The sequence below is a fragment of the Pelophylax lessonae genome, assembly GCF_965119305.1.
Source record: "Pelophylax lessonae genome assembly, chromosome: 1".
In the NCBI taxonomy this organism is placed as follows: domain Eukaryota; kingdom Metazoa; phylum Chordata; class Amphibia; order Anura; family Ranidae; genus Pelophylax; species Pelophylax lessonae.
Genome location: NC_138768.1, coordinates 248,946,606 through 249,090,784, shown reverse-complemented (window position 1 = coordinate 249,090,784; position 144,179 = coordinate 248,946,606).

The following is a 144,179-nucleotide window of genomic DNA, read 5'->3' as shown; positions in this document are numbered from 1 at the left end:
AACTCCTTACTAAAAATCAAAATCAATGTCTGCTGCCCTTATTACAAAATGGAAAGTTTTAGGCTTGTGATCATTTTCTATATTACAGGCAATGTGATACAGATGCCAGCACGAAGTGTGACATAGTCCAAAAGGTTACAGCAATACATGTTCCAAGAAAAAGCAAATTAAAATGACAAAAGGGTTACCTGCGGAAACTTTGAAAGTAGACAGAGAAAAAAGTGTTAACCCAAAAGCTGAGATCCAGAGAACAGAAAGGAGACATAGGGAGACATAGCTGAACATTCCAAAATCAAAGAAGTACACCACATAATGGAAAGGACGATACATTTCTTCAGGAAAATCAGGGAAATTAAAAATATATACATTAAGATAAGGGGCCCAAAAAGTGCAAGAGAAAAAAGGAAAGCTCAAAAGGATTTTAAATAGGGATTCCTAACATACATGTGATTCGTATAATAGCATGTTGGTTAAACGTGCATTTAAAAGACAGTACAGACACCAAGGATAATGAAAATTGCAAAAAACTAGTGTATGTGACACGCTACTATTGTCAGAGTTGTGCAAGAAATCGGGAGAAGGATTTCCCATTGGTTTTCTGAGCTTGACCAAGTGACGTCACAGATCACGTGAGTGATCTGTAATCTTTAACAGGAAACACATTAAAAAAAATAAAAAATCTGCTATCTCAACTAGCCAAATACTGTTAAGATGTGCAACTCTGCTTTGTAATGATTGCAAGTGCAGGGCTCCCTATTCCTCCACAATGGTGAAAAAGGTAAAGGCTTATGAGCTATTCTCAGGCATCTGTAATACTTTTACAGGATGGGTCATTGGCTGAATAATCAGAGTAAAAAGCAATAATACAAAACAGGTTCAGGATGAAAAAAAAAAAAAGTTTTTACAATCAGAGGCATAACTAGAACCTTCAGGGCCCCGGTGCAAGAAACCATGAAGGTCTTCCCAACCCCCGGGGTGACCCAGCCCCATTCATCACCCCTGTACACCTGGATAGGAGGGGCGGCATATAGAGGAACTCCTGCAGTGGAGAGGGGATTGGATCATCTATATGGTCCACTGCCCCTCCTATCCAGGTGTACAGGGGTGAGGCATGGACCCCCTGGAGCATGAGGTTGGAATGAGTCACAGCGGTGGTGGTAGTGATGGGGGGAAGGAATGGGATCAGTGGCAGCAGTGGTGGGGGGATGAAATCAGTGGCAGCTGTAGTGGAATGGGATGGGTGGCAGCAGTGATGGGATGATTGGCAGATGTGATGGGATTGGATGAGTGTCAGTGATGGTGGGATGCGATGAATGGCAGCAGTGATAGGATGGGATGGGATGGGTGACAGCAGTGATGGGATGGGATGAGTGTCAGCGGTGGTGGGATGGAATAGGATGAGTGTCAGCAGTGGTAGGATGGGATAGGATGAGTGGCAGCAGTGGTGGAATGGGATGAGTGTCAGCAGTGGTGGTGGGATGGGATGGGTGGCAGCGGTGGTGGTATTGAATGAGTAGCAGTGGTGATGGTGATGAAGGGGGTGGGATGAGTGGCAGCAGTAGTGGTGAAGGGAGATGGGAGCAGTGGCAGCAGTGGTGGTGAAGGGGGTGGGATCAGTGGCAATGGTGGTGGTGAGGGGGGTGATCAGTGGCAGTGATGGTGGTGGTGAGGGGGGTGGCGAGTGGCAGCGTTGGTGAGAGGGAAGGGATCAGTGGCAGCTGAGGTGGGATGGGATGAGTAGCAGTGGTGGTGGTGGTGGTGGTGAAGGGGGTGGAATGAGTGGCAGCGGTGGTGGGGAAAAGAAGTGGAATCAGTGGAAATGGTGGTGGTGGTGAAGGGGGTGGAATTAGTGGCACCGGTGGTGGTGGTGAAGAGGTGGCCAGTTGCAGCAATGGTGGTGGTGAGGGGGGTGGGATCAGTGGCAGCTGGGGTGGTGAAGAGGGTGGGATCAGGGGTAGTGGTGGTGGTGAGGGGTGGGATCAGTGGCAGCAGGGGTGGTGAAGGAAGTGGGAATCAGTGGCAGCGGTGGTCGTGGTGAGGGGGTGAGATTAGTGGCAACTTTGATGGTGGTGAGGGGAGTTGCACCAGTGGCAGTGAGGGGGGTGGGATTAGTGGCAGTGGTGGTGGTGAAGGGATGGCACCAGTGGCAGTGGGGGGGAGGTAGGATTTGTGGCAGTGGTGGTGGTGAGGGGGGTGGCAGCAGTGGCAGTGAGGGGGGTGGCAGCGGTGGTGGTGAGGTAGGTGGCACCAGTGGCAATGAGGGGGAGTTGGAGTAGTGGCAACAGTGGTGGTGATGGTAGTGGTGAAGGGGTGGGATTAGTAGCAGCGGTGGTGGTGGTGAGGGGGGTGATTAGTGGCAGCGGTGGTGGTGAAGGTGGTGGGATTAGTGACAGTGGTGGGGGTGGTGAGGGGGATGGAATTAGTAGCAGCGGTGGTGGTGGTGAGGGGGATGATTAGTGGCAGCGGTGGTGATGGTTAAGAGGGTGGGATTAGTGGAAGTGGTGGTGAAGGGTATGGGATTAGTGGCAGCGGTGGTGGTGAGGGGGGTGGCACCAGTGGCAGTGATGGGGGTTGGATTAGTGGCAGCGGTGGTGGTGACACCTGTGGCAGTGAGGGGGGTGGGATTAAGGCAGCAGTGGGGGTGAGGGAGTGGCACCAGTGGCAGTGAGGGGGGGTGGGATTAGTGGCAGCAGTGGGGGTGAGGGAGTGGCACCAGTGGCACTGATGGGGGTGGGGTTAGTGGCAGCAGTGGTGGTGGTGAGGAGGGTGGCACCAGTGGCAGTGATGGGGGTGGGATTAGTGGCAGCAGTGGTGGTGAGGGGGGTGGAAGCATTAAGGGGGGTGGGTTTAGTGGCAGCGGTGCTGGTGACACTGGTGGCACCAGTGTTAGTGATGTGGGGTGGGATTAGTGGCAGCAGTGTTGAGGGGGGTGGCAGCAGTGGCCGTGAGGGGGGTGAGATTAGTTGCAGTGGTAGTGGTGAGGGGGTGGCACCAGTGGCAGTGATGGGGGTGGAATTAGTGGCAGCGGTGGTGGTGAGGGGGGTGGCAGTAGTGGCAGTGAGATTAGTGGCAGTGGTGGTGGTGAGGGGGTAGGCTCCAGTGGCGCTCAGGGAGGGGTGGGATTGGTGACAGTGGCAGTGGTGGTGCCATACACCACCACCACAGATCCCATTGCTAGCCCCCATCACCTCTGTTGTAGTGATCAGTAAGTGGCAGAGGTGGTGGAGGATGGAAGTTTTTCACTAACTTGGTCAAGTTGAATCCCCCTCAGTGTTCATTGGCCTCCAGGGATTTGTCACCAGGTCTCCTTGCAGAGGGGAGAGCTCCTCCCCCTTTCACTCTATTGGTGTCAGCTGGTAAGCTAACTCTGTCAGTGTTTACCTCCGCCTCTGTACATAGATCGGCTTCATGCTCTAGGCTCTAGCCCTTCAGTGGCAGAACTCCAGGGCCCAATGCAGGTGCAACTGCTGCGCCCCTGGTAGTCCTGCCACTGCTTACAATTCAGAACGCTGCACAACCATTGACTCTTTAGAGCAATGTCTCTGAGACTCAGCCAGGGTAACATGTGGCTGCATAGTATTGTCTCTAAATGCTATAGCAACCGAGAGTCAAGATGAGAATCACTACTTAGTAAAACCTTGTAGCTCTGGTAACACAGGTAAACTGCTATATGAATTCAAGGCCCAAAGATGAAATACCACTCAGCTCTGCTATCAATCAAGGAGGTCCTCCCCAGTAGCTGGGTTTTCTTCAGAAGCTGCATGCTATTATGATCTGGCCCAGCTGCCCGCAGCTGGTTCTGACAGCGGAGAGCCTCACACCTGGCAGCAGATCACTTGCTCAGCTACCTATGTTCATCAGGTGTGGCCCCTCTGAGCTGCTAAGGGAATGAATGTGGAACTTATCTTCCCTGAGTATGTCCAGGTTCCAAGGAAGTTGTGAATAAAGCTAAAGAGACCCACACCAGCATTTGATCATGGTGAGTAAATAGGCATTCTACACTATACTAGTTATAAAAAAGTAAAAGTACCCATAGTCATGAGATGACAGCGGCCTGACCTTAGACCCCGCACCTTGGGTGAGCCTGCCTCATCTGCCAGGATGACTGGCTTGTTTACATATCCAGCTGGTTGGTGGGAGCCTCTCTACTGCTACAGCTACTGGTCTGTAAGCGTAACCACCCAACCATGACGCCTAGTCTACTGCTCCTTTGCTTTACTCACAGACACAGTTCAAAGTCTTTCCATTCCTTCCTTCCTCCAAGCCTCCACATCAGCACTGGATCTCTACACATGACTCCACCACACTCCAGTGCTCTCTTGTGATGGACACTGTTAACTCCTTCTTCACCACAAATTGTGATAGTGAAACAGATCTGTACTATAGGCTTATCAGACCAGGTATTCCCTCTAGGTTAGTCCTATGAATTTCAAAGGTAGAACCTTCTTTATTAGGGGAGAGGAGCATGTTAAAGAATCTTTCTTCTAACTGGTTACTAAATTAACCCTTACATTCAATTGGCCTGTACCTGCTTAATTGGCTAAAAATGTCTGCATTTTCAGATCCTTTTTATGACATTTTTTAAAATATGAGAGTACACTGTGATCTTCTTTTTCTTCTGTTCCTCCACTCTTTTTGCAGAAGATGGTCACTGTCATTTCCCCCCCACCCCTTATTTTGACTTGCATGCATGGAAAAGCGGAACTTAGATTGTGGATTTTTTCCACTGTGACCTTCAAAAATGAATGTGTGTCTTGTATGTTATCTGTCTCTACAGATTTACACTGGCAGATAAAGTTCATTTAAATCCTCTTTTTTCCCCTCCAATGAACAGGTATTTTAACACAAGTTGGCATGTTTATTTTCTTAAAAGAACTGTGATTTACCTCCTTTTTTAAGGTAAATATAGCTGTGAAGCTGGATTTCTTGTAAACTCTGCTGGACACCGTTGGAGGAGGTGGAATTTACTGAGCAATGTTTTTACATGGCTGTTCACTGACAGGGTTTTCAAAATTGCAACATCTAAACAGTTAAAGCAGCTAAAAGGGTAACAATGCTACATGTGTTGCACTGCAAAAAGATTGTAAGAGTGTTGTTACCCTATTAACCACTTTACCACTGCTCACAGTAATATTACTGCGGCAGAGTGGCTCGTTATCGTCTGACGACGTAGTACTACGTCGTCAGACACTCCCCCTTCTGGGCGGCGCTTGCGCGCCGCCGGAGGCTCGCTCCCGCTGTTTTCATTCACAGCGGGAGTCGGGCCAGGGGAGGAGCAGCGGCGATCGCCGCTGCTCTTACCCGATCGTCGGGGATCGAGTCTGGAGATCCGCCCGCTGTGTATAAACACAGCGAGCGGATCTCCATAGTGACAGGGAGTGACAGATCGGACTGTTCAGCATAGCTGGACATCCGATCTGTCCATGACTCACTAAGTCACCTCCCCCCCTACACGTCAGTAAGCACCAGGCATACATTAACCCCTCCCTCTCCAATAAAATTAACCCCTTCCCTGCCAGTGTCATTTTTACAGTAACAGTGCATATATATATAGCACTGATTACTGCAGTAATGTCACTGGTACCCCCAAAAGTGTCAAAAATGTCAGTCAAGGGTCTGATCTGTCCGCCACAATGTCGCAGTCCCGCAAAAAAAATCGCAGATCGCCGCCATTACGCGTTAAAAAAAAAACACCAAAAATGACAGAAATCTTTCCCTTTGTTAGTAAACGCAAATACTTTTGCGCAAACCAATCAAAATACGCTTATTGCGATTTTTTTTACCAAACATAGGTAGCAGAAAACAAATTGGCCAAAAATTTTTTAAAAAATTGGTTTTTACATCTTTTTTGGGGGGAATTTCATATAAAAAAAATGTTAAAAATATTGTTATTTTTTCAAAATAAACGCTCTTTTTTTGTTTATAGCGCAAAAAGTAAAAATCGCACAGGTGATCAAATACCACCAAAAGAAAGCTCTGTTTGTGGGAAAAAAAGGACGTAAATTTCGTTTGGGTACGGCGTCGCACGACCGCGCAATTGTCAGTTGAAGTCGCACAGCGCCGAATCGCAAAAAGTGGCCTGGACGGAAGACAGCAAAATCCTCCGGTGGTAAAGTGGTTAAAGGAAATGCCTATCCAATGGTTCTACTGGTAAGATTGATGGGTATTTATAACATATTCCAAAAAGTACTTATAAAACAGAGAGCTGAATCTTACTGGCATATATAGCCTTCATAACATATGTGGTTTTATACTTTGACCATAGTTCTACTGCACTCTTAGCAGAGGTGTAACTACAGGGGTTGCAGAGGTTGCAATTGCAACTGGGCCCCATGCTCCAAGGGGCCTGTGAGGCTCCCCTGTATACCTGGATAGGAGAGGCGGCAGGGGCAGCATGTAGAAAAATCACTGTCCTCCTTTTTCCTCCTCTAGCTGCAGGGGGAAAATGGAGGAGATTGGTTCCTCTGTATGCTGCCCCTGCCACTCCTCCTATCCAGTTCACTTGTGTTCTGCTGTCTCTGGGCCCCTGTGTGCTCCCCTGGTCCCCCTCCCCACTGTGTTGCCCCCCCCACCACTGTGCTCCCTCCCCTCTCCTGCCGGCTGCTGCAGGGAATGTCACATGTCACAATAGAGAACCAGGAAGGGGTCTGTAAATATGTAATTTACCAGCTCCTTCCTTTTCTGAATGGACAGAGTCATAGTCAGTGACACTGTAAAAAAATAAAAGAAAATAAATAAAAAATAATACAATTAAAATACCAAAAAATAAAAACTACTGACACCAGTGGGTGAACTTACAAGATCACAAAGGACACACTTGTAACCGGGCCCTGGCATTCCACCAGTGTGGGGAATCCCCAGGATAGCAGGAAGGGGGCCCACTGCAGAACTTGTGAAAGGGTCCCACTGCGGGATTGTAATAAAGGGCCCTGCAACTAGAGTAAAGGGCCCCAGGATCAGTGGGAAGAGCCCCAGGCTTGAAGGGAAGGGCCCCGGCCAGGGGTCCGGGGGGCCCTTCATGGTTTCTTGCACCGGGGCCCTGTAGGTTCTAGTTATGCCTCTGACTATTAGGTAAGGTGACATGTCCACTGACACCTGCAGCTATCCGATCCCATCCTGTCCAGCAAATCCAGACGGATGGTGATCCTATTTTCTATATGCCTAGAGGATTGGATTGGATCGGATAAGATCGGGTGAAAACGGACATGATGAGGCTGTTCACATTACTTTTCCAGGCTGTCTTCCCCACTTTTTTATAGCATTTATTAATGTAATAGTGCTCCATAGGGCAGGGCAGGACTCTGTCCGCCTCCACTCTGCACAGTGAGCGGAGACGGACCTGTCATCCACCTGCTCAGCTGAGTAAAGCGAAGTCCACCGAGCAGGCCCCAGTGTGAAAGAATCCTTAGGTGTGGCAATGATAAAGGGTGTGCCCGACATCGCAACGTTACTGGGGGTGTTCTTTGCTTGCAACTGCATCCGCAGGACTTTGGTTGACAGAACTTCGAACTCTGGCGGCAACTCCATGTCCCGTTTTTTCCTCCTGCCTCTTTGGAGGTCCCTTGGATGGGACAAATGGGACAGCTCCATCCCCTACAACTGGGACACTCCTTGGTACTACTTGGACACTTTCAAGTTAATCAAGGAGCTTGGGCTGCATGGAGTTAAGCCATACTTGTGGAAGCCAAAAACTATCTACAAGTTGATCAGAGCATCAGACATTGCTGAGACTGTTCCAGGCCTCCCTTCAGCCACATGCAAAGTGGTCTGGAGGAATGTTTCTTCAAAGGGACTCACCAACAGGCATAAAGATCTGGCGTGGATGGCTGTCCAGGGGGGATTGCCGCTTAGGACATTTATGCATCTCAGAAACTTGTGCAGATACAGGCACTGCCCCTTTTGTATCATCCATGAGGAAACGTCATTTCACGTTTTCTGGGAGTGCTCCTTTGCACAGAGCCTGTTGAGGGCCTTGGAACCTGAACTTAGAGACTTTGTTCCACAGACTGCCATCACACACTTCGGTGTGCTGAACGGACTTTTTCATGGAACTTTTTCCCAAGAGGACATTGACAACGCCTGGCGGGTGTTGTGTTGCTTTAAGGACGCTTTATGGTGCGCCAGAAAGCGCCTTATCCACCAGAGGGAGAGGATGTCCATTGAGGACTGTCGCAGACTGGTCCACAGTCTGCTCAGAGACTATAACCTGATGGATCTCATGGAGGAAGAGGAGGTCTGAAGATTTCCCCTTCCCCCACTCTCCCTTGTGTGTCTTTGTCCATTCAATAAAGCTTCGGGCCTGTGATTGCATTCCCCTCCCCTTACCCCACTCTACCACCCCCCCATCACACCTGTTGCTTTTTTGAAATGTTATAGTATTGATACAGTTTGAGTAATGCAACGTATAGACAATGTTTTTAGTTTCATGCTTTAGGGGTATTGCGGCGTCATGCATGATGTGATGGTACGGGGTATCCTTACTCCGCACAACACATCAGGCATCATACCGCAGAATGAATGTATGTGATTGAATGTATTTATTAGTATGACCGGAAATGTATTGTAATGTAGTGTATTTATGCGCTGCGTCGCAGTACAGGGGAGAATGTACCCCGACAAAGTATTGTTTTTTGTATATCTTTTATGCAAATAAAGATTACATTTTCAACCAAAAAAAAATGATAAAGCAAAGCAGCTGTTGTGTTATGTTTATAGGAATTTTGCTGAAGTCATTTTCTGTATTAAAAAAATGATTATGGCTGATGGCTATTGTATTGTTGATATTGAAATCGTATTTGCCTTCTTTCGGATTTGCATGTTGAGCAAGAAACAGTGTTATGTACCATATAACGGGTAACTATAGACATTCAGCCTTAGTCAATAACAATTTATCATCCTAAAGAGGAACTTTACCTATATCTTAACAATTAAAACATAGGTACTTTTAGAAATGCTTATGTCAATCTATAATCAGATACTTATAGATAATTTCAGGCTTTTCATTCTTTGTATATTTTATTTTTCTTTTCCTTCCCATTCTTCACAGCGACCAGTTTCAAGGCAAATTAATCCATTTAGTAAAAATGTGTATCGCCAACAAATAAAAATCAGTTCAACAAAGGAAAGACAAATGTGTATGTGTCCATAAATGATAATATCAATCCTCCATGAAAGGAAAAGTCTTAATCCAAAAGTGATGTCTTGTTAAAAAAAAGTATATTTAGAACAGATAGAATCTAACACCTTCTGAAATAAAATGTAATTCCCAAAGAGTGCTCAGAGGTTAGCCACTGCATCCCAGTGAAGTGAACACTAACCAGAGATGATGATTGCAATTACAACAGTGTATATGCCTAAATATTTAAGTCAAGCATCCACTGGAGGTATAAGGATGGCGCCCAAGGCTAGGGTAAATGAAGCTCGCCAAGAGCCAACATAATACTCCTATTGTAGAATTTTTAATGTAAATGCAGGTCCATATAAAACCACAATATAAAACATAAAACTTCTTACACAGAAAGCCCCTGCCGACCTGGGATCATGCAGTGGCTTCACGTCAGCACTAATAAATCCTCCCCAATGTGTTTTGTCCAATAGAAACCCCTTGATAACATCCTATTGGATGAAACATGTCAGGGAGGAGTTACTAGTGCTGACGTAATGCCACTGCATGATACCGGTTCAGCAGTGGCTTTCTATGTAAGAAGTTTTATGTTTTATATCATGGTTTTATATGCATTCATACTAAAAATACTACACTATGAGTATTATGTTGGCTCTTGGCGAGCTTCATTCACCCTAGCCTGATCCTGCTGAGGAATGTCTTTGGACATGGATATTGGGCACAATCCTTATACTTCCAGTGGATGCTTGACTTAAAAAGAAAGGCATATATGCTGTTGTAGTGACAGCCATCAGCACTGGTGAGTGTTTATTTAACTGGGATGTGGTGGCTGACTTCTGAGCACTCTTTGGGAACTAAATTTCACTTCAGAAGTAGGGTTGAGCGGACACCTAGATGTCCGTGTTTGACGGGTTCGGCCGAACTTTAAAAAAAAGTCCGGGTCCGTGTCCCGGACTTTTACCGAACTTTTCCCGGACACCGAACCCCATTGAAGTCAATGGGGACCCGAACTTTAAGGCACTAAAATGGCTCTAAAACACCAAAGGAAAGGGCTAGAGTGCTGCAAATGGCAGCAAAACGTAATTAAGAGCATGGCAAGTGCTCTGCAAACAAATGTGGATAGGGAAATAACTTAAAACAACAAAAAAAAACAGAAAAATAAAACAATGTTCTTCTTCATCTCTGAAGGACGAAGCCCATATGGAGTAGGAGGGAGGTTGAGGTGGTGGTGGATGTGGCGGTGACATAGGCGTGCGCACAGGGTGTGCTGGGTGTGCCTGGGCACACCCTAATCACCTAGGGCACATAGCATTGCCAGTGAGGAGATGGGAAAGATCTCCCTGGGACCTGCTCTGCTCTATTTCTCCTTGCCTACAGGTACATGGCCCCGATACATTACTCTCCCTGCTGGCAAACACATGCATGTTTATTTCAACTTTGGGGTGCACACCTTAATGCAATAGGCTGCGCACACCTATGGGCGGTGTAGGTGGAAGCGGCGGTGGAGGAGGACCAGGGCCGGATTAACAGCATCATGGGCTTGGTGCTGAGGATTTTGAAGGGCCTTAGGGCCGTGCCTTGCCATGCACCCAGAGGAGGAAGGGTGCAGCCATGCATGCCTAATTCAACATGGGATGCTGTCTCTGAAGCCCATAAACACATCCATGCATCGCCAACTGTCCCTCCTTGTCCGGCCTTCACGCTGTGTGGGGAGGTTCTGAGGGTGCTGCCTGGGGAAGCGAGCATAGAAGCCAGACTTCTGTGTTTACAAGTGACAGAAGAGCGGTAACAGTGAATATGGCCAACCCGGGGCCTATATAAAAGGTAGGGGCCTGGAGCTGCAGCTCCAATAGCCCCTACATTAATCTGGCCCTGAGGAGGAGGACGAGGTAGCCAACACTGCTTCTTTTCACAAATTTTAAATGAGGGTACACCCCAAAAGAGTGAGAAAGAGCAAAAATGGAACAATGGGTGGGTAAGGTCGGTATCCATTGCTATTCTGCATAAGGTACGGAAAAGTCCCGTGGGATCCATGCCTGGTTCATTTTAATGAACGTGAGCTTGTCCACATTGTCTCTGGACAGGCGGCTGCGCTTGTCTGTTATAACGCCCCCAGCCGTGCTAAATACCCGTTCAGATAATACACTGGCTGCAGGGCACGCCAGCACCTCCAAGGCGTAAAGGGCAAGCTCAGGCCATGTGCCCAATTTGGAGACCCAGAAGTTGAAGGGGGCAGACCCGTCATTCACTACATGTAGGCGTGTGCACACATACTGCTCCACCATGTTGGTAAAATGCTGCCTCCTGCTAAGACGTTCCATCTGAGCTGCTGGTGCTGCTGTTTGTTGTGGCGTGCTGACAAAGCTTTTCCACATTTCGGCCATGCTAACCCTGCCTTCTGAGGTGCTGGCGGTGCCCTGGTTGCGTTGGCGACCTCCTCCTCCTCCTCCTCTGCCTTGTGCTTCCACTGTGGCCCCGCTGTCAGATGGGAATGCCAGCAGCATGGCGTCTACCAGCGTGCGCTTGTACTCGCGCATCTTGCGATCGCGCTCCAGTGAGTGAATTAAGGACGGTACGTTGTCCTTGTAACGGGGATCCAGCAGCGTGGCCACCCAGTAATCAGCACAAGTTAGAATGTGGGCAACTCGGCGGTCGTTGTGGAGACACTGCAGCATGTAATCGCTCATGTGTGCCAGGCTGCCCAGAGGCAACGAAAGGCTGTCCTCTGTGGGAGGTGTATGGTCCGTGTCCTCTGTATCCCCCCAGCCACGCACCAGTGATGGCCATGAGCTGGCCTGGGTGCCACCCTGCTGTGAACATGGTTCCATCTCCTCCTCCAGCTCCTCCTCCTCCTCATCCTCCTCATCCTCCAGAACTGTGCCCCTGCTGGACAATTGCGTCCCTGGCGTTTGCGTGTGCAGGAACCCACCCTCGGAGCCCCTTGCGAATGACTGCCCTGAAAGCCTTGGAAATGTTACCTCTTCATCCTCCTCCTCCTCCTCATCCTGTGCCACATCCTCTTCCATCATCGCCCGAATTGTTTTTTCAAGGAGGCATAGAAGTGGGATAGTTAAGCTGAGAACGGCGTCATTGCCACTGGCCATGTTGGTGGAGTACTCAAAACAGCGCAACAAGGCACACAGGTCTCGCATGGAGGCCCAGTTATTGGTGGTGAAGTGGTGCTGTTCCGCAGAGCGACTCACGCGTGCGTGCTGCAGCTGAAACTCCACTATGGCCTGCTGCTGCTCGCACAGTCTTTCCAGCATGTGCAAGGTGGAGTTCCACCTTGTGGGCACGTCACATATGAGGCGGTGAGCGGGAAGGCCGAAGTTACGCTGCAGCGCTGCCAGGCGAGCAGCAGCAGGGTGAGAACGCCGAAAGTGCGCACAAACGGCCCGCACTTTCTGCAGCAGCTCTGACATATCGGGGTAGTTTTTAAGGAACCTCTGCACCACCAAATTCAGCACATGCGCCAGGCAAGGGATGTGCGTCAAACCGGCTAGGCCCAGAGCTGCTATGAGATTTCGCCCGTTATCGCACACCACCAGGCCGGGCTTGAGGCTCGCTGGCAGCAACCACTCATTTGTCTGCTGTTCCATGCTCCTCCACAACTCCTGCGCGGTGTGTGGTTTGTCCCCCAAACAGGCAAGTTGTAAAACTGCCTGCTGTCGTTTACCCCTGGCCGTGCTGAAGTTGGTGGTGAAGGTGTTACGCTGTCCGGATGAGGAGGCGGTAGAGGATGAGGAAGCGGAGTAGGAGGAGTTAGGAACAGGAGGCAAACTGAAGCGCCCTGCAATCCTCGGTGGTGGAAGGACATGCGCCAAATTGCTATCCGCCTCAGGCCCATCCGCCACTGCATTTACCCAGTGTGCCGTTAGGGAGATATAACGCCCCTGACCGTGCTTACTGGTCCACGTATCCGTAGTTAGGTGGACCTTGGCACAGATGGCGTTGCGCAGTGCACACCTGATTTTTTCCCCCACTTGGTTGTGCAGGGAAGGGATGGCTTGCCTGGAAAAGTAGTGGCGGCTGGGCACGACGTACTGTGGGACAGCCACCGACATAAGGTTTTTAAAACTGTGCGTCTCCAGTCCACCAGACGGAATGACAGCATTTCAAAGGCCAATAATTTTGAAATGCTGGCATTCAGGGCCAGGGATCGCGGGTGGGTAGGGGGGTACTTCCTCTTCCTCTCAAGTGTTTGGGAGATGGAAAGCTGAACGCTTCCACGGGACATTGTGGAGATGGTTGTTGGTGACCCAGGTGGTGGTGTTGCTGACAGATCGTCTGTTTGCGGGGTGGCAGGTGCCGGTATCACTACAGATGTGGCTGGAGCGGCCGAGATTGCAGCAGAAGAGGAAGCAGGATGAGCCAGAGACGTTTCTTGGTTTTGAAGGTGTGTACTCCACTGCAGCTCGTGCTTTGCACTTAGATGCCTGATCATGCAGGTTGTGCTCAGGTTGAGAAGGTTCATGCCTCGCTTCAAGCTCTGATTGCACAGGGTGCAAACCACTCGTGTCCTGTCATCAGCACATTTTCTAAAGAACTTCCACGCTAGAGAACTCCTTTGAGCTGACTTTGGTGCGCTCGTTCCCTTGCTGCGTTGGGCAGTAGCGGGCGTAGTGTCTAGGGCACGGCCGCTCCGCTTCTGCACCCTGCTCCCTCTTCTGCTGTGCTGGTGGCTCTGTGCGACCACCGCCTCTTCCTCCAAACTACTCAGTTCACCTGCATGACGTTCATTCCATGTGGGGTCGAGGACCTCATCGTCCTCCACATCATCTTCCACCCAGTCTTCACCCCTGCCCTCCTTGTCGGTCTCCACAATGCTGAACGCCGCAGCAGTTGGCACCTGCGTTTCGTCATCATCGGAGACGTGCTGCGATGATCCTTGCATGTACTCATCTTGAGAAATAAGTGGTTGGGCATCGCTGCACTCAATCTCTTCCACTTCTGGGGCAGGGCTAGGTGGATGGCCCTGGGAAACCCTGCTGACAGAGTCCTCAAAAAGAATAAGAGACTGCTGTATGGCTTGGGGCTCAGACTGCTGGCCTGATTTGCAAGGGGGTGAGGTGAAAGACGGTTGGACATTGGCTGCAGGTGCCAACTCTGACCTTTCTGCAGTAGACTGGGTGGGAGACAATGTGAAGGAACTGGAGGCACTGTCAGCAGCAAACCAATCTACTATCGCCTCAACTTGTTCTGGCCTCATCACTTCTAGGGGCGTTTGATGCCCTACCAAATACTGATGCAGGTTCTGTCGCCTACTCACACTTGAGGAAGGTGTTTCACTTGTGCGTGTAGCTGGCACAGATCGACCATGTCCTCTCCTTGCAACAGGAGCTCTACCAGCAGCACCACGACCCAGGCCACGGCCCTTATTTGACGGTCTCCTCATATTTCTGTAATTTAAGATCTTGCCCTAGAAAGGTTTTTATTGAATAGCGGAATAGAAAATATGATCCAAAAAAAGTGTATGTATATCACACGTACACAACCACACTAGGCCCCAATTACTATTGTTTGTACCCCTAAAAGGCTAGATGAGGAGTAGGGGGAGTATGGAACAGGCAGCACCCTCAAACCTTCAGAAGTATGAGATGAACCCCAACAACTTGGAAAGGTGGATCTCTCTCACACGTACCGACACAGACTATCCCGCAATTCAATTGATCCTCAAAGGTTTTTATTGAATAGCGGAATAGGAAATATGATCAAAAAAAGTGTATGTATCTCGCACGTACACAACCACACTAGGCCCCAATTACTATTGTTTGTACCCCTAAAAGGCTAGATGAGGAGTAGGGGGGGTATGGAACAGGCAGCACCCTCAAACCTTCAGAAGTATGAGATGAACCCCAACAACTTGGAAAGGTGGATCTCTCTCACACGTACCGACACAGACTATCCCGCAATTCAATTGATCCTCAAAGGTTTTTATTGAATAGCGGAATAGGAAATATGATCAAAAAAAGTGTATGTATCTCGCACGTACACAACCACACTAGGCCCCAATTACTATTGTTTGTACCCCTAAAAGGCTAGATGAGGAGTAGGGGGGGTATGGAACAGGCAGCACCCTCAAACCTTCAGAAGTATGAGATGAACCCCAACAACTTGGAAAGGTGGATCTCTCTCACACGTACCGACACAGACTATCCCGCAATTCAATTGATCCTCAAAGGTTTTTATTGAATAGCGGAATAGGAAATATGATCAAAAAAAGTGTATGTATCTCGCACGTACACAACCACACTAGGCCCCAATTACTATTGTTTGTACCCCTAAAAGGCTAGATGAGGAGTAGGGGGGGTATGGAACAGGCAGCACCCTCAAACCTTCAGAAGTAAGAGATGAACCCCAACAACTTGGAAAGGTGGATCTCTCTCACACGTACCGACACAGACTATCCCGCAATTCAATTGATCCTCAAAGGTTTTTATTGAATAGCGGAATAGGAAATATGATCAAAAAAAGTGTATGTATCTCGCACGTACACAACCACACTAGGCCCCAATTACTATTGTTTGTACCCCTAAAAGGCTAGATGAGGAGTAGGGGGGGTATGGAACAGGCAGCACCCTCAAACCTTCAGAAGTATGAGATGAACCCCAACAACTTGGAAAGGTGGATCTCTCTCACACGTACCGACACAGACTATCCCGCAATTCAATTGATCCTCAAAGGTTTTTATTGAATAGCGGAATAGGAAATATGATCAAAAAAAGTGTATGTATCTCGCACGTACACAACCACACTAGGCCCCAATTACTATTGTTTGTACCCCTAAAAGGCTAGATGAGGAGTAGGGGGGGTATGGAACAGGCAGCACCCTCAAACCTTCAGAAGTATGAGATGAACCCCAACAACTTGGAAAGGTGGATCTCTCTCACACGTACCGACACAGACTATCCCGCAATTCAATTGATCCTCAAAGGTTTTTATTGAATAGCGGAATAGGAAATATGATCAAAAAAAGTGTATGTATCTCGCACGTACACAACCACACTAGGCCCCAATTACTATTGTTTGTACCCCTAAAAGGCTAGATGAGGAGTAGGGGGAGTATGGAACAGGCAGCACCCTCAAACCTTCAGAAGTATGAGATGAACCTCAACAACTTGGAAAGGTGGATCTCTCTCACACGTACCAACACAGACTATCCCCCAATTTAACTGATCCCCAAAGGTTTTTGATTAAATAGCGGAATAGAAAATATGATCCCAAAAAAGTGTATGTATATCACACGTACACAACCACACTAGGCCCCAATTACTATTGTTTGTACCCCTAAAAGGCTAGGAGTAGGGGGAGTATGGAACAGGCAGCACCCTCAAACCTTCAGAAGTATGAGATGAACCCCAACAACTTGGAAAGGTGGATCTCTCTCACACGTACCAACACAGACTATCCCCCAATTTAACTGATCCCCAAAGGTTTTTGATTAAATAGCGGAATAGAAAATATGATCCCAAAAAAGTGTATGTATATCACACGTACACAACCACACTAGGCCCCAATTACTATTGTTTGTACCCCTAAAAGGCTAGGAGTAGGGGGAGTATGGAACAGGCAGCACCCTCAAACCTTCAGAAGTATGAGATGAACCCCAACAACTTGGAAAGGTGGATCTCTCTCACACGTACCAACACAGACTATCCCCCAATTTAACTGATCCCCAAAGGTTTTTGATTAAATAGCGGAATAGAAAATATGATCCCAAAAAAGTGTATGTATATCACACGTACACAACCACACTAGGCCCCAATTACTATTGTTTGTACCCCTAAAAGGCTAGGAGTAGGGGGAGTATGGAACAGGCAGCACCCTCAAACCTTCAGAAGTATGAGATGAACCCCAACAACTTGGAAAGGTGGATCTCTCTCACACGTACCAACACAGACTATCCCCCAATTTAACTGATCCCCAAAGGTTTTTGATTAAATAGCGGAATAGAAAATATGATCCCAAAAAAGTGTATGTATATCACACGTACACAACCACACTAGGCCCCAATTACTATTGTTTGTACCCCTAAAAGGCTAGTAGTAGGGGGAGTATGGAACAGGCAGCACCCTCAAACCTTCAGAAGTATGAGATGAACCTCAACAACTTGGAAAGGTGGATCTCTCTCACACGTACCAACACAGACTATCCCCCAATTTAACTGATCCCCAAAGGTTTTTGATTAAATAGCGGAATAGAAAATATGATCCCAAAAAAGTGTATGTATATCACACGTACACAACCACACTAGGCCCCAATTACTATTGTTTGTACCCCTAAAAGGCTAGGAGTAGGGGGAGTATGGAACAGGCAGCACCCTCAAACCTTCAGAAGTATGAGATGAACCCCAACAACTTGGAAAGGTGGATCTCTCTCACACGTACCAACACAGACTATCCCCCAATTTAACTGATCCCCAAAGGTTTTTGATTAAATAGCGGAATAGAAAATATGATCCCAAAAAAGTGTATGTATATCACACGTACACAACCACACTAGGCCCCAATTACTATTGTTTGTACCCCTAAAAGGCTAGGAGTAGGGGGAGTATGGAACAGGCAGCACCCTCAAACCTTCAGAAGTATGAGATGAACCCCAACAACTTGGAAAGGTGGATCTCTCTCACACGTACCAACACAGACTATCCCCCAATTTAACTGATCCCCAAAGGTTTTTGATTAAATAGCGGAATAGAAAATATGATCCCAAAAAAGTGTATGTATATCACACGTACACAACCACACTAGGCCCCAATTACTATTGTTTGTACCCCTAAAAGGCTAGGAGTAGGGGGAGTATGGAACAGGCAGCACCCTCAAACCTTCAGAAGTATGAGATGAACCCCAACAACTTGGAAAGGTGGATCTCTCTCACACGTACCAACACAGACTATCCCCCAATTTAACTGATCCCCAAAGGTTTTTGATTAAATAGCGGAATAGAAAATATGATCCCAAAAAAGTGTATGTATATCACACGTACACAACCACACTAGGCCCCAATTACTATTGTTTGTACCCCTAAAAGGCTAGGAGTAGGGGGAGTATGGAACAGGCAGCACCCTCAAACCTTCAGAAGTATGAGATGAACCCCAACAACTTGGAAAGGTGGATCTCTCTCACACGTACCAACACAGACTATCCCCCAATTTAACTGATCCCCAAAGGTTTTTGATTAAATAGCGGAATAGAAAATATGATCCCAAAAAAGTGTATGTATATCACACGTACACAACCACACTAGGCCCCAATTAGTATTGTTTGTACCCCTAAAAGGCTAGATGAGGAGTAGGGGGAGTATGGAACAGGCAGCACCCTCAAACCTTCAGTATGAGATTGTGTTCACTGTACCCCACAAAGATTGAGTTCACTGCACCCCACAATGATTGTGTTCACTGCACCCCACAAAGATTGTGTTCACTGCACCTCACAAAGATTGTGTTCACTGTACCCCCCAAAGATTGTGTTCACTGCACCCCACAAAGATTCTGTTCACTGTACCCCACAAAGATTGTGTTCACTGCACCCCAAAAAGATTGTGTTCACTGCACCCCAAAAAGGATGTTGTTCACTGCACCCCAAAAAGGATGTTGTTCACTCCACCCCAAAAAGATTGTGTTCACTGCACCCCAAAAAGATTGTGTTCACTGCACCCCACAAAGGATTTTGTTCACTGCACCCCAAAAAGATTGTGTTCACTGCACCCCAAAAAGGATGTTGTTCACTGCACCCCAAAAAGGATTTTGTTCACTGCACCCCAAAAAGATTGTGTTCACTACACCCCACAAAGGATTTTGTTCACTGCACCCCACAAAGATTGTGTTCACTGCACACCAAAAAGGATTGTGTTCACTGCACCCCAAAAAGATTTTGTTCACTGCACCCCAAAAAGATTGTGTTCACTGCAGCCCAAAAAGATTGTGTTCACTGCAGCCCAAAAAGATTGTGTTCACTGCAGCCCAAAAAGATTGTGTTCACTGCAGCCCAAAAAGATTGTGTTCACTGCAGCCCAAAAAGATTGTGTTCACTGCAGCTCACACACAGAAAAATGGATGTGGATCACTGACACCTGCCTATCTCCAATCCCACACCACACAGCAATATCGATTGTAGTTTGTAGAACACAGTTTCCCTAAAATTCAGCAGACTCTGTCCCTAACAGGATTGAGAAGAGATCGTAGATCAGGATTGAGTGCAGACCCCACCCCCCACACAGCAATATCGATTGTAGTTTGTAGAAGACACTGACCCTATATAATTCAGCAGACTCTATCCCTAAAATGCCTACAACTCGCCCTGCCTAAACACTCCGACCTGTCCCTCAATTCTATCCGGACACAAATGGTTTTTTCCTGCCTATCTTTCCCTAATCAGCAGCCAGCACGTTGATGTGTGCTCTGTCCCTGAATCTAAGCAGCATAATGACGCCGCTGCGGCTGCCTCGAACTTATAAAGACTTGGTCACATGCTTCAGACGGCCAATCACAGCTACTGAGACATTTGCAGGCATGGCTGGGATGGCTTAAGGCACACCAGTTAAACGATTGTTGATTGGCTGTTGAAAGCCCGCCATGAAAAGAGCGCCAAAGCATGCAAAACCCGGAAATAAAACGACCGAACACGGATTTTTACCCGAACATACAGTAAAGTGTCCGTGTCCGTGTTCGGGTACAAAAAATCCAATTATTCGGTACGAACACGAATAATACAGTCCGTGTTCGCTCAACACTATTCAGAAGGTGTTGGATTCTATCTGTTCTAATTATACTTTTTTTTACAAGACATTTAATTAAGACTTTTCCTTTCATGAAGGAATGATCTTATCATTGATGGATACATACACATGTGTTTTTCTTTTGTTGAACTGATTTTTATTTGTTGGTGCTACACTTTTTTACTATATTTTTTATTTAAGATAAGTATCAGGCTGGTTTGTGAAAGTGGCCACCATAAACATTTTTGTTATTTTCTAGTTGAATTAATTTGCCTGTACTTGCTTGAATTCTGGGTCTGCCTCCTGGAACATGTGATAGTTCACATCATTGGAGGAGGAAGGTACTGATGATGTAGCCTCCCCAGGATTACAGCACCAGTGTCCAAGAAACCGGAAAGCGGAAAGCGGAAAAACAGTAACTGTAAAAAAAAAAAGCAAAAAAATGTATGTTTAAATAATAAATGTAAGATGATTTCATATCAGCCTGCAAAGCTGTATACTAATGTAATTTTGATTTAAGACACACAGAACAGGGCTCGGCCCAACCCTGCCGCCATGTCAGGAACGCTCCCTGTGCACACTGAAGTGCTGTCATGAATCTGACACCCAAGGGTTAACCTAGTGCAGACTAATTTAATTAATTGGCAACAGGCTGCCTTATTTAAGTACCTCAGCAGCACTGTGTTTTTGCTGTTTGATCTGCAGCTTCTCCTGTGTTCTCCTGTGTTTGATTCCTGTTTGACCTCCTGGCTTGTCCCTCACCTTGCTTGTCTGCTGCCTGCCCTGACCTCGGCTTGTTTGTAACCACTCTTATGCCTTATCCTTGTTTGTTTATCGGCCACCGGATCCGGACTTGTTCACCTCCTGGCAGGGCAACCCTGAGGACCGCAACCTGGTGCTATACACGCAGCAAAATCCATCCTCACCATCAGAGGCTCTGGTGAAGACCGGTTGGCACTAAGATTCCGCACCTCGGGTTAGCCTGCGTCTACTGCTTGGGTGACTCGTCTGTGCTCCATCCCTCAGTGAGCTAGAGGCTACCCTGTGCACGTCAGGCTCGCCTCCAGAGTCCTGACATCCCACCCTCTCCTTACTGGCTGTGATTGACAGCAGCAGGAGCCAATGGCAGAGACCAGGGGCATAAGCCACTCTTGTGCACATTGATGGATCGCAATCAGGCTCTGCTAAGTATTAAGGGGTGTAACGGATCAACCGCACCCCGACCGGGTATCTCCATTGACAGATGCTCCTAGTGCTTCCTGAGGGCTCCAAGCACTCCACCAGACACCATAACCACCTTAGACCCCACGAACCAGTGCAGCTTGGTTGGGGTCTCGCTGTCTCCTACCCACCCTGGACCTACAACAAGGCACCAGGTTCCAGTGGGTGAACCTCTCTTTCCCCAGAGAGTGCAGCAGACACAGGAACAAGCTCTTACACAAGCTATTACAAGAGCTTAGGGATTATCCGAAGGAGTATGAAGAGCATAGCAATCCCTTGTAGCCAGTTCCCCCAATAAGAGACAGGACTCTAGATTGAGGGTGGAATAGAACTCTAACTTTAATGGTACAGCTGCTCTTTTATACAGTTTTCCCCCACAAGGTTACCGCCCAGGTGGACCTTGTTGGAACAGGACATGACATTCACAATCCAATAGAAACAGAGTTTTACACTCAGTCATTCCAATACAGTGTACACAATCCCTCCCATCTGGCTGATTACAGTATCATATGCAGATAAAAGTGTATACAGGAACAGAATTAACTTAAACTAATTATCTAGCCACCTGGACAGAACAATGTGAGGTCATTAGCATTTAACAATGGGACAGGCACAATCCACATTCCATTTCAATACACAAACAATAGGGAAGCCTATCTGGCATGGAAGGACATGGAAATGGAATATACACATTATTTGGGGGTCAGACTTCATGGCAATGGTCTATAACAGTCTAAGTCTCCCAGTGTAAAGTGGGAATAAATCTTCATATGAATCTTCTATATGAAGATATTGCTGACGAATATTACTGTCCCGTCTGAAGCAATTCAAACCAGTAATTATCTGTCTTTTACTCCCAGTGATGGTGAACTGATAGTGCTCTGCGAATGAATGACCGTACCTGGGAGGACTGGTAAGTATCTTAGCGACTGGTGAGTATCTTTTTTTTTTCCCATAAATTTTATTGAAAAATTGAACATGGAGAAACAGAGTTCACAGTAACTATAATCAACTTGTACATTTAGACTAGAACAATCTTATTTTGTAACAAAGTGAACACGTCCTTTAACCACTTAAGCCCCGGAGGATTTGGCTGCTCAAAGACCAGGGCCTATTTCGCGATTCGGCACTGAGTGATTTTAACGGACAATTGCGCTGTCATGCGACGCTGTACCCAAATTAAATTGACGTCCTTTTTTTCCCACAAACAGAGCTTTCTTTTGGTGGTATTTGATCACCTGTGCGATTTTTTCTTTTTGCGCTATAAACAAAAAAAGAGCGACAATTTTGAAAAAATAACAATATTTTTCACATATTTTTATATGAAATCCCCCCCCCCCCCCCCCCAAATGTAAAAATCTAATTTTTTTAACATTTCAGGTCAATTTGTTTTTTGCTACATATTATTGGTAAAAAAAAATCGCAATAAGCGTTTTTGGATTGGTTTGCGCAAAAGTTATTGCGTTTACTAACTACGGGAAAGATTTATGTCATTTTTATTGTTTTTTTTAACTACCTTGTAGTAATGGCGGCGATCTGCGATTTTTTTTGTGGGACTGCGACATTGTGGCGGACAGATTGGACCCTTGATTGACATTTTTGACACTTTTGGGGGTACCAGTGACATTACTACAGTAATCAGTGCTATAAATATGCACTGTTACTGTAAAAATGACACTGGCAGGGAAGGGGTTAACTTTATTAGTGATCAAGGGGTTAAGTGTTTTCCTAGGGGCCTGATTCTTACTGTCAAGGGGCTTGTGATGTAACCACAGAGACATACGATCCTATATAGCAGGATCGTATGATCTCTGCAGTTACACCAGGGAGAATGTCAGACGGCTGTGTTTACATCAGCCGCCTGCCTTTCTCCCTCTCCAGCGGGAGATCGCGAGTGGCCGGCGGACATCGGAGCCACTGGTCACTCGCGTGGGGATGTCAGGGAACCAGCGGGGGCGGAAGCGCGCCTCTGGCGGCGCGCGCTCGCCCCCGAGTTTCTCGTGAGTGAGCAACATACCGGTACGTCGCTTTGCCAAGGAGGGGCTGACTGCCACTGTATATAGTCGTGCGGCGGTCGGCAAGTGGTTAAACTAGAGTTGGGTTATAATAACCCGCGCTTTAACTAACAAGAGAAGAGCTCTCATGGCGGATAGCATAAAACAAGGCAATTCTGAGGATGTGAAATGTGAAAAATGTATCCGTATCCGTATTCTGGTGGTTCATCACACGAACGTAATTTCGCTATAATCTCCTTAGTCGAAGGTAATAGTGACATGTGTTAGTATACGATTTGCGAACAGTTGAATATTTACCCCTATGTGACCTGCACATAGAAGGGAAGGATTAGAGCATGTTATAATCAGCTATGAGGTGGTGTGGGAGGCGAGGTCGTGCGTGAAGTGGTATGTGCATCGGGAAGGGATGGGGGAGAAAAGGGAGGGGGAGAAAGTAGAAAGGTGTAGAGGTAATACATACATAGAAGTGGTTAAAGGGAGCAGAGGGATCGAGAGAAAGAAGGGAGAAGAAGAAGGGGAAGGAGAGAAAAAAAAAAAGGGAGTGTGGATGAGGGAGGAGGGTCTTATTTCCTTTGAAAAGTAATGACTATGGTGTAGAATATAGTCTCTTATAGAACATATCCACTATCTAGTGGTCTGTATGACTGGTGAGTATCTTAGCGACTGGTGAGTATCTTAGCCATTGGTGAGTATCTTAGCAACTGGTGAGTATCTTAGCGTTAGTATCAGGGGAGATAAAGGTAGTGTAGGTAAGGAATAGCAGGTCATTACTAATTAGTAGTAGAGGGTAATAATGTCCGACAGGATTGGGGATGCCACTCAGTGCACTTATTGCTGCATGTATGCGTTCCTTGATGAACCAATCGAGGGCGAATACTGCTGTGCAAGATGTGAGCAGATTTTTTCTCTGGAAGCCCAGATCCTGGATCTGGAGAACAAAGTGTCAACACTGCGTAGCATCAACAACCTGGAAAGGAGCTTGGACATTACCCATCAGGCGCTGGCAGGGGCTAGCATAGAGGAGGGAGGAGTAGAGGAGATGCAGGCATCAGAGGTAGGCAGTGGGGTGACCGTTTGGAAGGGTAGAGGGAAGTGTGCCAGGTAGGCCAGTCCTGAGTTGATACAGGGGTGGCAGTGCTGGTGCAGGCGCCCTCCCCCAGCTGCCAGGGGAGTGGCAGCTCCAGGAAGGAGGGGGGCAGAGAGTCAGGAAAGGTTAGACAGGTTGTGGTAGTGGGGGACTCAATTATCAAGAGGACAGAGAGGGCAATGTGTCGAACCGATCGCGGTAGCCGGACAGTATGTTGTTTACCGGGCGCTCGAGTTTGGCACATCGCAGATCAAGTAGACAGATTATTAAAACACACCTGGGCGTTTTTGTTGCAGGCATTTTTTTGGGCATTTTTTGGGCGTCTTTGGAGGCAGGCATAACATCTGAACTTCTGTATAAGGGTATATATATACACGCACACTTATATGTATATATACACATACACACATATAGGTGTGATAGGAGCGGAGCCCTATGCCTGCTAATAATTTCATTAGCGCAGGCATAGGGTTCTGCTACTTTCACACCTATATATGTGTATGTGTATATATACATATATGTGTGTGTGTATATATACCCCTACACAGAAGTTCAGATGTCATGCCTGCCTCCAAAGATGTCCACAAAAAAGCCCAATAAACGCCTGCAACAAAAACAGCCAGGTGTGAAGGTAGCGGAGCCACTACCCTGCTCTACTGCAATTCTAATACAAACAATCTTTTTTCTATGGCGGTCACCCTAACATGGAAGGGTTTGGTCAGCCTGCCATAGCAGTCAGAGTCAGTTCACCCTACACTACACTACGGTCACCCTGACACTTAACACTTTTCCTACAGAAACTAGATTATTGAATCTAACTATAGTGGAAAATAGTACCCTAACTACACTAGATATCCCTTTCCTCACACTAATAATTGCTAAATGACACTTTTGAAGCAGGAGTAACAGAACTGCTTCCACTCTCTTCCACAGCCCTGTATTACAATGCTAGAGATTTGGCGGGGCTATCTTATATACTGGGGGGCGTATTCACTACTGATTGGCCTCTGGACCCCCTAGTCACTCCAATCACATTCCTAGCATCCTCCTGCCCCCTCAATTGGCTTTTACTGATGGTTCTGGTCCAATCACAGGCTTTTAAAGCCCAGTTCCTGTCCCATTGCATTTTGGTCGGTTCTGGTTGCCGAATTCGGAACTTTCTCAGCAAAAAGTTCGGAATTCGGCCAAATTTCGAACAGTCAATGTTCGGGTCGAACTGATGGTCGAACCGTTCGATCATCCCTAGGCACTAATGACCAAGTAAGAGGAAGGTGGAGGATCCTAAAGAACGATTTCAGGGACTTAGGGAATAGATTGAGGAATAGGACCTCCAAGGTGGTTTTTCTCGGAAATACTGCCGGTACCTCGAGCCACACGAGAGAGGCAGAAGGAGATTAGGGAACTTAACAAGTGGCTGAGGAACTGGTGTAGGAAGGAAGGGTTTGAGTTCCTGGAGAACTGGGCTGACTTCTCAGTCGGCTACCCGCTCTTTAGTAAGGATGGGCTGCACCTTAATGGGGATGGTACAGCTCTTTTAGGGAGAAAGATGGCCACCAAGTTTGAAGGGCTTTTAAACTAGGAGACGGGGGGAGGGCTCAGAAGTAAAGTCAGGAGGGAGGGAGCAAAGGACAGAAGGCAGTATTAGAGTCGGCAGCGACAGTAGTTCCATAACGTCAATTGGGGGGTCTGTGCAGGAAAACCTCAGACCAAACAGGAATAAAAATAATCACCATTCACTATCAACTTCCACAAAACTTAGAGGGGTATATGCAAATGCCAGGAACCTAGCTAATAAAATGGACAAGTTGGAAATGTTAGTACATGAGGAGGACATAGAGCTTGTGGGAATCAGGGAAAGGCTGGATAAAATTAACACAAATAAATCACCAGGCCGGATGGCGTACATCCAAGAGTACTCAAAGAACTTAGTAAAACTATATCTAGACCACTGTTCCTGATATTTGCTGACAGTATTATGACAGGAAATGTACCAGGGGATTGGAGGAAAGCTAACGTGATATCAATATTCAAAAAAAGGGCAGAGGCATGTCCCGGGAAATTTCAGTCTGACATCGATAGTATGTAAACTTCTGGAGGGGATGATAAGGGACTATACCGTAGAGTTTGCTAAAGACAACAACATCATCAACAGTAATCAGCACGGGTTTACAAATGGGCATTCTTGTCAAACCAATCTCTTAACATTCTACGAGGAGGAGAGCTGTGAGCTAGATAGGGGGAGACCAGTGGATGTGGTGTACCTGGATTTCGCTAAGGCGTTTGATACAGTTCCCCACAAGCGCTTAATTTATAAAATAAGGTCTGCAGGCAACGACCGCAAGGTTTGCTCTTGGATACGGAACTGGCTAAAAGGGCGTGTCCAAAGGGTGGTAATAAATAGCGCATTCTCAGACTGGTCTGGGGTGGTAAGTGGGGTCCCCCAAGGCTCAGTAATCGGACCAACCTTGTTCAATTTATTCATAAACAGCATTGAGGATGGGATCAGTAGTTCTATATCAGTTTTTGCAGATGACACAAAATGGGGCAGGGCAATAACTGCACAGCATGAAGCAGATATCCTACAGAATGACCTGAACAAAATAACAGAGTGGGCAACGACATTGCAAATGAGAATTAATGTGGAGAAGTGTAAGGTTTTGCACTTGGGGACTAAAAGCATAAAAGCACAATACACTTTAGGGGTGGAACCTTTGGGGGAATCAAAAATGGAGAAAGATCTGGGAGTCTTGGTAGAGGATAGACTAAGCAATAGCATGCAATGTCAAGCGGCAGCTGCCAAAGCCATCAGCATATTAGCATGCATAAAGAAAGGGATGTATTCCAGAGATAAAACTATAATCCTATCACTTTATAAAACTCTGGTCCGACTGCATCTGAAGTATTCTGTCCAGGTCTGGTCGCCAGTTCTCAGGAGGGATGTGTTGGAGCTGGAGAAGGGCAACTAAATTAATTATAAATAACGAATTGGTAACCCAAAAGAAACTGCGCAAATGGTGATATTCGATAATAAATTATTAGTCAAATGTTGATTATATGTGAGGAATTGCTTCCATAGTGCAAGCTGCAATAAAAACGTGTATACGCATAAATAGTGAAAAAGGGTGAATATATTGCGCTTAAACACTTAAAACACAACCAAAAAAGTGCTTGTGTGCATAAACATAAATAAATATATACCAGTGAATAAATATATATGAATAAATAAATAAATAAATAAATAAATATATATGTTGTGAAAAAGTCCTTAGTGAAATATATCAACAGTCCTTAAAGTGCCCAGTGCAATACGGATCTCTCAGCAATGACTGAAAATCACTTTAGCTTCAAGTGAGGGACCTCCACCATAGGGACTTTCTCCACCCAGTGCTCAGGGTAAATACTTCTTACCGAAGCTGGTGGACCCCTTAATTACAGGGGGTCTAAAACAGCATATAAGGTCCACAAATGCCTCCAAGCTATCCTTCAGGTCCCTTAATATGGCTCAGCTCGCACAAGGAACTCCAAGTATTCTAGGGTGGTATGGGGAAAAAAGATAAGGAAACTCCGATAGTGTAGTATGTTCTAATATTGGGGTTTATTAATAGAAATGCACTTACTCAAACATCATCTTATATGATGTTTGAGTAAGTGCATTTCTATTAATAAACCCCAATATTAGAACATACTACACTATCGGAGTTTCCTTATCTTTTTTCCCCATACCACCCTGGAATACTTGGAGTTCCTTGTGCGAGCTGAGCCATATTAAGGGACCTGAAGGATAGCTTGGAGGCATTTGTGGACCTTATATGCTGTTTTAGACCCCCTGTAATTAAGGGGTCCACCAGCTTCGGTAAGAAGTATTTACCCTGAGCACTGGGTGGAGAAAGTCCCTATGGTGGAGGTCCCTCACTTGAAGCTAAAGTGATTTTCAGTCATTGCTGAGAGATCCGTATTGCACTGGGCACTTTAAGGACTGTTGATATATTTCACTAAGGACTTTTTCACAACATATATATTTATTTATTTATTTATTTATTCATATATATTTATTCACTGGTATATATTTATTTATGTTTATGCACACAAGCACTTTTTTGGTTGTGTTTTAAGTGTTTAAGCGCAATATATTCACCCTTTTTCACTAACTAAATTAATTAGGGGATTGGAGGACCTTAATTATGAAGAGCATCTGCAATCGCTTGATTTATTCTCCCTGGAGAAGAGACACCTGAGAGAGGACATGATAGCAATTTATAAATTAGAGGAGAAGTGTTTTAACCTCAGGCAACGCAGGGGGTTCTTTACTGTAAGGGCTACAAGATTGTGGAATTCTCTACCACAAGAGGTAGTTTCTGCGGGAAGTATGGCTACTTTCAAAAGACTCTTGGATGTACATCTCAAGGATCAGAACATTCAGGGGTATGAGAGATGATTACGGCCATACACATCTTCACAGGTTGAACTGGATGGACTATTGTCTTTATTCAACCTCAACTACTATGTAACTATGTCACTATATAACTATGTAAGGGGTCTGTAGGGGGAGCTGCATACTGAAGGTTTTTTTACCTTCATACACAGAATGCATGAAGGTAAAAAACCTTCAGCCTTTAGAACCATTTTAAGTTCTGCTTTAATACAGCGTAAAGAACTACAAGACTGAGGAGAGGCTGTTCACATTACTTTGCCAGGCTGTCTTCCCCACTTTTTTTATAGTATTTATTAATGTTAATAGTGCTCATCACAGCACTATAAAAATAAACGCAAAGTATGTTTGTAAAACACATCTTTGTGCTTTATAAATGCATTATTTATTTTTTTATGGTAAAGCTATACCAGAGCTTTTTAAATGGAGCCATAAGTGCTAATTAGTAAGTACTGTAACCAATCAGAACTCATCTTTAACAGTCTGACTTCAAAGGAGTGAATACTGATTGGTTGCTTTGGTTAAATGTGCTTAGGAATACGTTTTATTGAATAAGGCCATCAATGTTGTACATTTTCCCAAATAGCTCTAAACAATACTCTAAAGATAAAAGTAGGTGGTGTCATAGCATGTTACAGAGTAATAGGGGAAGTATCTGTGACATGAGTCACTTTGGCTGGGGGGCTCAGGGAACCTAGATTACTTTAGAGAGGTCAGGAAACTCCATGTCCAGTTTCCCCAGCCCCTCTTATGTGTAAGTCACCCTGTGTCTATTAGGGGCACAGGGTGACCATGTACCCCAGTCGGGTCTGCACTAACCAGACTCACTGTACAACCACACTGGACTCAGCCTTTCGTGTTACCCCGGTTATCCTGGGTTCTATATGTGTGGTTTGTGTTGAAAGAGTGAAGGGCCTCTTTCACTTGGGACAATAATATTTCTGGACAATGTCCCTCAAGAGATATATAGAGATAGACAATTTGACTTTTCAGATTGCTAGAATATTGCAGTAGTCTCTCATAGACCATTGCTAGATAGTGAGGTGGGGTGGGGTTTGTTATTGTTAAGTACCTGTATTCCATTGTTCTATTGTTTCTGTCTGCCTCAAGATCAACCTATTATGGGATGTATATGTGTATGTTGATTGGCTGCTAAGGGGGAGGGGGGATTGTCCCAGAGTGTATATCTTTTTGTGCCTGTGCAAGAATAAACAGCTTATTTTCTGGTTGACTCCAAAGCTGGTACTGCCTAGTTCTTGGGGTAACTATAGCCAGATTCACGGATCTCGTGTTCCAGAGCTTAGGAAGCAGAATCTTGGCGGAGATACCCAGTAGGGGTGACCTGTTTCGTCACAGTATCTTACATTTTTCCCATGAATGTAAGTTACAGCGTACAATACTGTTTTTACTGTCTTGCGTGATCAATCTACTTTGATCTATCTAATACAACAGTATTTTAATGTCAGAAGGAAATCATCTGGCCTCCTGGTGTTTGAAGCTGACAAGTGTCAATCAATGATATGCTCACTTGGAACATTGCATATAAATTGTATTTGGTATGTTGGGTATGTGTACTTCTTTAATAGATGAGAAAATGTTATCACCTTTTTTAAGCTAAACATGTCACAGCTGATGATGAACTGTACTTTATAAATATGTAGTAAATGCATCCATTTAAACATTTTAATTAATAATGCTGACATAACATTGAGCCATAAACCCATTTACAATGATGTATACTCTTTTAATATCTCATTAATACAGGTCTATTATCATGCTCATATTTGAAAGCTGTACTAAACCTTGAATATCATATGCAAAGCTCAGGAGAATTAGTCTTTCATTTATTACTTCAAGAAACTTAAATAAGCTTTAAACTGTGCATTTACTTGAATGAGAATTAACTTTCTAGATTTTCTAGCAGAAAACATGCAAACTTTTTTTTTTCCTACTTGTATAGTCACTGCCCTTCATATAGGGGCTGTAAGTGAGTCTGTTTATATTGGATGTCATTTTAAATATTTTCAACATTTATTTTGATATTTTTTTGGCTTAAAAAATACCACTTTTACTGAAAAAAATAATATATTATATACTGTATACATAAGATGTTTTAGATTTTTTTCATTAATATTACTTTCAAAGATGTTAAAAAATTTTTTATGTTGCTTCCTTCCAACCTGGAGGCATTATGTTCACAGAATTCCAATATCTTGCTAGTGTGATTGGCTCACTGCTTTTCCCAGACGTTTGCACTTAAAAGTCATACGTCAAGCATCCCTTGAAATGGAGAGTTTCATATCTTATATAATATTTTTGAAGGATCAGCCCCACCTAAGGCTGGGTTCACACTGTTGCAAATTGGATGCAAGTTTCCCCGCATCCAATTCACATATCAGGAAAATGTGCCTGGTTCTCATTGGAGCCAGTTCACACATCTCCAGGACGGCTGCAGAGCGGTTTGCAGAAGGGTCCTGTGCGTCTTCTGGTTCGTTTCAGGTCCAAATCCGGGCTGAATTCGGACCTGAAACGGTGAACCGGGAAACACCGGACCCCCTGCTGCGATCCGCTCTACACATATCTTACATAGTTAATCAGGTTGAAAAAAGCCCCAATCCATCCGGTTCAACCAAAAAAAAAAAAAACAGTATTGAAAATCCAACCATACAATCCCATATACACAATGCTATACCCGCTGTTGATCCATAGGAAATAAACCCCAGCAAAGCATGATCCAATTTGCTACAGCAGGGGAAAAAAATTCCTTCCTGATCCCCCAAGAGGCAATCGGATATTCCCTGGATCGACTTTACCTAAAAAAAACATTAGTACCCATTTATACACCTAGGAAAGAATCCAGGCCTTTTTTAAAGCAATTTAGTGAGCTATCCAGAACCACCTCTGGAGGGAGTCTATTCCACATTTTCACAGCTCTTACAGTGAAGAAACCTTTCCGTATTTGGAGACGAAATTGGTTTTCCTCTAGACGTAAAGTGTGCCCCCTTGTCCTCTGTGTTGACCTTAAAGTGAATAACTCAACACCAAGTTCCCTATAAGGACCCCTTATGTATTTATACATGTTGATCATATCCCCCCTTTTCTCCTCTTCTGAAGAGAGAATACATTCAGTTCCTCTAATCTTTTCTCATAGCTGAGCTCCTCCATGCCTCTTATCAGTTTGGTTGCCCTTCTGTGCACTTTCTCCAGTTCACTGATATCCTTTTTAAGAACTGGTGCCCAAAAATGAACTGCATATTCCAGATGAGGTCTTACTAATGATTTGTACAGGGGCAAAATGATATCTCTCTCTCTGGAGTCCATGCCTCTGTTAATACAAGAAATGACTTTGCTTGCTTTGGAAACCGCAGCTTGGCATTTCATGTTATTATTAAGCTTATGATCTACCAGAACACCCAGATCCTTCTCCGCTATGGATTCCCCCAGTTTTACTCCCCCTAGTATGTATGATGCATGCATATTCTTAGCCCCCAAGTGCATAACTTTACATTTATCAACATTAAACCTCATTTGCCACATAGTTGCCCAATGAAATAGTGCATTGAGGTCAGCTTGTAAGTTGGAGACATCCTGTAAGGAAGTTATTCCACTGCAAAGCTTGGTGTCATCTGCAAAGACTGAAATGCTACTTTTAATCCCAGACAGTATATCATTTATAAAGATATTAAAAAGTAAGGGTCCCAACACTGAACCTTGGGGTACACCACTGATAACTTTAGACCATTCAGAGTAAGAATCATTAACCACTACTCTCTGAATTCTATCTTTTAGCCAATTTTCTATCCAATTACAAACCGATCTTTCCAAGCCAGTAGACTGTACCTTACACATTAGCCATGTGTGGGGAACTGTGTCAAATGCTTTTGCAAAAACCAAGTATACTACGTCCACAGCCACCCCTCTGTCCAAGGTTTTACTTACCTCCTCAAAAAAGGAAATCAGGTTTGTTTGACAACTTCTGTCTTTCATGAATCCATGCTGTCTGTTGCTTAAAATATTTTTTTCCAGCAAGAACTCATCTATGTGGTCTTTTATTAAACTCTCCAATATCTTTCTGACTATAGAAGTTAAACTAACAGGTCTATAGTTACTTGAAAAAGACTTTGATCCCTTTTTAAATATAGGCACCACATTGGCCCTACGCCAATCAAGTGGTACTATTCCAGTCCTTAACGAGTCCCTAAAAATTAGAAACAAAGGCTTAGAAATTACAGCGCTCAATTCTTTTAGGATGCGTGGGTGGTTGCTATCTGGTCCAGGCACTTTCTCCCCCCTATTCTGTCTAAATATTTCTGGACCATATCACTTTTGAGCCATTGTGGATCATTTGGGGCTGTGTCAATACCGTCCTCATTATGGTCATGAGCTCCCCCATGCTCCTTTGTATATACAGAGCTGAAGAAAGTATTTAATAAATTTGCCTTTTCTTTGTCCCCAGTCACCCCCCCCCCCCCAATTATTTTGTAAAGGGCCTACATGCTCAGACCTAACTTTTTTACTGTTAATATATTTGAAGAATTTTTTGTGGGTTTGTCCTACTATCTTTTGCAATTTGTCGTTCATTTCGAATTTTTCGTCCCTGATTTCCTTTTTACATATTCTGTTACATTCTTTTTATATTTTTTAAAAGCTCTTTTCTTTTTATCTATAGTTTTTTTAACTTTTGCTGTGAGCCACATAGGTTTTATTTTTAGCCTTTTAAACGTATTACCCATGGGAATATACTTTTCAGTGAGTTTGCATAAAGTCTTTTTGAAAAATTCCCATTTTTGTTCTGTGCTCATCAATGCCAATATTCCCTCCGAGTCTGAATCCTGGAGAGCAGCCCTCATTCTTGGAAAATTTGCTCTCTTAAAGTTAAGTGTTTTTGTATTTCCTGTATGCGTTTTTTGCTTACAGCTAACATTAAATGAAATCATGTTATGGTCACTGCTACCCAGATGTTCTTTTATATGAACATTGTTAATAAGCTCTGCATGGTTTGAGATTACCAGGTCCAGCAGAGCATCATTTCTAGTGGGGGCCTCAATAAACTGAACCATAAAATGGTCTTGTAATAGGTTTTTACATTTCTGCCCTTTAACTGTTCCAGCAGTGCCATTACTCCAGTCAATGTCTGGGTAGTTAAAATCCCCCATTATTAACACTGTCCCAGCCCTTGCAGCCCTTTCTATCTGTGCCAGGAGCTGAGTCTCCACATCCTCATTAATACTGGGAGGTCTATAACAAACTCCAATGATAATCTTTGTTTTACACACACCCATGTACATTTCAACCCATACTGTTTCCGATTCAGCACACTCTTCATCAACTAGGTCATCTTTCACACTCACTTTGAGATCACTTCTCACATAGAGACAAACACCACCACCCCTCCGTTTTACCCTGTCTTTCCGAAAGAGAGCATAGCCAGGAATATTAATAGCCCAGTCATGTGAAGAATGAAGCCAAGATTCAGAAATACCAATTAAGTCATAGTTCTCCTTGGGCACCAGAGCTTCCAACTCACATATTTTGCTTGCCACATAGTGTGAACCCAGCCTAAAAAGGACGCATACAGCACTGAGATTGCATCAGGTGAATAAACGAAGGCAGGCCCTTTCATTCAGAAATACGTTTGAGAAAAGATATGATTAAATAAATATAAATCTTTTAACAGCAGAATTGGCAGATAACGTTAGCTAAAATCCTTGACATACATATAGTTTACCTATATGGAATTTATATTATTTTCAACAAAAATGAAGTTTAAACAGGGAAGTTAAAATACATATTGCAATGAAATTGAGCCGTAGCTATAAGTGATTGCTACATTTGCAATAAGTTCTACCTGATTCTATATAAAGAAAGCCACCAGTTCTCTACTGGTTAAAGTGGTTGTAAAGGCAGAAGGTTTTTCTTATCTTAATGCATTCCATGCATTAAGATAAAAAAACCTTCTGTTTGCAGCAGCCCCCCTCAGCCCCCCTAATACTTAAATGAGCCTGTCTTTATCCAGCAATGTTGCAGGAGAGGCTCAGCAATTGGTGCCCGCTACTGTCAATCAAACTCAGTGAGCCAATAAAGAGAGCTGATAAACTCCCAGTTAGCAATCCCTGCATCCTGGATTGTTTCTAGGACATCAAAACTAGTGGTTTTCACACCCGCTGTCCTGGGAGTGAGCATCCAAAGGTTTTCACATCCTACAAACAAACCAGGATGTGGTAGTTGTAACTGGGAGTTTTTAGGCCTGGCTTCTTTAGGGACCCAAATGTCCTACAGGTATGACTATAAAAATATTAAACATTTTACAAAGCTGCATAGACTTTTCTCTGGAAAAAGTGAAAACGGAAGTAAACCCATCGATTTAAAAGTTTAAATAAACAGTTACATTCCCAGGATGCCAGAAATGCTAACTGTCACATTGGTTGTGCTCTCAACCAAACTGTCAAACCATTCAATTTCTGGTGTCATAACTGATCACGTGTGCAGCATTCTGGCAGTTGAAGATTAAACAGAAGCCAAGATGGCAACCTCCTTGGCTGAAAAGGATAGGTGTACATCCTCTTTTAAATTATTAAATATGGCCTTCCCCATGACTAAGATTAGGTTAAATAATTGACTGAGGTTTAGAAAGATCTGAATTCCTACTTTAATTAATGCATGCCAGCAGGCAAGTTGGGAATACTTCTTTGGCATTACCTGACTGAGCTAGTAAGAATCTGTGGTTGGGGCATGTGGTTCTGGAGTTAGTGGGGGCTAGGTATTATAAAGTGCACATGGATTCTGTAAGGGACAACCATGTGTTATTAGTGTAGCACTGCCCCCTTGAGGACTGCTGGATTTCACACTTACGGATCCCCCTGGGTTACCATTAGCAACCTTAATATTAACAGTCTCTCACTTTCCTTCTTGGCTTATTCAATAAACAGTCCAGGGGTATGTAGTTGGTTTTGTGTTTTATTGATGAATTAGGGATGGGAAAAGGGAATAGTGGGATACTCGGAATTAACTATGCACAAGATTTGAGGACTTCTATCTCTTGGTACAGCCAGGCTGTTGACCCACCTTGCCACTGAGGTGAATTTAGCTTTAAGTCTCTTTTCCAGATGACTTGATGAACTAAGTTTATCTTCAGGACACTATCCTCAGTATCCTCTTTCTTGGCTGCTGACACCCGTCCACTTACCATCCTACTCCTGGGGTGCCCCCCCCCTCAGGTCAGGACCCTTGACACAATCTCCTGTACTCACGATACTGTTTTTCCAGGGTCTCCAGTATCTCCCCCTCAGTCAACTCTCCTTGACCTTTTGGGTTCAGCTCCATTCCTCTGGACCTCAGGATGACCTCCTCATGCCACTGTAACAGAGGAGGAGGAGGCAGCCGCCACCCTCCCTCCGGGACTCTGCTCTCCAGCCAAAGACCCCACAGCACATGGGCCCCTGGCTTTTATACAGTATTCCAGAATGCACCGAGACAACCTGTCTCTGCCAATCATCAGGACTGTATTAAAGCCTATGCATCAATTGGCCAGGTTTCCTCCCACTGTCCAACATGCCTCCCTATTGGACCAGTGTGAAACACTCTCTAGACAGAATGCATACTGAGCACAATAAGCATACCTCACTAACAGATCCTGCTCTCTGGTAGGCAGAGAGCAATATAGATTTGCCTGCAGCTCCTCTGATAGGCAGACAGAACCAAAAACTATACTCTCTCACTAGCACCTAACTAGGAGGGTGCTACATGAGTAAGGCTCTGTTGCTAGGTTCTGGTCCCTATGGTCAAAGTAAAATTGTTGAGAGTAAGACAATCAAGTGAACTGGAACAGCTTCCTTTTTCTCAGTAACTGGAATGGGTCCACAAGTAGAGAAGAGAGGTCTAGTTTGCATGACTCAGAACAAGTAGCTAATGGGATTGGTTTACTATGCACATAGGTTTGGGCAAACCTACACGAGGGTTGGTTAGCTCAATGTATTGGCAAAGTTGTCTAGGAAACTTACAAATTGGGGCAGTAATTACACAGTACTTATTATGAATCAGTAGAAAAAAAAACAGGAAATCATCCATACAATTTCATTAATTAGGAGTGATACTGGTAGTACAACATTTCTGCAGTCGTTAAGGTTCCACACAGGAAAAATATTCTTGCACAAAGTTTCTGGCATTGGTCCTTCCATGCAGCAACCTTATTGCTATGTTTAGTTGTCTTAATCATCTCCCTCGTTTTCTTTGCCATATTTTATGGCCTTTAGGATAATAAGAAAAGTAAACACGAAATCAAGATGGCTAAAATCAACTTTGAGAGACAAATAGCGGAGGATAGTAAAAAAAAAACAAAGAAATTCTTTAAATATATCAACAGCAAAAAAACTAGGGCAGAGCATATTGCTGGACACTGAAAAAGCAACCGTGCTGAATGCTTTTTCTCCTCATTCTTTACACAGGAAACTGAGGGGTACACTGACCATGACTGTATGGTTAGTAGTAATACATAGGACTTGCCACTATGGCTAACAGAGGGTGAAATCAGGAAAAGGCTGGATAAACTTAACACAAACAAATCACTGGGCCCGGATGGCATACATCCGAGAGTACTCAAGGAACTCAGTAAGGTTATATCTAGACCACTGTTCCTGATCTTTGCTGACAGTATTAGGACAGGAGATGTACCAGAGGATTGGAAGAAAGCTAACGTGATTCCGATATTCAAAAAGGGTCAGAGGCATATACCGGGAAATTATAGGCCTGTCAGTTTGACATCAATAGTATGTAAACTTCTGGAGGGGATGATAAGGGACTATATCGTAGAGTTTGCTAAAGACAACAACATCATCAGCAGTAATCAGCACGGGTTTACAAATGGGCGTTCTTGTCAAACCAATCTCTTAACATTCCACGAGGAGGTGAGCTGTGAGCTAGATAGGGGCAAACCAGTGGATGTGGTGTACTTGGATTTCGCTAAGGCGTTTGATACAGTTCCCCACAAGCGCTTAATTTATAAAATAAGGTCTGCAGGTATCGACAGCAGGGTTTGCTCTTGGATACGGAACTGGCTAAAAGGGCGTGTCCAAAGGGTGGTAATAAACAGCGCATACTCAGACTGGTCTGAGGTAGTAAGCGGGGTCCCCCAAGGCTCAGTCCTGGGACCAACCTTGTTCAATTTATTCATAAACAGCATTGAGGACGGGTTCAGGAGTTCGATATCAGTTTTTGCAGATGACACAAAATTGGCCAGGGCAATAACTGCACAGCATGAAGCAGATATCCTACAGAATGACCTGGACAAAATAACGGAGTGGGCAATGACTTGGCAAATGAGGTTTAATGTGGAGAAGTGTATGGTTTTGCACTTGGGGACTAGAAACATAAAAGCACAATACACGTTAGGAGGGGAACCCTTGGGGGAATCAAAAATGGAGAAAGATCTGGGAGTCTTGGTTGATGATAGATTAGGCAATAGCATGCAATGTCAAGCGGCAGCTGCCAAAGCCAGCAGAATATTAGCATGCATAAAGAAAGGGATGTATTCCAGAGATAAGACTATAATCCTTCCACTTTATAAAACTCTGGTCCGACCACATCTGGAGTATTCTGTCCAGTTCTGGTCGCCAGTCCTCGGGAGGGATGTTTTGGAGCTGGAGAGAGTCCAGAGAAGGGCAACTAAACTGATTAGGGGATTGGGGGACCTTAATTAAAGCGTCTGCAATCGCTTGATTTATTCTCCCTGGAGAAGAGACGCCTGAGGTGGGACATGATAGCAATTTATAAATATCTCAATGGGGATCTCAGCTCAGTAAAAAAGCTGTTCAGTCGAAGGGATTGCATGAGGACTCGAGGGCATACAATGCGATTAGAGGAGAAGCGTTTTTACCTCAGGCAACGTGGGGGGTTCTTTACTGTTAGGGCTACAAGATTGTGGAATTCTCTACCAGAGGGGGTTTCTGCGGGTAGTATGGTGGCTTTCAAAAGACTCTTAGATGTACATCTCAAGGATCAGAACATTCAGGGCTATGTGAGATGATTACAGCCACACACACCTACAGAGGTTGAACTGGATGAACTATTGTCTTTATTCAACCTCCCCTACTATGTAACTATGTAACTATGTAACTGTTGGTAAAATAGGTAAGTCTTTTTTATGATGGTGATGACTTTTTTTTATCACATATTGGTCTTATACTAATACTGCATTTCAGTTTAGAAGATACTTTGATTGAACTTGTTCTAAACATAGAACACTCTTCATCTCAGTTCTCCATAAAACAGTGTATTACTTTTTCAGCAAACTCGAAAAAAAGAGAAAAATTCATGCTTCACTTGCTGTCAAAGGCATAACATTGGGAATATCCTTATATGAAATAACCTCTGCTAGCATTTTTGAGAATCAGAGATAGAGAGCAATTTCACACCCCATGAGTTTTACATAATAATTTGGCTACCATATAGATACATTAAAGATGATACGGAAGCTTATGCCTTATAAAAGATGTCAAATGCTCTCACTCCAACCCAAGTCACAGTTTAGAACCTAGATCAGTTTCAGGTGTGTGATTTAGGAACTTAGTGATGCATGACATTTCAGAACAGCGGTGATGCCACTGAAGACTCCATTACATTTAAATTGAGATGGAGAATAGCACCTCTATGGGAAAGAATATTTAAACTGAAAAGTGAGTGATAGGTGCCTGGTCACTGATTTCTAGGTGCATGATAGGGAGTTTAGATGAATTATACATTCATGACAAAAAACAGAGGCAACTCAACTTGCTATGACAGGGATAGCATCCAGAAAGGAAGTACCTATGTGCCGCATTTCCTTATTGCTTTTCACATTCTCAGGGTCATTTATAATGTGAAGGCGCTGGGAAAAAAACATTTCCGTAAAGTGCATGCATGCCTGCCAGAATTCTCAGCTTCATTTCTCAAGGACCTTTATTCAGCCACATTTTTCAGACATGACAATGAGATTGTTAAAGGAAAAGTGTGCTGAGGAAAATACAGGAGCTGTCATTCCAAGAATATTAATTGCCTGACATTCTTCCTATTTAACACTTTCTGGGGGAAATTTACTAAAACTCCAGCTTGTTCAATTAAGCTTTGACAATAAAACCTAGAAGCTGATTTATTTACATGCAGAGCTGCACCAGATGTTGCACCAAGCAGTTTTAGTACATAACCCCCTCTGAGTCACTAACCTGAACAAACAGGTAGACTAGAGTGATTCCGAAGGGGGCGTGGCGACTACGAGCAAGATGGCCGCATAATTAGTGTGCTCTGGAGTGCACTCGGCTTTACAGCTCTCTACAGCCTACCACAGTGACTTCCGCCATTCCAGACCTTAAAATCCCGACCGGGGAACTCCCGCTGCACACCGCCGTCATGACCAGGAGGAAGAATGAGCCGCCTGTGGTCCGTAAGTTGTCAGAATTCTTCCGAACACTAGCCCCTGGTCTCCACCAATATGGCGCCGGCGCCTGTGGACTCCCACAGCGTACCCGCCCTCTAGTGGCCGCTCCGTCCAACGAGGAAGTGACGTCACCGGTGCGACCCGGGCTTTCCGAGCAGCAAACTCAGATGCGTCCAGCAAGATCAGAGGACTCATCTCCCTCCACGCCATCCACCCAGAGCCCGGCCAAGTCACGGCCCAGGTGGGAAGAAGGACGTCCATCACACCAGCCTTTCTCCATGGAGGTGAGCAATCCTAAACATGCCAGCACTAGCCATTGGACCTATACCCCTCCACCCAACCACTTTGCCTCTCTCCCCACGACCGGGCAGCCAGTCTCGGACACTACCCTGAAAGACATGCTATCTATGCTGCACACATCTATGCAGGCAAACATTGCAGCGTCCATTGCATATTGCCAAAAAGAACTGCATGGCATGGGGGACAGGGTCGACACCATTGAAAATAAACTTTGTGAATTCACGGTCTCCTGCAACACGCTGGTAGACTCCCACACCTCCCAACAAGACGAGATACGCCATATTCAAGCGAAATTAGCGAATCTGGAAGACAGGTCTAGGCGTAACAATCTTAAAATACGTGGTATACCAGAATCCATTTTGCCTGGCCAGCTACCAGGTTATGTACGGGACTTATTCCAAAAGGCTGTCCCTGATCTTACCAATGCAGATTTGACGATTGACAGGATCCATCGCATCCCTAAGCCCTCCTTTCTCCCTCAAGAAACCCCCAGAGATGTCCTCCTCAGAATCCATTTCTTTCAGGCCAAAGAAAAAATCCTCGACACCTTTGTACATATTTGGTATCATTATTTATAATGGGCAGAATGAAAAATACATTTTTTTTTACGATATTTCTTTTTTTTATTAATGTACAGATGTTCATCGTGGCAATCTGGTACTGGCAAATGCAGTGTAAAAATTAAAAAAAAAAAAAGCAAAAACTCAGCTGGGACTTTACAGGCAGTAAGTGAAGAAGTAATAGAAGTAAAAAATAGAAATAATTTTATTCAAAATATTAGAACAGTGATAAGTATCACAGATTACAACAGACAATTAAGAACATTGAAAAACCACCATACAATAATCAAGGTACAGTACTCTAGGTTCATGAGGGGACCCCTGGTAGGTCTCATGTAGATAAGGACCAGACCAAACTTGGGGTTCACGCAGCAACTCCCAACATGTTTCGGAATATGAAAAAAAATTCCTTTATCAGGGGAAGATGAGAGCAAAGTACAGTCGTCTTAGGATGCAATAACAGATATATATAAGTATCAATAGGAATATCAATTAAGAGTTGCTGTGTAAACCCCTCATGAGCCTAGAGTACTGTACCTCCATTATTGTATGGTGATTTTTCGTTGTTGTTAATCAATTGTTGTAATCTGTGATACTTATGTATTTTAAATACATTTTTTTTTTACTTTTATTACTTCTTCATTTACCGCCTGTAAAGTCCCAGTGGGGTTTTGACTTTTTTGGTTCTACATTTAGATAGGGATGTGGCAGTTTGTCCTTTGATCCTGAACTATATTTCCTTTATCCAGTATGACAGGGTCCTAAAAACCAATAATCCACATACATAAAACTCTTAGTATAGTATCTTCCATTGACAAATCTTTTATTTCCTCTTCATTTGAGCCAAAAAATGTGCTTACTGTATAGAAGGGTACAACTGGAAGGATGAGAAGTAATTTCATTTGGGCCCTTGTGTATGTACAGTAAACAATTTTTGATGTTGTGTTTTTGATGTGCATTTTACATTTTCTATAAACCTTTTTGGTAATTCATTATGAATATGAGAAACATTCAAAATATGGATTTTCCCTGGTGCAGATTTGGTGTACAGGACTGCATGATTCATGAGTTTTTGTGTATTCACCATTTATTTCAGTCTGCTTGACACATCTATAGGCAGAAAAATGATATGCGGGCATAGGTATGAAGAAGTCACGTGAATGAAAGGGAATTCTACTTGAAATGTACTTTTATGGCATTACAGCAATAAAACAGACAGTGTGATTGGGCACTTGTGTGGAATAACAAATATAGCATATTTATCTATATTTATCTTGGATTTGAGATGCACGTGAGTTCCTCCTGTTCTACTTCTGAGTTGTTTTTTTTTTTTTTTTTTTACCTCTTTGTCAGATACTTTGAGAAGAGAAAAGTGAGCAGGTGCAACAAATTCCTGTGAACAGAAGCCATTACAATTCCCTTTCCTTTCCCACAATGTAGCAAATTGGATTGTCAAAGTCGAAGAGGCTTTTACATTCCCTAACTGGATCCTGCTGTCTTTTGTGCATTTCTATCATATCTGCACAGTAATCCAGCATGAAACAATTCCTGCACTTAAGCTCTGGGCAGAGGTTTCCTGTAATAAAGACCGGTCACTGCTGCTGTCTTTGCAGGGTAATTGGTCTTGTGTTTGCTGCCTCTGCAGATTTCTGCATGCAGCCTTTAGTAGAAGACATACCAGGGTCCCACCCACAGCTGTGCTTTCTATGTACAGATCAGCAATGATGATACCACTACTTTTTCAAGATAATACCAGCCAATATATATCATTACTAGTAAGATGTCTTTATCTGGCAGCACTCCTTCCACATATAGACTAATCACCTTTGTATAATGTAAAGAACACCCAATGAACCAGACAGTATAATGCTGCTCCAAGGTAAGCTTGCCACCATTGACTTTCAAACCCCTCTCATCCTGGTGCAGGCTCAGTTCGCTCCACCGAAATCATATAGAATGTGCAACCTGGACAGCCATACTCTGAAAATCTTCACCTTCAGTGTATATACCATAAATACCACTGCCAGCAGCTGTACAGACACGGTGCAGACTGAATAAAGTCTCCGCGCTTAACCAGTTGCAGACTCTGGGCATACTAGACACGCCCAAAAAATGTCATCATTGTACACAGGGCGCGTCTTGTACGTCCAGTCCTTCTGCTCTGCTTCTGGGATCCCCCTTGTCCCAGTACATGGCCATTCAGCTCTGATTAATCACAGGTGCATTGAAGAGTACACAGAAAAGGTCCCGGCAGCAGGAGCTGTCAAAAAGGAGTCTGACAAAGTTTATCAACAACATCAGCTGAGACGTAAATGAAGAAAGCTACAATAAAACATTGTAACTTTCAGTTTATTCAAGGGATGCACTTTGATCTGCAAATGAAGTCAGCTAAAGCAACTTGACAAGTAAAAATATGATTTTTGTAAGATCATACTGTAAAATATTTTTCCCTGATGTCCATCCACAGACGCAGCCTCACCTCAATGAGCTGAGTGGGTTTATGCTCCTCCCATCTGGAGTAGTCTAGGCAGGAAAATTTGAATACACACGCCCCCGAGGGCTGTCCCCCAAAGCATAATTCCCACTGCACGACCAAGCACATCAGTTTAGTTTAAAAGCAGTGAAGACAACAGAACCAACCCCAAACAGAGGGGCGGGTGCTGCGATTGTCGATGGGCATCAGAGAAAAAAGTTTTTATGGTAAGATCTTACAAAAATCGTATTTTCTCTATTGTCCATCGACAGATGCAGCTTCATCTCCATGAGCTGAATGGGACGTCCCAAAGCAGTATAGGCATGAGGGGTGGGAAAACGCAACCAAGCCAACTGGGCAACATGGAGCTTAACCAAACAACAGGAGCTCACCCAGACCCCAAAGAGAAGTACAAACAAACATTCTCTGTATGAAACAGCAGCCTGCAAAACCTTGCGGCCAAAAGAGGGATCTGAAGAAGCCAACAAATCCACCTTGTAAAATTTGGTAAAGGTGTGCACAGACAACCAAGTCACTGCCTTACAAACTTGTACAACAGAGGCCTGATGGCGAAAAGACCAAGAGGCACTCAGCGTTCTAGTAGAATGTGCCTTCACAGGGAAAGGAGGATCCTGACCCTTGATCGAATAAGCCTGAACAACTGTCTGCCTGATCCATCTTAAAATGGTCGCAGTCGACGCAGCCAAACCTTTGCAAGGACCGTCTGGAAGGACAAAGAGAGAGTCTGACTTCCTGAAGGACTCAGTAACCATCAGATAAACCCTTATCGCCTGAATCACATCCAGAGAGTGCAAAGCAACTTCCTTGTGATGTTTAGGCTTAGGACATAAGGAAGGCAACACAATGTCTTCATTCAGGTGAAAATCCGACACCACCTTAGGAAGAAAGGATGGATTAGGTTGGAGGACCACTTTATCCCTGTGGACCACCAAATAAGGCGAACGACAGGACAACGCTGCCAACTCAGAGACTCTGTGGGCAGAAGTGATAGCCACTAGGAAGGCAACCTTCTGCGACAAATAAAGCAGAGAAATCTCCATAATATTCTGAAAAGAAGGCTTTTGAAGAACAGACAAAACCAGATTAGGATCCCACAGCGGTAACGGGAATCTCCTTGGAGAGGCCAGATAACGCACCCCCTGAATGAAGGTGCGAGTCAAACCATGAGTAGCAAACGGACATTGGAAGTGAATAGCCAAGACTGAAATCTGGCCCTTGATAGTACCCAATGCCAAGCGCTGCTCAACCCCTTTTTGTAAAAAGGCCAAATCCCTAGCTATAGAAAACAAGTGAGGGTGCAGCTGCATCGATTCACACCAAGAAATGTATGATTTCCACGTACAATGATAGATCTTCCTAGATGTTGACTTCCTCGCCTTCAAAAATGTAGGAATCACTGAATCAGAAAGACCTCTATCCCTCAACACCTTGTTTTCAACAGCCAATCCGTCAAAGCCAGCAACCGTAAAGCAGGACGGAAGATCAGTCCTTGAGATAGTAGATCTTCCCGCAAAGGAAGACGCCATGGAGGATCCACTACCATTTTTACCAGCTCTGCGTACCAAGACTGCCGAGGCCAGTCTGGTGCAACCAGAACGACCAGAAACCTTGACAGGAGAACGAGCAGAGATAGGCATAGATCAGGCGATACTGACTCCAAGGAGCCACCAAATCCTCTGTGGCGTCGGCCAGAGGATCCCGAGACCTGGCCACAAACCTCTGAACTTTCCTGTTGAGGCAAGACACAAACAGATCAACGTCTGTGGTTCCCCACCAGACACACAGGAGATGAAACACCCTCGGATGCAGGGACCACTCCCCCTGATCCAACACCTGAGGACTCAGGTAATCTGCTTGCCAACTCTCCACACCAGGGATGTGGACTGTGGAAAGAGCCGGAACATTGTGTTCCGCCCATACCAGAATCTTGGCCACCTCCTTGACTGCCAGGGTACTCCTGGTGCCCCCTTCATGATTGATGTAAGCCACGGCCGTGGCATTGTCCGACTGGAACCGAACCGGAGAGCCGTGTAGCTGACTCGTCCAGTGAAGCAGGCAGAGCTTTATCGCTCTCAGCTCCAGAATACTGATTGGCAAGGAAGACTCTTCTGATGCCCAAGTCCCCTGAGCACAGAGCTTCCCCAGCACTCCACCCCAGTCTGATAGGTTGGCGTTCGTGGTGACCACCGTCTAAAACACCGGAAGAAAAGACTTGCCATGGCACGGGACAGGTGACTGGAACCACCAAAAGAGAACCGACTTTGTGAGATGGCTCAACCAAATCTTCTGGTCCAATGACCGAGTATCTCTATTCCATTGTGACAGAATCTCTTTCTGCAGCTGTCTCGTGTGAGACTGAGCAAATGGGACTCCTTCGAAGGTTGAGACCATCAGACCCAGGGCCCTCATGCAAGCCCGCAAGGAGGACTGATCGGCCTCCATCAGCAATTGGACCACCCTTTGCAATTTCTGAAGCTTGTCCAAGGGAAGGAAGACCCTCGCCAGAGCAGAGTCAAGGATCAGCCCCGGATAGGTGATCCGCACAGACGGAGTCAGGGCAGATTTGGTGACAGCAGATTTGGTTTTCCAACAGATCTGAATGGGAAACCGCTTGCAACAGGAGATTGTCCAGATACCCCACAATGAAGATACCTCGTCGAAGCAACAAGGCCAGCACAGGGGCTAGGACCTTGGTAAAAACTCTGGGAGCCAAGCAGGACAAGAGAAAACCCTGTCAGTTTTCGGAAACTTCTGGGAGCCAAAAGCCACCCACGTCCCTGCCGGCTAAGGCCCATCAGCCAATTTTAAAGTGTTCTGCACTGAAATATGTAATACGATGTTATAGAAATTAGGATGTGATTTAGAAGAATGTGGTACCACATCCAATTAGTGCATTGCAAATAGATAAGGAATAGGTAGGACTTTTAAGGTGGCCACTAATAATCCCATAAGGAAACACGAGTACTCAAAAACTACCACGCTTGAGATCCCTGTTCGGTCCAGACATTAAAGATCACTGCAGATTTTGCGTTAATACATACCAGATCTTAGCTGTATATGGGCATGTAACAGGTTATTTTGCATATACTCACCTACCTTGTATGGGGAGATATTGTATTGTTTCCTATACACAACTATCTTTCTGATATGGTTTTAGTATCTTTTATCATGTTGTTACAATTAAAAAATTGTATTTTTACTTCTTGAGTACTCATGTTTCCTTATGGGATTATTAGTGGCTACCTTAAAACTGCTACCTATTCCTTATCTATTTGCTATGTATTACGATGTTGTCTTAATTATTAACAAAAGTATCACCAAATAAATATGCTCATAGCAGAAATGTTCAAAATGATCTGGTCCATAAAGAGTGAACAGGTATGAGAGCTGAAGTGGTTAATCATGATTAAGCACTGAGACAGCTTGAAATGGGTCAACTTTGTTCAGTTCCAACAGTGTCTGTACAACTGTTGGCAGTTGCCTTTTTTTTACATATACAATAAAGCTGAAGATTTTTGGATTGTAGCTGTCTGGATTGTTTATTAGAGATGGCCTTGCGTTTCGCCCAGCGGTCGGTTGGTGGCGAACTTTGCTTGTTCGCTACTCACCAAATTTTCAGACACATGGCGTAGTTCGCTGCGGCCATATTTGTTTACATTGGGGAGAACTTTGACCCATGACACAGCTGTCAGGTGGAACGGGACAGCCAATTGAAACATCCCAGCACATGGACAGTCCCCCTACCCTATAAATAGACCTGACCTGGTGGCCATTTCACATTCCGCTTTCTGCCAGTGTAGGGAGAGGTCTGCTGTGCTCATTAGGGAGACTTTGCCAGACACATATAGTGCTGTGAAGATCCACAAAAGTCCTTTCCAGGGCTGGTATTTCGGTATAGGCCTTCTACAGTCTCTTTTCAGGTTAGGGACAGGTAGAGATCGGCTGCAGTCACAAATCGCTCTGTCAATGTCCACAAAAGTGCTTCTCAGGGCTGGTATTTCGGTATAGTTCTATTATCTTTTGAGCTTAGGGAGAGGTATCCTGTGGTTGCTGTAGGGGCAGTTAGAGATCGGCTGCAGTACCACAGAAATTGCTTTGTCAATGTCCACAAAAGTAATTTAAAGTGCTCCAATGTCGTTTTAGGGTCTATTACAGTCTCTTTAACATGAGGGCCAGGTAGCCTGTGGTTGCTTTAGGGATAGTTAGATATCGGCTGCAGTCGCACAGAAATCGCTTGGTCAATGTCCACAAAAGTCATTTAAAATGCTCCAATGTCGTTTTAGGGTCTATTGCAGTCTCTTTAACATTAGGGCCAGGTATCCTGTGGTTGCTTTAGGGACAGTTAGATATCGGCTTTTTGTAGAAAGCATATTATAGTTGATTAGGACTACTATTGTGCACTGTGCAGCATTGTGACAGGTGTGGTGGTGAGACTGAGCGTTTCTGCAGCAACACTACACACAGTGACAAAAGCACTTATAATGTATTATAACTGGTGTGATAGACCAATTGCCCCCCCCCCCCCAATGCCACATATTGAAATGGGGTGTTATCTAAGTAAACTTTTTCAAGTGTATTTGTGTCATGCAAAAATATTGCCTAGTTTGCTGAGTGAAGTCTGGTACACACAGCGCCAAACTCACTGGCCAATTTTTTGAACTGGTGTGCTACACCAAAACCACATATTGAAGTGGGGTGTTATTTAACAGTATAATTTTCTAAGAGTGTGATTTAGTCCTGCAAAAATTTGGCCTCTCGCTGTGTAAACAGTGCTACACACAGTGACAACAGTTACTGGCCAATTATTTGTAGAACTGGTGTAATAAACCTGTGGGCCCCCCCAATGCCACATATTGAAGTGGGGTGTTATTTAACAGTATAATTTTCTAAGAGTGTTTTTTAGTCCTGCAAAAATTTGGCCTCTTTCTGTGTAAACAGTGCTACACACAGTGACAACAGTTACTGGCCAATTATTTGTAGAACTGGTGTAATAAACCTGTGCCCCCCCCCCCCCAATGCCACATATTGAAGTGGGTTGTTATCTGAGTAAACTTTTTCAAGTGTATTTGTGTCATGCAACAATATTGCCTATTTTGCTGAGTGAAGTCTGGTACACACAGAGCCTAACTCACTGGCCAATTTTTTGAACTGGTGTGCTACACCAGTGCTCCCCCCCAATGCCACATATTGAAGTGGGGTGTTCTCTGAGTAAGCTTTTTCAAGTGTATTTGTGTCATGCAACAATATTGCCTAGTTTGCTGAGTGAAGTCTGGTACACACAGCGCCAAACTCACTGGCCAATATTTGGAACTGGTGTGCTACACCAATGCTCCCACCCAATGCCACATATTAAAGTGGGATGTTATCTGAGTAAACTTTTTCAAGTGTATTTGTGTCATGCAACAATATTGCCTAGTTTGCTGAGTGAAGTCTGGTACACACAGCGCCAAACTCACTGGCCAATTTTTGGAACTGGTGTGCTACACCAATGCTCCCACCCAATGCCACATATTAAAGTGGGAGAGGAAAAGGGTAGGGCTCATGAACAGGGGACTTTGCAATAGGGGTGCTGGTAAATCAAAGATGAATAGAACAGTAAAGTATCAAACAAATTATTTATTTTATTAAAGAAAAAAAAACAATTAAAAATGTATACTGTATGTAAACAGATACAAAGATAACATAGAGCACATTAGTAATAAAAACAATTAGCCATTATAGACCATGTTCTTATGTATAGATTATATACCATATTGTGTACAAGAAATCCTACACAGGGGTAAACCGTAGTGGGATTTACCCTATACCATAGAATACTGATGTCTGTGCGGAAAAGTGGAGATATCCACAGATTCAACCCGACATGTTTCGCGGCGAATAGCCGCTTCCTCGGGGGTGTTTTTTTACACACAAAAGGGGTACTTTCTACACAAAGTTTAGGTAAGAACACTAAAATGGAAAGAAAAAGAGAGAACACATGAGTATAACCATCTTTTACATTATTAATAAAGAGTCTCATGATATCATTGGTACATATATTAGTGTATTATGATATAAATAAAAATGTGACGATTGGTGTTGGCGCTACCTTTATAAATGCCCCAAATAACGTGAGTGGGGATAAAAGGGTGTAAAAACCCACAAATGGTGAAATGTGCCAAATGGTGTTATAAAATGATAGTCAGAAATGCAAGTCTGGGTGTTTATTACAAATTAAATTTAAACAGTGCTATAAATAAAAAACGTGAGTGTAATAAACCCACTGCCATACATTGGGTGAAAAGAACTTGGTGATTGGTAAATAAAACGTGCCACACAAAGTGTGATGATAAACTGAAAAAAACTTTGATGTGTAAAATCCGTAGTGGCCACTAGGTGGCGTTTCTTCGGAATACAACCTGTATGATGATGAGGGGTTCCCTTTCGGAAAATGATGCAATCAATGGCCGCTGGCGGGAGGCCTAGATGCTCATAGAAGAAGAAACCCCATGGTGAATAGTCAAATCATACATAGCATAAAGCAAGGCGTAGATAACTCACTCTTAAGATGATCGAGATCAGAGTACAGTGTGCGCCGGGATGCTTCCGCGTTCCACGGCCGACAACCGGAAGTGACGTATGACTTCGGAGACTCCGCCCTACGCGTTTCGTCACAATGACGTCAACTGGAGTGGCGTCAACTCAGCGTACTCCCGGACTTCTTATAGCCGCCCGTATCCTAGCAACGGAGGGGACGGAACAAACACCGCCATCTTGCTACTCCCGCTCCGGAAGCCATATTGCTCCACTACTGGCTTCTTACTATGGATGTGCAGGGGAACGGCCATACCTCATCATATCTGATCAAACGAGTGTGTGTACGAGCCTTACATATTTGAACCATTTCTTTATTATAACCATTAAAAACCTCGTAAAAAAAGAGACCAGTTAAAAAGAGTAAAATAAAATAAAATAAAAAGGTGAGATAAGAAAATTTTTTTGTATTAAAAAACTTCAATACCGGACAGGTGGATATGCTATTAGAGCCGGATATCTGGAAGGTAAAAAAGGGAAAAAAACTTATCCGGAAACTTATTGCATAATCGCCACGACAAGACCGAGATAATAAATAAGAAATATGTGTATTGATCCTAGGTTACGGTGTTTTAAAATTTGTTCTGAAGGGAAAAAAACATATATCAAATTGGACATAAGTCCTCAAGAACACAAAAGGGAACATAAAAAAAATTGGAATAGAAATAAAAATAAAAAATAAAGAAGTTTCCTCAATGTGTATCAATGAGAGAAACCGGATGAAAAAAATGTGGTTTTATTAACTAAATTGGGCAGTGCTTAAGTAAAGAATCTGTGTGGATAATAACAATTTTAGTGGTAATAATGAGTATCGAGTGGTGAAGAAAAAACAAAAGTGACAAAAAAATGCATTAGTACCTATAGATATGATGTTGGATGGGAAGGCACAAAAAGCATAAAATTTTTTTTTATTATTATTTATACGGTGAATATAGGAAGAAACTTGGAGAGGTTGTGAATATATAAAAAGGATGCTGGATGAGAAAGCTGGATATCAGCCATATTGAAGAAATCTTTTAAAAGAATAATTTGGTATGTGTTCTGTGATATAACTGAATATGGACACAACAAACTTTAAGGACTATATAAAAAAGAGACTTTTTGGGAGCTGAATGTAGAAGAGGTTAAAAAACTTATTTTTAAAAAAACTTTTAAACATGAAATGAAATATAAATTTAAATAAAATATAGAGGAGTGTGGGTAATAGTATAGACCCATCACATATAAGTAATACAGAGGATGAGACACAAAAATGAGAGGAGGAGCTAGAAATTATTCTTATCATGAGGAAAGGAGGAAGAATACTGGTTGAATGGGAAGACCATAGCATAGAACATTGGTACAAGAAATTAAGCTTAATAACATGGTTAAAAATGGAAGCTAAAAATTGAAAGGGTGGAAAGAAACCGTGGCGATTATGCAATAAGTTTCCGGATAAGTTTTTTTCCCTTTTTTACCTTCCAGATATCCGGCTCTAATAGCATATCCACCTGTCCGGTATTGAAGTTTTTTAATACAAAAAAATTTTCTTATCTCACCTTTTTATTTTATTTTATTTTACTCTTTTTAACTGGTCTCTTTTTTTACGAGGTTTTTAATGGTTATAATAAAGAAATGGTTCAAATATGTAAGGCTCGTACACACACTCGTTTGATCAGATATGATGAGGTATGGCCGTTCCCCTGCACATCCATAGTAAGAAGCCAGTAGTGGAGCAATATGGCTTCCGGAGCGGGAGTAGCAAGATGGCGGTGTTTGTTCCGTCCCCTCCGTTGCTAGGATACGGGCGGCTATAAGAAGTCCGGGAGTACGCTGAGTTGACGCCGCTCCAGTTGACGTCATTGTGACGAAACGCGTAGGGCGGAGTCTCCGACGTCATACGTCACTTCCGGTTGTCGGCCGTGGAACGCGGAAGCATCCCGGCGCACACTGTACTCTGATCTCGATCATCTTAAGAGTGAGTTATCTACGCCTTGCTTTATGCTATGTATGATTTGACTATTCACCATGGGGTTTCTTCTTCTATGAGCATCTAGGCCTCCCGCCAGCGGCCATTGATTGCATCATTTTCCGAAAGGGAACCCCTCATCATCATACAGGTTGTATTCCGAAGAAACGCCACCTAGTGGCCACTACGGATTTTACACATCAAAGTTTTTTTCAGTTTATCATCACACTTTGTGTGGCACGTTTTATTTACCAATCACCAAGTTCTTTTCACCCAATGTATGGCAGTGGGTTTATTACACTCACGTTTTTTATTTATAGCACTGTTTAAATTTAATTTGTAATAAACACCCAGACTTGCATTTCTGACTATCATTTTATAACACCATTTGGCACATTTCACCATTTGTGGGTTTTTACACCCTTTTATCCCCACTCACGTTATTTGGGGCATTTATAAAGGTAGCGCCAACACCAATCGTCACATTTTTATTTATCACTTTCACCTTCATCTAAGGTTTTGATTGGGGCAGCTTACACCTTATTATTTTATTTATTCGTTTTGCAATTTTCCACCCCCTTTTTTTCATATTTTGAAATCCGTAGCGCTGGTCACCCCTCTTTATTATTATGATATAACATTTGATATCTTTTACAAACATGTCCACTGAGATCGATCGATCAAATATGGAAAAATAGTGTAATCAAATATCACACCTGTCATTATACCTATACATTTGAGATGTGTCTCTTTACTTGCTCCGAGACACATACTATCATGGATGTCTTCTTATACAATCTTCTTTACTTTTAGATATTTAAGACCTCAGCCTTGCAGTGTGGCCCTCCTTTTTGGCTACGCTCCCGTGCCCGCCCCGGGGGGGTCTTCCCCTCTACCCTGTGGTCCAGATACTGTACCATCCTGGTGACCGACCATATATCAGACAGGTGTGATATTTGATTACACTATTTTTCCATATTTGATCGATCTATCTCAGTGGACATGTTTGTAAATTTTCTGTTTTATTCATCTCTGATTTACCAGCACCCCTATTGCAAAGTCCCCTGTTCATGAGCCCTACCCTTTTCCTCTCTTATATTCAATTGGGACGTGGTGCTCTTACCATTCATACTACTTTTATGAGTCCGTCTCCCCCTTTCTTTCCACATATTAAAGTGGGATGTTATCTGAGTAAACTTTTTCAAGTGTATTTGTGTCATGCAACAATATTGCCTATTTTGCTGAGTGAAGTCTGGTACACACAGCGCCTAACTCACTGGCCAATTTTTTTAACTGGTGTGCTACACCAATGCTCCCCCCCCAATGCCACATATTAAAGTGGGGTGTTCTCTGAGTAAGCTTTTTCAAGTGTATTTGTGTCATGCAACAATATTGCCTAGTTTGCTGAGTGAAGTCTGGTACACACAGCGCCAAACTCACTGGCCAATATTTGGAACTGGTGTGCTACACCAATGCTCCCACCCAATGCCACATATTAAAGTGGGATGTTATCTGAGTAAACTTTTTCAAGTGTATTTGTGTCATGCAACAATATTGCCTAGTTTGCTGAGTGAAGTCTGGTACACACAGCGCCAAACTCACTGGCCAATTTTTGGAACTGGTGTGCTACACCAATGCTCCCACCCAATGCCACATATTAAAGTGGGAGAGGAAAAGGGTAGGGCTCATGAACAGGGGACTTTGCAATAGGGGTGCTGGTAAATCAGAGATGAATAGAACAGTAAAGTATCAAACAAATTATTTATTTTATTAAAGAAAAAAAAACAATTAAAAATGTATACTGTATGTAAACAGATACAAAGATAACATAGAGCACATTAGTAATAAAAACAATTAGCCATTATAGACCATGTTCTTATGTATAGATTATATACCACATTGTGTACAACAAATCCTACACAGGGGTAAACCGTAGTGGGATTTACCCTATACCATAGAATACTGGTGTCTGTGCGGAAAAGTGGAGATATCCACAGATTCAACCCGACATGTTTCGCAGCGAATAGCCGCTTCCTCAGGGGTGTTTTTTTACACACAAAAGGGGTACTTTCTACACAAAGTTTAGGTAAGAACACTAAAATGGAAAGAAAAAGAGAGAACACATGAGTATAACCATCTTTTACATTATTAATAAAGAGTCTCATGATATCATTGGTACATATATTAGTGTATTATGATATAACATTTGATATCTTTTACAAACATGTCCACTGAGATCGATCGATCAAATATGGAAAAATAGTGTAATCAAATATCACACCTGTCATTATACCTATACATTTGAGATGTGTCTCTTTACTTGCTCCGAGACACATACTATCATGGATGTCTTCTTATACAATCTTCTTTACTTTTAGATATTTAAGACCTCAGCCTTGCAGTGTGGCCCTCCTTTTTGGCTACGCTCCCGTGCCCGCCCCGGGGGGGTCTTCCCCTCTACCCTGTGGTCCAGATACTGTACCATCCTGGTGACCGACCATATATCAGACAGGTGTGATATTTGATTACACTATTTTTCCATATTTGATCGATCTATCTCAGTGGACATGTTTGTAAATTTTCTGTTCTATTCATCTCTGATTTACCAGCACCCCTATTGCAAAGTCCCCTTTTCATGAGCCCTACCCTTTTCCTCTCTTATATTCAATTGGGACGTGGTGCTCTTACCATTCATACTACTTTTATGAGTCCGTCTCCCCCTTTCTTTCCACATATTAAAGTGGGATGTTATCTGAGTAAACTTTTTCAAGTGTATTTGTGTCATGCAACAATATTGCCTATTTTGCTGAGTGAAGTCTGGTACACACAGCGCCTAACTCACTGGTCAATTTTTTGAACTGGTGTGCTACACCAATGCTCCCCCCCAATGCCACATATTAAAGTGGGGTGTTATCTGAGTAAACTTTTTCAAGTGTATTTGTGTCATGCAACAATATTGCCTAGTTTGCTGAGTGAAGTCTGGTACACACAGCGCCAAACTCACTGGCCAATTTTTTAGAGATGCACCGAAATTTCGGCCACCGAAATTTTCGGCCGAAAATTAGCCTATCCCATTTCGGCCGAAAATAGTTTAAAAGTGCCGAAATTAATGGCCGCCGTGAGGAAGGAGGAGGGCGCAGCGCAGGTTTGAAAAGTCCCTGATTCTCCCGTCCGTAGGATAGGAGAATCAGTCTGTTCAATTAGGGGCCGTGTCTGCAGCTGTGCGGAGCGTCTGTGACACCTCGTCTATCACACAGCCCAGCAGCGAGCAGTACTCACCCCTCCCAGACACGGACAGGAGAGGAGAAAGACATGCAGCTCATCCTCCTCCCCCCTCCCACCCCAGGTTTTCTGTGTCTGCCCGGGGCCGCCCACTCTCCTATCTCGGCGTATGTGCAGGACAGAGAGGGGGATGTGGGCGGGAAATATGAAGAACAGCAGCAGCTAGCTACGTACACATTCCAAGCCTCATGATACCTGAGCCATCCAGCCTCTGCCTCACCCTCGGACCTTGAATGAGTGAGCACTGAGCACTGCATTTACACTTTTCATTACACATAACTGTCCCCATCTCCCTCCCTTGTCTCCCCTATCTGCCCCCCCCCCCTCTGTTCTTCCAAGTTCCATTGAGCACTTATGCAACCCATACATTGACTGCTTTTTTTTATTTGTTTGATCATTATGCTGAAGAAAAAAAAAGGAGCAGAGTGAGAGAGTAAGGAGATTTCATACTTGGGATATGGAGGGATGCTGAGGCAATGGGGGGGGGGGGGGGTTAGCTGAGGCAGCTTACATATGGAATTGGTATTATGCAGCATGAGGGGTTAATGTATTGTCACTGATGCATTAGTGACCAACCAGTGGCAGTTAATTAACCACTTTGTGCTGCATTAGTGCAACCAGTGGTAATTAACACTGATACTGGTTGCACTAATGCAGCACAAAGGGGTTAATTAACTGCCACTGGTCGGTCACTAATTCATCAGTGACCAGCAGCGGCAATACATTAACCCCTCATGCTGCATAATACAAATACCATTGGTAATTAAATGAACCTCTTGCCAACCCGTCACAGTACATATACTGTGACAGGGTGGCAGCGACAGGTGTACGTCGCTGCCTGTTTCTGGTGTATGCCCCTCTTCTATCTGTTAAAATTATTTGGGGGAAAAAGTCATTTTCGGTTTCGGTTTCGGTTTTCGGCCAAAGGCATCCTGCATTTTCGGTTTCGGCCCAAAATTTTCATTTCGGTGCATCCCTACAATTTTTTGAACTGGTGTGCTACACCAATGCCACATATTGAAGTGGGGTGTTATTTAACAGTATACATTTCTAAGAGTGTATTTTAGTCTTGCAAAAATTTGGCTTCTCGATGTTTAAACAGTGCTACACACAGTGACAACAGTTACTGGCCAATTATTTGTAGAACTGGTGTAATAAACCTGTGCCCCCCCCCCCCATGCCACATATTGAATTGAGGTGCTATTTAACAGTATACTTTTCTAAGATTGTATTTTAGTTCTGCAAACATTTGGCCTCTTTTGCTGTGTTAACTCTGCTACACACAGTGACAACAGTTACTGGCCAATTATTTGTGGAACTGGCGGACTGACGGACCGGTAGATTGGGAGGAGAGGCAGGCAGAACTTGCATTGCACAAGAGGTAGAAAGCAGACTGCAAATGTATCAGGAGCGAGCCATCAACCATGTACAGTCACATCTGGCGCTCCCAGGACGCCGGCACATGGCTCCGCAGTGTGGGCTTTTGCAGTCAACGCATAAGTCGCGGTAAGCCCAACACTCACCTAGGGACAACCGCCTTAAGAAGGCACCTGAAATCCCATCACCAAGCCCAGTGGGAACAAAACTGTCAGAACCCACAAAGCCACACTCCATGCTCTCACCGTCCAGCCTCTTCTCCTTCTCCTCCCCCTTCTCCTTCTCCTGTCTCCCCACAGTTGTCCAACACTCCACCTTCCATGATGCCGTTGTCACGTTTTTCTGGAAAAAGGCAGGCTTCTGTGGCTCAAATGTTTGAGCGTAAAAAAAGGTGTCAGTTCAACCCATGTGAGTTCATGTTTGTGGCCTAAACAGCCCGCAACCAACTTGTGTATACCGTGAACGCCTACTGTACCTCTACCAATCATAAACTACATTCTTTGCTGTCAGTTCAACCCATGTGAGCTCATTTTTGCAGCCTATACAGCCCGCCACCAACTTGTGTATACTTTGAACGCCTTCTGTACCTCTAGCAATCATAAACTACGTTCTTTGCTGTCAGTTCAACCCATGTGAGCTCATGTTTGCGGCCTAAACAGACCGCCACCAACTTGTGTATACTGTGAACGTCTACTGTACCTCTAGCAATCATATACTACGTTCTTTGCTGTCAGTTCAACCCATGTGAGCTCATTTTTGCGGCCTATACAGCCCGCCACCAACTTGTGTATACTGTGAACGCCTACTGTACCTCTAGCAATCATATACTGCGTTCTTTGCTGTCAGTTCAAACCATGTGAGCTAATTTTTGGAGCCTATCTGAGTATACTTTTACAAGTGTATTTGTGTCCTGCAACAATATTGCCTCTTTTTCTGAGTGAAGTCTGATACACACAGTGCCAAACTCACTGGCCAATTTTTTGAACAACTGGTGAGATAAACCACTGGCCCCCCAATACCATATATTGAAGTGGGGTGTTATCAATCTGAGTATACTTTCATAAGTGTATTTGTGTCCTGCAACAATATTGCCATCTCTGCTGAGTTAAGTCTGTTACACACAGTGCCAAACTCACTGGCCAATTTTTTGAACAACTGGTGTGATAAACCAGTGGCCCCCAATACCACAGATTGAAGTGGGGTGTTATCTGAGTATACTTTTACAAGTGTATTTGTGTCCTGCAACAATATTGCCTCTTTTGCTGTGTTAACTCTGATACAAACAGTGCCAAACTCACTGGCCAATTTTTTGAACAACTGGTGTGATAGACCAGTGGCCCCCCAATAGCACATATTGAAGCGGGTGTTATTTAACAGTATACTTTTCTAAGATTGTATTTTAGTCCTGCAAAAATGTGGCCTCTTTTGCTGTGTTTACTGTGCTACACACATTGACAACAGATACTGGCCAATTTTTTGAACAACTGGTGTCATAAACCACTGGCCCCCCAATACCACATATTGAAGTGGGGTGTTATCAATCTGAGTATACTTTCATAAGTGTATTTGTGCCCTGCAACAATATTGCCTCTTCTGCTGAGTTAAGTCTGGTACACACAGTGCCAAACTCACTGGCCAATTTTTTGAACAACTGGTGTGATAAACCACTGGCCCCCCAATACCATATATTGAAGTGGGGTGTTATCAATCTGAGTATACTTTCATAAGTGTATTTGTGTCCTGCAACAATATTGCCTCCTCTGCTGAGTTAAGTCTGTTACACACAGTGCCAAACTCACTGGCCAATTTTTTGAACAACTGGTGTGATAAATCAGTGGCCCCCAATACCACATATTGAAGTGGGGTGTTATCTGAGTATACTTTTACAAGTGTATTTGTGTCTTGAACAATATTGCCTCTTTTGCTGTGTTAACTCTGATACAAACAGTGGCAAACTCCCTGGCCAATTTTTTGAACAACTGGTGTGATAGACCAGTGGCCCCCCAATAGCATATATTGAAGCCGGTGTTATTTAACAGTATACTTTTCTAAGATTGTATTTTAGTCCTGCAAAAATTTGGCCTCTTTTGCTGTGTTAACTGTGCTACACACATTGACAACAGATACTGGCCAATTTTTTGAACAACTGGTGTGATAAACCAGTGGCCCCACAATACCACATATTGAAGTGGGGTGTTATCAATCTAAGTATACTTTCATAAGTGTATTTGTGTCCTGCAACAATATTGTCTCCTCTGCTGAGTTAAGTCTGGTACACACAGTGCCAAACTCACTGGCCAATTTTTTTAACAACTGGTGTGATAAACCACTGGCCCCCCAATACCACATATTGAAGTGGGGTGTTATCTGAGAATAATTTTACAAGTGTATTTGTGTCCTGCAACAATATTGCCTCTTTTGCTGTGTTAAGTCTGGTACACACAGTGCCAAACTCACTGGCCAATTTTTTGAACAACTTGTGTGTTAAACCACTGGCCCCCCAATACCACATATTGAAGTGGGGTGTTATAAATCTGAGTATACTTTCATAAGTGTATTTGTGTCCTGCAACAATATTGCCTCCTCTGCTGAGTTAAGTCTGGTACAAACAGTGCCAAACTCACTGGCCAATTTTTTGAACAACTGGTGTGATAGACCAGTGGCCCCCTAATAGCACATATCGAAGCGGGGTGCTATTTAACAGTATACTTTTCTAAGATTGTATTTTAGTCCTGCAAAAATGTGGCCTCTTTTGCTGTGTTAACTGTGCTACACACATTGACAACAGATACTGGCCAATTATTTGTAGAACTGGTGTGATAAACCTGTGAACCCCCAATACCACAGATTGAAGCGGGGTGTTATCTACACAGACACATGGTCTAGCAAACATGGGCAGGGAAGGTATATCACTTTTACTGCCCACTGGGTGAACCTTCTGACGGCCGTTAAACATGCAACCCGTGGCACCCGTGTAGATTTAGTTGTACCGCCACGGATTGCAAGCAGGCCTGCCTCTTTTTCTCCTCCTCCTCCATCCTCCCTCTCCTCCTCGCCTGACTCCTCCTCTTCCGCTGCTACCGTCTCTTCTCCTGTGCCGCCCAAGATCCCCAGAACCTATTCCACATGCCAGGTGAGACGTTGCCATGCTATGCTGTGTCTGTTGTGCCTGGAAGCCAAGAGCCACACTTGTCCTGCACTCCTTTCAGCTTTGTGTTCACAGGCAGATCAGTGGCTGACACTGCTGAATTTGTCAGTTGGTAAAGTGGTGTGCGACAACGGTGCCAATCTGCTGAGCGTGCTGAAACAGGGCAAAATAACACACGTGCAATGCATGGCACACGTCCTGAACTTGGTGGTGCAGCAATTCATTGCCAAATACCCTGGGGTCCAGAATGTATTGCGGCAGGCCAGGAAAATCTCTGGCCATTTACGAAGATCTTACACAGCCATGGCTCGCCTTGCTGAGATTCAGCGGCGACACGACCTGCCCCTCAGGCGTCTTATTTGTGACTGCCCGACGTGATGGAACTCAACATTTCATATGCTCGATAGGCTGCTCCAGCAGAGATGTGCAGTTAATGACTATCTGTTCAAACTCAGGGGCAGGACAGGTTCTGGGGAGCTTGGGTTTTTTTCACCTCGCCAGTGGCTGCTCATGCGGGACGCATGCAGAATTCTGCGGCCATTCGATGAGATCACCAAAACTGGTCAGTCACGGCCAGGGCGCCATAAGTGACATCATACCTTACGCCTTCTTTCTGCAGCGTGCATTTCCTTGTGTCATTGATCAAGCCGTCGAGGAGCAGGAAGATGAGGAAGTCGCAATGTTGGATGAATTCCCAGGGGGTGCTACTCCATCTGAGACAAATCAACAGCAGGAGTCTGAAGAGAAGTCAGAGGAGGAGGATGGTGCTGGGGGGGATGAGGAGGAGCAAGAAGAGCATGCTTTAAACCTTTCTGGGATCCCTGGTGTTATCCATGGATGGGGAGAGGAGAACGAGGACGACATTATCCTGGATGATGAGCTGGAAGCAGGCCACTATACCGCTTCCAGTTTAGTGGGAATGGGGGTCTACATGCTGCAGTGTTTTAAGGGGGACCCCCGTATAAAATGCATAAATGCCAAGGACCAGTAGTGGGTGGCAACATACTTAGACCCCTGGTACAAACACAAAATGGCGGAAATGTTACCACAATCACAGAGGGTGGTCAGAATGCAGCACTTCCAGGCCTTGCTGTGGGAAATGCTGCATTCTGCTTTTCCGTGCGCTGGTAGAGGAATTTCCAGTCACAGAGAGACAGTTGCAGGTAGCAATCCAACAGCGCCTACAAGAAGAGGGCGGTTGGAAGATGTCTTGGTCACTTCAGATATGAGATCCTTCTTTCAAAACCATCGACAGCTGTACTCCGGATCCAGCATGATGGAATGCCTAGACCGACAGGTGTCCGACTACATCGGGTTAATGGCCGATGTGGACGCTCTGAGGAGTGAAAGGACGTTCAGTGCAGCAGGGGGGATCGTGACCGATAAGCGCACTGGCCTAGCTCATGACAGTGTAGACTACCTCACATTTATAAAAATGAATGAGGCATGGATCAACACATGTGACCAGTAGACCAGGTTTCATCGAAATTCCTCCACCCACAACAAATCCTGTTCCTTGGCTTCGCTACATACAGCGGCATAACAGACATTTCATGTCCATTGAATGGCAAATTTTAGGGGACTTTCAGGGCCGACAATTATTTTTTCTGTGAATGCCTAATGTACCTCCAGCCACCAAATACTAAGTTCTTTGCTGTCAGTTCAAACCATGTGAGCTAATTTTTGGAGCCTATACAGGCCGACACTTACGGTTCTGTGTACTTTGAACGCCTACCGTACCTCTAGCCATCAAAAACTAAGTTTTCTGCTGTCAGTTAAAACAATGTGAGCTAATTTTTGGAGCCTATACAGGCCGACACTTATGGTTCTGTGTACTGTGAACACCTACAATACCTCTAGCCATCAAAAACTAACTTTTTTGCTGTCAGTTTAAACCATGTGAGCTAATTTTTGCAGCCAACACTGGCCGACACTGTGAATGCCTAATGTACCTTCAGCCATAGAATACAACGTTCTTAGCTGTCAGGTAAACGCATGTGGGCTAATTTTTGGGGCCTGGAATGGCCGACACTTACTTCCTTATCCTGTGAATGCCAAATTTTTCAGACTGAAAATTAAAAACAATGGGTCTGTAAAGGTTCCGCCAAATTGTGGAATGGATGCGGACCCATTTTACAGATGTGTGCATGGAGCCAATATGTACAATGTATTTACCGGCTGCTGTCAGTTCTGGCTGATTTCTGAAAAAAAAAAATATTTTTTTTCTGTAAAAAAAAAAAAAATTAGGGCAACTTTTTCAATTGCAATACTTCTGTCCATGTGCTGGGACTATTTGTGCACAGCTAGTATGTGTTTTGTGGCTGCAAATATGACCTAAAGGTTTTCAAAGTTCGCCTCCCATTAAAGTTTATGGGGCCAGCCGCGAACTCGCGGTTTGCGGACTTTTGAGAAAATTTGCGGCTGGCGTTCGCGAACTTCCCCGGCCGATGTTCGTCCATCACTATTGTTTATTCTATGTAAAGATCCCCCAGTTTTAAAACGGACATCCTAATTCCAACGCATTACCATGGATCCGACCAAATTACACATCTGGTAGATCATACCCATATATGCTAAAAATAAAAAGTCAGTCCACCTATAGAAAAAGTACAAAGTGATAGTTATCGGGACTCTATTTAGGGCAACTTGATATTAAATCCAGGCAAGCAAAGCATTTTTTTTTTGTCTAAAACTGAATTTTACACCAATAGAATTTTGTTACAACTACTGTTTAAAATTCTGAAGAATTGTTCTTTAGTGTATTTGATCTTGCATCATTAAATCAACTAATTTTGTTCAAAAGCCTTTAAAATTTCATCCAGACCAACTATTTGAATAGAATCCCAGGCCTATTAAAAAATGTCTTTTGTGCCTAACAAATGTGCATTATCATATCTATGATTTTTTTCCTAAACCAAAATGATATTTATGGTTAAAATTATGTTCCTTCAGATAAGAAACAAGAAAACATATTTCCATAATTCCATCCTGTTGGTTCATATGTTCTGATCTCTATGGTCAGAAATGATTGTCAATTGATCCCATTAACCATTAGAAAATCGAATATTCTGGAAAAAAAATGAAGGATATTCTCTCTTTCAATATCTCTTTTATTGTAATTTTCCAAAAAAATTATAATAGACATACACAAAAGAAACAAAAACAGCAAAATAACAACATAAAATGTTGCAATAAAATGATTGATCATAACATTTTACCTAAAAAAAAAAGGGGGGGGGAAGGGGGAGAAGAGGAAAGAAGGAAAGGACAGGGAGAGAAATGGGAAAGGGGAACCTTCCATCCAACTCAGTTTAACCATCAAACAATGGGGTTTCCATACATATATATATATATATATATATATATATATATATATATATACACATATATACATGCTCATTATTTTCGATCTATCGTCACTAGACGTCGATCTTATAATAAAAGAGAGACCTGTTCCCCATAGCCCATTCACATTTTACCTCATGATCAATAAATTCATTCCTACTAAGCAATCCTTACATTAACACACATACCTTATCTAATCCATTGTCACCATACATCTTAGATTGTTGGTGACAATGGATTAGATAAGGTATGTGTGTTAATGAAGGATATTCTATGCATGTGTGGCCAAGCTAATTAAACAAAAGACATATATTCTGTCAGTTGCCTTTAAATTGTAAAACTGTATGTACAAAATGATGCCCAATTCTACTAATCTGAACATTTGTTTCTTGTCACATGGTTTTCTGAACGACCTATATATATTTAATATATACACATGGAAAAAATTGCTTCAGCAATTTGGCTGATTGCCACTTACAGGCATAATTTTACTACTCCTAGGCATGATCAATAAATATTTTCCTCTTCTGGGTTTTCTGCACTTGGCACTACAGATTTTCATCATTCAGAAATGCTTATCTAAAATAATTTCTTTTTAAAAATATACCAAAAGAACATCATAAAAGATATATTTTATTGGCTAAAACATATCTGCTGTATGGGCTTTATAATTGTAGGAAAGCAGAGGAAGCCGATAAACTATTATTTAGCACAAGACGCTAGGTTTATAAAAGCTAGCTTTCTGGGGTTAGCACCTGCGCTTTATTCGATCTGATTTCTTCCCTCAATTCTAAAAGCAACACTTGCTTTATAAAGAAATAAAATTCCACTTTGTTTGTCAGCACTCTACATACTGTAAGATCCAACACATGTTCGTTTTTATGAACCTTTAATTATGAGATGCATGAAATGAAATTATCCAGTATTTACGTTAATGATTAAGCATATTGTGATCATTTTTAGAGATATAGGCTGGATTTTCATTTTTTCTGGATTGTAAAATTGACTTTTTTTAAGTATATTGAAGCACCAGCGATGTTGCATTAGATTCTATGCCAAGCTCAAAAAAGGTAGCTTTGCTTTATTCTCTATTTTTCATCTTTACATGAAAGCCCTAAAATACATGATTAAAGGGCTGCCATTCTATAGCTCTAACACAGAAAAGCTAAGTCTTATTAGTGAAGGACTGGGAAAATTGTATTTCTACAGGGAGGCAAATTATCCTCAAACAGACTAATTTGCACAAATTAGAATGCACATTTTATTTTATTAAAAAAAAAAAAAAAATATTCAGAAAGCTGCTTTAGCTTGTATAAAGCTTTTTACACCATAATTAGGTTTGCACACCAGTGATGGCATGAATTGGCATTTGACAGAAGGTCTGCTATATCTAAGAATATTACAGTAGAATACTGGTAAGAGTACCACTACCACATTAAAAGATACTCTTTGGGGACAGTTATCAATGCTGTTACACACTATGGCATTGTGATCTGAGATACGCTTACCTTAAAGTGGTTCTAAAGGTAGAAGGTTTTTTATCTTAATGCATTCCATGCATTAACCACTTCCCGCAAACCGACGTAGCCCTATGCCGGCTGCAAGAAGTGTACTGTGGTGATGCCTGCAGCTAGAGGCATCATCCTGGTACCATTTTTTAGAGCCCACAGTCGGCTTTCAGGTGGTAATGGCCGATGCCCCAGTGAGTGGGAGGGGACACCCCCCCTCCCGTCTTCCGCAGCTCCTCCGGCTGGTCGGAGTCCCGACCTAAGACGGATTCAGCTTCGATCAGGTCTCCGATGATGTAACCCAGAAGCAGCTTCCATGACGTCATGTCCGGGTTACTCAGTGACTAAAGGCCCTGAATTTAAAAAAGTGACAGTATTCAAAAATTAAGTTTTCTGAATTTTGAATACATTGAAGTGCAGTGGAGGGGTCTGGGGTCTTTTAGACCCTCGATCCCTCCATAAAGAGTACCTGTCACTGCCTATTGCTGTCACAAGGGATGTTTACATTGCTTGTAACAGCAATAAAAGTGATCAGTTTTTGAATTTTTTTTTAAAAACCTGTGCTTAAATAAAAAAAATTAAATAAAATAAATAGGGAAAAAAAAATTTAAAGCGCTCCAATCGCCGTAATCTCACGCACGAAAGAAAACCTATACAGAAGTCGCGCCCACAAATGAAAGCGCTGTTGAAACAACACATGTGAGGTATCGCCGCGATCGCTAGAGTGAGAGCAATAATTTATAAAAATAGGTACTCTGTAACTCTAAACTGGTAACTGTTAAAAAATGTTAAAGCGTTGCCTATGGAGATTTTATTTGACCGTAGTTTGTCGCCATTCCGCGGGTGTGTGAAATTTTAAACCATAACATAACATGTTAAGTATCTATTTACTCGGTGTGACATCGCCTTTCACAATATACAAAAAAATGGGCTAACTTTACTGTTTAGTTTTTTTTAAATGCAGTGAAATGTATTTTTTTTTAAAAATGGCGTTTGAAAGACCTCTGCGCAAATACCGCATGACAAAAAATATTGCAACAACTGCCATTTTATTCTCCAGAGTCTTTGCTAAAAAAATATACAGTATATATATATACTGTTTGGGGGTTTTAAGTAATTTTCTAGACAACATGTGTCAGAAATGGGCTCAATCCAGAAGTGGTTAAAGGAATTGTAAAGGCAGAAGGTTTTTCTATCTTAATGCATTCTTTGCATTAAGATAAAAACAACTTATGTGTGCAGCAGCCCCCCTCAGCCCCCCTAATGCTTTCCTGAGCCCGTCTTTATCCAACAATGTTGCAGGAGTTTTTCAGCTGGCCAGGTTTCCCCTCCTCATTGGCTAAGACAGCTGCGCTGCGCAATTAACTCCCGCAGTTGTCAATCAAAGTCAGTCAACTGATCAGGAAATAGAGGGGGGTGGGACCAGGTCGCGGCTCTGTGTCTGAATGGACACAGGGAGGTGTGACTCGACTGGGATGCACACACAGCGAGCAGCTCAACAGGAGGGAGGGGCCAGGAGCACCAAAGAGGGACCCAAAAAGAGGAGGATCCAGACCTCTCTGTGCAAAACCAACTGCACAGAACAGGTAAGTATAACATGTTTGAAAAGAACCTGAGACTTTACAATCACTTTAAGATAAAAAACATTCTGTGTGCAGCAGCCCCCCCCCCCCTCAGCCCTACTTGTGCTTACCTGAGCCCCATCTCAATCCAGCGATGTTGCACAAGCTTTTCGGTTGTCTGAGACACAGCAGTGGGCACCATTTGCTCCCACTGCTGTCAATCAAAGTCAATGAGCCAATGAGCACATAAGGGGGCAGGGCCGAGCCACAGCTCCGTGTCTGAATGGACACACAGAGCAGTGGTTCAGCTTGGGTGCCCCCATAGCAAGCTGCTTGCTAGGGGGGGCATTTGACAGAAGGAATGGGCCAGTCGTGCCGGCAAGGGACCCAAGAAGAGGAAGATCTGGGCTGCTCTGTGCAAAACCACTAGACAGAGCAGGTAAGTATAACATGTTTGTTATTTTTAAACAAAATAAAAAAGACTTTAATATCACTTTAAGATTGAACCTTGATTCATAAATAACACTCTCTACTGCTTCAAAGTTGTACCGCAGCAAAATAATACCATCCATGACCACTTCTTATTTTTACATGGGTATTCAAGTGGAACTATTGTCTTAAATAAAAAAAAACTGCAGACGATGCATACAATGTTCCTTTTGTAATAAAAAAGACCTACCTGTCTGCTGACAGTCTTCTGCAGAATGTAAGATAAGTTACGCATGCACACAGTGCCTGTGTGCAGAGATGACATCACTCATGCGCATGCACAGGAGTGACATCATCCCACACCGGTCAAGAAGGCAGTAAACTGACATCCGGAAGAAACCAGGGAAAAGATGCCATCGAAAGACCACACACAATGCTTGAAGTATTTGGGGACTTAAGTTTCATATAGTGAGAAACTGCCTTATTTACAGTGTGTGACAACTTGAGGGTTGTTTAGCTAAATAGTAATGCAAAAAATTAGTTTACTCCATGCCAGAAGTTTTCAGGGCTTTTTCTTTTTTTGAAAATTTCTGTTTATTAATTTTGCAAACAAACAAAAACAGACAGACACAACTCAATGCCACGCAGGGCAACACAGAAAAAACAAGCGACAACAGGTCACCCCCACCACCCCAGGCTCCACCCAGAAGGTCCATCATTCAAAAATAGAGCCCCTCAAGGGGGCAAGAAAACCCCTCAAGGCCGTCCCAGCACAGCAGCGGCAGATCTACAATGCAAAGATACAATCCAAGCAAGCGAACAGTAACCAGCAACCTCAGTTCCTAATTAAAGAGATAAGAAGCATTTGAAAAAGTAGAAACGTTAATTCAGCAATCGCAGGGTATTAGGCAAGTAACTTCAGCAGTAAGCAACACCCCCCCCCCAGCCACCCCAATCCAAAATAATGTATGATCTTTAAGACTGCTCAGCGGAGGTCGAGGCCAGAGAATCTATCCACAGCTCCATACTTTATCAAACTTACGAGGACATCCCCTGCTGAGATACGTAGCCTTATAGAGCGGAGTCACCTTATTAACCAGACCCTTCCAAAAGAGGATGGTGGGGGCCGACGGGCTCTTCCAGTGTAGGAGCAGGGCTTTATGGGCATAAAAGATAAGCAAGCTGACCAGCGTGCGGAGTGCCCTCGCGGGGGCCAAGCCGTCTACCAACCCCAGGAGACAGACCACAACAGAGTTAGGAACCGGAATCTTTACCACCTCCGCAATACAAGCCAGCATGGGCACCCAATAATCCCGGACCACCGGGCACCGCCAGAAGACATGGCTAAAATCTGCCGGAGAATGCAAGGATCGCCAGCACTTCCCAGAGGATGTCGGATAAATCCATGCCAGTCTCGCCGGCGTATAATAGATCCTATGTAGGAACTTAAAATGGATCAGACGGTCCCTTGCAGAGACCAAGTGAGTGAAAGGGGAACCCCACATATCATCCCAATCGTCGCCATCTAAGTCCGGTACCTCCTCCACCCATCGTTCCCTACACCTGCGCACTGCTAACGGAGCGGTAACAAATAGCTCCTTATACAACTCCGAGAGGGGCTTCCGCATATCCGCAGCCTGCACAACAGTCTCCAGTGCAGATGTTTTAATCTCCACATGGGAAGAACCAAACTGAGCCAGAAAGGCATGACGGAGCTGAAGATAGCGGAATAGGTATTGATTCGGTAGATTAAATTGTGCCTTCAGGGCATCAAAGGGGCAAAGTTCTCCACCGTTGGTAACATCCCCTAGCGTCTTGACCCCCCTAGAAGCCCAGAGAGCAGGATCAGGAATCGAGGCAAAATGGGGAAACTTAGGATTTCACCACAGAGGGGAGGCCGGGGACACACCAGTCAGTCGCTCCAGGCCCCATCAGCGCCCGCATATGTTCCCAGGCTTTGATGGTGGAGCGCATCGTACCCGTCAGAGGAAAGGTAGCCTTGGAGCCTCGATGTAAAAGAAGGCGAATGCTGTCATAGGAACCCAAAACATCCCCGCGAAGCAAGCGACGCGCAACCACTCCCTGCCCAGCCAGAAAATATTTGGAAAGGTCAGGTAAGGCAAGACCCCTTTGACCCCAGGGCTCCTGTAACACTTGAAGACCAATCCTAGGAGGGGAGCTACCCCAGATAAAAGAACCAATCAGGCCATGGACCCGACGGAAAAACGAGCGGGGGACCCATACCGGGGAGTTCCTGAGAAAATACAGAAAGACAGGGAGAAGTTTCATCTTCACTAGATTAATGCGCCCCAAAACCGATAAGGGCAGGTCTCTCCACACCTCTGCCTTGCGCTTAAAGACATCCAGCAGCGGCAGCAGATAAAGAGTAAGATAATCCGCCACCCTAGTTGACACACGGACTCCCAGGTAAGTGAACTCAGTAATCCATTTTAATGGCAAGGAATCATCAGCAGCAGCAAGAGCACCCGGATCAATTGGTAGCAGGGTAGATTTATCCCAATTAACCCTAAGGCCGGAGAACTTGGCAAAGGTATCTAAAATATTGAACACCGCATGCAAGGAGCTATTGGGGTCCTTCAAGAACAGCAGCCTATCATCCGCATAGAGTGCCAGACATTCCCTAATGGAGCCGACCTCCAACGAGGCCACCTCGGAAGACGCGCAGCGCTATGGCCAAGGGTTCTTTTATTAGGGAGAACAGGAAGGGCGACAGAGGACAACCCTGCCTGGTCCCCCGACCCACTGCAAAAAAAGGGGACAGGGATGACCCAATTATTAATGCCATACGAGGAGAGGAATACAAGAGGGAGATCCACTTACAGAACTTAGGACCAAACCCCATGCGCCGCAACACCAGCCCCATATACCCCCAGTCCACTGTATCAAAGGCCTTGGCTATGTCCAGTGACACCACCACTCTAGTGCCCGCAGTAGACACCTGCAAATGTATAAACAGGTGACGTAGGTTGATGTCCGTGGACTTACCCGGCATAAAGCCCGTCTGGTCAATATCCACCAAGGATGGCAAGACCACAGCCATTCTAGTAGCCAAGACCTTTGTGAAGATCTTAAGATCCACATTAAGCAGAGCAATAGGGCGGTATGAGGAGCAGAGGATGTGGTCCTTACCCGGCTTAGGAAGGAGAACCACATATGCCTCCAGCATGGAGCCCGGCAGAGCCCCCTCATCAAAACAGGCAGCATATAAGGCTTGAAGCAGGGGAGCTAGGGAGTCTGAGTACTGCCGATACCATTCCACTGGGAATCCATCCGGGCCCAGGGATTTACTGGGGGGGAAGGAAAGGATAGCCTTCTCTATTTCCTGCAGGGTGATATCATTATCCAACTAAGCACTATCATCACCCTCCAAGATCGGTACAGGCAGGTCAGACAGGAGGCGCTCCAGCTCCTCCAGGTCATAAGCAGGCAAGGTTGAATAGGTGTCCGCATAATAATCCATAAAGACCCAGGGTCCCTAACCAATTCCCCAGTACCAGACCTAATACAGGGGACACTTACCGAAGTCCTCTGATCTGCCACCAGATAAGCCAGCAGTTTACTATTTTTATCCCCCTTCTCAAAAAGTGACTCTGCTCTATGTTTTAAGTTGGCATGTGCAAATTCAGTATCCAGCAAGGCCAGGCGTCTCCTGGCCTCCTTACAGGGCCGCATAAGCAGCAGGCCCCGATGCAGCCGAGTAGTCCTCTTCCAACCTACGGACCTCCAACAGAACAGCCTCTCTAGCAGCATTAGCTTCTTTACGGGATGCCTTAATCGCTGAGATGTAGTGACCCCGCATGAAAGCCTTAAAAGCATCCCACAGGACAACCCCAGCCGTGGAGGAGGCATTGTCCTCCCTATATGCGGGCATATGGGGCTCAACCAGTTGCACCACCTTCTCCGTCTGCAGCCATCCGGGTGACAGGCGCCATGCACCCCCCCAGCCGCCATCCTCAAAGTCAGCAGCAGCTGATTATGAACAGACAGCCCTCCCGCTAAGTAGGTGGCATCCTGTACCAACGGAAGGCAAGACACATTGGCAAAGGCCAGATCGATCCTGGATGTCGTCCTGTGGACCCCGGAACAGCAGGAAAAGCCCCGTACCCTGGGATTTTTCCAGCGCCACAACTCAGTAAGTTGAGCCGCGGAAGCCCAGGACAACAATTTAGGGGAAGACGACCTCCACAGGTTAGAGGTGTCCAGTTCGCCATCCAGGATAGCATTAAAATCCCCCGCCAACAGAAGGGGAAGGTGCATATAAGGATCCAGGGTCACCAGAGGGTCCACGAGAAGCTAAGAGTGAAATGGCGGAGGCAGGTAGACACTCACCAGTACTATCCTTTGTTGATGCAAATCTAAAAGAACAATGGCATATCGTCCTCCAGGATCCATAATTACTTTCTGAACCGAACAGGGTGCACTCTTACCAAGCAAAATAGATACCCCACGTGCATATGTGGAATACATGGCATTAAAGATCCCTTGGATCCACGGCCGCTTCAAAGCGAGCACCCTGCCCCCATCCAAATGAGTCTCCTGGAGGAGGATAACATGAGGCTGAACAGTTTTAATATAATTAAATACCGCCGTTCATTTCACCTTATCATTGAGACCCCGTACATTCCAGGACATAATCTTAATTAACCCAGCCATAAAACAGCAGTGGGGTAGATAGAATGGGTGAGCCGGAAGACCAGGAACAGCCCAAGAACCGTCCCGATCTCCCAGCCCCACCCATGCAGCGAGCAAAAAAATACATGCATGTAATCTAAAAAATGACCACTAGATGGACCTGGAGCCTAGGAAAAAAACACCCCTGCTGTAATACCCAAAATCTAAAAAATAAAAAACAGAACATGGTATTCACCCTGATCCCAAAACCCAAAACAGTAATTAAAGGCATGACTGCAGTATAGAACAGCAGCCCGCAATACCCGCGTCCACAAAAGACAGCCCTAAAAGGAGGCCGTCAGTCCAAGTTCACCTCCAGCTAGGAGGAAAAGTACAACAACCCCCAAAAAAGAGGGGAAGAAAAATCAAGAATCAAAAATATATAAAAATAAAAGGAAAAAAAAAAAAACAGGTAAGGGCAAGTTCAACGACGTGTAGAAAACAGAGCTCCCATGTACTGAAGTCCACACCACGGCCCCAGGAAAAGAGGCAGAAGGGGCACAATGCAGGATCCAGGGCAACCCAGGTAAACCATGCCATAGCGGAGGGTGAAACAGAGAAAATGCCCCCCAGTAACAGTATAATTACCAAGGAAGTCACCAGGCAGGAGTAAGAGCCAGGGGGCACAACAGGACACCTCACAAAAGACCGTAGACCTCAATCTTCCAGAGAACAAGCACAGGGGGAAAGATCAAATAGATTCCAGCCAGTCCGCAGCCTCCCCCGCTGAATTGAAGAAAAGGACGGATCCCTTATAATCCACACGCAGGCGGCTCGGGTACATCATTCCATATTTCAGGCCTTTAGCCCGCAGGCCTTTGCGCACTTCAGTATAAGACCTGCGTTTCTTCTGCGTCTCAACTGAAAAATCAGGAAACAACATAATCTTGCTGTTCTCAAACTGCAACTCTTCCCTTTTCCTGGCTTCAGATAGAATAGATCTCTGTCACGAAAGTTCACAAAGCGGACCAGAAATGGACGTGGAGGAGCCCCCGGCAGGCGAGCTCCGGTGGGCACCCTGTGGGCCCTCTCCATCACATACGTAGGAGGGGGGGCAGGCAGGTTGAGCAGATCACAAAATAATTTTTCAGCAAACTGTGTAGGATTAGATCCCTCTGCCTTCTCCGGTAAGCCCACCACCCTGACATTGTTGCGGCATTGCCTATTTTCAGCATCCTCCATCTTATTCGCCATAGCATTCACCTTGCCCTGCATAGTAAGTTGCCATCTAGCAGTGCAATGAACTGATCAACCAGCATTCAGAAACCATTTCTGAATGCTGGTTGATCAGTTCATTGCACTGCTAGATGGTGTTGGCTGTCAGTTGAGGGTCATGGAAATTGTCAACTTGATTGATTTGAGTTTCCTGACAAAGGCAGAACAGTGGATACCTGCTCTGTGGAACCTGCTCCTTCCATTGCTGGAATCTCACCATTGCAAAGCGGACCAGCTTCCAGGCTTCCTCGTGGAATTCCCTGTTTTATAGCAGTCCATGCTCAAGTCTCCCTGATTTCTGGTAAGCACCCATCTTTACCATAAAGTGTCATCATACCAACGACATAGAAAGTCCATTACTTGGAAGCTTTCCGTAAAGGTTTTCTGCGGTAAGGGGCCACCTTGACAAATATCAAGGATCCTATTTGGGAACACGATCACCTTTATAGATAGAAGTTCCTACTATCCCTATTAATATTGTTTACTTATTTTATGTTATTGACACTGCAAAATGAAAAAAAAATGCTCCACTTTATGTGGGGAATGTTCTGGTAAGCACCAGTTTCAAGTTAGCATGAATTTTTGGAACATCTAACTCAGGTGTAGGCAACCTTTGAGAGGCGGAGATTTGCCTAAAAAGCATGAAAGAGATTAACAGTCACCAGGGTTCAGTGCCCCTATTTTTTTTTTCTAAGAAATTACCTAGCAAGGTTTAAGTAAATAGTAAGGAAAACACATAAAAATATAATAAAACAAATGTCACTGTAAAAATATAAACTACCTAAAAGTCGATGGTGTTAGTAGGGCAGTGGATGGTGTCAGTAGGGCAGTGAATGGTGTCAGTAGGGCAGTGAACAGTGTCAGAAGGGCAGTGAACAGTGTCAGAAGGGCAGTGGATGGTGTCAGTAGGGCAGTGAACAGTGTCAGTAGGGCAGTGAACAGTGTCAGAAGGGCAGTGGATGGTGTCAGTAGGGCAGTGAACAGTGTCAGTAGGGCAGTGGATGGTGTCAGTAGGGAAGTAAACAGTTTCAGTAGGGCAGTGGATGGTGTCAGCAGGGCAGTGAACAATTTCAGTAGGGCAGTGGATGGTGTCAGTTGGGCAGTGAACAGTGTCAGTGTCAGAAGTGGCAGTGGATGGTGACTGTAGTTTTTTTATTATTTTTTTTTATTATTTTTTGTTTTTATTTATTTTTATTATTTTTTTACAATATTTTTAGGGTCTAAACCAGGGGAATCTGGGCCACACAGGATAATTAGGGTGTGCCCAGGCACACCTGGCACCCTCTGTGTGCACGCCTCTGAGTAGGGCAGTGGATGGTGTCAGTAGGGCAGTGGATGGTGTCAGCAGGGCAGTGAACAGTGTCAGTAGGGCAGTGGATGGTGTCAGTAGGGCAGTGAACAGTGTCAGAAGGGCAGTGGATGGTGTCAGTAGGGCAGTGAACAGTGTCAGAAGGGCAGTGGATGGTGTCAGCAGGGAAGTGAACAGTGTCATAAGGGCAGTGGATGGTGTCAGTAGGGCAGTGAACAGTGTCAGTAGGGCAGTGTATGGTGTCAGTAGAGTAGTGGACGCTGTCAATAGTTTTTTATTTTTTATTTTTTTTTACCAACATTATTTTTATTTTATACAACTTTTGGAAGCCCCATTGGGAGCCTTGGTGATATCAGGGGGCCTGATAAGACATAAGACCCCTGATGTCTCATATTTGAGATAAGGGACCAAGGATAGAGATTCCCCAGTCCCTTTCTCGGCAGCCTCAGCTACTCTGGACAGTAAATGAATGAAAACTGCTCTGTGCTCTGTTCATTCCCAAACTGAAACCTAGTAAACAGAGTACTGATCACTCACTGTGTTCATTCAGAAAAGGAAGTGATATTTACCGGTCCCTTGCCCCACTCTCCATCTTGAAAGGATGCCCCACAGTAGCTGGTGGGAGAGTAGAGGATAGAAGTCGGTAGTGCTGCAGAGGGGAACAGGGGAGCACATAGGAGGGCCGGGCAACAGAAGAAAGAGCAACCTAGAGAGAAGGGAATGTAGGGGCAGCATTTAGTGGAACCGATTGGCTGTATTTTTCTCCCTGCAACAACCGAATGCCAATGGTAGGGAAACAAGAAGGGGGCATTCAGTTGCTGCAGGAAGAAAAAAACAGCAGATCAGTTCCACTAAATGCTGCCCTTGCCTCCCCTTTTTCGCCAGCTTCCGCGGTCAGCAATCAAGGAACATTATCTAAATGCTCTAAAATAAATATATATGTGTTACATGCATTGCTTATTTTGAAAATAACTTAACATGTTTGTAAACCCTTACATATACTCAGTGAAATGACTGGCCTCAGGTGATACACAGTGATGAAACAAATCCACAATTTACAAAGCTTGTCTGAGCAAAAAAAGGGGTGGAGAGGTGAAGTTACACTCTGCAGAGCTCAGTCAGGAGACCTCTGATTGCTGATTGTAGGGAAGGAATAAGCCCCCCTTCACAGCACAAAGGAACAGAGCTGAGGCTGTCAAACAGCTAGAACTCCCTCCCCTGCAACCTTTTTCCTCTTGCTGTCAAGAAAGCGTATCAAAATTGATTCATACCAATACAGAGGAATGAAGCAGCAGACAGAAATGACACTTAATGCACTTAACTCAGACAAGTATACACTATAAAGGGATATGCTTTGTTCGTATTTCATGTTTGAGATTTACAACCACGTTTCATATACCCAGTTAAGTGTCAAGCCTCAGGTGATAAACAGAAATGAAACAAATCCTCCTACACACGTTGTACCTGTTTATCTGAAGCCTTCTATCCTCTAACGTGCTCCTAAACACACATTTTACACAGCAGCTCTCAGCAGCAGAAAGCAGGGGGCAGGGATTTGATGTCACACACATTGCAGAGCTAGAACACACAGCTCCATGAAATCTGATAGCTGATTGGAGGGAAGGGACACACCCCCCCCCCATTTCACTTTGTGGCCAACTAATCACATTTGAATCTCATCTGACCATAAAACCTTTTTTTCATGTGGGCCCAGAATCTTGAAGGTGCATTTAAAGTGGTTAGATTAGACTAAAATTGAATTATTTGGCCTCAACACCAAGCGATATGTCTGGCAGAAATCCAATACAGCTCATCATCCAAATAACACCATTCCTACAGTAAAGCATGGAGGTGGTAATATCCTGTTATGGGGGGGGGGTTCTCTGCAGCAGGGACTGGAACACTTGTCAGGATACAAGGAAAAATGGGTGTGGCAAAATGCCATCAAAATCTTGAGAAAAATGTGCTGCCCTCTGCCAGAAAGTTGTCAATGGAAATAAAGGTTTACCTTTTAACATGACAATGACCAAAAGCACATAACAAAAATGACAACACAGTGGTTGAATAAAAAAAAGGGGAATGCTCTAGCATGACCTAGTCAGAGCCAGAACTTAAACCCCATTGGAAATCTGTGAAATTACTTGAAGACTGCAGTTCACACGTGGTCACTATCAAATTTAACTGAACTTGAGCAGTTCTGCAAAGAAGAGTGGACACATTTTGCAAAGTCTAGATGTGCAAAGTTAGTAGAAACATATCCCAACAGACTATAGGCTGTAATTAAAGCAAAATGTGGTCCAACAAAATACTGTCATAAGGTGGGGGGGGGGGGGGTTTGGGGGGTGATCCTTTTTCCAACTCAGTGATTCTGTTTTTTAAATTTTTAATTTTTTTTCTGACATGTCGGTGTTATATCTTTCACTTGGATGTTATAGGTTGAACTAGTAAATACAGCTGGATAAAACAAAAATGGTGTCTGTCTTAATTTAAGGCTGCAAAGCAACAAAATGTGATTTTTGTAACGGGGGTGAATTTTTTCTATACCCACTTTATATCTGAAAATCAATGTACTGATGGCCTATCTAAATTTTTGGAAAGTAGACAGTCCAAGGTATTTAGTAAGAGGCATGGCAAGTTTTTTGAAGTTGTAATTTGTTGTCACAATTTTTTTGAATATTAACACATAAAAAAAAATTGTTTTTTTCACAGAATTCCAGAACCTCATTGAAATCAATGGGACCCGAACTTCAGTAATCAAAAAATACAATTTTGAAGCCCTAAAACCCAATAAATGCCCCTAAAAAGTGCGTAGGGTTCTGGGTCATGCCCCAGGGACTATTAATCACACAAAAAAAAGTTCTTAAAAATTGTCATTTTTGATAGAGAGCCAATTATTGAAAAAATTATTGAAAAAGAAAATGCGATTTCTTTGGATTTAGTGTCTGGTGTGTCTAAAAAGTGTACCTGTGAAGTTTCAGCTCTGTAGCATGTCCAGAACCAGAAAAAAAGATAATTTTTCTTAGAATTTTTATTAGCGCATGGATGGGGTTCCGCTACTTTTACACCTGGGCGTTTTTGTTTCAGGCGTTTATTGGGCATCTTTTGGGCGTCTTTGGAGGCAGGCATGACATCTGAACTTCTGTATAGGGGTATATATACACACACACACATATATGTATATATACACATACACACATATAGGTGTGATAGGAGCGGAACCCCATCCCTGCAAATAATTTCATTAGCGCAGGGATGGGGTTCCGCTACTTTCACACCTATATGTGTGTATGTTTATATATACATATATGTGTGTGTGTATATATACCCCTACACAGAAGTTCAGATGTCATGCCTGCCTCCAAAGACGTCCACAAAAAAGCCCAATAAACGCCTGAAACAAAAACGGCCAGGTGTGAAAGGAGCGGAGCCCCATCCCTGCGCTACTGCAATTCTAAGACAAATTATCTTTTTTTCTGGCGGTCACCCTGACATGGAAGAGTTTGGTCACCCTGGCATAGCAGTCAGAGTCAGTTCACCCTACACTACACTACGGTCACCCTGACACTTAACACTTTCCCTACAGAAACTAGACTATTGAATCTAACTATAGTGGTATATAGTACCCTAACTACACTAGATATCCCTTTCCTCACACTAATAATTGCTAAATGACTCTTTTGCAGCAGGAGTAACTGAACTGCTTCCACTCTCTTCCACAGCCCCCGTATTACAGTGCTAGAGATTTGGCGCGGCTATGTTATATACTGGGGGGCGTATTCACTACTGATTGGCCTCTGGACCCCCTAGTCACTCCAATCACATTCCTAGCATCCTCCTGCCCCCTCAATTGGCTTTTACTGATGTTTCTGGTCCAATCACAGGCTTTTAAAGCCCAGTTCCTGTCCCATTGCATTTTGGGCGGGTCTGGTTGGCGAATTCCGAACTTTTTCCGCAAATAGTTCGGAATTCGGCCGAATTTCGAACAGTCAATGTTCGGGTCGAACCGATGGTCGACCCGAACCGATCGATCATCCCTACTGATTACATTGAGGGACACTATTTATATATTTTTTTTTTAAATGAAATAAATAACTTTTCAGTGGTATTGCGTATTTATTTTATTATTATTGTTTTACTATTTTATTTATTTACTATTTTTGTTTTTTGTAAATGAGTTCAAGGGTACTTTGTACCTCATGGTCATGAACGAGGGGAGGTGCTTATTGTACATTGGGCTTTCAGATTCCGATAGTTAGCCCCTTGCAAAACCCCAAATCCTATTCAGGGGGAAGGATGAGGGGATGAGACCCTTGCCCCCATCATGGGGACAATGTGCTATACATTGCGCTTCCAAATGCTGATAGTTAGCCCCTTGCAAACCCTCAAATACAATTCAGGGGGCAGGATGAGGGGATGAGACCCTTGCCCCCATCTTGGGGACAATGTGCTTTTCAAGGGGGTAGGCTTTGCAGCTTCCCCTAATCTCATTACTTTGGTTTACTTTTGATATCCAAGGACTATATATCCCATGGTACATTCTTGCCTGCAAGCAGTGATTCCAGTACTTACTCTACCTCCTGAGACTCCTCCTCTCAGCACCTCTGTGGTTCAGAAGGCAGGCTCTGGGAAATGTGAGACACAAGAAGTGCATATTTACCAGACATAGTTAATATGTGTCACAGAATTGAAGGAGATAAATGTGTAGGATCCTTCAAAAAGTACATTTTCAAACTTCAAAATTGTCCAAATTAATAGAGGTATTCGAGAAAAAAATGAAATGCAACATGAAAATGAATATATGATTTTATGCTTTGACCACAGATGCGTTTTAATTATTTTTTCATATGCTGTGTGAATAGAAACACATAACAAACCTATAGTGGGGGGTTCTCAAATGTGGTTGCAAAGTTAGAAATACACTTTAAAGAAAAGATTTTCCTTTATTGTTTAAATCTCTAGTTAACATTATTTTTTACCACATCTGTTCTTCACAAACAATAAATCTTCTAGACTATAACAATCCAGTCTGTAAGACATTGTATTTGGGTGTTCACTTGTTTCATCCTGCTGCGTTCTACTGAAAGATGCGGCGGTGAGAAATTCTTGGAAGCAAAGAATTTTTTCATCTTAATTAATGTACATTTAGGCATACTTTTTTTCCAAGGGGAATGCAATCATTATTCAAAGACTTGCATGGAGTACATTTATATAAAGAAAAGTTTAATGAAGACACTGTATGCCATGTATCGACTCCCATCTCCGTGAAAAATGAGATGCTCAGAACCTTCTGTATAAAAATTGATTGTGCAGACAAGATGCGTCTTTTAGTTCATTGTAATTGCAATTTTAATTTTGCACTTTTAATTGGAGGATTGCTATAATAACCTGACAAGTTATCAAAGTGTGCTGGCTTTATTAGGTGGATGTTTTCAAAAAATGTATTTAATAGGGCTTACTTACAAAAACTAGCACAGAAAAGCAATTATGTCAAATTTCTTTTTGTAGCCTCAATTTTGAGATTGACAGCTGAAATCTGATTGATTGCCAACGTTTACCCTGCTTTTTTTTTCTATAAACAATACCTTTCACATTGAGAACTCTGCAGGATCTTAAGTGTGAGAACTAGAAAATGTAATATATGATACTGCAAAAATCTTTATCTATCTCAGTCAGTCACATGCTCTGTCAGAGCTGCGGAAATAGCTGATAGGATGTTCTAATGTTGTACATAGGGTAATTAATTATCTTCTTTCTGGAAACATTTGGGCTAATGAATAATAATGTTATAGTGTATTTATTATTTACTCACCATTAATACACTAAAGCAGGGTTTCTCAACAAGGGTTCTGTGGAACCCTAAGGTTCCTCTTGAGTTGCTAGGGGTTCCTTGAGCAATGGGCAATTTCTGCCTCTCATATAAGTTTCCAATGACACCATCGTTCCTTTTAGCTATCTGTAAGGGGGTCATTCTTCCCAATGATGAGGTTGCTAGGGGTTCCTTGAGCAATGGGCAATTTCTGCGTCTCATATAAGTTTCCAATAACACCATAGTTCCTTTTAGCTACGTATCTGTAAGGGGGTAATTCTTTCCAATGATGACAAGAGTAAGGAGCATTCTTCCCACTGATTGCCACACTAATGTGTCATGAGTTGTAGATTTTTAATTTTTAGCAGGGGTTCCCCAAGACCAGAAAATTATTTCAAGGGTTCCTCTGTGTTGAAAATATTGGGAAAGGCTGCCCTAAAGCAAACCTGGGCCTTAACTGTGCAGGACAAAGAAATAAGTTACTTCAATTGCAGCCTCACCAACAGCACATATACATTTTTCCTTTGCGTCCCCACTTGACTTGACTCCGGGAGTGGCATCAAATATTGCATTCTTCTGGGTATGGAGAGCTTGTCACTCACTCTCTACCAGATGATAGTGATGTCATAAAGGTGAGCCTACTGCTTTTCCTGCATTAGCAACGTTTAAAGCGGAGTTCCGGGCACAGAAAACATTTTTCAATAAGCATACCCCCGGGGCAGTCAGGGCTAGTACATTCCACAATGGGTAGCCTCTGATCTGTCCCGGTTCGCACTTACCTGCAAGAAGAAATACTCACTTATAAAATTTCTTCTCCAGCGTTGCCATCTCTCTTGTGGGCAGCTGAAGCCGGCGCGATCCTCTTCTGCGTCCTCTTTCGCATCTTCTTCTCCCAGAATGCGCCTGCACCGGCCCCGCTCGTCACTTCCGGTGCGGCGCTGCATTCCTCCACAACTTCTGGGCATGCCCAGAAGCTGTTTAGCATGGAATGCGGCGTCGCCCCGGAAGTGACGAGCGGGGCCGGTGCCGTCGCATTGATTCCTGGGAGCGATGACGTTCAGCTCCCAGGAATCATTGCAAGCCAGGAAGTGACGGCGGAGCCGTGGCGCAGAGGGAGGAAGTGAACAATAGGTGAGTATATTCTATCTACAATTACAAGGTGAGTAAAAAAAAAAAAAAAAAAAAACTAACTATCCAATTCCTTTTCAGGTGAAGGAGAACGGATGGGCACAAAAAAAAAAGGTCTATTTTTGTGCCCGGAACTCCGCTTTAAGTTCATTATAAAGTGAACCTATAAAAGGATAGAATGTTTATCTAGGTTTAATATGATGTAAAAAAGATTTGAAAGAATGTTTAGTATATAAAATATGCCCATTAATATACTTTTCATTGTTTTAATGTTGAAATTATTTTTGTTAGTTCCTTTAAACCAGATCTTTCTGTCTCTACCTGATGACTCTAGTGTTCTCTAGTGTGCCATCTCTGTGACTGATATCATACCTAAAATGAATGACAAAAGGTGACAGATGGAATGTACTTCAGGTTTTAAAGTTTTAGATCCTGGCACCCATAAAACGTTACTGTTCTTCTCACAGTGTAATAGAGAGATGGAAGCTTTTATGTGCCAGCACGATGCTCTATGAGTTTATATTTTAACCTCTTTTGTAACATAGGGCAGGCCGGTTGTTACAAGCCAAATGAAATGAAAGGTTAGTGGCCTGCTGTGAACCAAAATTGTATGGAACATTTAAAAGCAGTAAAATCTTCAAAGGGGAAATGTTATACCTATTAACTTTAAAAAAAGTGAATAGATTACAATGAAAAGATAACAGCATGTAATGTTAAAATAATTTAGGTTAAACAATATTTGTAAACAAATAGAAAAGCCCTATAGAACTCACAAGAGTATATATTAGTATTGCTCTTCTACTTTTAACAAGTGTTATATATTTTAAAACCATAGAGAAAATACATGCTACAAATAGCACTAGTAATGTGATAGTTGTCTTCCTAAATTACCATAAAACATAACATGAACCACTATACTTTGTAAATATCATTTCTGAAAAAGGGGTTACGGCCAGCACACAACTAGTCAAATTTTTCTTTCGGACTTAAAGAGGTTTTAAACCCGATTTTTTTTTTTCTCACCCTGAAAGAGAAACACATAATGAGCTAGTATGCATCGCATACTAGCTCATTATGAAATACTTACCTTAGAACGAGCCCCCGCTGTGCCGCCCGCTTATCTCTATGACGGGCGACATGTTCAGTCGCCCGTCTTCCGGGATCGCGGCATCCGGCCATCTGATTGTCCGGAGCCGCGGTGACGTCACTCCCGCACATGCGCTCGGGAGCCGACGGTCACACCAGCGCCGTTCCTTCAGAGCGCATGCGCCAGTGATGTCACTGGCTGCATGTAAGGTAAATATCTCCTAAACGATACATGTTTAGGAGATATTTACAGTAGCCTTATCATAAGCTTACCTATAGGTACAACTTGCAGAGGAGGGTTTACTTCCTCTTTAAGAAACAGTTAAACAAAATACAAATTTTCTAGTCCAGTTTTATCAACCCAGTATACAGATTATATATACTGTAAAAGTCATATAATGTTTTTGCTATGAGGCCTTTACATGTACAAATACCTCCTTCAAAATTATTTTTTCATTGCCAAAGATATGTAGCTGAATACATATTGGCCTAAATTGATGAAGAAATTTGATTTTTTAAATTTTTATTTTTGGGTATATTTTATAGCAGAAAGTAAAAAATAGTGTTTTTTTTTTTTTTTCAAAATTGTGGTTCTTTTTTTTAGCGCAAAAAATAAAAACCACAGAGATGATCAAATACCACCAAAAAAAGCTCTATCTGTGAGTGAAAAAAAGACATCAATTTTATTTGGATACAGTGACGCACAACTGCGCAAATATCAGTTAAACAATGCAGTGCCATATTGCAAAAAATGGCCTGGCAGGGAAGGGGGTAAACCTTCCAGAGCTGAAGTGATAAATTAGATAACCCGAGCTTGGAAAATTTAAATTCCTTGTGAATGTAGAAAGATCATTATATCAGATAAAGAGAAAGCAAGCACTTCATATACAATTTTTTTTAATGGTGAGATCAGGAAGCAAGAGCAGTGTTGCCACAAAAGGGACAACATGGGGTGGTGACACAAGGTAGGTAAGTGTCAGATCAGTTTGGTGTTTAGAGATGGAGTGAATAGGACAAGTAGTGGGGCGTTTTTTTCCTTAATGCAGAAAATGCATGCAGATAAAGTGGTAGTAAACTCCCCTTGTTGTCTCGTACCTACAGATAAGCACCGTTTGGGAGATATTTACATGTGTACTGGCATCAGCACATACCAGCAATTGATAGAGCTGTGCCACGGCCGTGACTCCCGAGCGCCTGTGTGGGAGTGACAAATTATCGCAGCTTGGCCATGCAAACTAAAAGAAGACTGTGTGAAAATGGATTCCTGGTGACGGCACGCCACTGGAGGGATCAGTTTTTAGGTAAGTCGGGAATGTTGTTGCATATTAGCACATTGTGACATGAGCCTGCTGGGGAAAATTTTGTTTAAAACTGTTTATTACCACTTTAAGGTAACAAAAATAGACTTTCTTATCTTATATTTCCATGGGGCCACTATTGGCAGTGACCCTGCAGGATACTTTTTTAGGTACATATGCATGATAGGTTAATAAACAGAAGATCAAGATCAAAATATCTGTTTAAAAAATGCAATTATTTTCCATTGCTGTAGTATATGTCCAGTCTAAGTGAACCAGTTTAGCATTCATCTGTCTTCTTCTCTGATATAAGCGGTCTCTGACTCAATAATAACTTACTGGACATTAATCCCTCTTAGAAGATGATCTGTTAAAATCATCAAACAAAACTATAGCTTTAGTCTACATTCCCTTGACAGTAGAGGTCTCTGTCAAGCATAAGTAATCAACATGTAAGGTGTTCAATATCATCATTAAAAACTCAAATACCTAGGCAAGTTTCCTTTCCTTCACATAAGACTGGCTGTAGATTTCTAACAACATCAAACACTTCATTTAAGTCATGTTAGTTTCAGGGGCAAGAGGTTCTGTCTTGTAATAAACCTATATACTATGACATAAAGCTGTTAAAATGGCTTGATCACATTCTTTTCACTTTCATCTACATTAACACTTCAGAACACAAAGCAGCCAGACAGTTCCACAATTTGGTCATTTTGTTATCAGAGAGGCTTGCTGGCCTTTGAATGATATAACATATAAAACGAAGCAGTGCAATTATTGCAAAAAAACACATTATATTTAGGCAAATCAAAATGGTCATAACCACATATAAAGTGCCTATATTAACTCAAGGAACTAAAAATTGCTCATTAAAGCGGAGTTCCACCCTAAAAAAATTTTTTTAGCTAAAAATACCCCCGGGACAGTCAGGGCTAGTGCATTATAGCAACGATAGCCTCTGAACTTTCCCCTATTTCACTTACCTTTTAGAAGAAATACTTACCTTGAAAATGTCTTGTCCAGCGCTGCCATCTCAGGTGTGGGCAGCTGAAGCTGGAGCATCGTCTTTGGTGTCCTCTTCGGTGACGTCGGAGTACCCAGAATGCCCTGCTCATCCCTTCCGGTGCAGGCGTGTCATCCCTTCACAGCTTCTGGCATGCCCAGAAGCTGTTCAGCAGGGAATGACGCACCTGCACTGGAAGAGACGAGCAGGGCCGATGCAGGCGCATTGACTCCTGGGATCGATGACGTTCATCTCCCGGGAGTCAATGCAAGGAGGAAGTGATGGCGTGGGCCGTGGCCGCAGAGGGAGGAAGAGGAAGGAAGGTAAGAACATTTTTATTAAAAAGAAGGTAATTGAAACAAAAAAAAATTAAATTATCCAATTCTTTTTCAGGTAAATTAAAGCAAGCAGATGGTGAAAAAAAATTTCGGGGTGGAATTCCGCTTTAAAGTGTGTCCAAAGTCAAACATTTTTTTTAGTTTTGGATAGAGCAGTGAGGGATTAAAACCACTGTCAGGTTTTCATTGCTCATTTACACGGAAAGCCAGCACACAGCACAGCTGAACCACAAAAGTTCAATTTATTGGGGTTCCATTTGAAAGTTCACAATTGTAAAGTATAGATAGAGGTTACATATTTATAGAGAATATACCTTGGGATTTTTAAGGTGCCACATAACACAAAAGTGTAGAAGATAAAATTACAACTTTTATTAGTAAATACAATATAAAATTATATTTAAACAACTATATTTAGTTGTATTTAAAAACAACCATCAAGAATAGGTGTCTATATGATCTCATTCATGTAGTTACTTTATCTCAACATGTTTTTCCAATTAATGGCTTCTTCAGGAGATAAATGAGTACTACATACTGAACATCTGCAATTAGAAAATCAAAAAAAACACAGCATATAAGTTACACCACAAAATGTTTAAAAAAATGTATATGCCATATAAATGTACATACTAAAGAGGTTTGTGTCATACACTAACAAAACCTAAACATGAATCTAATGGAGGGCATCTCACCGGAAGATTCAACTTGATGCATGTAAACCAGAGGCCCCGGATGATTTAGTCAAGAGTGCTTCCCAATGTTACCCACAGGAAGATCAAGTGACCAAAGCAGGGGCACATAAATCTCAGACAGTTCCCTTTCTGTTGAGTTATATAAGGACACTATTATGGCCCAGTACATACAAGTGCAGAGATCTCCCTGCATCAACATCAGCAAAAATCAATGCCAAACACAGAGACAAAATAAGCAAACCATTTGGAGGGGTGTTCTAAATATTTGTGTAAAATAATTATTAGGGAAGCTTGTATTGTCCACAGCAAGGTGCCGTCTTGTGCACCTCTATTTATACCGCTCTCACCTCGCCAGAGTCTGACATCACTGGTGAGACGTGGGCGCATAATTACATCACTGTGCATGCGCAGCTCCGCAACCCAGAAATGACATCAGACACATGCACCTCAAGACGCTGCCATTTTAAATACCCAAGTTCAGCCAAAGGAAACAATAGGATCACCAGAGACCAATTGCCCCTAGTGTCAAACCAGGGGCAATACACGCAAAATTTTCAATGGCCAGGACCAAATTATATTAAAGTGTTTTTAATCTCGATATTTATTAAATACTTTGCAAAATTACGCTATTGGGTTCCTCGCCTTTCTTCTTTCTTCTCATTGTTTGCATTTACCTACCCAATTTGATGGAAAATATTAAAAGGCACTGTACACACCCTGATGGTGAGATAAATTCATACCGGGAATGCAGCAGACCTACACAAAGCCAGCCACGTCCATCAGGTGCCACCAATTAGCTGCAACTCAAGGTCAACAGACTCAAGCCCAGCGAACCCACTGGTGGCACCCTGGGAGCCTGCATGGTCACACACTTGCCTCAAGGAGGGAAACAATGTTTTTTTTTTTTTCAAATATAATTTTATTAAATCATTTCTTGTTTTATATAACATACAAAGACAAAAAGTAAAACAAATTCCCAAAACATAGACACAATGGCAACAGTACATCATCATAAGTAATTCTCAACTATATCTCAGGATGATATTTCAAGCCTTCATATATTAGCCCAACTGACACCTAATCCTGATGCTATTGCCCAGTCTATTATACCTCCCCCCCCCCCAACAAAAGAAAAAAAACAAAAAAAGGAAAACAAAGGAACACAATTACCAAACGAACACTTCCTCCTCCCAATCCCCTCCCCCCCGAAGATGAGCGACGCAATCCCCCCCCCCCTCCTCCAGTCCTCTGTCGGCCCCTCTCAGCTAGCAAGAAGTTGTTTGCCTTCCTCTGACGACATAAACATGATCCATTTATCCCAGATACTATTATATTTTTCCTGCTTATGTTGTGAGGACCAGATCAAGTCTTCCATTCTACTAATATTTTCTACCTTCCGTACCCAGTCTGAGATTGACGGCGCTCGTGTTTTTTTCCACAATAAAGGGATACATGCCTTTGCAGCGTCTAATAGGAAGGGTATTATTGATCTCTCATATTTTCCAATTGGAATTTCCGAAAGATGAAATAAGAAAAAGGCCGGATCCTCCTCAATCTTATAGTCTGTAAAAGTTTGGGTCAAGGCCTTTACCCCTGACCAAAAAGGCCTTATTACTTCACATGACCAGAAGATATGTAAAATTGTGCCCTTCTCCTTCTTACATCTCCAACATTTATCTGTCTCTTGTGGGTACCATTTATGTACTTTATCCAGTGTGTTGTACCACCTGGTAAGTATCTTGAAATTTGTTTCTTGAGATTTAACACATCTTGCAGGTTTAAAAGTGAATCTGAAAATCCTTTTTATCTGTTCCTGAGAGAACTCTTGGTTTAGCTCACTTCTCCATTTCTCTACCCATGGCCAACTCATCCATTCTTTTGGTATAATTAATAATTTATATGAGGTTGATAAGGTACGTGAAATATTCTCTCGTTTTTTACATAGTCTCTCAAACTCCGTCAGTGGTCTATCAAATCGATTGGATTCGGTATTGATAATAGAAAATGGTGTAACTGATTAGCCTGCCAGAAAGGTAGGCCAAATGGTCCCCCCTCCTCTTTTAATTTTGCAATCGAAGGCCACTTTTTCTCTATCAAAAAAGCCGATGCTTGTTCCTGCCCTTTTTCTTTAAATTTTGTATACTCTTTCCCCTCCATGCCCGGGATAAATTTGGGATTTCCCATTATTGGAAATAAGGGTGAATCCAAGGTTGTTAATTTTTGTTGGATACCCTGATAGTGACTTATACGCAACGTATTACCTATTATTGGATGAGATTTCAAATTTCCAGGTAGGCTTGGGTAACACCAGAGTGCCCTCTTTAGATTCACCGTAGTTTGCGCCTGTTCAATTTGCGTCCAAAGTTTTGTCTTGGATTGGTGCCACCAATCCAATACTCTACTTAGATGTATACCATGATAATACTTACGTACGTCTGGTAGTGCTAGGCCCCCGTACTGTTTTGGCATTGTCAAGATACTACGGGCTAAACGAGGCTTTTTACCTGCCCATATATATTTAATAAATAATGCATGTACACTCTTAAAAAAGTTATTCGGTATTTTTACCGGTAATGCTCTCATAAGGTATAGATATTTAGGAAGGATATTCATTTTTAATAGGTTACATCTCCCAAACCAGGATTGCAGACCTCCTTGCCACTGTCCTAACATCTTCCTCGTCTCTGCTAATAGTGGCGGGAAATTCAATTCAAAGACCTTCGATAGATTTGTGGGCACATACGTCCCCAGATATCTCACTGCCGAATCCTTCCATTTAAATTTAAAACTAACTTTTAATATAGATAGCTTCAACTTTGGAATACCCACCCCCATTGCCTCCGATTTCCCATAATTTATTTTAAAATTGGAAAATATTCCATACTGCTTAATTTCCTTCAATAAATTCGGCAGCGAGATCTCCGGGTTTGTTATCGTAAACAGTAGGTCGTCAGCGTATGCCGCGATTTTATATTGTATTTGTCTCAGCTTTATCCCCCCTATGTCTGGGTTTGCTCTAATTCTATATAGTAGAGGTTCCAGCGATAAGGCAAATAGGAGGGGGGACAATGGACAGCCTTGCCTTGTGCCATTTTTTATTACAAAAGAATCCGAGAGAATTCCATTTGCTTTTACTCTTGCTGTTGGATTTGAGTAGACTTTAGCTATTTTCCGTAACATTAAATCACCTACTCCTATATGTTTAAGGACTGAGAACATAAAGGACCATTTCACCCGGTCAAATGCTTTCTCCGCATCTGTGCTCAATATGATGCAGGGGGTCCCAGACGAGCTGGCCACCTGCATTAGATTGAGCACTCTAGTTGTATTGTCCCTTGCCTCTCTATCTGCCATGAACCCCACCTGGTCTAAATGTACTATGTTTGGCATGCATTTTGCTAATCTTGTTGCAAGTATCTTAGTATATATTTTTAGATCCACATTTAGGAGGGATATCAGTCTGTAGCTGCCACACTGCGATGGGTCTTTCCCTTCCTTTAAGATCAATGAGATATGGGCTGTCAGGGTATCTCTAGCCCAGATCTCATTTGCATCAACCCCATTATATAATCTTCCCAGATATGGGCCAAGTATGTGAAATAGCGTATGGTAATATTGGTTTGATAACCCATCAGGGCCAGGCGCTTTCCCCTGACTCATTGATCTCAAAGCTTGTTGGATTTCTTCCTGCGAGATATCTGTCTCCATAGCTAAACTTTCCTCCTGAGATAATACCGGGAGACCCGATTGTGACAGATAGTTTTCTATCTCTTGCTCTGTATTCGTTTCTTCCGTCCCCTGTGGGATTGCTGATAACCCATTAGAAGTGTCCACTACTGGTGTCAGGGGGATATTAAAGTCCCCCCCCAAAAGTAGTTGGCCTTCCGCAAATTCCCTTAGATCTAATAGTGTCCTGGAAATAAACTTATCCTGCTGGGTGTTTGGTACATATAACGTTGCCAATGTAACTTGTATATCTCCTATTTTGCCTTTTAAAAATAAAAATCTACCATTTATATCGATTTTACTTTCTTGATATGTCCATGGAATATTGTTAGCGATTAGTATCGATACACCCCGGGATTTACCTTGCATGTTGGTTGAATGATATACATACGTGAAGGCTCCACTATTGAGATATGGTAATTTATTTGTCTTAAAGTGTGTTTCTTGAATGAAGGCTATACTTGTTTTGAGACGTTTTAATTCCATCAATAGAATTCGTCTCTTTTCTGGGATATTTAATCCCTTCACATTAAGGGAGATGAGTTTTACGTCGTCCATCTCCGGGAGGGAGGGAAGAGAGGAGGAGAGAAAGGAAAACACAAAAAAAAAAAAAAAAAGTTACAGATACCCAACTATATTCCTCTTCCCCTAACTAATCCCCCTGAGTCGGCAGCGAGGTCTGAGCTACGCCCTCGCTGGTCCCTCAGTGGGAAGAATATCTATTCTTTTTTTTTACACACGGCATTTTAATGCCATTTGTGTGTTTACCTAAATGGGAAAGTGAGCGGAAGAGGCCAGTAAATAAATCCCCCCGCCGCTTCTCCCCCCCCCGCCCTTAAATTTCATTTTCCGCCCCTTTTATCTGTCATACCCTCATTGTACTCCCAGGATCTTAGTTGCTCATGCTAATCCACTTTTCCTCGAATCTCTCCCTTTTCCCTTTCCTTTCCCTTCCCTTCCTCCGCTCACTCAAAAAAAAAAAGTCATGTTTCAGTATTAAACCTCCATCCCTATATAATAACATCCTACTGATCCCACACCTCCATGTTCATTATATCCCTTCCTATGTGATGTTAACCCCATCCTCTCCTTCCGTTCCATCACATAAATATAATCCAAAAGGGGGGGTGGGACTATGGTTCAAAAAAAAAAAAAAAAAAAAAAAAAGGACATATCCCTCCTATCCATTCCTCTAGTATAATCAAATACATCCACAATACAAATCAAATTTACATTGTTGAATTTCTACCTTTATTCAGCAATGCCCCATCAATCACTCCCATCTCTATGTGGTATTCACCCCCTCTCTCCTGTTCCCCCCTAAAAGGGGGGAGGAGAGGGATACCGACTCTTTAATTTCAATAGGCCAAGGGGTGGGACTATGGTTCAAAAAAAAAAAAAGGCCATATCCCTCCTATCCATTCCTCTAGTATAATCAGATACATCCACAATACAAATCAAATTTACATTGTTGAATTTCTACCTTTATACCGCAATGCCCCATCAATCACTCCCATCTCTATGTGGTATTCGCCCCCTCTCTCCTGTTCCCCCCTAAAAAGGAGGGGGGAACGGGGTACTGACTCTTTAGTTTCAATAGGCCAAAACAAAAAAAAAAACAAAACACTTATACAATGATACCTAAACCTCCATTCTCTCCCTTTCTCCTTCCCTCTCCTCCCCCTTTTCCTTCTTGACCTTTTTCTCTCTTTCTCCCTCTTCATACTGGGGGGGTGCAGAGAGAAAGGGGAGTTGATTTAAAAGAAAAAAAAAAAAAAAAAACCTCCTTCGTGATATGCTTCTGAGGGGTAAACAGAAAAAGGAGGAACCCCTTATTCGTGTGTTATTGTAAAAAAAAAAAAAACCCCGCCCTTGAGTGTATAGGTCAACAACTCCTTCCTTGCATATTATTGTGAATACCACAAAAAAAAAAAAAAAAAAAACCCCAGAGCCAGTGATTCACTGAAGAGAAGGGGAAGAAAAAAAAAAAGATCCCCTTCATTTACCTATTGTGCAAAAAAAAAAAAAAAAAACCCACCCGTGGTTGTATTGATCAACAACCTCCTTGCATATTATTGTGAATAAAAAATATATTATTTACACAGTTTATTGTGAAAAAAGAAAAACCCGTGATTCAGGGGGAAAAAAAAAAGGATCCCCTTCATTTACGTATTATGAGCACTCCAAAAAAAAAACAACCAACAAAAATAAAAAAAAGGGTAAAAACCCCTTATACAATAGTTATTGTGAGTGAGAAAGAAAAAAAAAATTTTTTTTTTAAAAATCTCCCCCTATTCTGTTACCACCCCTTATTCCTTAAATCTCCCTGTAACCTCTCTACTCCCACACAGCATGAGCAGGCATCGGCTCTTCTGCCAGCTACAGTACACCATATATACTTCATTGTCCACCTCTCAAAAAAAAAAAAAAAGTTTTTCTTTTCTTTGTCCGTGCGCCACAAGAAAAAAAAAAAAGGGAAAGAGAGAAGTCCTTTAATCCCCATCCTCTCCTCGCTTCCACTTCTTATTTATATTTCTCATTTTCTTCCTAAAGACTGGGTTTCTATATGACGATGATCACCTCCTCTGTTGTTCACCCCTAGGGGTCCCATCCAATTAGGGATATCTATAGGTTCCGTACCCAGAAATGTAAACAGTGCATGTTTCTCCTGTGTTCTCCGCAGGGTAAAGTAATGTCCATTCCTACTAAATGTTATGGAGAAGGGGAATCCCCATCTATAAGTGCAGCCTTGCCTCCTGGCAAGGTCTAATAACGGCCTTAACATGGCTCTTCGTTGTAAAGTTGTTTTATCGATATTCGAGAAGATTTTTATGGGCGTCCCTTCATAATTCAGATCTTTCATACCCCAAGCCAGTCTCAGAATGGACTCTTTGTGTACATAGCTATACATCTTACATATCACATCTCTCGGGTTGTCTTCCGATCTCCTAGGGCCGGACACCCTGTGTATTCTCTCTATCTCCAGCTGTTCAGGGAATTTATCCCCCATAATTTTTTTGAACACCTGCTTAGACACCTCTAGGAGATGCTCCTGATTTACCGTCTCGGGTAAGCCCCGAATCCTCAAATTGTTTCGGCGACTACGATTTTCGAGATCTTCAAGTTGTATATAAATAACTCCTTCACTTTCTTCCTGTAAATCTCTTGTGCGTTCCAGTGCCGTTACCCGGTCTTTGATTAAAGCTATTGTTGTTTCGTCCTCTGTTACCCGGGTAGCCAGCACCTGTATCTCCTTTCTCACCAACTGCATCTCTCTGCGGTGCGTTTCCTCCACTCGCTCAATAATTTGTTCCATATCTAATTTAGTAGGTAATGCATTCAAGATGGCTTTTAACTCAGCAGTCTGGGTTGCAATTTGGGGATTTACTAGGGGGCTCAAGTCTCCTCTTTGTCTCTCTTCCTGCCCCACCAGACTAGATTCTCCTGAAGGTGAGGTAACCCGAGAGTCAGTCATATCACTAGTCTCTAGGTCAGTCTGTATTTCCTCCCTCCTCTCTGCCATCTTAACTTCCCTGGTTGTTTTATTTGATAAGAATCGTCTTATCTCTCCCTCTGCGTTATTGTTTACGGGCTCTTTTCCCAAACTCTTTCTTCCCTTGCGCCTTTTCGATAATGTCATATTATCTATAAAACGCTGATGGGTTTTCCTTTAAATGCAATCTTTAACCGCACAATCTTTAACCGCTCCTCTTCCTTACCCTTCTCCCTCTTCCCTTTTCAGGGATAATCATTCATGTGAGATGCTGTCGCATAAGGTTTTAACTGCTAGTATACATCCAATGCTTTATTTGGAAGAAAAGTACCCGCTCACCTTCTCCAAGGATTACCCCCTCGGTGCTCCTGCCGTACAACGTCTCGGCGGTATCTTCTATATCCTCCCTGGGGGTTAGTACACGTTGCTCCGTCTTGCACTTATTTCCCGTGTGTCTCTATCTGGATGCCACAGAGCGGAAGGTGAGCAGTCTCCTCGGCGGTCGGTCACTGATCCCGTCGGTCCTGCTACGTGCGGTGCTCTCTCTCTCAAGGCAAGTGATTGAGGGTTGCTCCAGCGTGTCACCGTCAGCCCCCGTGTTCCACGTGTAGAGCGGCTCTTAGGCTACTTAGCACCAGTATTCATTCGGGCAAGGGAGAGAGCGCGAAGCTAGGGAGTTCACGGAGCTCTCACTCCCATGACCGCTTCCGACCACGCCCCCGGAAACAATGTTTTATTGTTTTAGAACACCCTGAGATATAATTGTGACAGGGACTAAGAATTTTTCTACTCAAATTAATAATAATTGAAATAAAAGTAAATTATAACATCTGACAAGTTGTTGTATCAAAATATGATAAATGGATAATAAACCAAAAAAAGGGGGAAACAACCATCTCCCAAACACAGTACTAAGAAATGACTAGACTGATTAGATGCAACTCCAGCAAATTCTTACATAAGATAATAAACCATCAGAAAATTACAAAAACATAAAAACGACCAGACAGCTCAGTGAAAAATTATCGAAAGAATTGATCAAAAGGCTGCTTCATAGGAAGGGTTTGAAACTCATGGCATCATTCAAACCCATAAAATTTGGTGGCAGTGAGACCATAAATCCATTTAGTCTCTGGCTGCAAAAAAATTGTAACCACGTTCCCTCCTATGTTGGGAAGAGGCACATATTTTAATGCAAAAAAAGGAAATTTTTGAGGAATCAAATCGATGGTAGAGTCCAACATGGCAGGAGATTGGGGTCTCTAATTTCTTTTTAGATACCAAGGCAATATGATCACGAATGCACTGATAAAATACTCTCTTCATTTTGGCTACATAGATGTGACCAGATGTAATGACCACTGATGTGATGCCACCTGATGTGATTGCCTACATAGATGGTTCCACTGACAACAGGTCAGCAGCACCGAGGTCACATTTCCATATATCAGAGCTCTTGAAAAAAAGGCTCAAAGAGATACTGTATATGCAAAGAAGATCCATTAGGGTAGTATTGCCAGTGACTTCTTAAAAAAGAATAAAAAGAAGTACCACTTACAATGCGCAGAGACACATACAGGTGTCTATTCACAGCATGCATATACACAGTGTATTTAAAAATGTATTTATATAAATGACCACCCAATCCTATATATCTAGGATAGTCACCTAAATGGGCGTAATATGAATACCAGACTACATTAAACATCCAGTTGTTCCTCCATACAATTACAAAAAAATTGTATAAGCACATTCCTATCCGTGGTCTTGAAAAAGGTGCTGGCAACAATCTTCCCATCCAGAACTGCAGTAAGTAAACCAATAATGTGGTCTACTTTTTGCAGTGCCCATGTGGCCTACAGCATGTTGGGAGGACCATATGTGTGAGACTAAAAGAACAACCAGGTAATATTAGGAGGGGATTTAGGTGACATAACATCTCTGAACATTACGCATTACATTACAGCAAAAATCCTGTTGATACTATCTTCATTTTTTTTAGCCACAAGGAGGAGTACAGAGGAACAACTAGGTGTTCAATATAGTCTGGTATTCATATGGCGCCCATTTTGGTGAATATCCTAGATATAAAGGATTGGATAAAAAGGCTCCAATAATATGGTGTCCCCTTGTTATCTTATGGAATGAATACCTGGGACTCCTACAATATGGTGACTGGATATCTGGTGCACTCTTTTTTGTTTTTATTCTATTTTACTTTTTCCTTCTTTGCCTTTTTATTTTGAGGTAGAGTAGCCAAAAAAATGGAATACAATGAGTTGATATTTAAGATATTGCCTTCCTCGATCATCTAGCATGTATATATAGCATATGGAAGTGATGCCATTTTTGATGTTAGCTTTGACAAAATGCATAGGGTGGAGTTACACTGGAAGTGCATCATCACATCCCCAGGATCATTTTTTCATACAGTGCTGTTCTTAGAGTCATATGTGAGCGTTTCTAATCTTGTTGTTTAATAAAATACTTTGCAGAATTACACTACTGGTTTTCTTGTCCTTCTTTCTTCTCGTTGTTTGCCATTCCCCTACCCAATTTGATGAGAGTCTCTGTGGAGTGTCTCTGTGAAATATGTGCAGCTGGGTTCCAAAGTACCATAAGTGCTTTTGACCACTCTTTTTCAGGTGGACATTCTATACTTGTAAGCCCCTAATTTGGCCACCGTGGTGATGTGGAGGTGACACGAAGAGCAATATTGCAAATATTACTCTTGTACAGTTGCACTCTATATGTGTTGTATTATTATGAGGACTTTTTTCACTAATCTGTCCCCAAACATTTATCTTTGTGTATGTTACACTGTTTAATAAATGTATTTTTGGGAGGTCATTTGCTGTATATTTTTTGATTAGGGCTACACTCATTTTAAGGTTGTCTATATGAACAATTTTCAATGTTTTGGTAGGAGACAGCCCAGTTTATCAGCCTGTGAGGAGGAGGGGGGGTTAAAGAATTTCTGCTTGGGCCACTATGGTTTAAATATAAATGGAATGTACTAATTTTCTTAAATATATAACGGACTGTGCAAGGGTCACCCCAGGTAAAAAAATTCAATTTTCTATGTTCTTTAAAGTGTGTTAATAGAATCAGTTATACAGGACACAGCTATACAACACTTTAGTTTTAAGTGCCTGAAAGTAAAAGGTACATTACAGGAAGTCAACACCTTTGAATACAAGCTCCCCTTATGACTGCAAATTGCTTTTACTTTTCTAGGCAAACAAATTTGTGTTATCCGCCACTAAATTCCTATCTTGCCATTTGTTGGTGTGACAGAAATGGCTTTTCTTTTATCAAAAACCAATGGTTCCCAGCAGGCCAAAAGTCTTAACAACATTTTCAAGCCAATTATGAACAAGGTCGCAACCGAGTCGTAAACTCTTTGTTAATGTTCCCCTATCCTTGGTTAACGTGGGGATCAGAATACAAGCCGGGGGCTAAGGAATTCATTCTTTCCTTGTAAAATGCAATTAAACACAGCATACGTTTTCCTCCCATTTTTCTCCTTTCAAACTGCTCACATCGTATTAATCAAATATTGTCATTTATGTCACTTAAAACATGAGAAAATATTAATTTGTGTCGTTGCTGGTTGCTTGCAGCAAAACTCACAAGCAAGTTCTCTTAATGCAATATATTCACAATCCAGTAAAACTCATCTAAAAGTGCCGCCAGGGAAATTTAACATGCGGCAGCAGCTGAATTGTTTGAGAAGTTTAATCTTTGAAATGCGACATAGTTACATAGAGCGAATTGTGTAAACATTAAATGGCTTGCAGAGGAGCCAGCCTGTCCCATGTGCCTCTCTCGGCACAAATTCCATCTCCATCATGAATATCCAAAAAAGACATTTTAAATCCTTCTGTGATTGAGCTGATATATACACCGCTTGTGGTTTATGATGCTTATCACTGGTAACAGGGTACATATCAAAGATGTATTCAGGTCGTTTGAAAAAAGCTGAACATTAAAACCATGATAGGCTGACAGTCAGTCACCATACCCTTTACAAAACCCAGTGTCACTACGCTGTGGAAGTTGACAGTGTCCAGGATATAATGCCACTTCACTTTTTCGCTCGCAGGCAAGAATTTTTACCCAAACATGACATTTCACTGTTTGATGAATATATGTTCAGATGTTTGACTTCCTACAGCAGCATTTGTAATTTGTTCATAATATGAAATTCTGTCTCTATTAAAGTGTCACACTGTCTGCTAAAATCTTTACAGACTGATATGTGTTTTCAGAAGACGCATTCCAGCAGTAGCAAGTGTTAAAGCCTTATGTCTCTTGGGAAGAATACTGCCTTAGAGGGAGGAAATACTGGAGAATGTTTATTATGTGCAAACAGCAATGATGTACAGCTACACATCGAAAACAGTTACATTTCACCTTTGATCATTTAGGCCTCTTACACACGGTACTGATGTTTGAGCTTCTGCTTTTTTTTAAAATGTAATTTTAGGTGCTTTTTGCCTGAATTAGCGTTTTTTTTTTTTTATGCGCGTATTTGCATGTATATGGAAGGGAAAATTAATTTGTATTTATGCGCATATATGAACATATACAGTCAGGGCCATAAATATTGGGACTTCGACACAATTCTAATCTTTTTGGCTCTATACACCACCACAATGGATTTGAAATTAAACACACAAGATGTTGTTTAACTGCAGACTTTCAGCTTTCATTTTAGGGTATTTACAGTACATCCAAATCAGGTGAACGGTGTAGGAATTACAACAGTTTGTGTATGTGCCTCCCACTTTTTAAGGGACCAAAAGTAATGGAACAGATTAACAATCATAATCAAACTTTCACTTTTTAACACTTGGTTGCAAATCCTTTGCAGTCAATTACAGCCTGAAGTCTGGAGCGCATAGACATCACCAGACGCTGGGTTTCATCCCTGGTGATGCTCTGCCAGCCCTCTACTGCAACTGTCTTCAGTTCCTGCTTGTTCTTGGGGCATTTTCCCTTCAGTTTTGTCTTCAACAAGTGAAATGCATGCTCATTCGGATTCAGGTCAGGTGATTGACTTGGCCATTGCATAACATTCCACTTCTTTCCCTTAAAAAAACTCTTTGGTTGCTTTCGCAGTATGCTTCGGGTCATTGTCCATCTGCACTGTGAAGCGCCATCCAATGAGTTCTGAAACATTTGGCTGAATGTGAGCAGACAATATTGCCCAAAACACTTCAGAATTAATCCTGCTGCTTTTGTCAGCAGTCACATCATCAATAAATACAAGAGAACCAGTTTCATTAGCAGCCATACATGCCCACACCATGACACTACCACCACCATGCTTCACTGATGAGGTGGTATGCTTTGGATCATGAGCAGTTCCTTTCCTTCTCCATACTCTTCTCTTCCCATCACTCTGGTACAAGTTGGTCTTGGTTTCATCTGTCCATAGGATGTTGTTCCAGAACTGTGAAGGCTTTTTTAGATGTTGTTTGGCAAACTCTAATCTGGCCTTCTTGCTTTTGAGGCTCACCAATGGTTTACATCTTGTGGTGAACCCTCTGTATTCACTCTCTTGATTGTTGACTTTGACACACATACACCTACCTCATGGAGGGTGTTCTTGATCTGACCAACTGTTGTGAAGGGTGTTTTCTTCACCGGGGAAAGAATTCTTCGGTCATCCCCCACAGTTGTTTTCTGTGGTCTTTTGGTGTTGTTGAGCTCACCGATGCATTCTTTCTTTTTAAGGATGTTCCAAACAGTTGATTTGGCCACACCCAATGTTTTTCCATCTCTCTGATGGGTTTGTTTTGTTTTTTTCAGCCTAATGATGGCTTGCTTCTGTAATGTTCTGGTACCTTTGGGTACCCTAATTACTCTTTCATAAGTGTATGCGCCCCACCATTCTCTTTTGGTAAGGTGCGCATACACCTTTAAGACTGATGCTGTCATCACTGAGCGCCGGACTGGATGGCTATTTAGATCGCCGGCTCTCACTCACATGTGTTCGTTCAAACTGCTTTGTGCCTTGATGCTAACCTGTCTTGAAGCTCTCATGCTTGCAAGCATACCTCGCTGTCGGAACCACGCTGCGCTGATCCCTGTATCCCGCTACCGGATCATCCGCTCTTGCCGAACCTCTCCTCTGCTACATTGCTATTAGTGATAAGTACCCCACAGGGGAAACCTCTATAACTTTCATACTAAAGCTTACACTATCTAGCTCTGCATACTAAGGACTATTACTACATCTGCATTATCTACGATTGCTAGCTCTTGAGCCTACTACCACCTGTTCTTGCACTGGGTTGATCTCTCTTGTATGTCCACCTGCTACTCTGTCATCTGCTACCATACATGATTGCTAAACCTATCTGCATCCCATCTGCTACTATCTTACTTTCAAGAACATTTCCTTTCAAGTGTCTGTCATCTACCATCTCTACCCAACCTGTCTCTTCAGCTTATCATCACTGTGTTACTATATACATAAGTCACTCTAGGAAACATCTTATTGAGTGTGTGTATTTACTTGCTGAATTGAGATCATCCACACATGATGAGTCATTGAGAGTTGGGAATGGTGTCTCAGCGTTTCTCTACATGACTACTGAAGTGGAATATTTCTGCAGCTGAAAATCCACATCATACATAAAACGCAGGAGCGTTACAGATTGAACGAACCACAAATGGATTCAGCAGAAATAACCACTCAGATGACACAATTAAAACAGCAAGTACCTGCGTTAATACACGCACTTGCTGAATTAAAAGAAGACAATCAGGCTCTGTCGCAGCAGGTAATTAGACTGACACAACTTACCACTGCTCAGTCCCCTGAACCCAAAATAAATCCTCCTTTGGTATTTACAGGCGATCTCAAAAAAATTTGCGAATTTAAAAACGCATGTGAGTTACTTTTCTTGCTAAAACCCCGTACCTACCTTACTGATCACATTAAGGTTTGTACTGGGCCTGGGCAGACTCTCTTTTTGAGAAAAGCGACCAGCTTCTCAACTCCTATGCCTTGTTCCTAGCAGAACTCACTAGCCTATATGATGATCCCAATAGGCAGAGTACTGCCGATCTTCAATTAAGATCCTTGAAACAAGGTGGGAGACCTGTAGAAGACTTTGTCGCAGAATTCAAGAGATGGACCCTTGATTCAGAATGGAATGATGCATCTCTGAAATCCCAATTTAGGCTTGGCCTATCAGAGGCCGTTAAAGACGAGCTCGCCCGAGCGGATCTGCCAAAAACCCTGGATGCATTGATACAACTCAGTATCACCATAGATAGAAGACTACGAGAAAGAAAGGCTGAGAAAATGGGAATGCCATTATCCAGTTCTTCTCGGATTTCGGCCGTTGACCCCGTTCCTATGGAGGTAGGAACCATACGCCCACCTCTATCAACTATGGAAAGAGCCAGAAGACGATCTGGTAATCTCTGCTTGTACTGTGCATCCCCAGATCACAAGATAAACGTCTGTCCCCTAGTCTACAAAAAGAAGGGTGAGTGTTCACATGTCCTCCTAGGGGGATTGACAACTTCAATCACTAACCCTTACCTTTCTGTTTGCTTAACATTACAGTTGGACCAGAACAGGATTACTACTAAAGCCATGATTGACACAGGATCTTGTGGAAATTATATTGACATACGTTTTGCTGCTTTAAATAAAGTTCCTATAATTTCTAAACTTAAACCTGTCTCAGTGAGTCTTATTAACGGTGTTCCTTTATCCTCTGGTCTGATCACTGATCAGACACAGGCACTCCTAGTCACTACTAACGGGTCTCATATGGAGACCACTACCTTCGATCTAATACCTTCACCCCACTTTCCCATTGTTTTGGGACTTCCCTGGTTGCACACACATCAACCAACCATAGATTGGAAGGAACGGACCCTGACCTTCCTCTCTTGCTATTGCGAGGGTACGTGTAACCTCCCGTCTTTCGGGAAGATCCTGTCTGTGGTGACAGATGAGATTGCACCACTATGTTATCAGGATCTCTCTGAGGTTTTTCTTGAGAAAAATGCTCAAGCACTACCTTCCCATCGAGACTATGATTGTAGCATTGATCTACTCCCAAATAGCAAATTGCCGTTCGGTCATGTTTATCCTCTTTCACAGGATGAACTTTCCCATCTCAAAGACTATTTGGATGAGAATTTGGAAAAAGGTTTTATTAGACCTTCCACTTCTTCCACAGCAGCAGGACTCTTTTTTGTCCGCAATAAGGACTCAAGTCTCAGGCCTATCATCGACTATAGGCAATTGAATGCTATTAAAATAAAAGATCGCTATCCTCTACCGCTTATCCCTGAGCTCATTGAGCAGGTGCGTGGAGCTACCTATTTTTCAAAATTGGACCTGAAAGGAGCATACAATCTCATTCGAATCCGTGATGGACACGAGTGGAAGACTGCATTCAGAACCAGATACGGATTGTTCGAATATCTTGTAATGCCATTCGGGCTATGCAACGCCCCTGCAGTTTTTCAACGATTTATAAACGATATTTTCAGAGACTTACTAGATGTCTGTGTTGTGGTATATCTGGACGATATACTTATATATTCACGATCCCTGTCTGAACACATAAGACATGTAAGACTAGTATTATCGAGATTGCTTGCACACAACCTTTATGTGAAACTGAAAAAATGCTTGTTTCATAAAGAAGAGGTACTGTTTCTAGGCTACATCATATCCAAAACAGGAATCGAGATGGACATGAGTAAGATATCCTGCATTCAGGATTGGCCTACACCAACCACACGCAAGGCACTACAGCGATTCCTTGGATTTTCGAATTTCTACAGGAAGTTCATTAGAAACTTCTCTGCCATTGTGAGACCCCTCACACAGCTCACTAGCATTAAAAAAACATTCAAATGGTCAGATTAAGCAAATAAAGCTTTTCACCTGTTAAAGACAAGGTTTACTTCTGCTCCCATACTACGCCATCCAGACCCATCCCTCCAATACATTCTGGAAGTAGATGCGTCAAACATGGCAGTAGGAGCAATACTCTCCCAACGACCAACTCACACTTCACCACTTTATCCAGTCGCCTTTTTTTCTAAATCCCTAAGCAGTCCAGAGATAAATTACCCCGTAGGTGAAAACTTGCTATAAAATTGGCTCTGGAGAATTGGCGACATCTACTCGAAGGCACCCAATTACCAATACTTATATACACAGACCATAAAAATCTCCAATATCTTCAGACTAACAAAACTCTCTCGCACCGACAGGTACGATGGTCACTATTCTTTCTAAGGTTTAACTTCCTAGTGACCTACACACCTGCAGATAAGAACAAAAAGGCGGATGCACTGTCACGACTAGCTGAAGAAAACTGCTTCGAAATCCCTTCCGTTCCTATAATACCTCACAAACGCATTATTGGAGTTGTCCGTTCCTTGAAGGAAGAGGTTTTGCATGGTATAAGTTTGGATTCACCCCCACCACAACTAAATACTGATGCAGAAGGCTTCCTCTACTACAAAGACAAACTTTACATACCACCTACCATACGCACCAAGATCTTGGAATTATCGCATGATGTGCCTATGGCAGGACATATGGGTATGACAAAGACTCTTAATCTGATTACCAGGCAATTCTGGTGGCCTGACATGAAAACATCTATACAAAAATTCGTCTCTTCATGCAATGTCTGTGCCAGGTCCAAAATTGACACTACGAGACCATCCGGTCTACTATGCAGTCTACCAATACCCCAAACTCCATGGGAAGTTGTGTCCTTGGACTTTATAGTGGAATTGCCTCCTTCCAAAGGATTTAATACCATCTTAGTGTCAGTGGACCATCTGACAAAAATGGCACATTTCATTGCTATTCGCAGACTACCTTCGTCCAAACAAACGGCAGAACTCCTGATGAAACATGTCTTTAAGTTACATGGTATCCCAAAAACTCTTCTGTCTGACCGTGGATCACAATTTATTTCCAAGTTCTGGCAAGAACTATGTCACATACTACGGATCGAGCGGAAGCTCACTTCTCCTTACCATCCGCAGACCAACGGACAGACTGAAAGAGTCAACCAATGCATCGAGCAATATTTACGTTGTTACACTTCTTACCAACAGGATGATTGGGTGGATCTTCTCCCTCTGGCAGAATTTGCCTACAACAACGCAACCCACAGTACGACCAAGCAGAGTCCGTTCTACTTGAACTATGGGTTTCATCCCTCTATTCTTCCACCACGCATCCTTCCTTCAAATAACCCAGTAGCTTCAGACTATCTTACCCAAATAAAGGACTCTCTGGGTTTGCTTAATACTACCATTGCACACGCTCATAGTCAACAAAAGAAGTACTATGATCTTCGCAGAAGACCTTCTCCTCAGTACGCTATCGGGGACCTCGTTTGGCTCTCAACAAAAAATTTAAGACTTAAAATCCCTAGCAAAAAGCTTGGACCTCTGTTCTTGGGACCTTTCCCAATCAAGAAACTTATTGGAAAAGCTGCAGTACAGCTTACATTGCCAATAGACCTCAAAATACATCCCATTTTCCATGTGTCGCTACTGAAGCCCCATGTTCCTGACCAAGGAATAAGGCCTACTATCCCACCTCCTCCTCCTGTACAAGTTGAAGGTGGAGAAGAATATGAGATAAAAGAGATTCTGGATTCTCGTATCCACAGAGGAAGACTTCAGTACTTGGTTCGATGGAAGAACTATGGGCCCCAAGACGACACCTGGCTAAACACCTCTGACATACATGCCTCTAGATTAATCCGCAATTTTCATGCGAAGTACCCAGACAAACCAGCTCCAGAGGCCTTCAGGAGCCGGCCTTAAGGGGGGGGTACTGTAATGTTCTGGTACCTTTGGGTACCCTTATTACTCTTTCATAAGTGTATGCGCCCCACCATTCTCTTTTGGTAAGGTGCGCATACACCTTTAAGACTGATGCTGTCATCACTGAGCGCCGGACTGGATGGCTATTTAGATCGCCGGCTCTCACTCACATGTGTTCGTTCAAACTGCTTTGTGCCTTGATGCTAACCTGTCTTGAAGCTCTCATGCTTGCAAGCATACCTCGCTGTCGGAACCACGCTGCGCTGATCCCTGTATCCCGCTACCGGATCATCCGCTCTTGCCGAACCTCTCCTCTGCTACATTGCTATTAGTGATAAGTACCCCACAGGGGAAACCTCTATAACTTTCATACTAAAGCTTACACTATCTAGCTCTGCATACTAAGGACTATTACTACATCTGCATTATCTAAGATTTCTAGCTCTTGAGCCTACTACCACCTGTTCTTGCACTGGGTTGATCTCTCTTGTATGTCCACCTGCTACTCTGTCATCTGCTACCATACATGATTGCTAAATCTATCTGCATCCCATCTGCTACTATCTTACTTTCAAGAACATTTCCTTTCAAGTGTCGGTCATCTACCATCTCTACCCAACCTGTCTCTTCAGCCTATCATCACTGTGTTACTATATACATAAGTCACTCTAGGAAACATCTTATTGAGTGTGTGTATTTACTTGCTGAATTGAGATCATCCACACATGATGAGTCATTGAGAGTTGGGAATGGTGTCTCAGCGTTTCTCTACATGACTACTGAAGTGGAATATTTCTGCAGCTGAAAATCCACATCATACATAAAACGCAGGAGCGTTACAGCTTCACTGATAGTGACAGCTCTTTGGATCTCATATTGAGAGTTGGCAGCAACAGATTCAAAATGCAAATACCACACTTGAAATTAACTCTGGAGCTTTTATCTGCTCCTTGTAAATGGGATAATGAGGGAATAACACACACCTGGCCATGGAACAGCTGAGCAGCCAATTGTCCCATTACTTTTGGTCCCTTAAAAAGTGGGAGGCACATATACAAACTGTTGTAATTCCTACACTGTTCACCTTATTTGGATGTAAATGCCTCAAATTAAAGCTGAAAGTCTGCAGTTAAAGCACACCTTGTTTGTTTTATTTCAAATCCATTGTGGTGGTGTATAGAGCCCAAAATATTAAAATTGTGTCGATGTCCCAATATTTATGGACCTGAATGTACTAACCTGAAACGCAGATTTTCCTTCTTCTTTTTTTTTCTGAGGAATACTTGGTGCTTGTTTACACACCTGTGTAGGCACATTGTAAAATAATGGGCTACATTTTAGCTCGTTAAAAAAAAAAAAACGCTGTACTGAGCTTTTTCAAGCTGTAGTGTGTAAGAGGACTCAGGTGTAGTCAAAACAAGGAAGCAGTTGTTGCCAGGAGGAGAACATTCAGCACATCCTATTACTCCCCTCTTTACAAATCCTGAATAAAAAGTCAAATATTCCAAAATTGCATAATAGTATAGCCTACTACAATGTACCATCAAAATCTAACAACTGTGAAAAGCAAATTGATCCTCTGGCACCATAATTTTCAGTGGATTGTTCTGATGATCTAATGTTGAAATTTTACGATAATTTGTCAGTCCTTATCATATTATTCCACACAATTTTTCCTCATGCATGTACATTTAATGTTCTCAATGGGCATCCCACAATGTCTTACATGCATTCCAAACAGGGGCATAACTACGATTTATGGGGCCTAATAGCAAAATTTTGATGTGACTTCTCTAAAAGGCACCTAGCAGTGTCAATTAGAAGAATAGTGTAATGGATCTTGAAGTGCATGTCCTACTAAAATGTTTTTGATTTAAGTCTTAGTTTTAGATGACGTGGGAGAACATTACCTGCTGTCAAGAGATATTCCTCCACTTCTTTTCCTGCTAACAACACTTTACCAGACATGACGATTTTTATTTAAGTTTGTTTCCCCACTGCTCACTTCCTGGTTTCAGGAGGACAGGAAGTGAGGTTAAATCTCTCTAGCAGAAAGACGTAGAAACCAAACTGAGGTTCTGATATTTCTTCACCCTTTCTTATTCTATCCAAAACTTAAATAAAAAAAAGGGTTGACGTAACATACATGTTAGCATAATGTACCGGGTACATAGGAATATAGGTAGATAGGAATCGCAACGGAAGAGCAGCAATGAAGGGAAAGAACTTTAAATTCACTCACTAGATCACCAACATTCTTCAGCATCAATTGATCTTTTTGGAGTATAATATTATATATATATATATATATATATATATATATATATATATACAAACTTGATTCCAAAAAAGTTGGGACACTGAACAAATTGTGAATAAAAACAGAATGCAATGATGTGGAAGTTTCAAATTTCAATATGTTATTCAGAATACAACATAGATGACATATCAAATGTTTAAACTGAGAAAATGTATCATTTTAAGGGGAAAATAAGTTGATTTTAAATTTCATGGCATCAACACATCTCAAAAAAGTTGGGACAAGGCCATGTTTACCACTGTGTGGCATCCCCTCTTCTTTCTATAACCGTCTGCAAACATCTGGGGACTGAGGAGACAAGTTGCTCAAGTTTAGGAATAGGATTGTTGTCCCATTCTTGTCTAATACAGGCTTCTAGCTGCTCAACTGTCTTAGGTCTTCTTTGTCGCATCTTATTTATCATGCGCCAAATGTTTTCTATTGGTGAAACACCTGGACTGCAAGCTGGCCATTTCAGTACCCGGATCCTTCTTCTACACAGCCATGATGTTGTAATTGATGCAGTATGTGGTCTGGCATTGTCATGTTGGAAAATGCAAGGTCTTCCCTAAAAGAGACGACGTCTGGATGGGAGCATATGTTGTTCTAGAACTTGGATATACCTTTCAGCATTGATGGTGCTTTTCCAGATGTGTAAGCTGCCCATGCCACACGCACTCATGCAACCCCATACCATCAGAGATGCAGGCTTCTGAACTGAGCGATGAGACCAACTTGGGTTGTCCTTGTCCTCTTTAGTCCGGATGACATGGTGTCCCAGTTTTCCAAAAAGAACTTCAAATTTTGATTCATCTGACCACAGAACAGTTTTCCTCTTTGCCACAGTTCATTTTAAATGAGCCTTGGCCCAGAAAAAAATGCCTGCGCTTCTGGATCATGTTTAGATGTGACTTCTTTTTTTAGCCTATAGTGTTTAAGCCGGCAACGGTGAATGGCACGGTGGACTGTGTTCACCGAAAATGTTTTCTGGAAGTATTCCTGAGCCCATATTGTGATTTCCATTACAGTAGCATTCCTCTATGTGATGCAGTGCCGTCTAAGGGCCCGAAGATCACTGGCATCCAGTATGGCTTTCCGGCCTTGACCCTTACACACAGAGATTGTTCCAGATTCTCTGAATCTTTGGATATTATGCACTGTAGATGATGATAACTTCAAACTCTTTGCAATTTTTCTCTGAGAAACTCCTTTCTGATATTGCTCCACTATTTTTCACCATAGCATTGGGGGAATTGGTGATCCTCTTCCCATCTTGACTTCTAAAAGAGACACTGCCACTCTGAGAGGCTCTTTTTATACCCACTCATGTTGCCAATTGACCTAATAAGTTGCAAATTGCTCCTCCAGCTCTTCCATATATGTACATTTAACTTTTCTGGCCTCTTATTGCTACCCGTCCCAACTTTTTTGGAATGTGTAGCTCTCATGAAATCCAAAATGTGCCAATATTTGGCATGACATTTCAAAATGTTTTGTGGAGGGGGAGAAATTGGCTTTACCAAACATTAACAGTCAACCGGCACCTTCCCCATAATAGAAGTAGTGTACAAGAACGGGGAGATTTCCAGCCATGTCTGAGTAAGGCAAGGGTGGATCCAAAGGGGATTTAAATGTGCCACATATGTCAATAAATTCTTTCCAAGTTCAGTCCATATTTAAAATTGATAAAAAAGTTTATTTATTAAACAAATATTAAAAGACAGACAAACATGTACATTCATTGCAATTTGATACATATACATAGTACATTAAGCAAAATTCTTGAATTGCACAGAGCCCACATGGGGACTGTAAAAAAATATGTGAAGCGTTGCTGGAAACTACGCGTTTCGCTGTAAGTGCTTCCTCAGGCTCCAGCTGTTTCAAAGTATTCTTAATATATATAAACAATCTATAGAATAAATAATATACATGTTACTATATAATATACATATTAATTGAAATACATCCAAGATTCGTATCTATATCTTAATATACTCAAATTTTACTTTGTGCAGATCAAAAGTTAATACAGTAACTGATATAGATCGAATGATCAATGGTCTAGAAATTATTTTATTGCTAGGTCTCAAACAATTTATCATATTTTTATTTAAACCTGAAAAGTCTAGATTAGAAGATTCTAGTCTACAACTTAATTTGTCTATGTGTAGGACTATTCTTATATATAGTCTCACAGTATATCTAGACCTCTTTCGAGAAAAAAGGGGGAGGGAAAGGGTGAGAGGAAGAGGGGAAAAGGGATAATCAGGAAGCAGGGAGAGAAGGAAGGAGGGGATTTGTTTAATAAATAAACTTTTTTATCAATTTTAAATATGGACTGAACTTGGAAAGAATTTATTGACATATGTGGCACATTTAAATCCCCTTTGGTTCCACCCTTGCCTTACTCAGACAAGGCTGGAAACCTCCCCCCTTCTTGTACAACATTTCAAAATGTCTCACTTTCAACATTTGATATGTTATCTATATTACATTGTGACTAAAATATAAGTTTATGAGATTTGTAAATCAGTCCATTCCTTTTTTACTTACAATTTGTACAGTGTCCCAACTTTTTTGGAATTGGGTTTGTATATATATATATATATATATATATATATATATGAAAAAAAATATTTTTGCCTTATATATTATATTAGAGATCCTATGCACAATTACTCTATGACCTTATTTCCCTAATTCTAATTTAAGCATTTAAGCTACCTAAAACTTTGCCTTGTTTTTCAGGACTGCAAACGTCAAATTACTTTTTTTTTTAGCTTAGGAAATAACCTAGGGTTTTTTAGCCTGAGATGTTAGGCATACAGGAATAATAACAGAGAACAGGCCAGGACGACTAGAAGTGCTGAAGGCAATAATTCTACTCATAGATGAGGTGAAAAGAGAAGGTCAGGACTCATGACTAGCAGACAGCATGATCAAAAAGGCTTGCCCTAAGTGGCTGACGGTTCTATAATGGAAACTTTTTAAGATCAGAGTTAATGATACAGTACTGAATTTGGGTTATATTTACACATACACTTATTTTCTGTGTTTGTTGCCTCAACAATAACCCTAGTGGGGCCCCTTTCCCCTCTGGGGCCCCATAGCAGACAAGTGGACTATAGTTACACCGCTGATTTCAAGCCTATAATAGGTCTCCTCACCCTGTAATGCAGCCAATTAACAGGAAGGAGGAGGATTGGGCACATTCCCCATATAAAAAAAATACGTTCCCTGCCGTGGGGTGAGGATAGAACAGGGTTGTGACATAACATAGCAAAATGACTTGCTGCCTAGATGTGGGTGTGTGAGAATAAATAAAATGTAAGAGTCAGAAAAGGAGGACTGGGGGAAAAAATCAAATCTCCTGTGTGTTGCTTAAGCCTAGTACACATCATTTTTTTTTTCGATGTTAGGACAGCGATCCCCCCCACTAAGCTTTTGTGTTCTTACAGGGGGACACCCCCCCCCCCCCTGCTAGAACACTCTGTTCAGCGCTCTCAGAACACTGATCGGGAGCTGGTCAGTCGCTGGTTTTCCAGCATGCACATCCAACAGAAGCCAGCCAAACAGCCTGGCTTCTTTTGGACCAACTGCCATACACACAGGCCGAATGTCGGCCCGTTGTTATTGAATCAGCTGATGTTACCCGACCTTTGGCCCATGTGTACTAGGCTTTAGGTGTTTGTAAGCATCAAACATACAAATCCCCCCAAAAAAAAAAAATAATAATAATGTTTGCTTAACTGTACACTAGCAGTTATTGTTACCTTTAAACTAGTCCCCTTGTGAAGCAATGCACTTTTATGAATGACTGTGCCTCTGCTGAAAACACTCCTGATTTTGTTTTTCATAACACTGCAGTATCTCTGTTACTGCACACTGGATGTCTGGAATGTCATGAAATCTGCGTTCCTTGAAGGCATTTCTTAATTCTGGAAACAGCCAAAATTAGCAGGGTACCAAGTTGGGGAATAAGGTGAATGGTCAGGTTTTGGAATAGATTTCTGGGCCAGGACACTTAACGCATCATGTGCAGGAGCATTGTTGTGGTGAAGAATCCATTTGTCAGACCAGCGTTACAGTCTTTTCTTCCAATTCCTATTACCTTTTCAGAATTTCCTAGTAACAGTGTTGGTTGACTGTTGTACCATGTTCTATGAACTCATAGTGAACTATCTCCTTGTGACCAAAAAAAAACACACCAGCATGGTTCTGAACTGAGAACGAAATGCGCGCTTTCTTCGGGTGAGGTGAATTCTTTGTTTTTCACTGCATGTTCTGGCATTTTGTTTCCAGATCAGACTGGAAACATTATGGGGTTCATTTACTAAAACTGGAGAGTGCAAAATCTGGTGCAGCTGTGCATGGTAGCTAATCAGTTTCTAACTTCTGCTTGTTCACAAGTCCAGTATGTGGTGCACCTTTGCCCACAGATCTGGATTTACATGATTGCCACCCATGGGCGGGGCCAGGCGCTCCTTTGCATCCGCATCACACCACAGCGTCATCATGCTGGGCATGGTGGGAGGAGTATTTCAGGAAGCATCCCTGCTAGCTCATTTGATCGGTGGGGAAGCTGGGGCAAACACAAGCCTAGCTGAACCAGTACAGCAGGTGAGAACCAATTGGGGATGATTACTGCCAGATTGTGGCATTGTCTTCTTTATTACGTATTTGACACGATGTGTATATATAATTATATATAATTTCCATTAGATTCCTGTGGGGATTTCTCTCCTCTTTCTCCCTTCAGTGGTGTTCTATGAGCAGATCTGTGGCGTGAACACCTCCCCAGTGGGAGAGGCGTGTATTTGGGGACTGAGTAGTCTTCTGGCGGAACCAACTGATTGGTATTATTTTTTTATCGATTTCTTATTGATTATTTATTGATTTATTGATTTTTTATGGATCCTTTTTTGTCTCATATAGGCCACAATCTATCCCCTTTTGATGCTTCTGACCATTATCATCAGTATCAAAACCAGCACCCCCAATTTCTCTATAAGATGTATTTTGTTGTTACAAACTTAAATATCATCCAAGTTGTTAGGGGCATTGGGAGATGTTTAAATAGATTTTTCTATGGGAATACCTACTGATCATACTGTTTATAATAAAATAGGATCTGATTTCACCCTCCTGCGGACGGCATATGAATGCCTCGTCCCATAACCAACTGTTGTGTCCTTTTCTGAACTAGTTTGACTGTGGATTATCAGATTTTACTGCCAAAACAAGCTGCAATCTGGATGACTATTCACTCTCTTAATGTACAGTGGTAAGAATCCCCTTATAAATCTTCAATTCATACTGTTGTAATGTATTAATTTATGTAGTGTATCATATATACCACATGTATGATATTTAATTCTTGACATTTGGTATATTTACATACTCTAACATACAGTATCTCACAAAAGTGAGTAAAACCCTCACATTTTTGTAAATATTTTATTATATCTTTTTATGTGGCAACACTGAAGAAATTACACTTTGCTACAATGTAAAGTAGTGAGTGGTCAACTTGTATAACAGTGTAAATTTGCTTTCCCCTCAAAATAGCACAACACACAGCCATTCATGTCTAAACTGCTGGCAACAAAAGTGAGTATACCCCTAAGTGAAAATGTCCACATTGGGCCCAATTAGCCATTTTCCCTCCCCCCAATGTCATGTGACTCGTTAGTGTTACAAGGTCTCAGGTGTGAATGGGGAGCAGGTGTGTTAAATTTGGTGTTATCGCTCTCACTCTCTCATACTGGTTACTGGAAGTACAACATGGCCATGGCACCTTATGGCTAAGAACTCTCTAAGGATCTGAAAAAAAGAATTGTTGCTCTACATAAAGATGGCCCAGGCTATAAGAATAATGCCAAGACACTGAAACTGAGCTGCAGCACAGTGGCCAAGACCATACAGAGGTTTAACAGGACAGGTTCCACTCAGAACAGGCCTCGCTGTAGTCGACCAAAGAAGTTGAGTGCACATGCTCAGCATCATATCCAGAGGTTGTCTTTGGGAAATAGATGTATGAGTGCTCCAAAGGTTGAAGCGATGGGGGGTCAGCATGTCACTGCTCAGACCATACGCCGCACACTGCATCGAATTGGTCAGCATGGCTGTCGTCCCAGAAGCAAGCCTCTTCTAAAGATGATGCACAAGAAAGCCTGCAAACAGTTTGCTGAAGACAAGCAGACTAAGAACATTGATTACTGGAACCATGTCCTGTGGTCTGATGAGATCAAGATAAACGTATTTGGTTCAGATGGTGTCAAGCATGTGTGGCGGCAACCAGGTGAGGAGCACAAAGACAAGTGTGTCTTGCCTACAGTCAAGCATGGTGGTGGGAGTGTCATGGTCTGGGGCTGCATGAGTGCTGCCGGCACTGGGAGCTACAGTTAATTGAGGGAACCATGAATGCCAACATGTACTGTATATATTCCAACATGATAACGACCCCAAACACACCTCCAAGACAACCAAAGCCTTACTAAAGAAGCCGGGGGTAAAGGTGATGGACTGGCTAAGCATGTCTCCAGACCTAAACCCTATTGAGCATCTATGGGGCATCCTCAAACAGAAGGTGGAGGAGTGCAAGGTCTCTAACATCCACCAGCTCAGTGATGTCGTCGTGAAGGAGTGGAAAAGGACTCCAGTGGTGGCAACCTGTGAAGCTCTGGTGAACTCCATGCCCAAGAGGGTTAAGGCAGCCCTGGAAAAAAATGGTGGCCACACAAAATATTGACACTGGCCCCAATTTTGACATTTTAACTTAGGGGTGTACTCACTTTTGTTGCCAGCAGTTTAGACATTATTGGCTGTGTGTTGAGTTATTTTGAGGGGACAGCAAATTTACACTGTTATATAAGCTTTACACTCACTACTTTACATTGTAGCAAAGTGTCATTTCTTCAGTGTTGTCACATGAATAGATATAATAAAATATTTACAAAAATGCGAGGGGTGTATTTACTTTTGTGAGATACTGTATATGTTCTACACATTTGAATATTCAGATTGATCAAATTGATCTGAATTGACTAGAATCCTTCTACGTACATTGTTGATCATGCCTTGATTTATCTATTGACATAGGTGTGATAGTAAACATCCCCTGAGCAAGCCCAAGCCGAAGTCAAAACATTTCGGGATTATCACCATAGAAGTATCACTAACTGTTAACCACGCTGATTATTCTCCAGAATGCTATGATGGAGTGATTTTATATGAATATGTCTTCATATGTTTAGTCTCTAGATTTTTAACCAACGGAATAAAAGATGTTAAATTTTAACATATTTCTTTTGTAAGTAGTTTTTTTGCACCTTAACATCCCAGCTCCTGAGGGAGTGATTCTCTTGTGCTCTATGCCTACTAAAGTGATGCGGTGGCGGTGAGCCTTCCTCTGATAATTTCTTTCTTGTTCGTTGACTTCATTCCCATTGGTTGCTTGATTTTCTTTCAAATTTTGCTTCTAAGAACTGCCCAGGATCAAAGCATTGATGATCTTCTGGCAATAACTGTCTTCTGTGCCTTCTTATCAGTAACCAGGACATGAGGTGAAGAGAGGGGAAAACATCCAGGACCTGAAAAGATAAACAGAGAAAGACAGCAGGGAGATTCTGTACATTTTATTGTATTAATTCAGTTAAAACTGTGAACAATGGAAGACAATACTGAAAAAAAGGAAGTGGTCAGTTGTAGGAGGTGCAAAACATGTCTGGGGTGTGGCCTGGAAGGAGATTAGGCTGAGGCTGCCTACAATCTTTGATATTTCAGCAGGCCTTTTTCAAGCATATAAAATCAGCTGGTTAGGTGTACTTCAGCATAAAAGGTGTACCAAGATGGCCACCGGTCATGTGGTCCCCCCCGTAAGCATTACGTACTGTTGTGGGCGTGTACTTCGTCAGCGGGGTGCTTCCAATCTTTACATGAGGGTTGTGTGTGATGTGCAACTCTTGGGAGTTCTTTTCCTTACTCATTGACTTCAATGGAGCTGATACAATCTCTTTCCCTACCTTCACTCCTAGTGGCTGTAAACATTAAAAGGACCTAATAGAGCCTGAAGCTCTAGAATTTTTTCTTTTTTCGTTCAACCCAGCGGGCTAAACAAAAAAAAAACAGAAGGGCTCAGGAGGAGCCACTGTACTAACTATCCAATGTTAGTACAGAGATCTCCTCATTGAGCTATTGTGTTCTGACAAGCGGACTACCCCCCACCCCACTAGAACACACCAGCCAGCACTCTCAGCCATTGACTGAGAGTGCTGATCGGATGCCGATTGGCAGACCTTTATCGGTCATGCCCCTTCAACAGAAGCCAGACATTCAGCCGGCTTCTGTCGGACCAGCTGCCGTACACAGGGTCTGAATATCAGACAGTTTCTATTGAACCGGCCTATACCGCTCAATATTTGGCCCGTGTGTACAGGACTTTAAGCCTATCCTATAGTTCTCCAATCTGGACACAGGGAACAACTGAAAACAGCCTGCACACAGTGACACTAATCTGCATGCCAACTGACAGTCCATCTACAGAGAACACAAGGGCATAGAAACACCATGCACTCTCATGCAGATTAGCAGCAAACTTACAACTGAGTTTACAATAGTGTCACCTGTGATTTTTTTGCTTATTACACAGAAGCCCAACTTCATTTTTTGAGAAATATATTTAACCACTTAAGCCCCGGAAGATTTTACCCCCTTCCTGACCAGGCCCTATTTTGCGATTCGGCACTGCATGAGTTTAACAGACAATTGTCTGTTGTCGTGTGACACTGTACCCAAATGAAATTGATGTCCTTTTTTTACCTTAAACATAGCTTTCTTTTGGTGGTTTTTGATCACATGTGTGATTTTTACTTTTTGCGCTATAAACAAAAAAAGAGCGACAATTTTGAAAAATAACAATATTTTTTATATGAAATTCCCCCCAAAAAATGTAAAACTCAAAATTTTTTAACATTTTTGGCCAATTTGTTTTCTGCTACATATGTTTGGTAAAAAAAATCGCAATAAGCGTATTTTGATTGGTTTGCGCAAAAGTTATTGCGTTTACTAACTAAGGGAAAGAGTTTTGTCATTTTTGGTGGGTTTTTTTTAACGAGTAATGGCGGCGATCTGTGATTTTTTTTTGCGGGACTGCGACATTGCAGAGGACGGATTGGACCCTTGACTGACATTTTTGACACTTGTGGGGGTACCAGTGACATTACTACAGTAATCAGTGCTATACATATGCAATGTTACTGTAAAAATGACACTGGCAGGGAAGGGGTTAACTTTATTGGAGAGGCAGGGTTAAATGTGTCCTTAGGGGCGTGTTTCTAACTGTAAAGGGTGTGGCTTTTCGTGTAACCACAGAGATATACTATCCTACATAGCAGGACCGTATGATCTCTGCAGTTACACAGGGGAGAATGACAGGCGGCTTTGTTTACATTAGCCGCCTGCCTTTCTCCCTCTGCACTGGACGATCGCGAGTGACCGGCGGACATCGGGTCCGCCGGTAACACGCGCGGACTTGTTAGGGAACGAGTGGGGGCGGGAGCGCGCCTCTGGCGGCCCGCGCTCGCCCCCTAGAGGCTCACAGGCAAGCGACGTAGCCCTACGTCACTTTGCCTGTACGGGGCTGACCGCCGCAGTAAATAGTGGTGCGGCGGTCAGCAAGCGGTTAAAGGATAGAGCCACTTTAGTACTAATCCATTAATGCACCAACATCCCTATATAATATGCAAATAAGACCAACTATGAAGTATCATGGGACTTTTAGGGTGTGTTTCTTATTTCATTGAGATAATAATGATTATCATAACACAGATTATCATTTAAAAAGGGAAATTTTATTTTCCAAAAAAAACTTTTATTAAATAAATGTTAAAATGCATAAGAAAAAACACACATGGAACATACAAAATTCATGCCTTTCCAACAGGCGAAGTGTGAGGCATGATTTCTCGAAACGCTAAATTATTTTGACTGGTTTCGCCGAAAAGCAGGCTTCCTCAGAAAATTTTAGCGCAAGACACTGACTCTTCTGCAGATGGAGCAATTATGGAGAAACGATGTTGTAAGTGGGCTTCAGGATCTGAACACATGAACGTCCAGCAGCAAAGCAGGTGTAGCCACTAATGGTCTCCCGCAGAGGGAAGTATTCCAGGAGGGAGAAAAAAAGGGCTAGCAAGCTCAGAAAGGACAAATGAAGGTAAAGAAGACTAATAAACAAAATTATATGTTTTCATAAAGGTTTATACACAATCCCACAGTGATCACAGGGATCCCTCAATCTCCAAGACCATCAGGGGGAATTCAACGGTTGCATATATTGTACTCAGATGTTGTATGCCATTAAAAATATTTAAAATAAGAATAGCTAAACATGGCCCCAAATGAATGCGGCCACCTCCCAAATGGGCAAGATAGTTGTCCCAAACACCCCTATCAGTAAGGGGATGGAATAGTCAAAGTATACAAAGTCCACCTGTTATTCATACAGAGGTAAAGGTAGAGCATGTCCTATCCAGACCGCAAGTTAAGGGCAACTTCATTTTATGTTTATCTTTCCAAAAATGCAGAACAGTGCACCAAAATATGTACAAAAGTAATATTTACAAAAGGCAACACAGAAACTGACTTATAGAGATATTGTCTATTTGCTATAACATAAAAATGGGAGCAAAATATAAGTAAACTTTACAGTTTGAGTAGCATCTATTTTATCCTATTGTTAGGAGCACATCAGGTAAAGCCAGTAACTGAGCAAGCAACAAGCTCCAGACAAACGACACTGTTCAGGGTCACTTAATTTATAGGGGTGGAGATGTGGGACAGACTCTTCCTACTAATGCCTCGTACACACGCATCGATTATTGGCCGTGAATTTTCGGCCAACGTCCAATCGGCCGATTTTCGGCTTCTTAGTATGATGCTTCCGACAGCCGACTCCGACTTTTCGCCGAAAAAAATCTGGTGTGCAGGCTATAAAATTTTTGTTGGCCGTCAACACAACGGACGATTTTCCATCAGTCAGTACAGATTTCGGCAGACAAAAATCTGATGAGCAAGACTGGGCATGCTCAGAGAAGAAAAAACACACGGAAAGTAAACCAGCACATGACGTCACTTCTGAAGTAGATTTTTGTTGGCCGAAAAAATTTGTGTGCAGTCTAGGCACATTCCAACCAACAAAATACCACTCTGGACAAAAGTCGGACGATCGGTCGGCCGATAATCGTTGCGTGTGTACGAGGCATTAGACTCCTCACCTTTGGTGGTGGTACCCTGCTGGGGTTCATTCTGAAATGGCCATAGATTATGATGGATGGGTCAGGTTTAGAGTTTACAATTCTAAAGCATTATCCTGATCACAGTCCAAACACAAAATAAATACTGTGTTCCAAAATAAATACTTCTATCCCTTTAGTCAGTCCTTAGATGAGTCTATAAGGCCATTTTGTATGTGCCACCCATAATCCATGAATCCATAGAATCAGAAGGGAAAAAATCCCATCTCCTCATGATTATTATTGTCGATTTTATGAGAGATGAAACATATTCCCTCTGATCTTTGTCAAATGACATATGATTCCAGACAGTTCAGCGCCTCAAGGTTGACTGACTTTTTTTCTCTTTTCTAATTTGCAATCAGAAAGTCTTGGAGCATTCTTTTGATGGCTTGCGAAGTGATTACTTTTATTTGTAATGGCAAGCCCACGGAATCCTGTCAGAGACTCATTAGCAGTGGGGTGTTAATTCTTCAGATGTACAGGTCTAAGTTGCCTGTGCAGATATTGTTACTCTCATACAAATCTCCACATCCTAAATGAACCCTCTGCACACTGCTATATGCCCTCTCCAGCAAACTATGCAATGAAAAACATTGGTTTTTAGCTCACACAAATTGGAATACATGTTTAAGCTGGCCAACTGTGTACTGAAGTAATCCCTTTCATGGCCAGTCCTACACTGCTCTGCCACTGCAAAGGCTACGGTGGACACCATGCCAACCTGGGGCATAGAGACACAAGGTGGGGGAGAGCCACTAGGTTCAGGTCTGGTTACTGACCTGCATTGCAACAAAAACAAGATATACTGTACCTGTGCTCAAATCCCAATAGCTTGTAGCAGTACATCTATACAGTATAATCTATCAGGTGCTAAAGGCGTGTGACCACATGTTAACACTACAAATTCTAAATTAACTTTTTTTTTTTTCTTAGATCATTGGGTCCCAAAACTTACCAGGCTGCTGTTTTGGTGTTACAGTGAACTTTATTATTTTTTATTTTCCCACACGAATTTGAAGGGCTTGTATGTGTGGCACTTAAAAAGCCTAACAAAAATATTGTATTTTAAAAAGCTAACTCGTTTTCTGTTTCCTTGAGATAAAAGGTTTGTTTTAGAGAGATGCAGTAAATGACATTTTGAAACATTATAGCAACTCTTTCCCCAGAGTGTCACTTTCACTCAAAGGCAACCAAGTAAAAGATAAGGCTTCTACTTTTCTTTTCACTGACCTGCTTGTTAAAACAGTGCTGCTTTGCTTCTCTACTGGCCACAGCAGGTATATGACTGGGTGAATCAGATAATCCATACCCCCATCACACCCTGTTCTTTCTCCAGTTATCTTGTATGTCCTACAGTTGCACAGGTTTAGTATTTTTGGGATGAGGCTAACCCTATGTCTATCAGATGTACCTCTTTACCTATTATATCTTGACACAAGTAGGATATTTGCACTGTGTGTGTATTTGATTATGAACAGCTTGTATAGTAATGCATCAGTGCAAATCTCATTGCTATTACTGCCTGCTACACTAAGTTCCTGTTCACACCTGAGCCTTTTTTAGCTCGTAAAACGCTTATCTCTGAAGTCTCAAAACTCCCAACAAGCAAAATCCCATTCATTTCAATGGCCCCTGTTCACAAATGAGCGTTTTGTTGCCTGAAGCAAAAAAACTGAAGCTCAAAAAAGTACATGAGCTTATTTTTGGCAGATTACAAGCGGTTTTTTTAGATGTCAATGCCTGCCTCCAAAGACCTGCAAAAAACGCCTGAAAAAACGCCTGAAAAACACCCAAAAAAAAGCCCAAACAAATGCCTCAAAATGATACGTTCAGGTGTGAATGGAGCCTAAAAAAAAAAAAAAACGTACACAAAGCAGAACTAATCTACATGAACTATTTAGAATCATTATGCTGCCAGCATTAGTAAACTGATAGAAAGATATAGTATACTGTAAAACCTTGGATTGCGAGCATAATTCGTTCCGGAAACATGCTTGTAATCCAAAGCACTCGTATATCAAAGCGAATTTCCCCATAAGAAATGATGGAAACTCAGATGATTCGTTCCGCAAGTCCTTCAGTTTATAGTCTATATACAAAGATTATAGCAATGTGATAGGTTGTGTAACCATAAAATGTCCATCCACAATATGCAGCCTTTCCAAGGGGATTAGAAGCAAAATCTAGCAGAGCTACAGAATATAAGAGAGATGAGAGGTGCCTCTAAGTGTAGCAATATAGTTACATTTAATGAAGGTTCAACATTTAGCACCTCACATGGTTGATGATTAAAATAGGCACACCTAAGTATGCAGGAATCTGGGGTAAAGCTGTCCACATAGACCATCTTCTGAACCACCGACTCTCACCACTGTCCGTCTGCAATCGTGACCGGGAAGAATAGTCTGCAGTAGAGTGATCTGAAAGTGAGGCTTTGAATCACTCGTGGAGTGCAGCGTGGAAGGGATGATGAAGATGGCTGTGCAGAGGATGGTCTATGTGGACAGCTTTACCCCAGATTCCTGCATACTTAGGTGTGCCTGTTTTAATCATCAACCATGTGAGTTGCTAAATATTGAACCTTCATTAAATGTAACCATATTGCTACACTTTAGAGGCTCCTCTCTTCTTTTTTTATACATGACACTACTTGTATATCAAGACATCGCTTGTATATCAAGTCAAAATTTATTTAAAAAATGTGCTTGTCTTGCAAAGCGCTCTCAAACCAAGTTACTCTCAAACCAAGGTTTTACTGTATTTACTTTTTTGAAACTTGTGTTTGTTTCTTAAAGTGGAGTTCCACCCACATTTTCTACTTTGCATCATCCTTTTCAATCCAGCAAGTTGGAACAACATTGGCATTTTTTTTTTTTGAGCTTTCTTTTCAGGGCGTATTCTTTTTTCGTCCTGTACAGGGCAACACAGCGAGGTACATCGTATCCTGCGGTGCCCTGGCTCCTGGGAGATGTGTGTCATCATTCCCAGGAGTTAACAACCTGATGGGACCTTCCTCCGACACCACCGTTGTGATGGTAACCATATACAATTGTGCGCCATGTCTCGGGTTTAAAGCGGAGTTCCACCCAAAAGTGGAACTTCCGCTTTAGGGAGTCCTGACCCCCCGACATGCCACATTTGGCATGTCATTTTTTGGGGGGGGGGAGCGGGTACCTAGTTATGACAGGTACCCGCTCCCACTTCCGCTCGGAGCGCCGCGGCGCCCTGAGCGGAAGTTCTCCTCTCCCCCTCCCTCCCTGCAATCTTCTGGGACATGTCAGAGGTCCCAGAAGATTGCCGGCCAATCACGGCGCGCAGCGCGACTCGCGCATGCGCAGTGGGTACCCGGCTGTGAAGCCGCAAACTGTAACAGCCGGGTGCCCACAGCAGTGATGCCGGCGCCGAGGGAGAGGATCGAGGCTTCCGGCGGCCGCATCGCTGGACCGCTGGACAGGTGAGTAAATGGCTGGAACTCCGCTTTAATGCACATGCGTGAGATTGGGAGGTGCATGCTGGGTAACCAGCAGCACCTTATCCCGGAAGACTCCATTAGTGGGCTTCACATGCCCACAATTAAGATGGGAGCGTGCAGCCAAAGGATTATAAAGGTTCCTTTTTAAAAAAAAATACTATAATAATACAATGACTTTGCATATATTTAGCTTTTTAAAAACGTAGTACTACGAACGTCCCAGTTCTCTTAAAAAAAATAAAAATAAAAATTACAGCTGGAACACTGCTTTAAGTTGCTTCCTAGTTTCTGGCCTAGGCCAAAATGATGTCATTGCCGGGAGCCATGATAGGAGTTTTCATGACCATTTTGTTTTTCATCTGGAGGAGGAGTTTTCTCAGTGAAGCACTCCCACTTGCCTGCATGCCCGCACTAAGGGCAGTTGGATTCCAGGAAATAAATGCTACATGAATCATCTGCCTTTGCTGAAGATGGCCATGGTTAGAAATGATAGGGCATGTTTTTCAAGGTGATTTATCAACAAAATAAAATATGAAGACATGGATGGGTGAGTTTGCTGTGAATAATAAAAAAAAAAATGAATAGTGCTTTCAGTTTAGCTCTGATACAGTTAAGTTCCTCTTTAAAGAAGATTCCTAATAGAGTTACACTAATTGTTTAGCCTCCAGCCCCCTCTCCCAGGCTTATTTTCACTTGTTCCTACTTCATTGAGATCTTAGATGTGTGGCCTCCTCAATGCTGCACTGTCCCCTGTCAACATTTTCCCCTTGGGGCCCATGTGTGAATATCAATTTTCACTGAGTCCTATGGGGAGACTTTACTCCATTGCGAAAAAGCAGTTACACTTTAAACTAGAAAATAACATGCATTTTCTCCTAAACTTTCTTTTTCTCCTGTTTATAGACATTTTCAGGTACACAGAAGGTCTCAAAGTAGTCAGTAAAGAAGACTTTAGATTGTCTTCCAAAAAGTTTAATTGTAGGGGTAAACATTAGCTATGGTATATAAATCATCTACATTTGATTTAACAACAGTGGGGTTAATTTACTAAAGGCAAATAGTCTGTGCACTGCAAGTGCAGCTGCGCTAGATCTAAGGGGAAGCTCTGAAATGAGGGGAAGCTCTGCTGATTTCTATCAAGTTTTCCATGAGTTATAGAAGACCAGTAAGTGGAGATTCTAATATAGCTTTACATTCCACAGAATTAGCTCTACTTTGTGTCTTAAAGCGGAGTTCCGGGCACAAAATCGATATTTTTTTTTTGTGCCCGTCCACTTGTTCCCTTCACCTGAAAAGGAATTGGATAGTTAGGTTTTTCTTTTTTTTAAAACTCACCTTGTAATTGAAGATCGAATATACTCACCTAGTCTTCACTTCCTCCCTCAGCGCCGCGGCTCCGCCGTCACTTCCTGGCTTGCACTGATTCCTGGGAGCTGAACGTCATCGCTCCCAGGAATCAATGCGACGGCACCGGCCCCGCTCGTCACTTCCGGGCGACGAGAGGGGCTGGTGCAGGCGCATTCTGGGAGAAGAAGATGCGGAAGAAGACGCCGAAGAGGACCGCGCCGGCTTCAGCTGCCCACAAGAGAGATGGAAACGCTGTGGAAGAAATATTTATAAGTAAGTATTTCTTCTAAAAGGTAAGTGCGAACCGGGACAGATCAGAGGCTAGCCATTGTGGAATGTACTAGCCCTGACTGTCCCGGGGGTATGTTTATTGAAAAATCATTTCTGTGCCCGGAACTCCGCTTTAACCACTTGCCGACTGCCGCACGACTATTTACTACGGTGGTCAGCCCCTCACAGGCAAAGCGACATAGGACTATGTCGCTAGCCTGTGAGGCTCTAGGGAGCGAGCGCGCGGCTCGGGAGGCGCGCTCCCACTCCCACTCACTCACGGACCCCCCCCCCCCGCGTGTGCCCGGTGGACCCGATGTCCGTTACAGCGGGAGAAAGGAGGGCGGCTTATGTAAACAAAGCCGCCTGTCATTCTTCCCTGTGTAAGAATGGAGATCATACGGTTCTACTATGTAGGACCGTTGATCTCTGTTCTTACACCTCAAGCCACATCCAATCACAGTTAGAAGCACGCCCCTAGGGACACACTTAACCCCTCCCTCTCAAAAAAGTTAACCCCTTCACTGCCAGTGTCATTTTTACAGAAACAGTGCATATGTATAGCACTGATTACTGTAGTAATGTCCCTGGTAACCCCAAAAGTGTAAAAAATGTCAGTCAAGGGTCCGATCTGTCCGCCGCAATGTAGCAGTCCCGCAAAAAAAATCGCAGATCACCGCCATTACTCGTTAAAAAAAAAACAACAAAAATGACAAAAATCTTTCCCTTAGTTAGTAAATGTAATAACATTTGTGCAAACCAATCAAAATACGCTTTTTGCGAGTTCTTTTACCAAACATATGTAGCATAAAACAAATTGGCCAAAAATGTTAAAAAATTTAGATTTTTACATTTTTTTGGGGGAATTTCATATAAATTCCAAAAAATCGCACAGGTGATCAAATACCACCAAAAGAAAGCTCTGTTTGTGGGAAAAAAGGACGTCAATTTCGTTTAGGTACAGCGTCGCACGACCACGCAATTGTCCATTAAAGTCACGCAGTGCAGAATCGCAAAATAGGCCCTGGTCAGGAAGGGGGTAAAATCTTCCGGGGCTTAAGTGGTTAAAGTGTATTACCACTTTTGCAGTAAAACTGGACAAAACCCCACTTCATGTTTGTTATGTGTTCCCATTTACACAGCACACCAAAAAAAAAAACTTTTTGCCATTTAGATGTGTCCTTGGAGAAAGTGTCATGGCAGACTGCAAGCATTTCTGAAGTTCAGGGTTAGTCTGTCAGAAAGGCAAAAGACATAGCTGAGTTCCCTCTCATTAACATATAATGCAAGAATCCTAGCTTTTTATTTAAAGGGATTGTAAAATCTCGTGTTTTTCTTCTTTTTTTTTTTTTTAAATAACAAACATGTTATACTTAACTGCTCTGTGCAGTGGTTTTGCACAGAGCAGCCCGGGTCCTCCTCATCTTGGGTCCCTCTTCGCTGCTCCTGGCCTCTCCCTCCTGTCGAGTGCCCCCACAGCAAGCAGTATGCTTTAGGGGCACCCAATCTGAGCCGCTGCTCCGTGTGTCCATTCAGAAACAGAGCTGCCATTTGGCTCCACCCCCTCTATCCCCTAAATTGGCTAACTGTCTTTGATTGTTGTGTTTCAGCCAATCAGGAGGGAGAGTCCCGTGAGGCTGAGGGACTCGTGAACATCATTGGGTAGAGATGGGGCTCAGGTAAGCATTAGAGGGGCTAAGGGGGGCTGCTGCACACAGAAGGCTTTTTTAATGTTAGAATGCATTAACCACTTTAAGACCCGAAGGATTTGCCCCTTTAATGACCAGGCCCTATTTTGCGATTTGGCACTGCATTACTGTAACGGTCAATTGTGTAGTTGTGCGATGTTGTACCCAAATAAAATTGATGTCCTTTCCCACCCCCACAAATAGAGCTTTCTTTTGGTAGTATTTGATTACCTGTGTGATTTTTATTTTTTGGGCTATAAACAAAAAAAGAGCGACAATTTTGAAACAAAACAATATTTTTCACATTCTGCTATATAACATTCTCAAAAAAAAAAAAAAATGTAAAAATCAAACTTTAACATTTTAGGCCAATTTGTTTTCTGCTACATATTTTTGGTTAAAAAAAAATTGCAATAAGCGCATTTTGATTGGTTTGCGCAAAAGTTATCGCATCTACTAACTAGAGGAAAGATTTATGTCATTTTTATTTTTTTACTAGTAATGGCGGCAATATGCGATTTTATGCAGGACTGTGACATTGCGGCGGACAGATCGGACCCCTAACTGACATTGTTGACACTTTTGGGGATACCAGTGACATTACTACAGTAATCAGTTCTAAAAATATGCACTGTTACTGTAATAATGACACTGGCAGGGATGGGGTTAACAGTATAGGTGATTAATGGGTTAAATGTGACCCTAGGGGAGTGATTCTAACTGTGGGGGGCGTGGCTTCTGAGATGACGATAGAGGCATGTGATCCTATATACAAACCCGATTCCAAAAAAGTTGGGACACTACAAATTTTGAATATATAGTAAGCAATGTAGCGCTAATCCTAGAGGCAACTCAAAACGACTGAGTGTATAGAGTCTGTGAAAAGTCCCAAAGTAACAGATGGGTTAAACTGTGAATCACAAATTATCAGATGGGATAAACTGTGAATCCAGGAAACCGCCACCAGACACCCTGTTCACACTGTCTCTTACCGAATGAAGATGATCCCCATGACAGGGATCCTAAAACGCCCAAATCTTAGATATAGCCCAAGGGGATCCTCCACGCACAGTGAGTCTGATCTCTGTTCTTTCAATAACAGTATTCAGCAGAGTTGCCTTCGCTTTGTAGACCCCGGAGTCCCCTCCCCTATAGTCAGGTTCCTTATTGTCAGCGCTCCATTTGTTTTATCAATAGATGTTCTATCAACAGCGCGCTCATAAATCTCTACCGAGGACTCCAGCACAAGCACCGCCAATGTGCGCTCATTCAATTCCCAGATTATCTGGCACAGGGGGCTGATCGGCCTACTGACTGTGCTAGGGGCCCTACTGGGAGCCAGGGCTCAGCAACAAGAAATAAAATTGGTGGGAAGTGATGTCACTCTGGTGCCGCAATATAGCGGAGAGCTCCAAGAGATAACCTGGGAATTGAATGAGCGCACATTGGCGGTGCTTGTGCTGGAGTCCTCGGTAGAGATTTATGAGCGCGCTGTTGATAGAACATCTATTGATAAAACAAATGGAGCACTGACAATAAGGAACCTGACTATAGGGGACTCTGGGGTCTACAAAGCGAAGGCGACTCTGCTGAATACTGTTATTGAAAGAACAGAGATCAGACTCGCTGTGCGTGGAGGATCCCCTTGGGCTATATCTAAGATTTGGGCGTTTTAGGATCCCTGTCATGGGGATCATCTTCATTCGGTAAGAGACAGTGTGAACAGGGTGTCTGGTGGTGGTTTCCTGGATTCACAGTTTAACCCATCTGATAATTTGTGATTCACGGTTTAACCCATCTGTTAATTTGGGACTTTTCACAGACTCTATACACTCAGTCGTTTTGAGTTGCCTCTAGGATTAGCGCTACATTGCTTACTATATTTTACTTTTGATCTGTTATAATTCCAGATTCTGTGTGGCTGCTTTCCATTTGATTTTATTGTGATTACAGTTTAATCATTAATTAGCGCAGCAATATACCCTTAAATTGTGAATAAAAACAGAATGCAATGATGTGGAAGTTTCAAATTTCAATATTTTATTCAGAATACAACATAGATGACATATCAAATGTTTAAACTGAGAAAATTTATCATTTTAAGGGAAAAATAAACAGATTTAAAATTTGATGGCATCAACACATTTCAAAAAAGTTGGGACAAGGCCATGTTTACCACTTGTGTGGCATCCCCTCTTCATTTTATAACAGTCTGCAAACGTCTGAGGACTGAGGAGACAAGTTGCCCAAGTTCAGGAATAGGAATGTTGTCCCATTCTTGTCTAATACAGGTTTTTAGTTGCTCAACTGTCTTAGGTCTTCTTTGTTGCATCTTCCTCTTTACGAAGCGCCAAATTTTTCTATGGGTGAAAGATCTGGACTGCAGGCTGGCCATTTCAGTACCTGGATCCTTCTTCTACGCAGCCATGATGTTGTAATTGATGCAGTATTTGGTCTGGCATTGTCATGTTGGAAAAGGCAAGGTCTTCCCTGCAAGAGACAACATCTGGATGGGAGCATATGTTGTTCTAGAACTTGGATATACTTTTCAACATTGATGGTGCCTTTCCAGATGTGTAAGCTGCCCATGCCACACGCACTCATGCAACCCCATACCATCAGAGATGCAGGCTTCTGAACTAAGCTCTGAGAACAACTTGGGTTGTCCTTGTCCTCTTTAGTCCGGATGACATGGTGTCCCAGTTTTCCAAAAAGAACTTCAAATTCTGATTCGTCTGACCACAGAACAGTTTTCCACTTTGCCACAGTCCATTTTAAATGAGCCTTGGCCCAGAGAAAACGCCTGCGCTTCTGGATCATGTTTAGATATGGCTTCTATTTTGGCCTATAGAGTTTTAGCTGGCAATGGCGAATGGCACGGTGGATTGTGTTCACCGATAATGTTTTCCGGAAGTATTCCTGAGCCCATGTTGTGATTTCCATTACAGTAGCATTCCTGTATGTGATGCAGTGCCGTCTAAGGGCCAGAAGGTCACCGCCATCCAGTATGGTTTTATGGCCTTGACCCTTACGCACAGAGATTGTTCCAGATTCTCTGAATCTTTGGATGATATTATGCACTGTAGATGATGATAACTTCAAACTCTTTGCAATTTTTCTCTGAGAAACTCCTTTCTGATATTGCTCCACTATTTTTCGTGGCAGCATTGGGGGAATTGGTGATCCTCTGCACATCTTGACTTCTGAGGGACACTGCCACTCTGAGAGGCTCTTTTTATACCCAGTCATGTTGCCAATTGACGGAATAAGTTGCAAATTGGTCATCCAGCTGTTCCTTTAACATTTAACTTTTCCGGCCTCTTATTGCTACCTGTCCCAACTTTTTTGGAATGTGTAGCTCTCATGAAATCCAAAATGAGCCAATATTTGGCATGACATTTCAAAATGTCTCATTTTCAACATTTGATATGTTATCTATATTATATTGTGAATAAAACATAAGTTTATGAGATTTGTAAATTATTTCATTCCTTTTTTACTCACAATTTGTACAGTGTCCCAACTTTTTTGGAATTGGGTTTGTAGAAGGATCACATGAGCTCTGTGATCATTTCAGGGAGAAGGACAGTCGGCTGTGTTTACAACAGCTGACAGTCCTTCTCTCGCAGCGGGGAGAGATCGCGAGTGTCAGGCGGCAATCGGAGCCACCTGACACACGCATCGGCTTCCCCGCTGACGATCGCCGGGCGGCGCGCGCTTGACCCCTAACTGCCACCTGGTGACCAACGTACCGATACGTGGTTTTGCCTGTAGGAGCCACTCTGCCCCCGTATATATATAAAGTAAGCGGTCGGCAAGTGGTTAAAGAGGTTGTAAACCTTAAAAAAAAAAAAAATAAATAAAAAAAATAAATGCTTGATGTCACTGGCTGCATGCAAAGTAAATATATCCTAAATGGTGCATGTTGAAATATTTACAGTACCCATGGGTAAAGCCTTATCATAGGCTTACCAATTGGTACAAGTTACAGAGGAGGGTTTACTTCCTCTTTAAAATAAAAAAAATAAAAAATCTTCTGCCTTTACAACTCCTTTAAACCATTGTTAGGACAGACAGTGTTTAAATCAAATTTACAACTGATGAGATCTTTCAGCACAGTACAAGCAGGGTTAGTTATGTCAAACACAGCTCCCCAGCACCCTCATAAACAAAAAGTAGGATTTTTTTCATTGCTGTAGTTACCAGAATTACCATCTAAAATAGTAGGCAGAATTTTTAAAATATTTTTTAAAGTTAGCTATGTGAATGATAACATGTAACAAATACACTCACTGCCTGGCCAAAAAAAAAAAAAAAAGTCGCCACCAAAAAAAAAAGGTCACACTCTAATATTTTATTGGCTTTGATTACAGCATGCTTCCCTGTGGCATTGTTTCAGTAAGCTTCTGCAAAGTCACAAGATTTATTTCAATCTTGTATTGATGATGGGAGAGTTGGAACCTGTGCAAAGCCGTCTCCAGCACATCCCAAAGATTCTCAATGGGGTTAAGTTCTGGACTCTGTGATGGCAGCCAATCCATGTGTGAAAATGATGTCTCATGCTCCCTGAACCACTCTTTCACAATTTGAGCCCGATGAATCCTGGCATTGTCATCTTGGAATATGCCCGTACCATCAGGAAATAAAAAATCCATTGATGGAATAACCTGGTCATTCAGTATATTCAGGTAGTCAGCTTACCTCATTCCAATAGGATAGGTACTGCATGGTTACTTTAAGCGAAGTTCCGGCCTATTTTGTAACTTTAGTGATTCCTGGAGTGTTCGCTATGCTGATCAACAATTGGGCATTCTCAATTTATTTTGGGGGTCCCTTACCTTATTTTCAGGGCATTTTTGATTGTACTTCCTCCTTCTCCCCCCTCTGTGGCCACGGCCACCGACATCACTTCTGCCTTTGCATTGCATCCTGGGAGCTGTTTGTCATCACTCCCAGGAGGCTGGAATCAGGAAGAACTCCCAGAACACTCCCTGGAATCAGGAAGAAGGACACAGCAGATTACACTTCGGCTTCAGATGCCCACATCCAAGATGGCCACGCTCAGACAGCGTTTTTAAAAGTAAGATTTTGACTAAAATCCAATACTGTACACCTTGTAAGTATGAGAATAGCGGTTCTGTAAAGGGCGATGGATTGGTATTATAGGGGTATTTTTAGTTACATATGGTATTTGAGGCCGGAACTCCACTTTAGTTAGCTGCTTATTTAATTTTTTTTTGGCCAGGCATTGTAAAAAGTAGGGTTATCCCAATCTGGCTGCAAACGTGGAAATACCCATTAAGGCGAGCTGAGTTTCATTGGAGGTTTTGTGAAACATGTTGCTTTCTCTGGTTGTCCACGAAAAACAAGAGTTAAAAACCTGACTGTTTTTTTCCCCCACTCAGACCTCACACCACTGAATTGTCTGTTTTAAAAGAATGTTCATTGCGATTAAGCTTTAAACAGGAGCTCAGACTATCCAATTATTATTCCAAGGTACATGAATCCTTCTGCTGTCACTTTTTCTTGTGTGGTTAAAAAGCAATCATGTAATTGGTTACTGTAAGCTACACAACAAGTATTGCTTTGTACTAGTCTGGAGGTATGCCCCTTAACAGTTACACACTTTGTTTGCACATCACTTTCAAGAATCTCTGGCTACACTAAAAGTAAGCACAATAAAGCACATGCCCCTTCCCCTGATTTCTCTGTCAATATCAATGGCATTACTATCAGCCCTTCCCTGCATGCCAAGGTCTTAGGTGTTGTCCTGGACTCTGAACTCTCCTTCAAACCCCACATCCAATCGCTGTCCAAATCTTGCCGTCTCAGCCTCCGCAACATCTCCAAAATATGCCCCTTTCTAACCAAAGACACAACAAAGCTCTTAGTTCACTCCCTGGTCATCTCGCGCCTCGACTACTGCAATTCCCTTCTCGTTGGCATAACTCTACACAGGCTATCACCCCTTCAATCCATCATGAATGCTGCCGCTAGACTCATCCACCTTACCAATCGCTCAGTGTCCGCTGCTCCTCTCTGTCAAGCCCTCCACTGGCTTCCGCTCACCCAACTAATTAAATTCAAAATACTTACAACATCTTACAAAGCAATCCACAGCTTAGCCCCTAGCTACATCACTAGCCTAGTCTCAAAATACCAACCTAATCGCTCTCTTCATTCCTCTCAAAACCTCCTGCTCTCTAGCTCCCTCGTCACCTCCTCCAATGCTCGTCTCCAGGACTTTTCCAGAGCCTCTCCAATCCTATGGAACTCCTTACCCTTATCTGTCTGATTATCTCCTACTCTATTAGCTTTTAGGTGATCTCTGAAAACCCTCCTTTTCAGAGAAGCCTATCCTACCCACACCTAACAAATGTACCTCCATTTTCTCCATCAGCCCATCCCCCACGGTTATTGCCTTTTGTTTCACTTGACCCTCCCTTCTAGATTGTAAGCTCTAACGAGCAGGGCCCTCTAGTTCCTCCTGTTTTGAATTGTATTGTAACTGTATTGTCTTCCCTCACATTGTAAAGCGCTGCACGCAAACTGTTGGCGCTATATAAATCCTGTATAATTATAATAATAATAATAAATAAAATGTACCTGTTCTATGGCCTAGTAAACTGATGTGCTACACTTTTCAGTATATTATCTAAGCCAGTGTTTCTCAACCTTTTTTCAGTCAAGGCACCCTTTTATATTTCTGCACAATCTCGAGGCGCCCCATTCTAAAATGTAAAAAACTAAACTAATAGTTTTACATATCACAGCAGCATTCATACTTATGGGTCACCCAAAATGAAAGTGTTTTATTTCCCCACCTTTCCACACTGGTACCAATAAGTATTCTACTGTTTGTCATCTCTGTCAGTTATTCTCCCTCACTTAGCTAAAATGACCCCAGTCCTGACAGAGAGGGACAGGGAGGAATAAACAAGAATGCTGTGCCGATGTCTGATGTACTCCATATCAACCCATGACATAATCGGTTGTTAGGATGCCAGTCAATGACCCACAGGGTGCCCAAGGTTGTATTGCTACGCAATAAAACCTGGGGTTTTGAGTGACAAAAACGCAAACATTATTCACTTACTGAGTTGACAATTTTTGAGCAATTTATGGCATTTTTTAGGCATTATCTCAAGGCACCCCTGAAGAACTCAGAAGGCATCCCAGGGTGCCATGACACCCTGGTTGAAAAAGACTGATCTAAGCCCATACAACAGATGCCTATACTTGTTATGGATAACAGCTGTACTATATGCTTATTTCGTTACTGGCAAACATCTTAGATAAATATTGTACCATTGCTCTCTTTATAAACCTCAATTTCTTAAAGGATAAATAAATACAGCCAAATCCCACTTGGCTGTACTTCTCCTATGGATCACAGGAATGTAGTTCATTCTGCACTCCTGTGACCAATTTTTAGCAGACAGCAGAGTCACAGAGTCAGTTTAGGCTTAAGCAAGATCACAAACATATGGACAGGATCTGTCCATATGCTTGGACCAGCAACCGGCTCAGTCTCTCAGCGAGCTGCTGAAAAGCTGAGACGGCTACCCCTCCACAGCCCAGCACTCCAGTGAGGGGGGGGGGGGCAGAGCAGAGAGCTGGTGGCTGACAGTCACCAGCTCTCTGCTCAGGGAGCTATGATAATTGAGTGATCAGTGGTGTTTGATCGATCAGTTCTCAGTGTTAGAGCTGGTGGGGGACCGATCCAAATCGATGAAAAATGATTCCCATACTTCAGTTTTAAAGCATTACTCTAGAAATGACAAGAAAAACTTCGCTTGATGTGCGGGGAGGCTTCACTGCTAGGGTTTTCTTTTTTTTTTACTTTTTTAATTTCAGGATGCCAATTAAAGTCTTGTTAATTCTACTGGATAAAGAATAAGGTATAACACTACCTTAGTCATTTTTCTGGCAGGGTCCCTCCATCTTTGCGATTGATCCCCTGCAGCCTCCTCTATAATGTGCCCTGGACTACAGTCTAGTGATTCTGCACTACATCAAGGTAGAGCAGAGAAGAACACCAGAGCCTGCTGGAAGAAGGAGCAAGACAAGTATTACACATCATTTATTAACACTGAAAGTTAAAGGATAAGTTTACCTTTTGGGAAAAAATAATAAATGCACATACAGTAAAACCTTGGATTGCGAGCATAATTCGTTCCGGAAGCATGCTTGTAATCCAAAGCACTCTTATATCAAAGCAAATTTCCCCATAAGAAATAATGGAAACTCAGATTATTCGTTCTACAACCATTTATTCATAAATCCTTCAATTTATAGTCCATATAAAAAGATTATAGCATTGCGATATGTTATATAACCATAAAATGTCCATCCACAAATAGCCGCTTCCACAAGGGGATTGGAAGCAAAATCCAGCAGGAGCTACAGGGTAGCAATATGGATACATTTAATGAAGGTACAACATTTTGCAACTCACATGGTTGATGAATAAAACAGGCACATCCAAGTATGAAGGCATCCGGGGTAAAGCTGTCCACATAGACCGTCCTCTGCACCGCCGGCTGCTAGTCTGTAATCCTGACCGGGAAGATCACCCTGCAGTAAAGCGATCTGAAAGCGAGGGGCAGCATGGAAAGGATGACGTAGATGACGGTGCGGAGGATGGTCCTATGTGGACAGCTTTACCACTGATGCCTGCATCCTTAGATGTGCCTGTTCCAATCATCAACCATGTGAATTGCTAAATGTTGTACCTTCATTAAATAACCATATTGCTACACTTAGAGGCGCCTCTCTTCTCTTTTATACTCAGCTGTGACTTGAGGCTACTTGTATATCAAGACATCGCTTCTATATCAAGTCAAAATTTATTTGAAAATTTTGCTTGTCTTGCAAAGCGCTCTTAAACCAAGTTACTCTCAAACCAAGGTTTTACTGTATTTTTGCAAGAAAAAAAATATGAATGAATTACTTTTTTCCCTAAGGAGCCTAGACAGTATTGCACCCGTGATCAGTGGATCAGGAGTGCAATGCCAGTTTCCTGCAGAGAAGCCCTGCAGCTTTAAGCCTGTACCTCAATACAGGCTAACTGTTTGCAAGGGCCCGTGAATGAACTCCAAAGGGACTCATCACTGACCTCACAGTCCATTCAGAACTACAAGCTGTCAGCTGCAGTGGATGATGGTAGTTGTAGTTTGTGCATTCACAGGAGACTATGAATGAATGATGCGGCAGTGTGGGTGAAGATCCTCTGCTTGCTGTCACAGAGGGGGGGGGGGGTGAGAGCCTGCAGCGGCTGGAACATGTTACAAGTTCCGTCCTATATGTGGGTGGAACATGTAGCATGTAGCGTGTTCCAATGTTCCAAAAGGTCAACTTATCCTTTAGCAAGCATTTGAAGTGGTTGTAAACCTTTACATATAACAAGTAAAGTGATACACAAAGATGAAACAAATCCTAATACACAAATTGTACCGGTGTATCTGCAGTCTTCTCTTCTCTACAGACGTTCAAAGTTCCGAATTTATAAAGCTTGTCTGAGTTAACAGAAAAAAGGGGGCAGGGAGCTGAAATTACACTCTGAATAGTTCAGTGAGGGGAGCTCTGAGATCTGATTGGAGGGAAAGGACACCCCTTAAACAGCACACAGGAACAGAGCTGAGGCTGTCAATCAGCTGGAGCTCCTTCCCCTGTCACCTTTTTACCTCTTGGCGTCAGGAAAACTTTTCAGAAGTGATTCATGCAAAGGAACAAAACAGCAGACAGAAATGACATTTGGGGCTCTTAATTGTTCATATTTCATGTCTGAGTTTTACAACCCCTTTAACTCTTGCAGTGGGGCTGGGAGATGTGACAGTAGTTTTTTGTAATACCTAAAGTTGGACATCACTGTTTAATTTTAGCTGTTACAATGTGCATTTCTAGCTATAGTATTGGCAGCACAATGGTTACTGGGAAAGGACACAGAAAATGTGTTAGAGGCAATCTAACAAGGTATTTTGGATTGAGAATGTAAAATGTCTTCCTAGAGAACATTTCTCTCCAGGTTCCATCTGGTTTCAAAGGGCTGTCATTTCGATAAAATTGCATTTTCTGATTTAAATCCAAATGAGACTGTGTGATCCCAGAGGTGGTGCACTTAAATTCTAATGGCTCCCAAGGCTGCATCAGACATGACTGATAAGTTTATATATCCTTCCAATGGGTTTACTCTTACATTTTTGTAAGCTGCAGATATTCAAGGCGTGGATTACTCACTAATAAACTAATTTAGAATCCTCCATTTCTGTGAACTTTTACTCGGTCTTCATATTTGCTGCTGTGCCAAGCATGTCTAAAGAATAAGTCACAAGGCATTAAAAATCCATGCCGTGATTGAATATAAGACAAAAGTAGTAGGCATAATCAACATTTGTTTTCTGCAATTTTAAATTGCCTAGCTAGAAAGCTGTGCGCATATATTTTCCCGGCTAAAAAACTTGCTGTGTATTACACAGTGATCAATGGAATCTCTATCCCTGCTAACACCACTGAAGGATAAGCTGTATAACACAGTCACATCAACACCACCCCTCTCAGGCATATTTATAGAGGGATTTAAATGGCGCTGTGAAAAAAAACAAAACACAGCTGATACTGAATTCGATAGAAAACAATATACGGCTTTGTTTTGCTTTGAGATGTTTTAACTCCTATCCGCAGGTCAGATAAAAGGTATAAATTAGGACAGCACCATAAACCAAATATATTGGATAAGATGTTTTGCAGTAATGTGGTGTCATCTTCTTACAACCCCTTAATCTTATTTATTTTATGATTTTCAGTGTTTCTTTTTCACTTCAAAGCCAAAGTGGACTGGCTGAACATAATAATATTTCTATATTTTTATCACACACACACACACATGCACGTGCACAAACACATGCACGCATGTACGCACGCACGTGTACAAACACACTTATCATAGGGCTCTGCAGACTCTTAAAATGACTTGACCGAAGGGTAAGAATGAGGGAAAAGAACTGTAACCTCTCCTCCCATCCCTCAGCTCCCTCTTTCTCCTTCTGCAATATACTGAGATTGAACACAGCAGGATGAGGGTCCAAGCACACTGGGCCAAAAAAATGCTGCTTCAACAGGAGTTGTGAGTTTGTCTGTAGAAGTAGCTCAATGTTATCCTATGTGTCCATGCATGTTAGGACGATTGCAGACATATTTTAAAGTGTTACTAAACTCAGGACCCTGCATTCACAATATCTGGTCTCCCACAGTACATAGAACATGGAAATGCAAGTATTTTAGTAAATATAAACTGCTAAATACCTTTCTTACCAGCAGTAGAGATGAGCTTCGAGTTAGGCTCCATGTACACGGGACGCTGGAAATGGACGTTTAGGAGCAGTTGGGCGTTTTTTTCAGAAGTCCCTGAACGCAGCTCCATGTTATCTTATCTGTCCATGTACACATGGTAGTTTACAGTCATTTGCAGGCAGTTGCGTTCAGGGACTTTTTTTAGAACGCAATTATATTGCGTTCGAACGTGTGTTTCCCGACGTTTCAAACGCAGAAACGCGGCCGAACGTGACTAAACGTGACTGAACGTGATGAACCTACGTTCAGCCACGTTATACGTTTTTTTTCTTCCATTCAAAATCAATGGTTCCCTATGGGAGCCTATTGATTTGAATGGAAGCCGCACCGCAAGTCGGATCCGACTTGCGGCGCGACCTGCACTGTGAGAATCTTGAGGGGGAACTCCACGCCAAAAATGGGAAAAAAAAACTGCGTGGGGTTCCCCCCCAGGTTCCAAACCAGGCCCTTCGGGTCCGGCATGAAATTTGAGGGTAGCCCCACGCCGAAAAAACGGCGTGGGGTCCCCCCCAAAATCCATACTAGACCCTTATCCGAGCATGCAGCCCGGCAGGCCAGGAAAGGGGAGGGGACGAGCGAGCGGCCCCACCCCCCCTGGACCACACCAGGCCACATGCCCTCAACATGGGGGGGGTGTTGATGCTTTGGGGCAGGGGGAGCTCTGCACCCCCCACCTCAAAGCACCCTGCCCCCATGTTGATGAGGACAAGGGCCTCATCCCCACAACCCTGGCCGGTGGTTGTGGGGGTCTGCGGGCAGGGGGCTGATCGGAATCTGGAAGCCCCCTTTAACAAGGGGGGCCCCCAGATCCCGGACCCCCTCCCTGTGTGAATGGGTATTGGGGTACACTGTACCCCTACCCATTCACCCCATAAAAGATAGTGTATGTAAATAATGACAGGAGACGTTTTGGAAAGTTTATTAAAAATCTTCATCCGGCTCTTCGGGGTCTTCTCCTCTCCGGGGGTCTTCTGCTCTTTTGCTGTCCGCCCTTCTGCTATCCTCTCTTCTTGTTTTCTCCTCTCCGGGGGTCTTCTGCTGTCTTCTCTCCGTGGGGTCTCCTGCTCTTTTGCTGTCCGCCCTTCTGATGTCCTCTCTTCTTGTCTTCTCCTCTCCGGTCTTCTGCTCTTGTGCTGTCGGCTGTCGGCTCTCCTTCTTCCTCCGGTCCTCCTCCGACGACGTCTCCAGCGATTATGCCGGCCTCTGGTCTCTGCAGCTTATTATATAGCCATTAGGGGCGTGGCCGCCAGATGACGTCACATGTGACACAAGGGGCGTGGTCTCCCGATGACGTCATCTGGCGGCCACGCCCCTAATGGCTATATAATAAGCTGCAGAGACCAGAGGCCGGCATAATCGCTGGAGACGTCGTCGGAGGAGGACCGGAGGAAGAAGGAGAGCCGACAGCCGACAGCCGACAGCACAAGAGCAGAAGACCGGAGAGGAGAAGACAAGTAGAGGGGACATCAGAAGGGCGGACAGCAAAAGAGCAGAAGACCCCCGGAGAGGAGAGGACAGCAGAAGGGCGGACAGCAAAAGAGCAGAAGACCCCACGGAGAGAAGACAGCAGAAGACCCCCGGAGAGGAGAAAACAAGAAGAGAGGATAGCAGAAGGGCGGACAGCAAAAGAGCAGAAGACCCCCGGAGAGGAGAAGACCCCGAAGAGCCGGATGAAGATTTTTAATAAACTTTCCAAAACGTCTCCTGTCATTATTTACATACACTATCTTTTATGGGGTGAATGGGTAGGGGGTACAGTGTACCCCAATACCCATTCACACAGGGAGGGGGTCCGGGATCTGGGGGCCCCCCTTGTTAAAGGGGGCTTCCAGATTCCGATCAGCCCCCTGCCCGCAGACCCCCACAACCACCGGCCAGGGTTGTGGGGATGAGGCCCTTGTCCTCATCAACATGGGGGCAGGGTGCTTTGAGGTGGGGGGTGCAGAGCTCCCCCTGCCCCAAAGCACCAACACCCCCCCATGTTGAGGGCATGTGGCCTGGTGTGGTCCAGGGGGGGTGGGGCCGCTCGCTCGTCCCCTCCCCTTTCCTGGCCTGCCGGGCTGCATGCTCGGATAAGGGTCTGGTATGGATTTTGGGGGGGACCCCACGCCGTTTTTTCGGCGTGGGGCTACCCTCAAATTCCATGCCGGACCCGAAGGGCCTGGTTTGGAACCTGGGGGGGAACCCCACGCAATTTTTTTCCCATTTTTGGGTGGAGTTCCCCCTCAAGATTCTCACAGTGCAGGTCGCGCCGCAAGTCGGATCATCCTGATCTGACTTGCGGTGCGCCTTCCATTCAAATCAATAGGCTCCCATAGGGAACCATTGATTTTGAATGGAGGCAGAAAAACGCTGCTAAAAGCAACGTGGCCAAACGTGCAATAACGCAAATGGAAAAAGCTACTGAAAGCACGTTTAACAGCTGCTTTTTCCCGACGTCAGAAATAGCTTTGCAGGACGTTTTTTCTAACGTCCCGTGTACATGGAGCCTTAGAGTTGAACATTGACTGCTCGCTTGTTTGTCGAATGACGAACAAATGGGCTACTTTGCGGGAACTTCGAGTTCCCGCATTATCATGGACTCTTACCTCTGAGTTCCAATAAATAAATTACTGGCTGGCCAGGGGTATCAAACTCACAGCTCTCTCATTGCAAGCCTGGCATTCTACCACCTATGCCACCATTAAGCCTGCTTAAGCAGGATACACTCTCCCTAACTTTTATCTCATCCACTGTGTAGGGTGAGATAGGAGTTAGTTAGTTAGTTAGTTAGTTAGTTAGTTAGTTAGTTAGTTAGTAAGGCAGGGAAAGTGTTTAACCTAAGCGTACTTGACAGTGGCGTAGCTGGTAGAATACCAGGTTTGCAATTTGTGATGGTTGTGGATTTGAATCCCTTGGCCAGCGGGTGATTTATAAGTGGAATTTTATAATTAATAATACATTACTAGCAGGGCGGGATTTTTGCTTTTTACAGTTTTTTGAGTTCAGATAGTGTATACCACAAAGGTTTATATATATATATATATATGTATATATATATATACAGTGCCTTGCGAAAGTATTCGGCCCCCTTGAACTTTTCAACCTTTTGCCACATTTCAGGCTTCAAACATAAAGATATAAAACTGTTATTTTTTTTTGTAAAAATCAACAACAAGTGGGACGCAATCATGAAGTGGAACAAAATGTATTGGATATTTCAAACTTTTTTAACAAATAAAAAACTGAAAAATTGGGCATGCCAAATTATTCAGCCCCCTTAAGTTAATACTTTGTAGCTCCACCTTTTGCTGCGATTACAGCTGTAAGTCGCTTGGGGTATGTCTCTATCAGTTTTGCACATCGAGAGACTGAAATTTTTGCCCATTCCTCCTTGCAAAACAGCTCGAGCTCAGTGAGGTTGGATGGAGAGCGTTTGTGAACAGCAGTTTTCAGTTCTTTCCACATATTCTCGATTGGATTCAGGTCTGGACTTTGACTTGGCCATTCTAACACCTGGATATGTTTATTTGTGAACCATTCCATTGTAGATTTTGCTTTATGTTTTAAATCATTGTCTTGTTGGAAGACAAATCTCCGTCCCAGTCTCAGGTCTTTTGCAGACTCCATCAGATTTTCTTCCAGAATGGTCCTGTATTTGGCTCCATCCATCTTCCCATCAATTTTAACCATCTTCCCTGTCCCTGCTGAAGAAAAGCAGGCCCAAACCATGATGCTGCCCCCACCATGTTTGACAGTGGGGATGGTGTGGTCAGGGTGATGAGCTGTGTTGCTTTTACGCCAAACATAACGTTTTGCATTGTTGACGATTTTGGTTTCATCTGACCAGAGCACCTTCTTCCACATGTTTGGTGTGTCTCCCAGGTGGCCTGTGGCAAACTTTAAATGACAGTTTTTATGGATATCTTTAAGAAATGGCTTTCTTCTTGCCACTCTTCCATAAAGGCAAGATTTGTGCAGTATACGACTGATTGTCGTCCTATGGACAGAGTCTCCCACCTCAGCTGTAGATCTCTGCAGTTCATCCAGAGTGATCATGGGCCTCTTGGCTGCATCTCTGATCAGTCTTCTCCTTGTATGAGCTGAAAGTTTAGAGGAACGGCCAGGTCTTCGTAGATTTGCAGAGGTCTGATACTCCTTCCATTTCAATATTATCGCTTGCACAGTGCTCCTTGGGATGTTTAAAGCTTGGGAAATCTTTTTGTATCCAAATCCAGCTTTAAACTTCTCCACAACAGTATTTCAGACCTGCCTGGTGTGTTCCTTGTCCTTCATGATGCTTTAAACAGACCTCTGAGACTATCGCAGTGCAGGTGCATTTATACGGAGACTTGATTACACACAGGTGGATTCTATTTATCATCATTAGGTCAACATTGGATCATTTAGAGATCCTCACTGAACTTCTGGAGAGAGTTTGCTGCACTGAAAGTAAAGGGGCTGAATAATTTTGCCCGCCCAATTTTTCAGTTTTTTATTTGTTAAAAAAGATAATGAAATATCCAATAAATTTTGTTCCACTTCATGATTGTGTCCCACTTGTTGTTGATTCTTCACAAAAAAATTACAGTTTTATATCTTTATGTTTGAAGCCTGAAATGTGGCAAAAGGTCGAAAAGTTCAAGGGGGCCGAATACTTTCGCAAGGCACTGTATGCCGGCTAGGATGGGGGAGGCGGCAAGCAAGCACCCCCCTCCTGAACCATACCAGGCCACATGCCCTCAACATGGGGGGGTGGGTGCTCCCCCAAAGCACCTTGCCCCCATGTTGATGGGGACAGGGTTCTCTTCCCCACAACCCTGGGCTGTGGTTGTGGGGTTCTGCGGGTGGGAGGCTTATTGGAATCTGGAAGCCCCCTTTAACAAGGGAACCCCCAGATCCTGCCCCCCCATGTGAATGGATATCGGGTACATCATTCCCCTACCTATTCATCAAAAAAGTGTACAAAAAAAGACAAAAGCCAGTTTTGGAAAAGTCTTTTATTAAAAAATAAAAAAAAAAAGGTGTCCCCCGATGATCAGTCGCCCGTCCGCCGCAAAATTTAAAAAAAAGAAGAAGCCCCGCGTAATGAGCTGTTTTGATTTTGACAGCTCTTTTATAGTGACCTGACGTCACAAGCCGCCGCACAATGCACTGCTCAGGTGCAGTGAATAAATGACATGACGTCAGTAATTAATTTTTTTGGCAACAGGCATGTTAAAACAGGAGGTGGTTAAGACACAGAGGTGATAGGGTGACCTTGCCCATGTGCCTTACAACCCCCTTCCTTACCACTGCTGCTTCAACAACACCTCTCACCCCCCCTCCCAAAACAGCAGCCCCTTCACTACCACACCAACTGCATGCACCACTCACAACCCCTATATCACCACAGCACCTATCACAAACCCATACCCTCTCTCTCACAACATCACTTATTCCAACCCACACAGCATCTACTACATACCTCCTGAGTAGGGTTGCCATCTCATCCCTTGAATCCAGGACACATATTAATTACACAGGTTCTGAGGCTAATATAATGCACATAAGGCACCAAGTGAGTTTAATTACCACCTTAATCAGCCACAGAACCTGTGTAATTAATGTGTGTCCTGGTTTAAAGGGATGAGGTGGCAACCCTACTCCTGAGTCCCCCTATTACCAGAGCACCTGTCACAATCCCCTTCTCACCATAGTACATGTGACACCATCACACCCTTTACTGCCTCTAACCACTATGTCTTCCACAGGCAATCCACTACTGCCCCTTCCCAAACTCCTGCTGAACCCTTAACCACCAAGCCTGCCTGTAAACATCCCATTCCCTGCTCTCACCACCATGCCTCATACCCTCTTAGACTTGAGATTAGTTAGAACATCTCCGACATCTCCCATTCTAGAATGGGCAAACCTTTGATATTTACAAAAATAAAGAAAAGATTGACAAATTTTTTCATAATTTGGAAAGTTGACTTGCCAGCAAACAACTGTTTTTATGGTGCATAAATGATCTTGGGGAAATAATAATCAGCTGTGTTGGAAAATTTCAGCTGATTACTGCTATTTCACACTTGAGATAAGCTGTTGCACCTATTCCCCTTGTACCTACATCAGCAAAAGCCTGAATGCTTGAGCATACTCAGTGTGAATGTTTATTTGCCAGTTTGAACATAAAAATCTTCAGGCTCTCGGGTGATTTCTGCACATCTGACTACTCTCTAAAGGAATTCAATAAAGCAGCTGTGCCACTTTTTGAACTTTAATCCCTCTTGTTAACCACTTACACCGCCCACTGTGTATTTACGTCGGTACTTTGACGTTAAATACCGGGGTTATGGCTAAACGGTGGGCGGTCTGCTTTAATATAAGGGTGGTCCCAGCAGCAGCATTGCTGCGGGATCACCCTTATGGTCAGCGGAAGAGGTGTGTGTCGCCCCCACCGCTTCCCGGTCGTTTTCCCAGCTTACTGGACCCGTCAGTAGCGGGGAAAACGATCCGGTCCGCTGTCCCCTCAGGCAGTAAGTCGATTGAGGGCAAGTTGGCCCTCACTCAACTCTATGGTCTTGGAGGACCAGAGCGACGCCATACTTCACTTAATAGCAACAGATTTAAAGAGCCCATTTTCTTTCTTTTTTCGTGAAGATGTGAAATCTGGTGTCTTTTTGACCGCATAACTCACTTTAAAGAGGTCCTGCCATGCTTATTTTCTATTACAAGGGATGTTTACATTCCTTATCATAGGAATAAAAGTGATCAAAATTAAAAAAAAAAAAAAAAACTGTGTAAAAAAAAAAAAAAAAGATAAAGTAATTAGGAAAAACGTAAATCGCTCCATCCCCGTTAGCTTGCGCGCAGAATTGAACGAATACGCAAGTCGCGCCCACATATGTAAAGGGTGTTCAAACCACACATGTGAGGTAACGCCGCAATCTTTAGAGAAAGAACAATAATTTGAGCCCTAGACCTCCTCTGTAACTCTAAACTGGTAACCTGTAGATATTTTTAAAATGTTGCCTACGGGGATTTTTAAGTACCAATGCCATTCCACGAGCGTGCGCAATCTTGAAGTATGACATGTTGGGTATATATTTACTGTATTTAGTCCAACACTATCTTTCACATTATAGAAAAAAATTGGGCTAACTTTACTATTTTCTTATTTTTTAATTAAAAAAATGTCCATTTTATTCTCTAGGGTCTCTGTTAGGAAAAAAAAAAAAAATATATATATATATATATATATATATATATATATATATATACAATGTTTGGGGGTTCTAAGTAATTTTCTAGCAAAAAAAAAATGATTTTAACTTGTAAACAACATGTGTCAGAAAAAAGCCTGGTCCAGAAGTGTATTGCATCAAATTCATAAAGCATATGCAACACTTTTGGTTCTGACAGCGACTCCTGCACAAACTTGCTCTACTACTGAACTGTTCCCAGGTACTGATAAAAAAATACTCACATCAGCAACCAGAAATGAAGCAGAAACACTGAAAAAAAGTGTAACTAAAGGCAAAACGTTTTTTTTGCATTTTGGATAGAGTAAGGGATGGTTATTACCACTGTCAGTTTTTTTTTATGCCATCTGTGTCGTATTGGGGAAATTTCCCTTAATTTCCCATTCCATAACCAAAACAGGCAGTGAGAGGAAATCTCTCCAAACTGAGGAAATCCAGATCTATCCCAGCTTGTCTGCAGGGAAACATAAGCAAGAGGAGCTTCTAGTCCTCTGCTGCTGGTCACATGTTAAGCCTTTGGAATACATAGTAAAAATAAATAATATAAAAAAACTGTTTTAAGTTGTCATACAAATATGTATTTGAAATTAAATCTTAATATTATTTAATGGAATAACATTGTGGATTTCTGCCAGTAACAGGCTGTGTCACCTCCATCCATCCTGTATCTAGGAATAAGAGGGAGGTGAATACCCCTCTACAGGGAGGTGAATTCGCAGCCTTCCCGCATTGCACAAGTGTGAACCGGGACTAACTGTGAGCCTAGGGGAGTGTTTATTAACTGTATTGGGGATGGGGTTGTGAAATTACCATAGAGACCTGTGATCCTTTGTAGAAGGATCACAGACGTTCTGTGATAATTTCAGAGAGAAGAACAGTCAGCTGTGTTTACAACAGCTGACCGTCCTTCTCTCTCAGCGGGGAGCCCCGTGGATCGGCATCCCTGCTGCCTATTGGGGGGGGGGCGGGAGCGCCCCCCCAGCACCCTGCACACGACCGATGTAGAGCTACATTGGTTTGCGCAGGAGAGCCAGCCTGCCGCAGTAAAACTGTGGCCGGCGGTCGGGAAGCAGTTAAAAACATTATCTCAAAAGGAAAAGAAAATTGTTGCTGTGACAGTTTAAAAGGTGTTAGCTGTTCAGCCCTAATATGTTAGGCAAGTCTATCTAAATCTGCTAGTGCATCTGTAGTGCTCACCCTGAATAAGCTGTTAAACTGTATTTTTTTGTCATGCACCAGTGATAACCCACCTTTTCCTGGACCCGAGAATAATGACACACCTTGACGGGGAATATGTTTTTTTTTTTAAGGCAAAGCCCTAAAAATAGATGGATTAATTAACAGTCTACAATACAGGAATGCATAAGCAAAAAAGAAAACTGTCGCTGTTAAAAAGGTGTTAGTTGTTTGGCTTTAATTTATTAGGCAAGTCGATCTAAATCTGCTAGTGCATCTGTAACGTTTACCCCTGACGGAGTCGCTAAATTGTATTGGGTCCTTTCTGCCCTGTGATGACCCCTATTTCATGGACCCAAGAATACCAACACACCTTGTTAGTGTAATTTTTTTGTGTTTTTAAAGGCAAAGCTCTAGAAAGAAATGTGTTAATTATCAACAGTCTATAATACAGCAATGCAGGCACTTTGTTAAGCAACACAATTCACAGGGTGTCACTGTTTGTTCACCACATACACCTGGGAGGCAACAACTGCAGAAACATGCACTAGGCGGGCACTGGTGAGTGATATTGGCTTGTAATGCAGATCAATTACAATCCAAAACAGTACAGCAATACAAATGGCATTCCCAATAGCAATACAGCCTACCTACTACCTAGTGCAGAGATGCCCTGTCTAACCACTGGCCAGTGGGACTATGTAGAGAGTCTGCCGAGGATGGGGCAAGTTATTAACATAAAAAGTGTATGGGGACCCGGGTACTGCCCTGGGGGACATGTATCGTTGCAAAAAAACATTTTTTAAAGGAGCAGTGATTTTATTGATGCTTAAAGTGAAACTAAAAAAAATGAAAAATTCCTTTAACTATTGTGCCGGGGGGGGGGGGGGGTC